This window comes from Brienomyrus brachyistius, chromosome 14, assembly GCF_023856365.1.
Source record: "Brienomyrus brachyistius isolate T26 chromosome 14, BBRACH_0.4, whole genome shotgun sequence".
Lineage (NCBI taxonomy): Eukaryota > Metazoa > Chordata > Actinopteri > Osteoglossiformes > Mormyridae > Brienomyrus > Brienomyrus brachyistius.
Window position 1 is genome coordinate 17374145 of NC_064546.1, and position 122951 is coordinate 17497095.

The 122951-nt window shown below is 48.6% G+C and overlaps 2 protein-coding genes and 3 long non-coding RNA genes across 8 annotated transcripts; 1 reads left to right on the plus strand and 4 right to left on the minus strand.

The window, feature by feature from the left end:
- Positions 1 to 3340: 3340 nt before the first annotated feature.
- Positions 3341 to 5240, minus strand: LOC125707697 (uncharacterized). Its single transcript, XR_007382345.1, has 3 exons — positions 4878 to 5240; positions 4107 to 4300; positions 3341 to 3467 (listed from the first exon to the last, which is right to left on the minus strand). It is a non-coding gene; the product is annotated as an uncharacterized LOC125707697 (long non-coding RNA).
- Positions 5241 to 11112: 5872 nt separating this feature from the next.
- Positions 11113 to 82462, minus strand: kif26ab (kinesin family member 26Ab). Of its 3 annotated transcripts, XM_048975202.1 has the most exons (16): positions 81656 to 82462; positions 81138 to 81386; positions 52495 to 52914; positions 47946 to 48118; positions 32376 to 32559; positions 25746 to 25955; positions 24963 to 25056; positions 24087 to 24349; positions 23320 to 23503; positions 21984 to 22143; positions 21044 to 21206; positions 17167 to 20425; positions 16047 to 16243; positions 15208 to 15231; positions 14433 to 14583; positions 11113 to 13061 (listed from the first exon to the last, which is right to left on the minus strand). In XM_048975202.1, the coding sequence occupies exons 1-16, from the start codon at positions 81716 to 81718 to the stop codon at positions 12883 to 12885; spliced, it is 5973 nt and encodes a 1990-aa protein (XP_048831159.1). In that variant the 5' UTR covers positions 81719 to 82462; the 3' UTR covers positions 11113 to 12882. The 3 variants fall into 3 exon arrangements, with proteins under 3 accessions (XP_048831159.1, XP_048831160.1, XP_048831161.1); XM_048975203.1 differs by lacking the exons at positions 52495 to 52914; positions 81138 to 81386; positions 81656 to 82462 and adding an exon at positions 50927 to 51050; XM_048975204.1 differs by lacking the exons at positions 47946 to 48118; positions 52495 to 52914; positions 81138 to 81386; positions 81656 to 82462 and adding an exon at positions 35215 to 36146.
- Positions 82463 to 89667: 7205 nt separating this feature from the next.
- On the minus strand, positions 89668 to 90873 carry LOC125707523 (uncharacterized). The gene is made up of 2 exons (XR_007382297.1): positions 90726 to 90873; positions 89668 to 90532 (listed from the first exon to the last, which is right to left on the minus strand). It is a non-coding gene; the product is annotated as an uncharacterized LOC125707523 (long non-coding RNA).
- A 66-nt stretch (positions 90874 to 90939) lies between these two features.
- Positions 90940 to 92580, plus strand: LOC125707524 (uncharacterized). Its single transcript, XR_007382298.1, has 4 exons — positions 90940 to 91042; positions 91433 to 91562; positions 91977 to 92142; positions 92250 to 92580. It is a non-coding gene; the product is annotated as an uncharacterized LOC125707524 (long non-coding RNA).
- Positions 92581 to 92603: 23 nt separating this feature from the next.
- On the minus strand, positions 92604 to 115146 carry aspg (asparaginase homolog (S. cerevisiae)). Of its 2 annotated transcripts, none has more exons than XR_007382296.1 (16): positions 114679 to 115146; positions 112421 to 112550; positions 107385 to 107496; positions 107103 to 107228; positions 106912 to 106995; positions 106210 to 106336; positions 104928 to 105040; positions 102129 to 102314; positions 101039 to 101152; positions 100155 to 100271; positions 99982 to 100077; positions 98676 to 98839; positions 95391 to 95477; positions 94738 to 94809; positions 94521 to 94577; positions 92604 to 94029 (listed from the first exon to the last, which is right to left on the minus strand). XR_007382296.1 is itself a non-coding variant. In XM_048974750.1 (16 exons), exons 1-16 carry the CDS (start codon positions 114941 to 114943, stop codon positions 93985 to 93987), a joined length of 1923 nt encoding a protein of 640 aa, XP_048830707.1. In that variant the 5' UTR covers positions 114944 to 115146; the 3' UTR covers positions 92604 to 93984. The 2 variants fall into 2 exon arrangements, 1 of the variants encoding a protein (XP_048830707.1); XM_048974750.1 differs by having other exon boundaries at positions 94710 to 94809.
- Positions 115147 to 122951: the final 7805 nt, after the last annotated feature.

Below are 122951 nucleotides of genomic sequence, written 5' to 3' on the forward strand. Positions count from 1 at the left end.
ATTTTCCTTTACGACTTCAGGACTCAGGAGAGCCATCAGAGAACAGCTCGTATCTTACAGACCGAAAACCTACAGCAGATAGATGTAATCAATTATTCGGGTTGGGCAACCTTCTGTTTTTCAGGGCTGCCAAAGAAGGGCCACTACCATGGAGATTAGAGGACAGGGCCCATCAAAGCTTGTCTACATTTCCTGTGGAACACAGGATATGGGCCTGGATCCAAGGAACTGTCACATAAGAATCCTTTTTACAGAACTCATTATACACTGTTCACAAGGCCAAAAGAGGAGAAGCCTGTCAGTGGAACTACTGTTTTCATATCACTCTCACTTTTAAATACTGGGCAGGTCCAGCATTTTATGCTTTGACAGTGAAGGTTAGCCTTCAAACTCAATAGCAATTGTGTCCATTTTTTATCCAGGTCTTAAAGATCACTATCCTGTACCCTGTTACACAGATACTCAAATTCACTTTCTTTGGATTTCCAATAACAGAGTGACGGGCGGAGTTAAGAAAATAGCCTTTTATTTCTGCACCTAGGACTATAAACTCATCAGTAAGAAACTCATTGGCCTGTTACATTCAGCTGTAGTGTATGGTGAAGTGTGCATTTGGTGACAGCACTGGGCTAAAATAAAACCAGACGGGTATCATTCCATGGGGTGATACAGGCACTTGGCATTATGCGGATGGCCTTCCAAATGACATTGCCAGTTGACATTTCTGGAACTGCGGCTGGTGTCCAATTTTATGCAGATAATGATGAAGACACCATGACCTGGCAGTGCTGCCAGACCAGTGTCTGTTCCAATTGGCCAGTGCTGGGCAACCATCTCAATCACAACTGCCCCTAGACTTGGACATCCCAGCTTACCAGGGCCCCCAGCTCAGGTCCTGCTGGCCAATACCAGCTCGGCTCCAGTCCAGCTCCACCCCTTCTTGTCATAGGCCAATCGACTGCAGGGTGGGCATTCAGACAGGAAATATGATGTATTGCTTGCAGTTCGCTGGACCCAACAAAACAGTTTCTAAAAGCCCCAACAATTAAACACTGAGAGCTTTGCAGCTAAAAATGAGTATTGGGCATGTGCTACTCAGGCAGTAAAACACTTTGTTGTCACAACATTAAATTATAAAATCACAGCACCCCTCTCCCACAGTTAAAAAGCACAGAATAAATCAGGAGGCGTGAGAGCAAATCATGCTCCACACGGACTCTCTCTTGCAGCTTGTCAGCCTCTTGTGAACAACGACAAGGAAGCTTCCATGCAGCATGTCGACAGGGCATTCCTGTGTATACTGGTAACCCAGGAGCTGGCGTGCCGTTAGCACATTAACAGAGACAAAAGCGTGCTAATGATGGTACAAACATGAGACCTGAAAGGCGCAGGCATGCTAATGATGTTAGCAGCACGCAAGCAGAAAGACAGAACTGTGCCGGGAGTCTTTATGCTAAAAGACATAAAAATCACAAAAACAAAAAGCTCTATGGCATTCCACGGGTTTCCTGCGTGAACACCTAGCACACCCTCTTCGAGTAGCTGCTTCCTCATCCAATCCGCCAGTTAGCCGAATCAGGTGTGCAACATCTGACCGATTGTGAGAAATACTCAGCATGTCACTGAACAATGACCTGACTTTAGTTTCTCCAGAAGAGATACATTTATACAGAAAGCAAGTCTCCCTTAACATGAAGGCATGATGGATCAAGTTCCCAGGAATGTTTGTGCTACAACATAAATTTCTCCCATCCACACGTCTCTTCCATATTCTCACTGTATCCCTGATTGCCAAACATAGTCAGCATATCATCCACTGCTTGCAGACAGGCCGGGATATTCTGTACAGTAGACTATCTGTACTCTGGACAGTATTGGCAGAGTATTATGACAGTATATTAAAGGCTATGTACAAAACTGTCCACACACACCCTCCCAGCTGGCCTCTTACTCATTTAACAAGCATGCGTCCTCCTACAGAAATACACAGTTCACAGGCGATGGCTGAGGGCCAGCACACTGTAATGCACGGTCCACTCTTTCAGAGCAAGTACGTCACGGTCAGATGCTGTCAGCGCGTACTGAAAATAGCCCCAGCTCCCGCATTCAACCTTATCAAACGGAAAAAAAACAAGGAGAGCTGGACTTTCGGCTCACACAAATAACACTGCCAAGCTGACTCAGGCATTGACTGGTAACGATTTTTAACCCCCCCGCCCCCCAAAGCAGAGTCACAGACATGTGCAAGCATTAAAATTCCACACCCCCGGGATAATTTAGACTCCTCTTTCCACACCAGCTTGCTTTAATTATGGAGAATAAGTGGCAGCATTTGGCTAAGTTTACGGCACTTCTTGAAAGAGCCAGTGCTGGATTGGCTGGTGCAATCTGCTTGATTGCCAGGCTGTAAATCCAGACACTGGCATCCAGGCTAACAAAGCCAGGCTAGGACAGGTAGGCCATGCCTCTGAAGGCCGATAAACAAGGTTTTTCTGATTTCCAGACACGTGGATGCAAAAGCGAGGGTAGGGGAACCACATTTGATCTGGCAACAGTGCAGCAACACAGACCAGGCCAAAACAGCTTCATGGCCCAAACTTCCTAAACTTTTTGGAGCATGGAATCAGTTCTATTTTCTGAGATAAATGACACGGTAATAACCGGTTGGGAGGCATTCAGACAGAGTTGCTATCTATCACAGAGGCATTTCAGCTCCTCGATTACAGCTCAGTACAGTTTCCTTCTTTTCAATTCCGGCAGCATTCTGGGGCAGATATTATCAGTCAGTCAGTAATCTGGGAGCCATTCAAGCAAATAATAAAGACAGTGTTTTAATCTAAATGCTTCATTATGCGCTGTTTCCGAATAATTCAAGTATTACACTGTAATGAAGATAAAATGTCGATTTTGACAGATTTCCCCTCTTCTCTCTCGCACCGTTGGCCATGCTGTTATATTCTATCCAGAAACCAAAATGTAGACCCATTAATACCAGACACCTCACACACCAGCACACACAGAATCGCTCTTTAAATGTCGCCATGTTCTGCCCCCAATAAAACATTTTACATCAGCACAAATTGCATGCCCCCCCCCCCCCCCGAACACCTGGGCCTCTAACACTGCAACAAGTATTTTCAACCAGTAAGTTAAAATCCTGGAGCATTTTAAAAGTGTGATGCCACCAACATACAGGACGTTGCTCCCTGATGGAATATGGGACACAAAAAAGATTAAGGAGGATGAGATTTCAGGCTGTGCTCCAGCTGCCACCTGTGAACCACACCCAGGAACAGCACTCAGCCTTGCAGCCGCAAAAACATGGAGAGTTCCTACCTGTGCAGTGACAAAAGGTTCCTCTCTGTCTCTGGACAGACTCTTGTGGGAAAAGAGGCCCGGGAAGCAGGACAGAAGCCCCACCTCAGAGAATTCCTCCCAGGATTGGCAAATGTCCAAATATTTTTAATCTGAAAAATATTGTAAATATCTGTAACATTTTACTTGAGGGAGTACAAAAGCTTAATAGTAACCCAGTTTCTTCTGAAGTACAAATCCTGAACAAATATAGCTGCTACTTGAGATTAAAGGTGTATGATTATTATTATTATTATTATTATTCATTAATGATAAACAAAAATGAGATCAGTATTTAACTTGTGTTATTCATAACAGATATAGGGCCTACACAGAATTACAGAATTCCACACGCAGACTGTTTATCTGATGCATTTAATTCCTTGCTCTGCAGAGTGATCAATTCCTCTGAAAACACTGGACCAAATCCCTGGAGTCCCAGTAGGAAAGGTGGCTTTACGCACTGACATGAAACAGTAGGATAGATACTTCAGGATGGTTTGGCAGTAAACAAACAATTCTGCTAATTGGAAAAAAATCCTGGTCTCCTCCATGTAATTAGGTAGTGGAGGACAAGGGACTCTCCCCCCCCCCCCCCCGCCAACATGGGCAGGGAGGCAGACAGACACCATATGAACAATGGCGGGAGCGAGGTGCTGGATCTTACATGATTACTAGTGAAGCTAATTAACATATGAATATTTAATGTTTCTGCCCAGTTAGGAAATGAATGGGGTGTGGAGAGTGTTTACCTCGCAGTCTCGCTGATCAATGTGAGGTCCACTTTATTCCTCTCGCAAGTCGATCGTCAAACTTTATGAGTGTGAGTGATGGTCAGACTCGGCACTGCCAAGTTGTCCGCGGCCCACTTCGTTATGGCAGCCACGGACTGGGGGGGGGGGGGGTCAATCAAAGAGAAGGTCCCCCTTTCATGTGCTCTGGACTCCTGAACAAGCAGAGGTCACACCACCACCCTCCTAATACAGAACAACCTCTTCACTCAGAGTATCAAAGCACAGCGTCCTTAAAATTCACACAGTAAAAGGGGGGGCACATTGTCTCATTGCTCCAGCGTCTCCAATATTTAAACTAAAAAAAAGGGGATTCAGTCGTTTCTTTGTCATTTTAAACATGAAGTGTTTTAGAACGTCAAGATGGTGGCAGAAATCAAGGTTTTGAAAACACTCTGATTAAAAATACAGCACGAACCGAGAACAACCTAAAATCATGCTTTAGAAAAAGCTATAAGACTGTAGGAAAAAAGTATTCCAGTACGAACTGGTATCACAAAACATTTTACATGGTAGAAATCATTCAGTTTATACATCCTATGTGCTGCTTAATACATTTTCAGTGCGTTTGACCTTTAGATCTGCACCGGAGTAATCAGAGTTGTGGAGATTTGCTTGAATACAGAGCTGATAAAGGTCACTTGCATATGTAAAAGTTTGCACAGACATAATAAAAACACACATACACACACAACTCACAGACAAGGAGATGTGAAAATCTCTCGCACTCACATTGTCCTTAGACGGCTGTGTTAATCAGCACTTAGCTTCCCTGCTGGTCCAGCACTTCTGAGTGGGCTGGAGCCTGAGACTGCAGAGAGGTACCAGCCAGATGACGGGCTGCACACACTGCCAGAACACCTGCAGATTCTAGTGGATGTTTTTACATCCATCTCACACCACTCTATACTCAGAATGATTAATCACGTACAAACCATAGCAGAGCAAACAACACATGTCATGTAGCACCGCACAGGTGTGAGCATGCAGCGATCTACATCACTCACAAACATTCCCGTTTTTATCATTAAATAACACCCAAGATGCGGCGAAAATGTCTGCCTGCTCATCCAGACCACAGCTGAACATGTTCGGATTATCATCAGCCTGAGGTCCCTCAGCTCTGTATGACAAAGGCAGATTAGAAATAAACATTTAAGTGCTCTCATAGAAACGTAATCTAATATAAATGATAACATATCACGGAATGTTTTCATTTTGGTTATCAGTATGGGGGGGACGTTCATTAAATTTAAAAAAACACAACCGGCATCATAATTAGAAATGAAACATGGGGCTGTGTTCCAACGTGGCATGGAAACGAGCACAGATAACAGCTATGTATCCGTTTCTTTCATCTAATTATGGGAAATACATATATGTGTGTGTGTGTAGAGGGAGCGCTATGAATATTCATATCGACCAAAAACCCGCCAATCCCCCGGTTTTTTCTGCATCTCGAACACAAATATATATCATTATACAGTTCTGTGCAGATTTCATTATTTGTATTGGATCAGGACGACAATTCCTGAGAGGAAAAAAACTGAAATTAGCAAAGGTGTCGGCGCAATTGTGTCCCTACTGGTTTAGTTGGATTTAGGGTTTACTAGCTACTGAGCCTGACCTCAACAAACACAGCGGCGTTTCATTTTAAGTCAGCAGTAGATATTTTGTGGGAGTATAACTTCCCAGGTTAGATTATGTGTGCGGGGTTGGCAGACAATGACGCTTTCAGACGCAAGAAATCTTACGTTAAATCTATATTACTCCATTATAAACCTAGTACTAGCTACATCAAAAGCGTTGGAGTAGTTTGCAAATCCTACATACTATTTATAAGGTAATAAAACTGTTACAGAAAGAATCCTATTCACTCCCATTATATTCCAAAGAAGCCCGACATTTTCATGGCCGACATCTATATAAAACTATAGGCAACTCCCAGCAGAACAACCTGGACAGATTCTCTCTTTGAAATATATACCTATTTCAGTTTTGGGGTGAACTGCCCCGATACCGGTTTCACGGTAAATTTCCCGACAGTTAGTATTAACTTTTGAAATTTAAATCGTCTTTAATACTGGGATTTGGAGAAACCCACGTTAAATACTGTCCAGTATCAACCAAAGTTAACCAAAATTGTCGCTATAGCGACAGTCTGCCAGACGCAGGTGCATCGTGTAAGAACATGTCGAAATGCAGTGACAGCGATCCGGAGATTTTTTTAAATGTTAATTCATATTTCATATGGTTTTCATATGTTTCCATAAAGTATTGGCTATTTTCTTATTTTAATGTTTATGCAAGTACGAAAGCTCATACCGGTGGCGCAGTGGTTAGCGCCCCTGCTTTGCTGCCACAAAGTTCTCGGTTCGGACTTTCTCGTGTGGCGTTGCACGTTCAATCCGTGGGCTCCGGTTTCCTCCCACAGTCCAAAAGTGTGCAGACTTTTACATAGATTAATCATAGGTAGGAAAAGAATTGGATGTTTCCATCTTAGAAACGTCTTACGTATTGTCTCGGCAGAGTTCACTTAAGGCTATATAATACGGAAATGTGGATTGTAGGTATAATTCCTTACTAAACATGTTATTGCCGCAGTGAAGCCAGACAGTAAAATGTGCCCTGGGAATGTGCTTTTTACCTCTTTAAGCACAATTGATTGCTCAAGGCTTCTCCGCCAGCACTTAGAATATATGGTTGAGATGCAGAAACTAAATAATGTGATCAGCAAATATTGGGGGGGGGGGGGTACTTTTAAATGAGCTATTTCCAAGACTCTTGTAAAGCGCCCACTGTAGTCTACTTGAGCTCCTTTTCTGACTGCTGGCAGCGTATTTGCCTTGTGTGGGAAAAGCCATCAGCATGCAGGAAAACTGGTTTCGTTACATAGCATGGCGGCTTTAACATGCCACCCCCGCACCCCCAGTGCTACCGCCTCCCTCCCATTGATCGACACTATCCCATTTCACCATGAAGACCCTTTCTTCAGTTCCAGTTTGCCTGCGCCGTACTGCTCTGTGGCACATGCAAGACCCATTTGATTCGGTCCAACCCTGACACCCTCTCAACTGGGTGGGGGAGGGTGATCTATTTTCGTCAGCCGGATCCCACTGCTGGTGAGCTTGAATGGTCATGGCAGCTGGTGAGTGTCAGGAGTGCCAAACGGGATTGCCGCACTTTGATATCACCAACATACCGTCTGTCCACCACATTCCAACGCAACGTATTTGCATTCCCATTTCTCCAGCGCAGAATAGTATGATAATAACTCTTACTGCTTTTGATGACAGCATTAGTATTAGGCCAGGAGTCTCCTGCTCTCTTTAAAAATGTACCTTTGACTCTCTGACCTTGCATAAGCTGAGTTCTAGGCTTATACTCTGCACTCCAAGTCCAGACACTACAGTCAGAAAAGAACTGAAGGGGTGGCAGGTAGTATCTCCAGTAACAAGGCAGGACAACATCAAAATGGCAGATGCTCAAATTAACCCTGAAAGAAATACCTCAACCCCATGTATTATTTTAATAAAAGCCTCACAAACACATCACACAAAACAATGTGTTTGTGTTGTGTTGTGTAACTAGTTCAGAATTGTACAATAAGGTCAAGATCATAAGGTCATAAGATCACCCTCGAGCTGAACTACCGCCACTTACTGTTTCACCCTCAAACCGTCACCTATAGGGGGAGCCCTATGCAGCAGGTTTGAAGATGTGACCGATGTGTCTTCAAGGTGTGGTCTCCGGTTGTGGGAAAGTGCTGTATTCCCACATAGGCTGCCTCAGTCAGGGCAGTCAGAGGCTGACTGCTGCCCCTGGGGGTGAATTCACTGTGCAAAGTGCTAGCATCACTTGTCGCATTCAAAAACATGGCAGGCATTCATCGCAAACAATGCAGATTGGACCGAAAGTTGCCATTATCACTGTGATTTTACACGGTTTGTTGTATGAGAATGTATAAGTAATTGAGTGAAACTGAGGGAACAGCGATACCTAAGGCGTGACTGAAACACAAAGCACATTGGCAGCTCTGCTAGGAATCACACTTAGCTTCTAAAAGAGAATTTGGGGCATGAATGCTGGCAGACAGCGTCAAAACCCTGCCTTTATTACCTGAGGTTTTCAGTTCAATAGCCTTGCTTGTAAACAGTGAAAAGAAAATATTTTAATGCCAATGCCAGCCTGTCTTTTATCTACATATGCTTCCATTTGTATATTACCCATCTGTTCAAACTACTGTTTCCTATATGCTTTATTCATATTTTGTTTATAGAAACTATGAATGCTATATTAAGCATGTCAGCATTCCACACAGATTGTATAGGCTCGCATGGCTGATCACAGAACTAAAATGTCAGCGTGATATTTCTGTGGGTCTTGTCCCTTGTGGTTTTAATGATGCCCCTTCTCCCCCCACCCCCCTCCCAGATTGTGGGTGGCACGCGCCCCGGGACGAGTGCCCGCATGCATGCTTCGCCCAATCACGGCGTGCCACACGTCGGCACGTCAGTGCCACTTTGCAGATAAATAATAGGCACTCGACTGCTTTTAAGATTTCATCTTGATTGCAGCCAGCACTGCCGGAGCCAGCAGGCAATGGGATTAGTGAGGCCCTCAGCTTGCCACCGCTGGGCATCATGCCTTCCTCTCTTCTGTGGATAAATTGCACGGGCGTCCTGCCCATTGCCTGACCACAATGGTAAAATCCGGCCTTGCAGATCAAGGCAACTAAATGCTGTTAACATTCCAGACGGGAACAAGGGAACTGATTTAGTTTGACCCTTAGACATAGACTTAGCACACCGTGCAGTGTGTGGTCCAAGCTGAGATTACCTCACCGGTTATTATAAGAACCTTATCCTTATATGTCCTTGAAAGCTACAGGAACAACCAGGTTTCTATGGTGAATGAATGGGATGTGGCTAACCCTATCAGAATATGGTGACTCCAGGACAGAGATGTTATTCAGTCTCAATATTGCACCAAGTGTTGTATATAATAGGTATGTGTTGTCTCCTAGTGTGCAGGCATCACTGAATTGAGTTCATTGAGTTATCTGCCATGACATGTTGTCATCCTTGTCCCTTTTTTGGGGAAAGGAAATTAAAATGTGCTATCTGTAGCTCCCGATAAAAACTAGGATTAAACTTCAATGAGAGCCATTAGGCAGTGAATAGGACGCTGCCTGCTTTTTTATTAGAAGACAAGCAATGTGTCTGCAGATTTGATTAGAGATGTAGTGCCCAGCTGCGCTCCTGAGGCAGCCAAATAATCTTTCTTTTTTAATAAGTTGGACTTCCAAGGAAGAATGCATTATGGAACATGCCCATCCAGAAGACCATTCATCTCATGTAAAGAAAGGAGATGAAAACAAGGACACTGTTTGGTCCCCAGTCCGCCGCATTAAATGATTCATTCAAATGATTCATTCAGACGCAAAGCTGGCCAGAGATGTGCCTGTGAATGTTTAGTTTTCAGCATGAATCGAGGGGGTGCTGGCTGCTCATTCAACTTTTCACTGAAGGACTTTGTCGTTAAATGAAGATATAGCTATCAGAGAAAAACAGAAACATCAAAAACTATAATCTCTCCCTAAGGTAGTAAAAAAAAAACAGAAAAAAGCAGATAATTATTGCACCAAAAGCAAATACACGTAAAACAAGAGTATCAAAAGTAATCGAGCCAAAGCGGCAGAAATGAACAATCCCCTCTGACAAGCAACAATTAACAGTTGTCCCTGATTTATTATGTGCTATTTACCAGAACATTAAACTGGACCCAGCGAACCATGCCTGAGTCTAAACATGCCAAGGGAGTGTATTGGTAAAGCCTTCCATCATACTAATAATATCTGGAGAAAATCCTCATGCATTGCTGAAGACTACAATTATATCTCGAACAGAATTAAGCTGTTGTGAAATCAGAGAGGGAGCCTGAAGCCAAAATTCAAAGAAGATGTTGCTAGGACTAGTGTAGCTTAAACCCAGACTAAGGGAGATAATGGGAAGGGTAGCTGCTGTTAAGACATGCATCTTCTGATGGTCTTATCAAAGCCATAATTGGGGAATCATCATCAAGGATTGTTTTCTGGTTACAGTAAGGGGTGATCTCTATTCTTCTCTACTTGTGGAAGTCTGATGAATGGATTTTCAACCACTAATACTATTATTTGCAATGTGATTAAATGGCTGCTCTTCACAAGCAAGGAGCACCTAGCAAAGTAGCATTGACACAGCATCGAGGAAATGTCAGGTATCTGGTCAGTAGTTGATTACACTGATTCTCCCTTCCTTGCCTCCCCACCCAATATATATTTTTTTCTATTGAGTCTTCCAAGTAAGAACTGCAGATCCCATCCTGTTTCGCAGCAGATCCCCATGGCAGGACCACAGCAGCAGAGCCACCTGCTGCCAGGCCTGACCCAATCAGACCAGGTTCGCCTCTTGGGTCCCACTTCACCCCACACCTCATCTCGGAGGGAAAGTGGTGTCTGGCCAATGTCAGCCATGCTGTCTAGGGTGTCAGGAAAGTGCCTTCTGCAAACATTGTGAAGGATGGCTTTCGGGCTTAAGACAAATGTCTTGTGGGAGGTTCCTTTACCGATCCGTCATGTCATAAAGGCAGTGGACATAATGCACTGTTTACAAGCTCAGCAGTCTACCTCAAGTATGGTGAAATGTGTGCCTGCAAAATCATGCTAATTCCATACAGTGTTTTATACCAGGCTTTTTCTGATGCAGTTCAGGTCGTGGAAAGCTGTCACACTGCTCTTTTAAGAATGACTACCCACAATACCTTTCTTCATGCTCTAGTTCATCATCCACATCTCTAGAAGTCAGCAACGGGCCAATGATAATAGATCAGTGATCTATTACATAACAGATCTACAGACCTATGTATTCTGCTAAGAGAATTACATGGATTTAAGATGATGCAAACAAAACTGCAGCAGAACCAAGAATTAAGAAGGGACATCTTTTATTCACAAGTAAAAGTCAACGCAGGCTGGCATACTATACATCTATACACAGTATCCGGAATCCCTGTACAAAACCAGAGACATTAGAAAATAGGTTTTGATATGAAATGTAACCATACATATACTGTCATTACCTTTCATAAAAATGTTTCTGTTTGGCAATAGTCAGTTCTTGTAACTAACTGCATTCTTCTCAGGGATTTATTACAAAATAACAGTAAAGGCAAAATATGGATAATACAAAACAATGAATAAAAATATCATGCAGCATCTTCAGAAAAGGACCTGAGAATATATTTTTAAAAAAGAACAACAGAGGTCTCAGAGTCGTAAACCCAAAACAGTTAAATGAGCCAGAGCTTGTTTGTTTCTGCCTCTGAAAACCCAAAATGGGCTTCAATGGCTGAAGCAGAGGACTGAACAGAGACTCACACTGGCAGCTACACTGGGCCGAAGTGCGGTTTGTTCTCCTAGTCCGTGGCACCAGCATCATAGGGCATTTCCGTGGCTGAAACCATTGACAGAACTGATCTGGAACCAGTTTACTTACTTCAGCAGTGTCTACGAGAACCCAGCATTTGTGACAAGTGGAACAGAAAGAGAATTAAGAGAGTACTCAAACCCCTGGCTTAGAGTGAGACTGCAAAGTCTGCAGCAGACATTAGGACTGTGGGCACCTTTAAGCTCCATACACGAAGGGTGAAGCTCCTGTGGCGAGTGTGGCGGTATGCATAGAGCACCTGCCCGTTCAGCATCAGCACCGCTAGAAGCCCTGGCCTGTTGCCGTGCCAATGTCCACTTAACCGCTGCAGACAAACATGCACGCGGGGTAAATTTCTCAGGGTAGCTTCAGTTTCTGACCTAAGCGGCTCCTTCCGGCAGATGACTGGGCTGCCACGGGCAAGTCGCCGTTTCACTGGATCGCCCCTAACTCACACAATCTCCTCCACAATCTCACTGAACTGGCCATTGGCGGTCTATGGGCCTGCAGGGGAAGTCGTGATCAAGGCAACGGGAGGGAGGTGGAACAGTTCGGTTAATCAGCCCCCACCGGGCCGAAGGAGGTGCATCGTAACAGTGAGTCCTCAACAACAAAATAACGTAACAAAACAACTACAACAAAAAACCAAATAATCCCTAAGGTCCGCAGGCTACATGACCAGGGCACAGGCTGACTGAGGTTTTAACATGAGAAAGGCAACGTCTAGGATGCAATAACATTACCTTATTGCTCATCTTTTCTCTCATTTTATTTCATTTTTTTTTTACCTAAAATGATATTTTACATACTGTATGATGATATAAATACACTGTACAATGCAATATAAAATATGTTTCTTTTTCTTAAAAGGAATATGCTTAGGGCTTTGCTTAGGTATGCTGGCTTTATTTTTTTTTCACTAGCACCATACAAAAAATATTCACTGGAAATCAGTCTGTAAAAAAAGGCACTTTTTGGCTTGGGTAAAAAAAACGGCGGCCCCTTCTTCCTCATCGCAGTTGAGTGAAAGCCGTTCTGCCAGAGCTAAAGTCTTGCTTTCCTCCTATTTGTCCGATGCTGTGAGATTCACAGAGGGTTTCTTTCGTGCCGCTTCTCCTCTCCGAACTCCCACATCTCCAGTTTTGTGGGTCGTGTACTTCCCGCCTCGCTGTCACGGTCTCGCCCAACTTGCTGCTACTCTTCGCCGTCCTTCCATGCCGACTTTCCAGATTCTATCGCCCCCTCCCCCCCCCCCACGTGCACCTCCCTCCTCACACCTCCACTTCTCGTAATCCTTCTTGCGTGTCGGTTGCCACCCCAATGTCGAAGCAGGTCACCATCATGATACGTGACTTGCACAGGTTGACATAGTACTCCAGCTCGTCTGTGGCCTGTTCTAGGGCCTCCAGGTACTCCTGCGACTCCTTGTCTAAATCCTGGTCCACCTCAACTACAGGAGGACAGAGAGACAGCAAAATATGCAACATATTAGCTGAAAGAGCAGGATAACATCATCTGTAAGTTTTAGGCTAGGAGAGTCCACCTCCACTTAAATAGCCAGGACTGAGGACCCTTTAAAATTGTAAGCCTTCCATTCATACATGTGACAATTACATTTTTTAAATGTAAGTGTGTGTTCCTCCTGTACAAGGGGTACCGACGACTGGTAAATATCTCTGGCTAGACAGGGACAGGGGGAGCCTTTTAAAAACCCCACCCGCAGAGAGTCGGGGTGGTCTAAAAGGAGCAGCACAGCCCTAAAATAGCAGTAGGCCAATTGCACTTTATTGATTTCAAGACACAGTGAAAGCTGCGGCTTTCAGCCGCATGAAATGCTGTCATGTTCATTCTCAGGCGGAGCTTAAAGACGGCGCTGCATGAATTTGGCAGAAAAAAAATTAATAGCCTTGCTTTGTGACCTTTACAGACCTTATATATTTCCTTCCTCTGTGGTGCAGAGAAAGGTATCACTTATGCAAGAGAAACCTTTAAAAGGTCTTTCGGTTTTGAAAGGGAGAGGCTGGTTTTCCTCTAATTGTATTGAATGTAAGAACATTAATATCTAATTTTTACTTTCTTTGCCTGAAGCGAGACCAAGAAACTGCTTTGAAAATTAGCAGATATTAATGGACATATTTCCAGCATCTGAGAATCAAAGATCGAGATAAATTACCCCGGAGCAACTTTACCACACTGCTGTAAATAACAGCTAACAGTCTCTTTGTTCACCCATTTCAGCAGCACAAAACTACATGCACTCGTCCTTTTTTGTCACTCAACGGTGGACTCTGCTACACCACCGACGTCAGATGGACGGTGGCAGCGAAAGCTGGGCTATGAACAGGCCGCAACGCAATAACATGCATGCAGAAGCTCGGGAGCTCACATCCTGCAGGGTGCACGGGCTCCAGTGATGATTACACAGTGGGGAGGGTTAATGTAGTCTGCCTGCAGCTTTGGGCATTAATAAAAGTGGTCTTGCCTTGATTAGATATAGGGTAACAGCTACCTATGCTCAGTGCTGAAGAAATTACTCACAAAAATAATCCATTACAGACGGTTCAGGCCCAGAAAATACAAATCCAGACCAAGGTTTTGTTTCAACCAGCTAATTTAGTGTAACTTTCCTGGCAATGCCTATGCTTCACAAACAGTAATGGGAACAGACAAGATGACAGTCTGATGCTCACAGTTTAATTTCCATTGAGGATGACCTAACACTGGAAATGTAGTCCATATAGAGAATGTTCAGTATTTCTCCAGAGAGGAGTAGGACCACAGTTTAGCAGCAGTGTGTGATGGCCACTCTGCCAGTACTCACACTCTCCTGTCCACTTGTTGGGATCCATCATCAGCCTGTGCTTGGTGTCCTCAAGTTCCACCTTCAGCATCTCGTGCTTGGCCTTCAGCTCCCGGATCTGCTGCTGCCTCCTCTCCAATAGCTTCAGCCTGGTGTTGAAATAAAGCAGGCCCTGCCAGGGTGGGGGGGGGGGGGGACAGTGAGCCACCACACACAGGGGAGCCACGATCCAGATACTATTGATGGCTTTTTTCACACTAGCTCAGTGTTTCCCAATCTTGTGCTTAGGGACTCACAGACAGTCCATGTTTTTGCTCCCTCCCTGTATGGAGCAAAAATGTGGACTGTCGTTAGGGAGCTCAGAGGGAGCTAAATATGGACCGACTGTAGGTCCCAAGGGAGTAGACTGCACTAGGTGAATTCCAAGGGATACTGTATCTGAACAGGGAATGAAACTAGCATCCCCAATATATAAATATGTATACATGTGAGGCAGCATCCTAAGAAGCGCAATAATGACAGATGATTTTTTTGTTCCTGTCCTTGACGGTAGCATGTGTTACCACAGAAGAATTACAGGATATACAATTACACCCTATAATTTCAGTCGCGGTGTTTTCCAGGTATTGTCGTGTAAGAGGACTTGTTTCCGCTTGTAACGTACATTGTAATAATTCTAGGTCCTCTGGCCTTGCGCAATGAATGAATGATACCCCCATTTTATAAAACCCTCCCTGGCCAAAGTCCTAAATTCAGCTCACAATTTAGACACGCCCATCCTGCCCCATCGACATACCTTTTCGACATCCTGAAAAGGTTGCTAGAGAAAGGAAAGAGAACGGAGAGAGCAGTGTGATTAAACGGACGAAAGGCCACATACCCAACAAGCACACGTACTCGCACACACACCAGCATGGTAGAGTTGAGTTAGTAGCAATGCTATCGGCTCTGGGACAGGCATTCCATTATGTGTGATTCAGCCATCGTTACTTTCAAAGACGAATTGAAGATCATCTTTTCCTAATTGAAACTAAATCAAACGACCATCCAGCTGATTTAATATCTCCCTTCAACAACTCTCCACCGGGCTGACTCCAGCTTGTAGGGATGGTTAATGACCCATGGAAGCGGGGGCCGCCATAAAGAGTGATCAAGCATCCTCAGATGGAGACCTTCATCCATCACATGCTCCTCAGTTACACCAGGGCTTTGCCTCATACCCACTTCCGAGGGCCATCCTGCGAATCAGTCATACCTAAACCAATTAACCCCAGGCAGTAATTGCTTGTGCGATACCCCCCCCCCCACATTTCTACAGAGACCCACATGACAAAAAAAAACAGCCAGCAAGCCGTCACAGGTACTTAAACACAGTCATTTGCAGCCAAGTGGATGGAAGAATGTCAGGCAGTCAAAACTGACGTCCATTGATAAAGAACCAACCTACCAAAGACTCTGTGCCTGTCCTGTATCTGGACTATCAAGAATGCGGCCAGGAACAAAACACATTTTCCTGAACCTTAAGCAGGTTTAACTGACAAAATAATTCCATGGCCCCACGCAAAAGAGTCAAACTCAGCTCAAGACAGATTTGATGACAGAGCCACATTCCCCTCTTAGCAACCAGCAGCTCACCTCGGCCACATCCTCCATCCGTCGCCTCTGTAGCCGCTCCACATCATCAATCTCATACACCTTGATCTCGAAGGGCTCCTTCAGCGTGCCGGGCAGCAGCGGGGGCAGGTCCACCCACTGCCCAGTGGTGCTGGGCTTCCACCCCAGTGAAGAGCTGTCCGGGAGGGGGGCAGGGATCAAACGTCTCCTCTGGAGACCTGAAGGCACAACAAATAAAAAAATAAATAAACCAGTCAGCGATCGAAGTCAGATCAGAGAAATATACATCAGGCTTATCCAGCAGTACGCAGCAATATTAATAAATATGTATGAGGCCAAAGATCTGAAGCGATACCAGGCTTGAACCTGCGGGTGGTATTGATTGCATGCATATAGTGTATGGTGCTATCTATTGCACCTACAACAGATATGAATTACACAAGTCGACAACATAAATCTGAGAGTGAATAGGATCGCCTGATGAGATTCAACAGGAGGGCAATTCAATATAGTTCTATTCCGTGCATCGGATATATCTTAAATTGCACGTTGCATGGGTATCTGAATGCAAGATAATGTTCTAAGGCTAGAAGGACCAGGACTCAATTGTTGTTTCATGTTCACAGCATTTATGCATTAAAGTATACACCTTGCTCTCAATTCTAGCAGTTATTACCTATCATGACAAAGAGTTCGATCCTCAAACCGCTGAACTTCCTAACAATCCGACTGTGCTACAGCACGATTCTGAAGCTTAGAGATACATATTTATGAATAATGGAATATAAAAACTGCAAGCAAACCATTAACACCATGATGGGAGACTCATACACATACATTTTGCCCACATAGCAGCTGGTGGTTATTTATAGACGTTACTCAATTGTGAAACCAGGGAGTCTTGTGCCAGTCAAACATCTCTAAAAAGGCAATGGCTGGGTGTCACTGAAGAGTTTGTATGACAGCACAAAATGTTATTTTGCTGCTAAAGTGAGATATATCCTTCGCTTTCCCATGTAGCAAAGAATAATTTTATTTATAGCCTTTTGGCAACACGTGAACTGATTCAGGGGTCCTGAATATTCTGATGCTGAATAGAATAGCAGACTGTTTGAGGAAGAATTATAGATTGACAACTCACCATTCGACCTTTTCTTGGGGGATCTGGATGCCCTGGTACGGCCGGAAGAGGACATGCCGCTCTCGCTCATGGAATCGTGGGCTGAGGAGGCGCTGCCCGTGGCCTCACTGTCCCGGATCATGCTCTCATACCCACTGCTGCCCCCGCTGTGATAGAAGAGGGCAGTGCGACCCATGGCAGGGGGCAGCTCCCCACTGAGAACACTACTGTTATCGCTTCCATGTCCGCTGCTGTACCGCTGCGGCCGCCGCGGAGCAGTGATCTTGCTGTACGGGGAGGGCAGTGTGAGGGCGGTGGACTTGTCATCACTGAGGTTTACCCCACTGTCATTGCCACTGTCTGAGTCTGCCGAGCCCCTGAAGTGCTTCCCAGGGCCGCCTGAAGCCAGCTCGCTGACCCGACTATTGGCAGCTCGGATGGCTTGCTTTGTTCCCATGATGGTGCCCCTCCCAGGCTTGCTGTTGACCCCGGTGACAGAACGAGGCCCCAACTTCCCTGTGGGAGGCAGGCCGGTGTTGCGTGCGGCTGGAGCAACTAGAGATTTGGTAGAAGAACTCAAGGCCTTAGAACTACTTGAAGATATTGAGCGGGTCTTACTCCCACTGACACTCATAGTCTTGGGGTTGACACTGCCTTTCAACATCCCTGCTTTTCCTGGGGTCCCTGGCACGACACAAGGAGGCGGAGAAATTGCAGTGGGCGTGGAGGCAGCAGTCGGAGCCCCAAGTCTTGGCACTGACCTACTGGATTTTCCACTACTGCCCAGACTTGCCCCACTGTTTTCTCTATATAATCCTGGCTTGGATCCCACAGAACACAAGCTGTCACATCTTTCTAGGGATGTCTGACTCCCATACCACTGTCCAGTGTCCCCTTTGCCTCCTCTTGTCTTAAGACTGGATGTTGCTTTGCCTGAGCTGCAGTCCACTTTTAGGCTGGATGTTTTGTGGCTGCCGGAATTACTTCTGAGCCGCATCTCAAGCTCATCTTCTGATGAAGCTGTTCTTGGTGCTGGGGACTTTCCTCCATCGATACCTGCTGACTTTAAGGCACTTGGGGGCAACAAGATCCGATTTTTCTGATCTAGGCTGGATTTACGGACGGGTGGAGCAGGAGGAGAGCTGCCACCAGGCTTTGGTAGCATACTACCTTTCTGTCCATTTGTCTTTTTCCCCAATGAAGAAAACTTCAGACTAACAGCTCCAGCCATGACATCTTGGGTCCCCCGGGAATCAGAAGAGTTATGGATGACAGGGACAGTGCCCAGAGTGGTTGCCCCACGTCGAAACTGTGGCATTTTACTCAGAGTCTCTGTTTTCTTGCTACTAGATTTCTCACAGCCATCCACCACCCTTTGGGATGAGGTAGACACAAGTGTCTTAGGCGGTCGAGGTACACTGTTGCTGTTCATATCAGGCTTCCTGGAGGGTATGCTGCTTGTGGCATTCCTAGAGAACTTCCCTGCAGAACTGGAGTCACTGGCTCGAGAGTCTGACGGATTATCGATGCGTAGCCAGGGGTCTTCTTGCTTGCCTTCCTGCCTCTGCAGTTCACGACTACTGCTGCTCTGGGGAGCAGATGAGGTAGGTTTAATTTTTTTGGGAAGACTGGAGTGAACTCCTTGAGGGATCTGCGATGGCTGCGAACTGTTAAGAGTATTCGCTTTTGTCTCTTTAGAAATTCTTGTGGCCACTTTTATGGACTCCGGCGATGACGGACACCTTGTTATGCTCAGCGAGAGTTTGCTGGATGTGACACTGTCACTGTCCATCTCAGAGAAGCAAAAGCCACTGTCATTCAAGGAGCTCTTGACATCCTGAGGGGTAAATGGCTCCTTGTGGAACATGCCAAGGGAATCCAAATAGAAGGTACCCTCTGGACCAATGTGCTTAGGCTGCTGCAAAAACCTATCTGCAGAAGGAGTGCCTTCACCCTCAAGTGTACCCACACTCACTTCGGTGAGCCAGGAACTGATGGAAGAACACCTACTTCCAGGGCAGTCAAACACTTCCTCTGGCACTATGTCAGTGTTTATACCGGACGCACCTTCCTGGGACATGTAAGCATCAAACTCATCATTGATGCTGCTGATGATGCTAACTGGCCGAGAGCCCGAAGCCAAGGCTTGGAGGGAGCAGTCACTGTTGAAGCTAATGATGCTTGAGGGCCTCCCATTGTCTATGATACTGCCTATGGATAGCTCCTCCACCACAGTGAACACCAGCTCATCCTCTCCATTGAGCTCCACAGGCTGCTGCAGGGTGACTGTAGTCCTCAAGATATCCCTGTCGAAGCATCTTCCCCTAATGGTAGAGCGCAGGTGGCTCACCTCCATGGGGGACCTACTCATGGGGTTGGGTCTTCCAAGGACCGGGGAGTTCCCAGGCTCCCTTCGCTTCAGTGCTTGGTGACTCATTCCTACTGGTGGCATCCTCATTTCAGAGCTTCCCTCTGACTCGGGATAAAGTGTCCTAGGCTCTCTCTGTTGGGGAGGAGGAGGCGCGGGTTTGGGGAGGGGCCTCTTGTTGACATAGACCTTCTCCCGCACCACCGGTTCAGAGTCCTGAGACGTGGTGCTAACATACTTAGATGTGACTTCTCGTCCATCTGACGCGAGCACCTTCTCCCCATCCGCACTTGTTCGACTCAGACTTTCCACAACACCCCCATCAGAAGCAGATGTTGACCACTTGGAATGTTCTGCTGTGGACTTGAATGGAGGGCTGCAAGTCAGATTAGCTGATGTACACTGAGGGGACTGCCTAGGTGAGTTGTTCTCCGGGTAGGAGGTCCTTGGAGGCACTGCAGCATTGTCTTTAGCTTTAGCGGCTCCATTGTCTAACTTGGGCCCAGTCTGAGAGCCCTTGCCTTCCGCAGGGAAAGCAGTTGGCTCTTCACTGCCGTCGATACACTCCAGACGCTCCTGAAGCTCTGCAAATGTGTTGCATTTGAAGTGGTCCCGGTCCACAACACCGTCCTTGGTGCGCTTCCTATTGAGGGAGGGGATGATAGGCACAAATGCGGGTGGACCTTCATTGTCGCTGAGCTCGCGGTCCGAGAGAGCGGCTCCCCCAGGTCCCACATAGATGACAGTATCACAGGACTGCTCACTACTAGAGGAGTAGTCCGGGTCACTGACTAGGACTGGTAGGTCTGGATCCAGTGCAACCGTTCTGGGATGAAAGGGTCTCAGGTGCGGCGGCCGGCGGATTCTGCCTTCCTCACAGGAGCTCTCCCCACCGGAGGAGCTCGACGCATACTGAAAACATTACAGAGACAGTACAATTAAACATTTTTCAAAGCAGACATCTAGTTTTACCACTGGGCCTCGTTACATCCAAAATTGCTTTAATTCACGACTCTGAGCCCTGTCACTAATCACTGAATTATTTAATGACAAATCTGCACTCAGGACACAGTTAACCTGAGGGTAAATATCAATGGCGTCGATATGGTAAAGGTGAAAAGTGCACACCAATGGGGGACCACAAAAGCACTGGTCAATATTACAACATCACCACCAAGCTGTGCGTTACGACTGTGTCCCAGCCAGCATTATAAATATGTGCTGTCTTTCTGGCTCGTTATTCTGAAAGTATATTTCCTTAATCTAAGTACATTCATTACCCACCTCCCAAGGCACACATATTGATTACACAGTGTAGATAAACAAGAAAAACTAACTCTGAATCATTGCTATAACTGGCGTTCGTTAACAGAGATGCTGATTAATTTTATAGATCTTAAAGGTTCCCGTGCTGGGGACGTTTCACCACCCCGACCATTTATCGAGTCAAAAAAGGCCGTCGGTGATGGAGAAGCAGGCATCCATCTGCAACAGAGCAATGAGCCCCAATGAGCACCAAACGTGACTGACCTTGGCCTTCTTCTTCCGCATGCGGTGGATGCGCGAGGCCAGCTGCAGGGTGGTGAGCGACTCGCTGTACTGCGCCGGCGAGTCGGAGATGTGTGCGATCATGGTGGTGCGGCAGTTGATGTTGCCCAGCGACTCCCTCAGCAACATTGTCAGCTTGCTGTCCCTGCGCAGCAAAGCCAGACAGCTCACGCTGGTGCCAACATCCAGCTTCCCCGGGACACACTCACACTTCCCATGACATGCCAAGAAGGCTTACACAGTCAAAATCCGAGCCTCACGTATGCTAGTCTGTGCTCATATTAATACATTTTCACGCGGCTGTTAACCTCTGGCAGAATGGTTAGTCTTAACTCTTAACTAGTGTTTCCCAAACAGGTCTTCAGGGACTCAGACATTCCATGTGTTTGCTCTCTCACAGTTCCCGGTAGGGAGAAAAAATGTGGACTACCTGGCAGAGACCTTGGAGGGAACAAATACATGGGCCGTCTGTGAGTTCTCAAGGACCAGATTGGGAAACTGTAAACACGGTGATTTACGCGCAGTTTTCCTGGGAGCAGTAACCAGTAAGATCTCCCAGTTCCATTCACGCTCCGCTCCTTCCCCGCTGATCCTATCTTCAACTTCCACACAACCCTCACTACCCCCTTATCTCCCCCTCTTCTGCTGCATCTTCCTTCTTCCAGTGCCACAATCCCGTTCTCCTCTCCATTATCGATAGCTTCTCCTGTATTGCCCGGATTTCACAGCTCGTCCTCCAGCTTTCACCAGGTAAAATGAGCCGCGGCGATTTACCCGCAAGCAAGCCATGAGGGTTATTCATGGGTAGCAGAGCCTGTGCTGTTGTAAAGCTGTCAGAGTGCGTACAACTGCAAAAGCCCTGCCCCTCATCCCTCACTCAGTTATTTTCAGACTGAGGGAGGATGACAGCTTGGCACCTCACCTGTAAGGGACGTGCTTAGCCCCGTTAGCCAGGGCCAGAATGACGTTGCCAAGGGCATTTAGTGACAGGCACAGTCCACCACCTCCATCCCTGCTCTTGCTCAGGACCTTCTCGCAGCTACCCAGGTCAATGAGATGCAGGCGACTCCGGCCTCCAGACACTAGAGGGGGGGAGCAAAGAGTGGTGGTGAGCTTTCATCTCTGCACACACGATCGCTTCTTCCTCCAGGTGCCAGGAGAAGCCAGACCATTGGCTGACGTTGCCGTCTGGTTTATTCATGACTAAGATGTGGTGTGTTTTCAAATCCCTGGTTTAAAGAAAAATCTATGCAGGTCCAGATACCAGACGCTTTATGCAAACCCATGGTTGTCAAACACACCAATGCTACGATGATGTCAGACTGGACACTGGGCTCTGATAGTGACATTATGCTATACGTGGTGCTGGCACCCTTGCTTGGGAGAATCAGGCGATAGGTCACTACAGTGTGAACGTCTGCATGCCACAGATGCTTCACGCCCACGGCAGTGACCTCCGGACGTCAGCAGAAACAGCAGAGTTGGTGTCCAGAATCCAGACTCAGCACTGCAATAAAAACTAGCCTCACACCTTTGACAGTAGCATTGGGGCATAAACGTTCCTGAGAAGGAGCGTCATACCTCATTACCTGCTCTGATTTATTTTCACGTTAGGAAGCATCCGCTCTGCACAGCTGCTGCCACAGTGAAGCATTAGCAACAGGCCTCACGTAAGAGAGCCCTCAACGTCACTTGTGCTGATCAAACGAAAATTTCCCTGCTCGTTAATATTCTTGTTAAAGTTTTAGTAATCAGTTCAGGCAATGCTCATTAATGCAGCTTTTATTCGGCAGTGTGGGAAGCTCAGTCTGAGCCGGCTTAATCGCTTCACCCACCCGACAACGATGTCCGAGCAAATAAATGAGAGTGAGGCCATCACACCGTCACGAGATACGGTGAGGAGCTGAGCCGGCTGAGGCCGGGATGCTGGCCGCATGCAATCTGGCACATTCTACAAGGACTTAACTTTCCCACGGGGGGGTCCTTTCACAGGCGGCAAAGAGGCAAGGAAAAGGGGGTAAAAAAAATCCCGGGAAGTGAAGCCATTTGTTAAAGGGACAAAGGGCAGAAAGGGTAGAGGAAGTCAGTTCAAAATGGGACGGAATCCAGCAACGTTTGGGTTCATCTGAAATGGGCCTGCCGGCATTCTTGGCGTGTTACAGGAAGCGAGGGGAGGGACACCGGCGCAGGTCACAACTGACAAAAGTGACTGCAGGTTACAGCAAGTGACTGATGGACAGACAGGCTGGGCTACTCACTTCCCCCTTTCCCACTCTTCTCCATGCGGTACTGGTAGATGTGCAGCGTGAAGAGCATGTGCGAGTTGCGGCGGTCCTCCTCGTCGCAGTCAGGCCGGCTGGTGCTGCGCGCGGCGATGGCTGCATCCAGGAAGAAGGCGGCCTTCTCGGCAGTGGGAGCGCGGAGCTCGCTCTGGTTCTGGAGCTGAGTGGAGTAGGGGGTGCAAGGGGTTACATTTTAGGGAGGAGGAAACGTGAGAGCAAGAAGCCAGCTAATTGGACCCAGGCATACATTTCTTGCCTATCAGACTGAATCTCCTGGGCAATCATAGGAGCAGATATGCACACTGAGGGAGGGGATTAGGAGAGGTAATGGGGGGGGTGCCGGGAAGCACTGTATCCCTGGAATGCTAAAGCTTCATTCTAGAGCAATGTGGGGGTGGGGGGTCCTTCAGGAGGGAAAGAGGAGAGTTTCAGAGGACTCAAGGCTGCCTTTGAAGTGCCGGTCCTTGGCAGAAAAAAAAACAACATCTGACGAAAGCACCTGTCAGGGCCGTCAAAGCAGAACCCGCCCCAGCCCAGGGCAATTCGCAGTGTGGCTAGATCCAGTGTGACACAGATACTGTGGGTAACATGCGTGGACATATACAGGAGCTGACGTGCAGTGGAATGAGCGGGCAAGGGGATTCGGGTCCATTAATGACGGTCCTGACAAAGGAAGATCGAGGGCCTGGCACAGGACAGCAGGTCAGACGGGTGGCATCATAAATACCCGGCCGCCAGCTCACCTGGGTGCCGCAGATGGGGTCCTCGCGCAGGTAGATCCCCGGCGACTGGCCGTCTTGCAGACTGCCACTGGCGACCTCAGACAGCAGATCACTGAGCGTCTCGTCCTTGCCGGAGATCTCCACGGCGGAGACGCGGACTGAGAAGCGCGTGCCCGTCTTTTCCTTGCGCTCATTGATCAGCTTGAAAAGCCAGGAGATGGCGCAGGGGGCGATGCCCAGGCTCTGGGTGGAGGAGTCCTTGCCGATCATGGTGTACGTCTTGCCTGGATGAGACCGGAACAGGTGTTGGAGGGGGCGGAGCACATGCACTCAAGGTGAAATCATTTATGCCGCCCCAGCATTCATGCCACCCCAGCATTCATGCCACCCCAGTAACATTCATTATTTCCCCTTCGCATTGACTCGTTTGGATACATAGTTACTCATTAACATGGAGAGAGACTCTGACAGCCACAGCTGGAGGCTGGATGCCCCACAGCTGCCAAGAACAGGGAGAGGAACAATGAGATACTCAGGAGCCAAAGAGCTGGAAAATGGAAGCCCTTCGAATTCGGGGTGCGGGGGGGTTAATTACACGGCCGTTTCAGACACGCTGGCCCTGCCTCCCCCCTGCAGTCGCCCGGCCAGGCGCTCCGTGCCACTGCTGTGGACTCCAAGTGAAGCCAATGAAAAAATGGTGGGACAATATGGTCTCCGACAACAAGAGCCCCGTCTGCCGGCGTGTGGAACGTCAGGAAGCACCCAGAAGGCCGAGGCTTATAGGACACGCGGAGCCCGCCAAGTCAATTATCAGCAGGGCGCTGAGCGCACTCCAAAGCAGCAGGCCAACTGGGGGGGGGGCAAGCCGGCAATCAACAGGGACACGTCCTGGGTTACCTAGTCTGACGTGGCCGAAGCAGAAGATGCAGCCGTCTGCTCCATTCACCACTGACTGGATGACCTCTGCCACAGTCCCCGAACATACCTCCGCCTGGGGGGGGGGGTTAGGGTTAGGGTTAGTGTGTAATTCTTTGTGTGTGGTGGAGAGCCTCCTCCCCCCTCCATACGACACACCACTGCAGACCACCTTGCATGCTCCACCTCATGAGATGGGTATGGTTTCCCTTCAGCACTTCAGGAACTTCATCACAGGAGGATAAAGCACTCATACGCTCCTACCAACCCACCCTGCGATTGCTGCTGGATCCCCATTGAGCAGTGTTGGAGAAGGCGGAGCTAAAGGAAGCCCCTCCCCCTCCCCCAACTGCTCTATGATGGGATTTTCAAATGCCAAAGCTGTCACATCAGCAGCTTCATCACCAGCTGGGTGCCAGACAGCTGCTTGTCACTGGCCGGTCCCCTTCAGCGAGGCCTGCGTCCACCAAACACTCTTACTGTCAGCACTGGCAATTAGCATAGAATCATTATGCGTCTCTGAAAGGCCTGTGGAACGCAAACCGGCAGGGATGCGGCTGTCAGCCATGCCCTCGCCGCCAAGATGCCTCTGTCATGTCAGCTGCAGACAGCCACCGTTAAGCCTTATCTACAGCTGCAGTTTCAGACCTCAAACACAAATCGAAAAAAAAAGGCTGGGCCAGCAACCTTGAGGAACGGGCACCCCACGCCCTATCCCTGAGGCCAGTGTGGGATGTTAACTGGGAACAGGGGGGGGCTTCATACCTGGGAGGCATCCTGGGTGAAGATTGCATCGAAGGCGAACATCTTGGGGGCGGCCACCACAGCACGCCGGGGCCCTGAGTTGGAGTGTGTGCTGAGGGATGGGTCATAAAGGGTCAGCTGCTTCTTGCGGGGATCCACCTTCAGGAAGGACATGGACTCTGAGGAATCCGGGGGCTCCGTCGAGGGGCAGATGCGCACCATCACTTTCACCTGTGGGGTGAAGTTTTCGACATTCAGCTGCTAAATCCTCTTTCGGTGCTGGAGAATCTAGCAAAAGATCGTTTCTGGGGGTCAAACCCAAAAGCGTGGCACGTCATGCCCAGACCTGAAGACCCTCACAAATAGGCAAATTAAAAACACAATCTCTGGAAGCTTCTCTTTGCACATACTGTGATGCAGATTGGATCAGTCTGGAGTACATTTACTCCGCACTGCAGCCAGAATGCTGCCATCGTAGAGACCCCGTAGACCTGATATACCGCCAAGCCGAGCGACGTGGCTGCCTTAAGTAGCATTCCCAGTCTCCCCACCTCTGGTCGGGAACCGCTAACGCCCCGCCCTCCCCTGCTCCCCTGTCCCCTGCAGTCTTTGAAATGAATTCACAGCAATGCTTCAATTAAGCTGGATGCACAAGCGACTGCACTGCATGGGACACATCCTCTTCGCATTAACAAATTAGCTGCTCTGAAGGTCAGGGAGTCCTTTTCCCATCATTCATCCCCCCCCCCTTATGAAACCACAGTACATATCAGCTGCATTAACCTACAAGGCCCATGGACCTGAACGGCTCGGTGGGCAGAACGGGACCCGCAACCCAGTATACGGGAAGCAGCAGCAGACGGTAAACGCTCTGCCCGTCTCACCCAACGCTCTGCCCGTCTCACCCAACGCTCTGCCCGTCTCACCCAACGCTCTGCCCGTCTCACCCAACGCTCTGCCCGTCTCACCCAAAGCTCTGCCCGTCTCACCAAACGCTCTGCCCGTCTCACCAAACGCTCTGCCCGTCTCACCAAACGCTCTGCCCACCTCACCAAATGCTCTGCCCGTCTCACCAGGCCCGTCTCACCCAACGCTCTGCCCGTCTCACCCAACGCTCTGCCCGTCTCACCAGGCCCGTCTCACCCAACGCTCTGCCCGTCTCACCCAACGCTCTGCCCGTCTCACCAAACGCTCTGCCCGTCTCACCCAACGCTCTGCCCGTCTCACCAAACGCTCTGCCCGTCTCACCCAACGCTCTGCCCGTCTCACCAGGCCCGTCTCACCCAACGCTCTGCCCGTCTCACCCAACGCTCTGCCCGTCTCACCAAACGCTCTGCCCGTCTCACCAGGCCCGTCTCACCCAACGCTCTGCCCGTCTCACCCAACGCTCTGCCCGTCTCACCCAACGCTCTGCCCGTCTCACCAAACGCTCTGCCCGTCTCACCAGGCCCATCTCACCAAACGCTCTCTCAGGCAGCCTGAGCGCCTCTTCTTCTACATAATGTTTAATGTTCACATGCTTGTCCAACAGCATTACCTATTTTTACAGCGGGATAATTTCCTGATGGAATTTCAGTTAAGTACTTTGGGTGCAACTAAAATTCCTCTCAAAATGTAAGATTTAAATTATGAAATGTTCACTTTAGTCCTCTTTTTTTTTTAAAAAAAAAAAAAACAGCATAAAGCAGAGAGGGCTTGTATAAAGGATAATGGTGATCATCATATTCCTCGGTGTGACAGTACATTCTGGGCCATGTGGCTGTGTTTCATGTTGAGGTAGATGACAGGCGGACCTTGGGCAGCCCAGCTCAATAAGCCTTGGTACCTGTGACAAGGGGGCAGCCTTTGCCCTCTCGATTGCTCACATGAACACAAACCCTAACCCTCAAGCACCCCGGCACTCCCCAAGACCCCCTCCCCCCACCTGCTCTCAATTGTGCAGACTTGCGACCCACAGTTGAGAAGACAGCCGGATCCGGTTCCAGCTGCCTGCAGTCAACTTCCAGCTGCCCCCCCCCCCCAGGACCTCGGACAGGCTGCCACATTTGGGCAACGATCCGGCCTGCACCCTGCACACGTTGGCCAGATTCCCATGCCAGCGTGGAAATCACACGCACTTGCGGCCCGGCGTTCCGAGCCTCCTGCCCACATTCAGTAGAGAGAAGCCACCTGATAACCACGGAGACGTGACATGACGGCTGTGTCTCTCCACGACGCACTCCTCGGCTGCCCAGCACGAGGTCCGTGCACAGGGCTCCAATTCCCTCCCTCCAAATGTTAGAGCCTGGATGCTCTATGGCTATTAAGCGATAAGGAATTCAATCTGGGACAATAAAGGGGGCAGTGATGGAAAGGGAATGACCGCCTCACATCAGGGAGGAAAAACAGGCATCCCACTCTTCCTTTCCGCACGGGCAGTGAAACAGACGCCTCTGTGTTTTTTCTTCCCTTCACTTTCCCACATCGTTAGAGCCCAAACAAAAGGGTATCTCCCCCCCCCCCCCGCACAACTTCTGTGTGGATACTGTTACAAATCCTGCCTCAGTGCTTGGAGCAGCGTCTCTTACTGACTGCATTCTGGCAAGATTCCGGCGGGATGCCGGCGTTCCTCGGGCCCAAAGCGAGTGGCGCCCTCCCCTCTATGGGTGTATCATTTTGATGGACGCGTACATGTGTTGAACAAATGACTGTTACTGTGACATTTAAGCCGGCCCCTGTATAGGATGGCTCCTGTTCCCCGGCGATACGGCAGTCGGTATATTTACATTCAGCAGCTAGTGCACAGCGTGGTGCTCACACTGCCCCCCACCCCCCCAATTAAATGGGATATCTTTTCCATCTCCCCCACTCACTGCATCCTGCTTCTCCCCTCTGCAGTGCCAGGGCCAGCTTAGGAAAACGGGGGAGCAGATTAGAGGAAAAAAAAACTACGGTGGACTAATACAGACAGATGCCGGCGTCATTCAGGGGAACGATGCGGACATGGGTGATAATCCACTGGGAATAAACTGGGAGTGGTCCTTAGATAAGGGACTGTCCCCATTTGCAGAGAGCCGAGGTTGTCATTGTGACAGAATCTGTATTTAGTGAATCATACTATATAAGATGTATTGGGATGTATGACAAGCTTAATTTTACTATATAAACCCCACAGAGTATCAGGGCCAGATCACTGAGATGCCTGCAATTCAAGCTACTTACATTTTAAACCAAGCTACTTAAAATCACAGAAACAGCGAAAGGCATCATGGAGAAGGCAGCAGATCTGGGATCTGCTGACAAGACGAATCAGCTCAGCAATCAGGGGTCAGACCGGTTCAGGCCGGTTCGCAAGGAGAGGCAGTTGGCTAACGAGGCCTCCGCCCCTGAAGTCAGCCCTCAGAAAATCGACAGAACGTCATTCTCGGGCGACTTGAGCCAGGTGTGCTGCATTTTCTGAAGGAAACTCACTGAACTCTATTAAAGGGATATTTAATGGGCAGTTTCCATAGCGGCGTAAACAATAGCCGACAAACAAAGAGGAAGGGCGGGCGTCCTGCGGCTGAAAGTGGCCGGGTGAGAGAAGCACAACCTGGAAGCTGTTCCCTCTGCTCTTCCTTCCCCAAACACTTGTTCCAGTACCTGGGCCAGCAGGTGGCATAGAGGCAATGTAGTCAACGCAGGCCTAAGTGGGGCAGGAAGCCAACCGAGGCATTCGAGGTGAACCGTGAGCAGATTTCCAGCTGTGCGGCGGGATATGAGCGAGACGCCTTCTATATAAACTGTCTGTGACGTGCAGCAACATTGGGCAGGCTGGAGGCGAGACGTCTGAGTGAAGAAAGCTTCACTGCTTCACTGGTTGCAGTGCGTTCTACCCTAGTGCCCTAGGGCCAGCCATCTAAGGTGAGAAGCAGCCCTCACTGTCCTTCTGATATAATTTGAGGATGTGTATAGAGAAGCAGGGCAGGTTGGCCACAAGAGAGACTTGGGCTGCCCTATCAGAGCTCAGATCAGGACCCCCTCCGTTTCACAGCACTGAAAATATGTCTAAATCAGCTTTACCGATTAACACAGACTTTTGTTCTAATCTCCAAACAGGCGTGCTTGGTAGTCCATGTTCCCCCGTTACACGGAAGAATTCTCCCTAAGCCAATCTGAGACAGATGGTAAACAGTCAATATTTCCAAGCGAACTACGCCGATCTTATTGGACTGAGTGAGGTGCGGGCAGAGGGAGGGGCCGTGTGGCTAGTTAGACGGAGCCAAGGTTGGGTTCCATGTGACCCCTGTGCGTTGCCATGGGCAAAGACCCCTCCCCACTGAGTGCCCGACTCACTGCCTGGTGCTTCCTGTGTGGCGCTTCAGAAGATTCTAGCGAAAAGAGCAGATGATATCACAGAGAGCCGGAGCAGTCCGTGGGAAGGCTCTCACCAGGCTCCGTTTCTGCTACTCCTGTAAATCCCACCTCCCTTTCCAGGCCGGAACTGTGGCCCTTCCTGTTGAGACCCGCAGACCCTGAAAACTGCAAACAGGGACTGTCCTGTCTGATGGAAAATGTCCGTCAGAGCTGGGATTTGGGGGTATGCACAGGGCTCCCGCTACCTGCCTGCTGTGTGTCCTTATGCCATAATCATTGAACACAGGAGAGACCCAAAAGTGTCTCCTTGGGATTCTGGTTGTAAAATTCCTGTTCCGTTGCACTGAGACATTGGGAAGCAAGAAGCCAAGGTACAAAAGCAGCCTCCTTAAAGGGATGGCCAAGGTGCCAACGCAGCCTCCTTAAAGGGATTGTCAAGGTGCAAAAGCAGCCTCTTTAAAGGGATTGTCAAGATGCAAAAGCAGCCTCCTTAAAGGGATGGCCAAGGTGCAAAAGCAGCCTCCTTAAAGGGATGGCCAAGGTGCAAAAGCAGCCTCCTTAAAGGGATGACCAAGGTGCAAAAGCAGCCTCCAAAAAAGGGATTGTCAAGGTGTAAAAGCAGCCTCCTTAAAGGGATTGTCAAGGTGCAAAAACAGCCTCCTTAAAGGGACGGCCAATGTGCAAAACCAGCCTAAAGGGATGGCCAATGTGCAAATGCAGCCTCCTTAAAGGGATTGTCAAGGTGCAAAAGCAGCCTCCTTAAAGGGATTGTCAAGGTTCAAAAGCAGCCTCATTAAAGGGATGGCCAAGGTGCAAAAGCAGCCTCCTTAAAGGGATGGCCAAGGTGCAAAAGCAGCCTCCTTAAAGGGACGGCCAAGGTGCAAAAGCAGCCTCCAAAAAAGGGATTGTCAAGGTGTAAAAGCAGCCTCCTTAAAGGGATTGTCAAGGTGCAAAAACAGCCTCCTTAAAGGGATGGCCAATGTGCAAAACCAGCCTCCTTAAAGGGATGGCCAATGTGCAAAAGCAGCCTCCTTAAAGGGATTGTCAAGGTGCAAAAGCAGCCTCCTTAAAGGGATTGTCAAGGTGCAAAAACAGCCTCCTTAAAGGGATGGCCAATGTGCAAAACCAGCCTCCTTAAAGGGATGGCCAATGTGCAAAAGCAGCCTCCTTAAAGGGATTGTCAAGGTGCAAAAGCAGCCTCCTTAAAGGGATTATCAAGGTGCAAAAGCAGCCTCTTTTTTTTTTTTGTCCTGTCCGGCAGCGTTAGCAAACAGAATCATGGTCTGAATGCACTGCTGTGCCAAACACATTTGCTTTACCATGAGGGGCCCTATAAACTCTGTACAGGCCCCTCATGTTGATCGATTTCTTTTTATTTCACTTATTTATTTCATTTTTAGCACATGTAAAATACTGCAGTGGCTGAGCTGGCCGAAGAGGAGGGACAGATAAGCAGCCTCCTTAAAGGGGCAGAATAAAGACACGAGATGAACACTACAGGCTGAAGGATCTGTCTAATTAGCCATGACCCCCCTCCAATGCCTTCAGTAGCTCTGTGGAAACCAAACCACTCCCCTCTCTATAGAGCAGGAGTTTCACAAACACAAGATCACAGAGCTGCTTCGCTCTCTAATCCTTTAATTATTTCATCTGTCACCATTCATTTGTCACGCAAACGAGGGGGAGTGGGACTGATAAGGGGCAAGGTCACGGGTCCTTGGTGAAGGGTGCTTCTGTATGTGGGGGGGGGGGGGCACGGTGGGAGTGTCCTCAAGAGACGCATTTATTCTTTGTAGAAAAGTCAGTGAAAAGCACCCCCCTACAAATATATCCCATGTGCTTTCATACTCCTGAACATATGTCTGCTATTAGTTCTATACTAATATTTATTAATCACCAAGTAATTAAAGTGAGAAGCACAGATGTCACCCTGTCATGGGACGGGTGGTGGGGTGGGGTGCAGCTGGGGAATGGGGGGCCCGTGGCCCTCAGCCACATCTGGACAGCATGGCCGCCCTGTAGCCCATGTGGGCCCTCAGCTAACGTAACATTCCCCTGAGCACCAGCACTCTGCCGTCCCAGGCATCCATGTCACACCCCTCCGCCCACCACTCAGCAAACTGTCACTGTGTCAGTGACAAGAAGCCCACCCCCCCCAACCATGGAATTCCATAGTAGGAGTTTGGCCGCACAGATTGACCGTCAGTATTTCGGAATCTCACTCGGCCCACACCTGCCGCAGTTCATCCAGGTGTCTGCATGTATATGTGTCCCACCCCCGCCAGCCAGCCCGCTTCCCCCCCCCAATCTCCTTACCTTGCCCATGCCTGGGTTGTCCTTGACCTTGGACACACCGCGGAGCAGACATGGCGGCGCGGGTGGGGGCGACAGCTGCAGGGTTGCGCTGAAGCTGGTGGGGTAGATGCAGAGCTCCTGTGGCAAGGCCAGTGGTGCCGGCGGCTTCTTACGCTTTGATGACAGGTTGAGCTTCTGAGCTGCCCTAAGAGGAGGAGGAACAGGCCTGGTTAGGCTGCTCTGCTTGTAGGAGGGGAAATGCTGTTGTACCTTTGAATAATGTGCTGGGGGATAGGCGAAGGAGGAGGATGTTATTCAATGGAGCCTTATGATGATGGGAAGGAGGGACTGTCATTCTAATTTGGAACCAATTATTGGGGGGGGGGGGTCCACGGTTTGAGTAAAAGTGAGGACTGTCTGGCAGGGAGCAGAGAGGGAGCAAATAAATGGACGGACTGTGGGTCTAAAAGGACTGGGCTGGGAAACACTGCTCTGTACCAGCGGAGCTAACAGATGGAGGGGCCTGTCCGCAGCGCCCCTCCGAAAAGCGACAGCCTCTCGTCTCCATAGCACCACAAAGCCCCAGAGAGGAGGGGCGACGTCGCAGACCAGCTGGAGGCACCGGGATCCGCACGGGCAGATCCACGTGCCGCCGCACATGCCAGAGCCCGGCGCCATGGCCCCGCCCCCCCACCGCACCCGCGGGCCGCGTCCACCCTGTTCCCCGCAGAATCGCTCAGTTTGACGCTGACGTCAGCCCCCCCCCCCCCCCACCTCGGCATTTCTGCTTACTGTGGCACCACCTTACCCACATGCAATGAGGCGCACATTCAGTCATCCCATTGTAAAAACCTAAGAGTAACACTCAGGTTTTCACTAAAAAAACAGCTATGTTTATATGGGGGGGCGGCGGGAGAGGCTGCTGAGGAAGCCCCTGTTACCTTAACAGCCCCATCAAAAGGCCGATAACCGATTACCCCCCCCCCCGGCGAGCAAGCCATGTATCCCGTTTCAGACAGGCCTATTTACCTACGTCCCGAGGCGTGAAAACATCCCTATTCCTCTAGTATTATTTAAATTGATCGCCTGCAAAGAGTCTGTAAAGTGCCTGTGAAGAGCTACATCTGACTGAATTTTATTTCATATTTTATTTATTTAGAGCTATTGGAATGTATTCCCACCAGGGTGTAGGAGGGGGGCAGGGAGGTCGCACTTCTTCCCATTCCCCAGCGGGGGAGCAGTGAGTCACACCCATAAGCGCTGCTGGCGTTGGGGCCCGGAGCGAATCAACAACACTACCAGGCTCTTCTTCTGAACAGTACCAGCACATTCTGGCACCAGGAGAGGGCCCTGGGTCAGAGCCGAACCGGCACCCTGGCGATTGACAGGAATTTCATTTTCACTGGGGGAGCAGAGAGAACACCCCCTGTGAGAGTTTGAGATTCTCTTCAGATTTAACCTGTGTTGGGCTTCTATCATGTATTCACATGTTCATTCACACCAGATGTCCCCACAATGTGATTAAATTTGCTATTTTGACCTTTTCGATCCCCACAAGGGGAAACTCAATTTTATATAAAATATATATATATATGACTGCAATCAAAAAACTAACAATGGTAAAAGTCTTGCATTTTGTTTTGATTATTTATGTTTAAGGTTAGGGCCGGGTAGGGGTAGGGGGCTAAATACGAACAAAGTATGTGTGGTGTAGGGAGCGTACATATAAGTGAGTATAACTGTGATCATAGCTCGAGTGTGTGAGTGTGTCACTCTGTGTGTGAGCATGTAATTGTGCGTGCGCATCAATGTAAGACTTCAAGGACGTGAGATTAAAGGATCCTGCCAACATGTGTGTGTGTCTCTCACCAAGAGAGCCAGCTGCTTCTGTGAAACCAGCCTGAGCTCATTAAGAGTCCTGCTCCAAGCGATTTGGATTGGGGGGGGCTGCCGGCGTCCCCCAGCACCCGTGCCTCCTGGAGTGACAGTCCCGGCCCTCTCACATTCGACGCCCCCCTGGAGCGGCAGCCCTTACGCACAATCAGGAAGCGCAGTACCGGCTGCTGGAGCAATTATTGCGTCCAGGAACGGAGCTTGGGGAGCGGGGGGAAGCGTGTAAGAGGGTGGGTGTGTGTCTGCGTGTGTGTGTGTGTCTGCGTGTGTGTGTGTCTGCGTGTCTGGGTATCCAAGGCATGTAAACTGATGTGGGGTTTTGAATGAACACACACACACATACACACACACACACACACACGTTCAAACTGACAGAAGCCTGTGACACAATCGCGGTGCCCAGCTCCCCGAGTAACCTTGGGGATGCTGTCCTCGCACACATCCACACAGGCGTGAAAGCATCTCACCACAGAGCGTGTAACCTTGAGGTTAACCGTCCTGCCTCCCCCTCGCACGCACGCGCACACACACACGCTTGCAGAGCGGACCGGCACGGTGATATGGGATCATGGCGGGCTGCCCAAAAGCAGCGCAGCCCCAACCTGGCTGGCCCGTCTGGGCCCCCGCGATTCCCGCTACGTGGAATGCGTCCACACTGAGACGTGCCCACCTGTTCACCCCCCCCCCCCACCTCATTTTGCAACCCCTGAATAGAGATGCTAATGCGAAGAACAAATATCAACCCCCACCCCCTCATGCAGACTACTGCATGAACGGCAATACCCCCCCTCCCCACTCTGAGAGAGTGAGCTGCCGTCAGATAAAGGGCAATTAAATGATGATGAATTGTAAAACTGATAAAGGCAAGCATGGCAACCGACATGAAGTCGATGACCGACACCTGAGTAAGCGTGAGACAGCAAGAAACGGAGCAGGGCAGGCGAGGGGGGCGGGGGGGTCTACTTACAGCTCTTTCCAATCCATCATCTACTGAGTGTTCAGAACCGCGCTGTCACACTGAGAAAGCTCAACTTCTTCCATCCGCTTTGGCCGCGCTTTCGCTCCACATCCCATAATTTCTGCACATGTGAGGCAGTGCGAGGGGGAAAAGCTTGCAGTGGGCAGGTCAGGGGGCTTCCCTCTCGATCACGCGCCAGCCAGAGAGGACCCCCGGGAGCATTGCCGACGGGGAGCCCGGCCACATCACCCCTGAGCCGCACGTGGGAAAAGGAGTGGGGGGGGGGGGGGGGGGGGTCGCCGTCAGCAGGCACAGGGCGCTGGGGCCCGGCGTGGCCCCGAGGTGGTGGGCTTGCCAAAGCAGGGCAGGGGGCAGCCCCCGCGGTGCATGTTCCCTCCTGCTCTCGCTGCCTGTCGCGTCCCTGGGCGCCAAAGCTGCCTGCTTCCCGTAATCCCGGTGTCCACGCCTCCTCTCGGCTCCTCCGCGCTCCTCTCTGTCTGGCTCCTTGCTCCTCGCTCGCGCTCAGTCCCTCTGGCTCGCTCCAGCACACAGACAGATCTGTTCACCTCCAGTCCCCGCTCGTGCTCTCTCTCTTCCTCTCTCTCTCTCTCTCTCTCTCTCCCTCTCGCTCTCCCCTCGTTAATCCTTCCCTCTTCACCTCCACTGAAAGGCTGCAGCTAAGACTCCCTACCCTCTCTGCCACGGAAAGTGAAAAAAGAGGAAACCCCAGAACAGAAGGGATGAGGCACAAGAGACGTTTTTTTAAAAAAAAAAGTACGAAAAAATCCCTGCTGAGGTGGAGCCCAGGGGCGGCTGAAGGAGCTCCTGCTCTCGGCGGCTGTCCTGAGCACCTCGCCTGTGTCTCCCTCTCTGTCCCTCTCTACTCCTCTCTCTCTCTCTCCTCGGCACAGCCCCTTCTCCTCCCGCCAACGAGCCACACGCGCACGCTCTCGCACGCGCACTGCCGCTGTGCAAATACCGCGCACACAGAGGAACCCCCTCTTCATATGCTCTCGGACTTCAAAGAGATTTGGTTAGTGTGGCTGCCCGTCTGTCTGCCTGCATGGGCACGCGTGCGCATGTGTGTGTGTGTGTGTGTGTGTGTGTGTGTGTGTGTGTGCGCGCCTTTGTGTGTCTGGGGCCAGATCATTCAGATGACTGAGACAAAGTTGTTAATCAGAAGCATGAGACGAACAGGCAGCAGCTATGTCTGACAGACACGCCGGGGGGGGGGGGGGGGGGGGAGGTGTGAACAAAGGGTCAGAAGACAGACAGACGGACAGACTGATAGACAGCCGGCCTGGCAGGAGGAACACAGACCAACCAGCTAATGATACAGGTTGGGGGATGGGGGGGGGGAACTAAGCATCCCCACTGCTGCCAATTTAAGCCTAGGTCATGCCTGGCCCCCAAGCCCACTCTATCCCAGTAGAGCAAATTCCAGCGCCGAACTGGTAGAGATACATTCCCTGCCCAGCCTATCTCACAGACCGGCTGCTGAGGAGCGAAGAGGCAGGCAGCGTCTCCTCCAAAACTCACCCATGAAATTTACTTTCATATCTCAGTTCCAAAAGGCGAGAGCCCAGCCCCACAGTCCCCACCTCGTCTTCCCCATTTTTGTATGACTGTTCCCCCGGAAAACCATGGCAAGTCGCTATGGGAACCCTGCTGCCTATTCAGTAAATATGTTCCCGTCGCTGCATTCCTATGATTTTGGGCTTTGGTTGCTCCAGTCTGCAGAATGGTTTTTTGGATTTGGTAAAGCGCAGACTCCTCCACCGTACATGCTGCATCCTACAGCTGGCCGAGGCGTGGGGGTGTGGGTCACCTCACTAGTCAGTGGTTATTAGTTCATCTAGGGGCGAAACAGCTGCACTGCTGCAGCGCTAGTTGGCAGCCATTTATGAGGCGACCGATCACATGACTGATTGCCACCGCAGCTCACGTGCTGATTGGCCAGGCAGAATAAAAAAGGCGTGGCAGTAACCGCCCCTCATGGGTCTGAGCAGGGGCGGATCCAAAAGGCAAGTGGCAGGGGGGTCCTTTTCACAGGCAGCCCGGTAAAGATTCTAAAACCTACAAATGAATGCAGGTAAGATTATCGCAAGAAGCGGCTGTCAGGGAAAGGAATCGCGGAGCCTTTTGTGAGGGGGAGAATGGACATCTCAATCTGGAGTGGGAACGCTGGGGGGGGAGCTTTCAGGGTAGGGGAGCAGTTCTCACACTTTTTAAAAGCCTCACCATTGCTTTGCTGTCAATAATCTGTCCAGGCCCTTTTCAACCTTTGTCAAATTAGCAGGAGGAATTCCTCAGCGCAGACAAGTCATCAGCCCGGCCCCCTCATTAGACCGCTGGCAGGAATCCGTCCCCATCCTGCCCCCAGCCTCCACAGCCCTTGTGGTCCCACCACGCAGTTTTGGGCTAATTAGCCCGTTAGCCTCGTTTACCACCCTTGATGCAGCCTTTTGTTTTTCCCTGATCCCATCATCCTCCGGCCCAGTTAGCTGCTGTCTGCCCAGTCAGCACTCCTTTCTTTTTTAAAAAGTCAGTCTTTATAAAATAGTAATGGCCTTTTTATTTTCTACAAGTATCTGTCAGGCAGCTGGACAAACGTGACAATGACAAACATCCAGGTGGTGGCGCTGTGGAGAACAGGAGAGGAGAGGGATCAAGTCCATGGGAGAGCTCTACTGTAATTACCTTAAGTATTGTTGATATACAAATACATCCAGCTTCACTAGGTGAGTCATAAGCTCGCATCATTATGTCATCTGCTAACTAACTAATGTTGTTATTAGGATGACCAATGAGGAGGGTCGCCGCCCTCCATGCCTGTTCCAGCTACAGACTTCAGATCACAGATCTACGGCGTGATGTCACCATCTTCAGCACAGTCACTGGGATGTGATTCAGCTCGACGTCAGAGACATTAGCATGCAGTGACAAAATAAACAGCTCCTCAAGCAGTTCCTTTGTCTGGACAGAAGCTTTTCAAGCCCATGACTGAAGTCACCTTTCCCCTCAGCAGAGCCAAGCCTAAAAGCAGGCTGGGTGTTTTGTTTGACATAGTCAGTGAAAAATCTTCACTTTCTCAACTCCTGACCCTTGGAGGAAAACCAGCCTGCTCCTAATCAATCTAACGCCAACTGCTTGACACTTTTCCAAAACACGCCTATTTATAGTTGCACTGTTATTGAAGCGTGAGACGGATGGGGGCCCGAAAGAAGCTTCAGGGAAGCAGCAGTATTTAAGGGAGGCTCTCACCACTTGCATTACCCCAAGAGGACTCAAATGCGGGGCTACTCATCTCTGTCCTTCTTAGCTCCTGGCCAGCGACTCCAATCTCCAGATGAACCTCTTTATCGAATTTCAAACCTCTTATTAATCTTTACAGCCACTCATCCATCTATCTTCTCGCCCAGGTACCAGGTCTGCTAGCCTGGAACTGCCGGTAGCGTTAACCCCTAATAGTCCTTAAACTTATGAACATCTTTGTTGAAGTCAGCTCAGTGATTCACTGAAAACCAGTGGCTTCCTCAACAGCGATGCCTGGATGTATCACCCTGCCTTGTCTAGGCGATACCCAGATGCCTTGCTTTCGGGATGACACACACGGGAGGGGGGTGTCCCAACCCGGCCAGATGTTCAGCTGCAGGGTGCTAGAGGTTTTAGCAAATCCTCAATGGTCCTCAATGGCCGTTACCGGTTACAGAAGGAAAACGCCACAAATGTCAGACCCATCTTATTTTCCCTGCCTGGGTCTGAACTCCCACCAGGGGAAGCCCTGACTGCCGGCTAATGCGGAATGACCTGGAACAGCGAGAGCAGCACAGCCGGTCGTGCACTTGCTACAAGATCATTAGCATGCGCATGGGACAGCTCCCCCAGAGACACCTGGGGGGGGACATCTATGTGGGCTGCATTATGCAGGAATAAATCAGCAGGGGACGTGTGGGGTGGGGAGATGAGATCTCACCCAGCAAATTACACACAGTATCACAGTGCATGTTGTCATGCAGCCAAGCCCAAACATCCCAGTAACTGTGGGCTTTGGGGCTTAACTACACAAAACAGAGCTGAGGACAGTAGATGTCACAGCCTCCTGTCTCCTTTGGATGTCAGAGTCACCAATTCAAAGTGAGGTAGATCTATAACAAGGCTTTGAGAACACACTTAACCCCCCTCCTCCCGTCCTAGTGCCACCGGATAGGGACAATCAGGAGATGTGACAGACAGCGACTTCAAACATGTGGATAACGGAAGCTCAAGTTTAATCAAACACCGGAACCAAAACAACGAATCTCTTGTGATGTTCTTAGAGAGCACCATGTGCAAAATGAGAGTGAGGGGGCTATTATGAAGGGAGTGAGGGATGGCGGGGAACAGTCAGAACCCAGAAACGCAGACGGGAAGAGGCAGAAGGAGGCACCTCTCCAGAAAGCGTCTCTACCACCACTCTGCTGGCTGACAGCCTGAAATGCGGCAGACTGTTTTCTGCCTGAAACCAGAGAGCGGTAATAGGATCATGAAAGCCACATTAGAGCCAGAATCGAAAGTCTCCATTCCCAGGGTGCACCTGGGCAGGAGTCCCATGTTGACCTAAAATAAATTAAATCATTTGAGTTTAAACGGGAGAAAAAAAATCTAATTAAAATAAGGATTAAAGAAATTTTATGCAGTTTATACACAATGCAGGCAAAGCTGAGCTGCCCCCCACCCTCAGGCAGGTGAAATCGCTCACACATGTATGGCTACTGAGCTCACAGGGCCAGGACAATGTGCATTAGCTGTACCTGCAGAGGTCCAGAACCAGGCTGGGGGGCAGGACGCAGTCACGCAGACTTCCTGGGGGAAGCTCGGCCTCTCCTCGCTATCCAATTGACCAAAGCCAGATGACCCAACAGCTTCACCCCAGCTTCACGTGAGCTTCAGCTGAATGCGGAAATTATGAAAGAACCATGGAGGACCTAGATCCTATGGAAGTACAGCAGCCTTTTGCGTGATATCTAGTGGTGATCTCATAGTGAACTTTGTACACTGAGTTGAGTGTAAAATTCAGCCCAGTAACACTAGAAATGAGGAAGATGGTTTAGTTTTTACTAAGTAATGGAAACCTTGATGTAAGTAATTATTGCACGGCCTTCCCTCTCCAAGGGGCCTGATAAACCCATAAGATATCATAAAGGGGGCTTTGGGCATCAAAGAGCTCAATCAAAGGCTTGAGACAAAGTCGCAGCAAAGCAACACACCACACGAGAAGGTCCACGCCACAAATGATAGCTCTTCAGCGGTCTGACGCCGCCAGGAAAACGAGTTCCGACTACATCGGGCTCGCGGCACTTTTTGACACACCGGCGTGAGATGAGCTGGTACAACGGAAGTTAGTCTCGCCGCTCATCACGGTTTGTTGAGTCAACAGAGCACGAGAAAGTGCCGGAGAGCGAGGACTGTTTTCGGTGACTCCTGACAGCCGGCAATGAAGACGTCTCCGTGCATCGCTGCGAGGTCTCCCCGTCGCCGCCACTGACGGAGATTAGCAGCGGCTTTTATCTCCGCGCCGATGCTTCCTCTCTCCGCTCGCGATGCGGCTCCTGACGCTCACGATCCGTGTCGAATGTGCCGTACAGGTGAGCGAGGATTCGCCGTATAATTACAACACTTGTCTGCCGCTTGCAAGTTCCGCTTCGTACGGAAACCCTCCCCCCACCCAACCTCACCTCACCCCAATCAGACGAGAGACAACATGTGCTGCCACAGGAATGCCTCAGGCGCTGTGGCGTAGACCAGAAAGATGGAGGGGGGGGGCTCGTTATGTAAACCCACACATCGGGGCCATCTCCAGGTCGTATCCGTCATACAGCCCGAAAGTGAATAAGCATAAGTTTAAGGCTGCAGGGGTACGGGCAGATAGGGGCTCCACTCCAGGACCCCTGGACGCCCAGAGTCCTATCGAAACCGGACAGGTTAACCCCAACCTGTTGTCGCCAGCATCTTAATTAATCACTTACAAAAAAAACAAAAATGAACACATGGGAGGGAAGCTGTGACAGGAAGTAGGACGCAGGGGGAGACAGAGTGCTGGTCCAGTCAGCACCTCCCTCATTAATCACTCACACCAGACACCTACAGATTATTTATTTACTCTGCCCATCCCGGCTGCGGCAGCAGACAGCCCAGGGGCTGCTGGGAACATTTGTGATGGATTAATCAACGCCTGTCCGAGAGAAGGTGACCGGGGCTGGGCGGAGGGGGGGCGAGGAGGGCAAGGGGAGGGGTCAACACATGTTCCTCAGTCTGCTATCTATATTCTGGTGAATCAGCACAATGTGAGGGCACAGTGGCAGTTCGGTGGGTGGGGTGGGGTGGGGTGGGGGGTGGGAGTGTGAGCGAGAAGTTTAGTCGTGAAGGCTGGGGCCACCAGGCTCTTCCTGGAGAAAGAGAAAGATGACAGTCTGGGAATTCAAGGGGAAAGCAGAGAGGTTAGCATGCACGGGCTCCTCCATTGTGGTCCCTGTATCAGTGGCCTGCTTTCATCCATCAATGGCCACTGAGGCCCTGATCAATAGTCTCGATCACAGAGGGGAAAAAGACGGAATCACGTATCGGCCACGACCATGATGGATGAACGGCCGACGCGGCTGACAGGCGATGGGAATTAATTGGAAGGGGGCCGGCCAGACAACAGGCCCGCGAGAGGTCACAGGGCACAACGCGGGGGGAAATTGGACTCGCCGCGGAAACGCCCCAAAGCCGATTCAACGTTCTGGCCCATTCCCAGGAAAATGCTGTTTCTGATTATCAGCTCACCTGGTATCATGGAAACACACACGCTAATCCTGCGATGCTGCGGCCCACTCGCCACCACATTTCAGCATGCAGACACGCGCAGTCAAACAAACGCCGGAAGCCTGATAATGGAAACCTCGAAATGCGACCTTCTGAGCTGGGGCACGAACTGATTAGAGGATTTTACCCTCCATGACACCGGGCGATCTGCAGGCATCCAGAGCAAACAAGCCCTCACTGTCAAAGCCCACTGACTATCAAAAACCAGACGATGGTCCCGGGGGGGGGGGGGGGGGGGGCGGCTCTCGGATTTTTCTGACTCAACCGCTCCCCCCCCCCCATGAGAGGCCGCGGTTTAGGGCTGATTGAATTTCTAGGAAGTTAGAGGGCCGAATCCATGTGCCTCTGGAAAGCTGATAAGGAAAGGTGAGGGACAGGGAGAGGGGTGAATTCTGCTGGATTCGTTTGCTTGGCGATTGCTTAACTAGCTGCTCAGAAAACAGAGTTTATCCTCTGTGGTAATCTGAGCACATCAGCCCAGCAGATATATACTGTCAGCTGCAGGGGTAGAATCACACTGAGACCTTCCTCAGATCAAGAATGGGGGTTGGGGTGCAACTTCAGAAAATGAGCTGTTGGCTGGGAAATCAACTTACACACTCCGGACTAAATTACAATAGTATGTGAATTACGGTCCGTTCCTGCTGAAATCGCCTCAACAGCAGTCTTTCTCCGAGAAGCTGGGGAGCCGCTAACCTGGTCTGATTTGTTGACTTTGTCTTCATAGCCACGCCCCCCCAAGCTCATGTCCAAGCTACCCTGCCCCCCCCCCCACAGCTAAAGGCACTCAGACATAGCCCTGAACCACAGCTTCGTCCGAATCTGCCTCCTGGCCTCTGATCCCGTCTCAGTGGGGCAGCCGACAGCATGGGGCTTAAGCAAACAGACCCGGAACCCAAAAGCTGCCGGTTCCAGGTGCTGCCCAGTTGTGGAACCTCGAGCATGTGGTCTCGCCTTGAAAGCAGCAGCTGTGAAAGCTTCAAGGTGGGAAAAATAAAGTTTACTTTGGATTTAAGGGTCACAGAATCAACAAAGCAATAAGGTGCTGATGAAGGAAGTAAGAATGAGAGTTAGGTAAGGGGGGGTGTGGTGCCTTTTCCTCGCAGTGATGCGCAAATGAGGTCCAGAGGTGGCCAGTCTGAGCCGCAGAAGCTGGTCTTTCTGGGATTACCTGTAAACTGACTGGTCAGCAGCACCTGGCATTTACCCACAAGCCTTTGCAGCATATGTCTTTATCTGTCTGCGGAATGACAACTCCTCCCCACCCGAGGCACAAAGGTGCTCCTTCATCAGGTGACAGGAAGCACAGGATGTTCCACGCCCCCCCCCCCCTCACTTGATTGACACTGAGCCCCTTTGTGTCCCAAATGAAAGGACCTGCTTGGGACACCACTACCACTTACCAGTCAGCGCTTTTCTTTCAGGTCTTGTAAATAACATACCCCCCACCCACCCCTGCCCCCCAGCACCACTCCACCCAAGCAAAATCGCCAGGAGTTCTGACTGACGAAGTGGGTTATGAAGTCCGAATCATGGGGGTCCACCCACCCCCCCACAAGAAAAAACTCAATAGCCCCTGTCCCCCTGTGTGCCGGCTGAATTGCAGCAGAGATCTGGGCTCCCGTTTATGTCTCTGTTAAGTCTGTTAACAATTAGCTCTCCTCTAAAGCGGACTAGAGCAAACAAGGACACAGCAGAGCTGTCCACATGGGAAACTCTGCAGACTCGTAACATTGACGGCTCCGTTTGGAATCAGCTCCCAACACAAAGCACTGAAATATACATCCTGCTTCCCCCATTAATGGCCTGCACATAAATAGATCTTAAAAAAGTGTTTTCTCAAAGACGGGAGAAGTTCTCCTTTGGAGCTCAGCTGTGTTTTCTGCACACCCCACCAGCAAGGCTGGCAGGTACGGTGTGGGGGTCGGTCGAACTGAATCTGGAACCAGCAGGACCATTAACACCCATTAACTGGGAGAGGCAGGAGGTAGCTGGCTAGCTGTGAGAGGACCCATCTGGCTGGGAAGCCGAAACAATAGTCCCCCAGGACAGGAAGAAGCCCAGCTCCTCCTCAGAGTGGAGGGGGGGTTCACTCAACACCTATATACATTCTCATTCTGCTAGACAGGCCAGTGATAGCCCTTAACACCTGGGCTTATCGCACCCATCTAAGTCACAGTCCAAATCACAGCTGCCATTAAGCACGGAGAGGCTGATAGCCTTATTACCGGGTGATAAGACCAGCTGGTGTCAAACCACAAAGTAAACAGGGGAGCAGATCAGCAGCAATGGGCTTGGGCAACTTAGCTACTGGTCTTCCCCCTTTTATCAGGACACAAGCCTGTGGGATGGTAAACCTGGGGAGCCAGATAAAGCTGAAAAAATATCAGTCCAAAAAAAGTTGAGGAAAATACACGAGGTGTGAGGCTTTAGAGATAAATAAGCACCGAACAACGCCCCCGCCTTCTGAAAAAGTAGTGCCCTCGCGTCAGCTGTTTCCCTTCCGAACCATGAGCAACAGAGAACAAATTCTTTGCACTTAAAGTCATCAAGCTTTACTTAATAGGCTAAATTTACGACCGCATTTCTGCTAAGTGCTGCACAGCATTTTTCCAGAACAACATAAGCAAGGAAACGCTGTGCGCCAGCATGAGGAAAACTGACCCATTTCTCTTTCTGTAACACGCAGGCATAAAATCGGACGCCTAAAAAAGGCGACTGTGATCGTCAGACTGTGCCCTGACATGCGGAGACTGACTTCCGGAAACAGCACACAGGCGGCAGCACAGACAGCCCTGTCGAACCCCAAAACATCTGAAGGGGAGCCCATGCGAGGAACAGCATCACGACACGGCCTTGGATGCCACTTACCGCAGCCCCATGATCTTCTCCTGTCCTGATGCCGTGAAGGTCCAGTCCAAACCTCTCCACCATGTATCTCCTCCACAGGCGGCCAGCATACTGAGCTCAGAGCCCACCGCCGGCCTGTTTACTGCCCACCCCCACCTTTCCACCTCCCCCCAGCAGCATGGCCCAGCGGCTACCTCACAGCAACACCAACCCCCCCCCAACTCAACCCAAGCCCCTCCGCTGTGAATCAATGTTAGTGACGAGGATCACGGCCGTCACTCAGAATCTGCTACCAAAATGGGTGATTAGTGCAGATTTCCCCCTCTGCCTCTCTCTCCATCCCTCACTCTACTATGTCCCCCGATCCTGCAGGGGGGTGTCACGTGGTGCAGAATGACATCCCCCCACCCCACCTCACACAGGAAGGACACACCGCTGACCTGCACCCCCCCACTCCCACCCAACCCTACCCCCCAGGGGGTGTCAAACAGGGTATTAATAGGTAAAGACGGCCACTATTGGCATTCATGAGAACTTTGAAGATGCCCTTTGAAGCTCACGGAGGAGAACGAGGCGGCAGTGTGGTGCTGGCTGGTCCGTGGCCTCCTGCGCTTTGTTCTAGAGTGAGCTCAGTCATTCGCGAGGGTCTTCAGTCAGTCACACGAGCGCAGTGAGGCCTGCGTCCTGCGCATCTTAAATAAAACATGTAAGCTCAGTGGGGAGAGAGGAGCCTTTGTTAATCACTGCCAGGGGTGGCAGCACTGCTCTGTAATGAGTGTGCATTTCATCTCAGAGGAGGGGAAGCTTTTGTTTTTATGGTTACTTTGTGGAGCCCCTGCACCAGGCACAGAGTGCTGACAATCTCCTAACCAGCTCACCTAAAGGTGGGAGGTGTGGTCAGCAATCTCCACCAGGCAGCCGTCCCACGGGTCCCTACCCCCTGCCCCCTCCGGTGCCGCTCCTGATGCCACAGACTCTTTCTACCCCCTCCTCCCCCCCAAGAGAGTTTACGCTTCCTGTCTAAAAAGGCAGTCCGTGACTAATTAGAACAGCAGCCTGTGCTGTTCTCAGCACCCCCCCCCCCCACCCCCCGCCCATTAACCAGTGAGCACACAGAAGCAACAATTGGGTAAGTAACCCTCTGCTTCTATCCAGGAACCCCCTACTGCCTCTGCTCAACCTGCATATACCCCCCCCCCCCCCCACCCACTAACCAGCCTGTGGGATGCATGGCGCTGAGGCGCATTTGCCATTTAGCATCTGTGCCCCCATTTTCCCTTCCATCATTAAGTTGCCGGAGACGAGGTGTTAAACATATGCTCAGTCACACACTAAGCGGCCAGCGGCAGCCCTCCCCCCCCCCCCATCAGTCGGTGAAAGACTAAACAGGGCTTAACTGGTGAGGGAACCGTGGGTCTGTGTGTTATGTGAGGGGGGGCTGGAGGCATGACCCTGCAGAGAGGCTCCACGTCAAACACATGTATGCGGCCGGGGAATGCGACTCACACATGACCGGGGGGTTGGAATGAAGGCCCAAGCTGGGGGTGGGAGCCTAATGAATTCACCCTTGGACTGGGAGGCAGATATGGGATGGTGTGATGAACACATTAATCTGCACCTGAATGTTCCTCTTGGTGTCTCCCCATTTTCATTTAACTCATTTTATCGACGGCAATTGAGAAGATAGAGTCAGCCAGTCTCTGGATCTGTAGGGGGTTCAGAGCCTTGCTCAGGGACCCATAAGTGACATTGCTCTGCTGACCCTGGGATTTGAACCAACAACCTTCTGATCACAGATACCCTGCACTAACCCACTGCGTCACAAACTGCCCCACCGCAATCCCACACTCCTCCTGTCTTACACTGGAGTTTTGGCCACAAGAACGTTTCTACAAGCGTGTTCTGCAAACACAGCATTCCTCAGCCTATCTGCCGAGATATGCGCCCGTCGCTGGGCAGACAGGGGGTATTCTGCGTCTGCAAACAAAGGCTGCCTGTGTCCCGCGCATGACCCCCCCCCCACAACGTGCCGCGTATAGTGCACCAGTGACCTGAATGCTCCTTTGTAAGATTAAACGGGGCAGAAAGTCACAAGTCTGTCAAGGAACAACAATCATAGTATCTGACCACAAAATGTCCTCCCGCATCACCTTCACCCGGAGGTAAAGTGAGGAATTCCAGGGTTTGGATCTGGCACAGCCACTGTTTTGTTTTTGCAAAACTCAGTCGGACAAAAAAAAAAATCTTGGCTAAGAAACATGGCGGGATGAAACCGAAGGCCTCACCTCGCTTCCCGCATCGCTCTCCCACATTCCCACTGTGAGAACAGAGCCAAAGCCAACATGGAAGCAGATAAAGCAGGAGACAAAATTAACCCCGGCATTAGCGGGGTCAGTCCTGCTCTCCCCTCCAGCTGGGCCCGCCCGCTTTCTTGCAGGGCACACCTCCTCATGTACGGGTACTGGACCGCCTAGGTTGTCCACCCTTCTGTTCTGGATTGGCATTGTTCCTGGTCCTGGTGGTACTGACCAGGCCATGATCCTGGTCATATATCAGAGGCCTGCTTTACAATTCAGCCGGTCACGAACCTCTGTGGAGGGCTCTGGTGCTTAAGATCAGCCCACCTCCTAAGGCCTGGTCTGCTGATGTCCAACGGGGTTGCCTTACCCTATTCATACAGCTCCTAGCCACCCAGGGTAGGCTCTAGGGAGCCATGCATTTCCCAAGTAACCAGGCTAGGAATTCATCCGCAATTTGTTCCATTACAGTGGGCAGTCCTTAATAGTCTACAGGTGGTCCAGGTGGGGAAAATTCAGATCCCAACCCGATGCCTGGGGACCCACAGACGGTCCACATTTTTGTTCCCTCCCAACTCCTAGGAGGTGGTGACCTAGCGATTTGTTAAGATGATTAAGTGTTAATGTGGCCCGAGCTGGTCGCCGATGTCGCATAATGAGATGTTGAGTTCCAGGACCAACTAGCAACAAGCTCATGGTGTCAAGGTGGTGGGGGGGGGGGGGTTCTGTGTGAATGCAAACCCTCACCTTATGAAGAAGGAGGCAGCGGCAGAGGTGCTCGGTGTAGAGCCTTGAGGTGTGGGTGCAGTCTGCTCTCGCAGAGGGGAGCTCTGAAGCAGGGCAGGGGACACTGGGCCATTGATGCCGATGACCTCTGGGCCCGTCCTCTCCCTCGCCACCTCCACAGCCAGGCCTCGACTCTGCAGGAAAAGAAAGGAAAAGCTTCCTATTGAGACCTGCAGATAAACACCAAGGAACTATCATCATTACTGTCAGATATTGTCTGCATGTTCACACTGTGAGCTAAGTCTGTCTCTCTGTAGAAATGCATATACTTTGAGCTGGTCAACACAAAATGGGACTTTGTCCTACATGAAGACATTCAAGGGTTTAGATGGACCATCACAGGGCAGCCGGTGCATCCAGCAAGTCTACCAGCCAGGCAGGGAGGTAGATGATGTCATGCACTAACTAAGAGTAACCACGGCACGAGGAACTTGCTGCCATGGCGACATCTCCTTCTTAGGTGCAGGTTAACATAAAGCCATGCCGCAAACCCATCAGCCGCACCTGTGTTGGGAGGAAACCCCAGAGATCTTGGCATCTCGAGAGCCTCTGCAGATTGGTCTGCGACACACCAGCAAGCAGCGTTTAAGAACAACTTGCATGCTGGTCCGAAATGATCTCCTGCCTCATCGTTCCCGGCAAATTAGCCGCCTCATTAGCATCATGTCGGAGTCAGGCACGGCACGCGGAACGAGAGACCATGTGACAGCATTGTGAAGCACCTGCTGGGCCACCACTCGCTACCCACAATCCCCCCTCTTTTCTTTTAAGCTGTGACCTTTTTATCCCCCTTTTCAAATCCGCTTCCTCTCCAACAAAGGCCTCGCTGAACCACAGCCTATGATCAATATTAGCCAGCGAGAGTCTTTGAGCACACACAGGTTATTAATAAAAAATGAGTGCTGACAAAGTCGCCCTGAGCGGACTGTCCTCCACGTCGCTACGCTACACCGGTGCTCTCCGATTACTCTACACACGTTGGCGTGTAATGAGATATTTTTAAGCATTGTTACCAAAATAAAATAACCCGCATCGTCCCCGCCATTGCTCACGGCTGTCACGGGCCTTTCACTGCTGGAGGAGCAGACGTACGGGAAAATACCAAACGATGGGTCTGATGCCATCTCTGAAAGTATCTGGCATGTCTGCACGGAGCACCATGCTCGCCCCCCCCCCCCCCCCCCCACCAGAGACCCCCCCCCCTTCTGTCCCATGTGCACGTTTTCATATTTCGAAGAGGACGCTCTGAAGGCAGCAAGCTGGTTCCTCACACGGTCACGCTCGCGATTTCCTAAGCATGTAGCGCAGAGCGGGGGCACACGGTAGGCTGAGATTCTTCTCACGCACTCAGCGGGGCGTCAAACCCAAGTCACGCGGGCCGACGTGGGAGGTCGAGGCCCAGGAACAGCACTGGGGTGGGGGGGTTGTGGATCAGGGTTTCCATAGAAACCAAAAAAATTAAGAATGCATGGAGTCCAGGGTACTGGTGTACATATTGGCTGTAGGTCATGAGGGCTTCATGTGGGCTGTGAGAGTGGGTGAGCCCCCTCCCATGACCCCATACAATCGCTGGCCAGGAGGGGGACATGCTCCCTCGAACCTTCAGCCTTCATCAGTAAAAAGGGCAGTGCTGCTGAGGACGCACCCCAACACCGGGCTTCACACCATCACGGCCCAGAAGAGAGGCCCGCAGAGCCGAGAACTATCAGTGCATACATGTCAGAGAGAAGTCAGGACTAAAGCTTTGGTGTGAGGACGGGGCGGGAAGCAGAATAAAAATATGATTTTGATTTGATCTTTCGGTCACCATGACGACAGGAATGGTTGCGATGGCCTCTGTGCAGTCTTGCTGCACTGCTGTATCTCACGGGGTCCTGAAAGTCTTCCCGTTGTCTCAGATCTGCTCAGGTGAGCTGTGCTCTCACCGCACTAACCTTCTCTGCGAAGATCAGAGCGGCAGCGGTCCCCATGACCCCCAAAAGTGCAGCCACACCACAAGGGGGCTGTTTTAATACGCGCTTCTGAGAGTGACAAACACAAACAGACAGGCAGACAGGTTGGGGGGGGGGGAGCAGACACACCTCCCCCACGCTCAATCGCCTCTCTTCCAGTCCCCGTTGCATGATGCCACCTGTGCCCAGCTGTACTGCCTCCCATCGTCACACAGGAGACCCACAGACGAACCACGGCCACCGGGGTGGGGGAGGTCATGCAGGATAACAATCATGCAAAACCGAAGGTGCTTATTGTAGCGTGCTACAAGATCAGACTGAATCACGACCGCCTACAAAGAGAGCCTTCCACATGGCCATAAATTCCACCCCCCTTTCCAGAACGTTCAAAAATTCATCAGAGCTTCACTCCGGGGTTCGGTCCTCTATTTCTGTGTGCTGCCCGTCAGCTGAAATAAATCAGCGAGCCGAGCAGAAAACTCTCTGGCTAGGCTGCCAGACGAGGATCAGAAAGCATGTGACGACGCGGCCGATCGTTAGCGGTACAGTCCGTCTGGGAGGACCCCTAATTGGTGGCCGTCGTACAGGACTCTTTAGTTCAGGTGAGACAGCAGCCCCATCTGTTAGTTCGTAATCATTTTATTTATCAACATACTTAACACACCCTTTTATCCACACTGACACAGACTGCTTATAGTGTTACGCATTTCCCTCTGTGCGACTGACTGCTAAGTGGAGTTTAAACCCTCCCTCTGCCGTGGCCCGGATGGCCCGGTCCGTAAAGCGCTCAAACTGGTCCTTTGTTTTAGTCCCACCTGGCACCTTGTGTCACCACCTGCGCTTGTTTTCAGACAATACATTGAGAAAAAATAAGCTCTGTGCTTCAGTGGTCCCAGGCTACCCTGGCTAGCAGCTCAACTAAAAGCTCAGGTGCTTGTTAGCTTTAACGGATATGGGACCCCGTTAGTGAAGCGCTAACCAGGAGCTCACCCAGCAGCACGACAGGCTGTCCATCGACGGCCGCAAACAGCATCCAAGCAGGATTATTTCGAACTGTCTCCGGGTTCGGCAACAGTAACAAGATACCGATTCCTAAATGTACGTCACCCATGTAAGGGGAATTGAGAAGGAGTGGCCATTTGCGCTATTTGTGGAAGCGAAGGCATCTGGGGGTGGCGTGAGGAATGCGGCAGGGTCGCGCCGAAAGCAGCCGCGGCTTTGTTTAGCCGGCGGCCGCAGGGAGCGGACATGTGGGACGCGTTGGCACGGCCCTCTGGGGCTGCCCCCTCGCTGTCATTTCCTGCTCTGCCAAACTCATTAATATTCATGAGGCGGGCGTTCCGCGTGCCGGAATTTCAGCGCTGGAGCGTCCCCACTAATCAATAACTACCCGTCAGTCTGGAAAATTGCCCGGCAGACATTTGCATAGCCATTAAGGGGGCCATCGATTTTCAGCCCCTGTAGGTGCTCATTAAATGCCACGCAGCCTTGCTGGTCGCCATGAACGTGTGGAGTCCTCGGGTGCGGAGAGTCACAGGGAAAGAGCCCAAGCAACAGGTAAGACCCCCCTCACCCGGAGAGGTTAATCTCAAAACCCAAATCAATCTGTCAACATGATTAATCAAACTCAGCTGCTCAACTTGGTTCTGCAAATGAGATGATGATCCTTGCTGTCTAGATGGAGTCTGCTATCTCATTGGCACATGGTAGTTGCCGTGGAATAGAAGACCCCGCACAGCATATCACTAGGGGGGATTGGACTTGCACCCATCTGTCTCTCCAGGTCTGTCCTCACAGTAGAGTCCAATATACTGCAGTACATCAGTGTAGCATTCCGACACTGGATCTTCCTTAAAAAAAAATCACTCCACTACTGCTGGCTAGCAAAACGCAATCACTGTATATCAGGATCTTCCAATAGCCACCCGCCGGTAGGCTCCACTTGTCAGTTTCAATGATCCCTCGAGTAACATCACGAGAAGGTGACAGTCGATTCCGAAGCCCGAGGACCGTGGCTATTAGCCTGTCTAGTTTGTGACGGCCCTCCTTGCACTGGAGGCATGAGGGGCATGATCACATGACCAGAAGGCCCACACGAGCAGGTCTTTAATGATGTATATGTGTAATATACGGCTCACATTACTCAGTTTTGAAGACACCACGAGGGGACCTACACAGGCAGGAGAGCAGAGTTATGGGAAACCAAGCATCTCCATGGCCCGTGAGCTCTGATCTCAAGGAGCAGCTTTCAAAGGCCTTGAAGGGAAAGGCTAGCCAGTCCACAACGGTTAGGGCCCTGGAAACCCTGGAATACAGAGGGTCCAGGATTTTAGCCGGAGTCCTGGGACTTAAGGCCTCCAGAACAAAGGAAGGTTCAGGTTGTGGAGGTCCTGAACTTCCTCAAGTCCTGAAAAAGTCCTGCTCTGACAGCATCAGCATTAGCCAGCATTGCTACTCTACTGAGAAGAGAACCTGGATGTTCCACAAGTAACACAAATGTATAAAGAGACACAGAAGAAACATACAACACACACAAAAAATCAGTTCTGGGTTCTTACCGGGCCTGGTTGCGGAAGGAAATTGTTGACACGAGAAATGTTCCACATGCCCTCCAAGTGCTGTCGGGCTTGGATGGTGACAGAGCCAAGGACAGCCGACTTTGGTCCGTCGATACCCCCCGGTCTCCACCCGGGCCCCCGGCACCGATCCCCAGCAGGAAGTACTGTGCCTGCCTTGGGTGGTGGCCAGTTGTGGGGCGATGAGAGAGCCAGCACACCATGGGTGGCCCCCGGCAGTCCCGAGAAAGGCGGCAGGTCGGGCACGTCGTCGGCCAGGGCCACCACCATCTGCAGGGCCTGCTGTCTCAGCTGGTGCGGCGGGGTGGCGCACGCCTGGCAGCGGGCCGTGTCCTCATGCCTCCCTGCAAAGCTCTCGGGTGCCTGCAGCTTCTCGAACAAGAAGGTGGCGAAGCCTGGATCCTGCAGGGGAGTGAGAACGGGAACAACTAAATGCCAGCAGGAGGAACCGCTCCAAACGGCACTTCCTGCCGTAATCTGCCGGCTTTGAGACCCTTATCTCCTTTACGATTTCATTATCGACAGTGTGGCCCAGGCATCTCTTGGGTCCAGTCTGCAGATTCCGGGGCTTAAATCCAGACTTAAGTACTTCCTGATCCTGGGAGGGGGGGACTGTGTTTGTTTAGAATGTCTGCACCCACCAAGCTGTCTACACAAGGCACGTCTGCACCCGCAGTCCCGGTAATTGCCAGAATCTTAAGGCAAAGCAAACAGTGTGGGAGGGGTGTTGGGGGGCAAACAAGACAAGAGGGGTATGTAGAGAGGAAGCATGGGGGATTACGGGTCCAGCCTCAGCAGGCCCTCGTCAGACAGCGCTGGTGGCAGAGGTCCAGCATGCTTGGTGACATCACCGACAAACACGAAGACACTGTGCCAATCGCTCGCACAGGCAAAAATATTCAGGATCAGGCTCCTGCTTCCCTCTCACGGCGAGCTCACCGTGTGCTTAAAAACATACATCCTCTCTCACTCCGCCTCCCTTTTCATCCACACACACCACTACGGTCCCTAAAGCGGTGCAAAGGGCAGGCTCATGTCTCATGGTGTCAAGTCACGGCACAAGCGAGAGCCTTCAGGTGAACAAGTTTACAAGGCCTCTGCATTCATCAAAAAGACAGACATGGGGGCGGCGAGGGGGGTCCGCCACTCAACAGGCCTGGGTTTCTTTCTTAAAATCATTAAGTTGGCTTTCACGGCCAGTGACATGCCGCTCTGCTGTTCTGTGATTTCTGCTCTTCAGGCAGCAGGATATTTACAGGAGCAATAAGGACTTCAGGTTAATGACTTCCCTAAGATGTGGCGAACATGCGGCGTCTTGGGTTACAAGTGCGGGTCCTAAACGCCGAGGTTAGTAAGGAGACACCCTGAAGGGGTGTCAAGACCGACAGGTTGTGTTTTTCTTTCCTGTCCCTAGAGGAAACTGGAGTCACACGGGGGAGGCCGGGGGGGGGGGGGGGAGAGACGGCGATAGGACGTCCTTTGCAGAGAAGCACATCTGAGATGCACAGACTTCAGAACAGAATAAGACAGGAACCCGATCAGGCATTTCCTTCAGTGGATTCTAGCTGAACGCTTTTCCAGGGGCTAAATGGTGAAAATGCTACACGACGAGGGGGAATTTACTGGAGAGTTTCCCTCTGCTCTGCTGGTCCTGTGGACTGGGAATCCTCAACCACTGTCCTCAGATACTTGCTAATGAATGAGATTAATCACCATGTAGACTACAGGGGCCATCCCATCTCACATAAGGGTCTCTCTTGCATCAACACCCACACACACACTAAATTTTGATTATACCATCTCATATCCTCCCCCTTTAAGACTTTTAGTAGAGCTCAATATGTCAAAATAATCTTTTAAGACGCCATTCTGTGAGAAATATAGATTTGCTCTGGGACATTCTCCTGAGATGGGTTTTAATCTCCATTAGAACTCCATCAAGTCTACTACAGCTTTGTGTACGTGTCAGGGTCCAAACTTAAAGTCACAGAAAGCTATCCCCACTTTCCTCTGAGTAAAGTGTGAGCCTTCGTGATGACATAACGTATGCCAAAAAAGCAGAAGTTTGACACCTCAACATTCTAGATATTACGAAGAGCAAAAAAATCAATTCCTCTCCACACCTCTTGGACAACCTTAGGGAGAGGTTTAGGAAAGCTAATAAAATATGCTGTGCTTCCCATCCGATGCCCTTTTCAGTTATAGGGGTTACTGACTCCAGGCCCCTTGTAAAGCTGTCGGCAGGGTTTATGTGTCCAGGAGTTAGCTGGAGGTCAGATGATACGCACGGGATTCTGGGAAGGTCTGACCGGGAGTGCGCCCGCATCAGATGCAGACGATCTGTCTCCCTGGCTGGCGCGTCTTTGATCCGACGCCGATCCCTTTCATGGTACATGCGGGACTCAGATGCGTGATGTCAGCCAGTCGTTTTCATTCCTAAGTCCTGCCTGTTCTCTGTAGATAAGCTATCGTCATTTCTCCCCCCAATTAGGAAACAGGATGCGAAGGGTACTTGAGGAGAAACTGTCAAGGTCCATCAAACCCCAAACTAGATCAGATTTAACTCCAATACTCTGAACAAACCCCCCCCCCCCCCCCATCTCCATTTAGCCCCTAAGGTCGGCATAATCTCCACATTATTCCACAGATTCTCCATTTCAGTAGCTATCTAAACATCCATGTTCTCCACTAGCTCTCAGGAAGCCAGCCCCTACATCGTTAGTTTGATTATCTTGATTTCTCTGCTTAATCCGGACAGGTGACGGCACTTGAGAAGCTCGCGCAGATGTGTCCGCCGGACAACAGCGCTCACGTCGTCCCAAAGTCACATGAGTGACCGCACTCCAGGCAGTCGTCGACCCCTTCCATTGTCGAGGGGCCACGGCCTATGCTACCAACAAGTGCAAGGTTGCTGACCTGGCTGCCATGCATCGGTGGCCCCCCAGTGAGAGACCCAAGTCATGTGCAAGAGCTGGCCAATGTGGACGTGCCTCTGTGGAGCAGTAAAAATCAGCCAGCACTATTTTCTTTCCCATTAGGACAGACTGAGAGGTGAAGAGGGTCATGGGACATTAGCCTGGACACCGGTTTACTAACTTCCTGCCATGGCCTGTGGCTCTTTACGACCGATGCGCACAATGACATACCACTCAACAGAACCATGCATGAGAAAATCGCCACCTTTAACCAAAGTACCTTTAACAATGAGATGCCAGCGCCACCCCACTTCTGTAAACCCCGCCCCTCCCATAAACCCCACCCAATCTTGTAAACCCCCGCCCCCTTCCATAAAAACTGCTATAACCCTTTGTTATTCCCTGTTCATGGAGCTGTAACCCCTGACTGTAAGGAAGGGCCCACAGGAGAGCTGCACCCTCCCCCCAGGCCTCAGGGGGTGGGGGTGGGGGGTCATTTAATGCAGTATCACTGGAGAAGCTCACGCAGCTGCAGGACGGCTCAGAGCGACAGGATGGGAAGCTGTTAAGCAGATAAAGCACCTTCACACAATAAAAGCGACATCCAGAAGATATCATGCCCAGCTTCACCCCCTCTCTGCCCCCCCTCCCCTCCCCCCCAGGGCCAATAAGGCGGAATTCCTCTGTAGGGCCTCGGAGCACCGGGGGCTTCCTGCTGATTGTGGGATGCCTGGAAACCATTTCAGGTGTAATTACTGGCCCCTAACCCTAACCCCAACATTTCTGCACTGCAGATTACACACATATGCACAGAGCCCCAGTCAACAACCCCCCCCCCCCCCTCGCCCCCCACATGACCCAGTCACATTTTGTCCCATGTGTCAGAGGAGCACATAGCATGTAACGACAAGCACAATGCTCTTCACGAGTGACATATTTCATTCAAGCATGATGGAAAAAAACAAACATTCAGTGGCTCTCAATTCACAGGAAATCTGATGGCCACAGCATTGGAAATCCAGGCTTCCACTCATGAAATGCCTTTCCGTGACAAAGCACTCATCCAGAGAAAAGAATTTATGCTATATGTGCCATTTGTACTGGTACATTGGAATGCTTGCTTTCATATATCTCAATTTGCTCTCCTTACATACAGTGGAGAGTGAAGTTTGGGGTCCAAATGAAAGGTCAGACCATTTATCTGGTACCCTGGAGCATTTTGGGAAGATAAAGGATTTGCTTAGGGATTTGATAGAGATGCAATGATTCTGCAAAGGCTGGGGCTTGAACCAGCAACCTTCTGAGCAGTGATACAGAAGGTGGATTAGCAGAACCACACGCCACCCAGAGAATCAATCCTAAATTCCACCTGATTTAACATATAAACCAAGGTTCTGGCCTGTATACATGGAGCTGATATCAGATATCAGTTTCACATATGCAGCCACATACCCTGAAGACGTAATTAAACACAGAGGCACAGACTCACAGAAGTTGCCGGAAGCGAGAAAGGGTGTGAGCATACACAGCAGGATCTCACATAGCTGTGTCGCTTGCCCTCCCAACCCAGTCCACATGCACTGCGACCAGTTAGCAAACTGGGCTCGACTACATGCCAAAAATCTTGGCTCTGTCAGATGTGACATGCTGTCTGAATGTGCTGTTCTGACTTCCCAGTCAATGTCCGAATTAAGGAAATATACAATAAGTCTACAAAGGTCAATTTTCTACACGGTAACATCCGCAGTATACTACGCATCCATAAGGAGTACACCTATTAACATAAGGCAGGGGTTACAAACTTCCTCCAACCATATGTTTGTATAACTGTGGATTTTTCTTTTCTAAATTAACATCATGAATCGTTCGTCCCCGTGACAGCGAATAAAATATCCAATATCTTAGTTGGCGAATAAACTTAAAAATTACACAACACACCGGGAAGTTTGCTAATTATTAAAGTCTCTATTAAAGTGTGTTGAACTACCCAACACAAGAATCGATTAAACAAGCTAAGCACTTCGTGTTTGTGTGTATTGCATATAAACAGTTTTAAAATGTCTAGCCCTAAACAGAAACGCTCGCCAAAGTTAAAATGTAATAAATTCTCATTGAAAAGTAATTTAGAGGAAAAACATTAGATCTAAAAAAATCGTTAGTAGCCTATTTACCTTGGTCTGCGATGTCTAAAATGTGCTCTTATTCCGGAATGCAGGGAGCCTGACTGACAGAGTGCGTATGCAGCCGATCGGACACCCGTCGTCCTACCGTCCCCGCACAACCCCGCAGACACCTGCACAGCCCCGGAGAGACCCGCACAGACCCGCAGAAACTCGCAGAGCTCCGCACAGACCCGCAGACACCCGCACAGATCCTCAGAGACCCACGGAAAGGCGCAGCTCAGACCGTGTCGCCTCGCTACTGGTGAATTGGGTTACACATGGCTTATTAACCTGATATGATGTACTCCCCAAATCCTTTTAGCTGTATCGACGACTCACGTTTAATGGATGTTTAATTAAATTAAGCCTTTCCTCCGGTGTTGCCAAGTCTCCAGGCAAACTTATCGCTTCATCAGAAATCGCATTTTGACAGCGCTGCTGAACAAGCGCAGCGTTGTGTTTTCAAAAAGCTGTTAAATGTTATTTAGCCTCTTATGCATACGAACATAAATAAAATCGCATATATAATTACGTGTTAGGAGATACGAAAAGGTGAGCTAGGAATTACAGAGCATGCTTCTTGTTAACTTGGAAGATAATCAATCTCGCATTTAAAGAATACATAAATAGAGAATTGTGCATTAAGGTGTTTTGATGCGCTGGGTACGGTAACGCCTGGTGAACACCTTCAATTTAACGGTACAGCGCAAAAGGGGCTTCCAGGCTACCGTCGTACATTGGAAACGCTTTTTACGAGCCGGTCCGAAACCCAGAGTCTTGTAATTGAATCAGGAGCTAAAGAGAAACGAACTGTCAGGAAAGCGAGTGGCCTGCGTGTCCAGCTCGGTTCAAGCGTGCAGTCGTAAACTTTTATTCCCTTTTCATCCTCCAGAAATTAAATTGACGACCCAGAAGCGCTTCGTGCGTCCAAGCCGCGATAAATCAACTTGTGCCGCGGTCTTCAGCTGAGGTCGCCTATTTCTGGTGGTTTCTGAGGTGACACTGCAAACAAAACGATGGAGCTGATTTATGCAAGAGCCAGCTAATTGTTAAGTCAATAAACAGGACCACAGAGCCTGATGAAACTTGCCGAGCCCTGTAAAGGTCCCAGACAATCTCTTGTGACATGTAAAACAAACTTTTTCAATGGAGGGGGGGATTGTCAAACATTATGAAATGGTCCAGATAGCGTCCACTGACATGCTAAAAAAATTAAACCGTTCACCCCCCATGAATTGGATGATTATATCCAGCTTTATATTTTACTCTTGTGAAGCACATTGTTTTTGGGGGTGCAATGTGCTAACCCCCCCCCCCCACCATCTTCAAGGGGATGTGTGGGATTGTAAACAGCTGCCAACCTCTTCCCTGCCATGAGATAAATACCCCAACACACTTTGCGGGTCTGTAGAGCTCATGGCGGTTCATCATCATCATGGATGGATGGATCAGGCTGTTTTGCGTATTGATGAAATACTGACTTGAGAAGCTGGGAAGTTCATCTGCCCAATGAAACCCTCAGTGTGCAAATGAAATTCAATTATTTCTGCACACATGCTGAAAAAAGAACTAAATGAAACACAAATATTTAACGTAAAATTTACAAACAATACATTTTGGCCCCTCAGGCAGTGTAAAGATCATAAGTTATAAAATACTTGCTTTGATCTTGGTTTAACCTATCCCTCCGAGTGAATCACAATAAACCAGGCTTGACTGGGCAGTAGCGGTGTGTTCCCCACTATCTCTACACTTAACTTCATCTCAAAGAAAAGTTTTAGGGCTTCTGCCACGCTGCGATAACTTTCAGTAAAGGCAGAGATAACAAATCCAAGCAGAGGCACAGAGAGGAAGGCAGAGATATGTGTGGGACAGCCGGCCGAAGATGCAAGTGCAACAGGCCAGAAACAGTACAGATAAAACTGCTGTTATACTCGCCCTTTACTCACACGGATGCTTCAAAGAGCATCCGAGTAAAATGTGACCCCTCGTGTACAGACGGGGAGAGACAGTAATGGCAGAGCTTGGTCAGAGTCTAATACTAGTACATAGGAAGTGTCTATCCGACATCTGTTGGGAATTCTTTCAGTGAGTGCAACAAGGCCAAAACTGACCACAAAGGTCTCTTTATCCACAGTTATGACAGAGGGATGAAGCAGGCGAGTCATGTGGCCATTTGGAGGCTAAGGGCATTTAGACATAAGGGAGTAGCAGTTGGAATGCATGGTAGGAATGCAGACGGGTCATGTGACTGTCTGGGCGTAATCTCATTTGCTGCAGTTGCACAAATAGGTAAAATGTGAACTATGAACAAGAAATTAGTAAGTAAATAATGCAATAAAAAGTAAGGGACTCATTGTCCCGTCCCAAAGATCAGCATAATGAGAGTCACATCTCATTTGCATCGAGAGCCCATTTGTAAGAGCTAAGTGTTGAATTTGTGATAATTTGCAACAACAAATTGAACCCAGCTGTTACCAGGTGCTCTCCATTTTGGGCAGGGGGTCCTAAAAGGCAAATTATGTAGCTTAATAGATGAGTGAAACAGGCAATTCTGCTATCAGCGCCATCCCATTACCCCTCCTGTCTGGGCGTGATGTCATCAAACCCTCCCTACAGACAAATTCATCCGCTCGCAGAACTCCAATAAGAAATGGGCTGATCTCAGTGGCCTCTTAGTACAGCCAATCGGAACACTAAAGACAGAAGAACAGAGATGTGTCACCTTGGCAAGAGGCTTATCTACAAGAGCAGCACGTTTTTACAATAACCACTAAGGTCAAAGCAAAGCGCCTCTTCCCCAGCTGTGAGGATCTGGAGGCTGTTTTATGAATACCTCAGCGCCGTCGGATAACGTGGCAGAGCTGCCCCGCGATTGTGTGACACGCCCTTCCACGGCAGTGCACAGCGGTGTCTGCCCTTCACCACACATGTCCAAGTGCCTGTTTACTTCCTGCCCATCCATCACGCCTGCTTTTCCTGCCCAATGGCACGCGCAGAGAAAACTGTTTCGAAGCTCCCTATTGGTATCCCAGCATTCTGGAGCAGTCAAGCTGTCGACTCGTGCCTGTCCATGAAGAGGATTGGCCGGTAGCTGCCACCACCACTACTCTCTCACCTCTGTGGTTCTTGCAGGACAGTAGGCAGGAGTTTAAGGTGCTTGATGCCAGTTCTCCTGCCTGACAGCCCAAGTCAGTTGGCTACAGAGAGGCACACGTGAGATAAGTCGCCGCGTGTCTCTGTGCGAGCAGACGATAGGGCGCTTGTGATTGCCAGAAGAAGCACCACAGAATCCAGCGGCATCATGGAGGTTCACATACTTCCAGCACAGACAGCAAATAGGCTCTTCCATGGGGGTTCGCATCCCCCAAGTGGCTACACTCACATGGGTTTGGGGGTCTGGGTTGACCCCACTGTGGTCTCTCAGTGCTCCCCTCCCTGTGCATGGTACCCCCCCCTCCCCCCCCTCTGAAGGTTGCCTCAGTGTGGCAAAGTCAGCTAGCGGGAGGACAGAGGGTGGCGCGGTCTCCCGGGAGATGCCCGCGCACGCACGTGTCTGAATGTGCGCCAACCTCATCTCCCGTGTAATTAAAATACCCGGACATGTCCACGGGAGCTGGCGCCCTTCCAGACACCTCGGCGGATTCTGCTGAAAGCAGGGAGAGAAAAAAAGTCAAGCGGGCGTTGGGTCGGGGCGACTAGCCAGGATCGGAAGGCGGGCGGCTGATGGGGGGCTTGAGAGAGGCGTGCCGGGAGACGGCAGGGTCCATCGCATGCCGCAGGTCCATCGCATGCCGCAGGTCCATCGCATGCTGCAGCACAGGAACATGTGGGGCTGCAGACCCTGCTGGCCTGGTCACTTTGCTCCTGTCACTGTCACGCAGAAGCGGACGATTTTAGCAATATAAATACCTCACAAAATGAAAAGCCTCAGAGATCTTCTGAGTGAACCCCCCCCCCCCCCCCATAACAGAAGATAAAGACCAAACAATCTCCTTCTCTCCCCAGAAGATTCCCTCCCCACATCTTTGAAGCCTGCAGCCAGCCGACCTGCCTCTAAAGCCACACCCCCATGTTAAGACAAAGACGACATGCATCTCAGTAAATATCCTCAGCTCCCCAAAAAAATAAACTGTGCTCCGTTTAAAATCCCTTTTTACTGCACTTGGGATTGTTTTGACTGGTGGATTTAAAGGATGGGGGTTAGAAAAATTCTTCAGCTTCATCGGGAGAAGGTCACATCTGCTTAAGACTGGGGGGAGTGATGACGAGGTCTCCAACAAGTCCCCCCGATTGCTTTTTAAACTTCCCCATTTCTGCGCTCTGCTCCACAAAACGGTGGGCAGAATTTTCACTGAGAATCCCAGTCGCCCACAGTGGGGTTTTACGCTCTGGGGTCCCCTGGGGTCCTGTTGTGGATGCACATGACTTTTAAATTCACTAATGACCCCCTCATAACTGAGCCGTGCTTTTACATGCTCATGTCTGAGGGGCGGGGGGGGAGCATCCTGGCTCGATCTGAATGTTCAAGCCCCTTAGCAGACTTTCCGATCTGAGAGAGCGGAGATTATGCCCTCTCTCTTCCTCCTCCAATAATCCCCAGGCCGCTCGGAGCTTGAATGTATCGGCTACGAAAAGAGGATTCAGGTGTCTCCCTGGGTTAGCCAGCCGCGGCTCACTAAGGTCCCGCCAGTCTTGCGCCCATCATCCTTCAGCTGGGACACAAGTGGTCAAGTTCTCAAACGAGCCCGTCTGTGGCGCGCAGCCATTTACTGAACAGATAAACCCTCACGTGCACGTCAAGCTAATGTGGCCATTAAACCGACTGGAAAACGAACACGGAAAATAATCAGGGAAAACGGCCCGACTGGGGATACTGGGAATGAGAGGCATCAGTCTCCGTCTCTGCGAGGCAGATTTGTGGAAGACGGAGAGATTTATCAAAAAGGAAGGGGGGCTAATCTCTCGGCAGGAGAAGTTAATTAATAGACGGGAACGTAAATAAACGGAAACCAAAGAATCGGGGGGGGCAGAGATAATGAGCTTCCCCTTCTCTAAAGTCCTGAGCTACACCCTTAGAGAATTCTGGCCCATTTGCTTGTGAAAACAGTCTCGTGGATCAGGGGAGCCCAAAGCCTTGTGTCCAGTTATGGCCCAAACTCTGGAAACTTTCCTGGGCTTCATGAGCCCCCCTCAGCCAGCAAACACAGAACGCAAACACGTTTAACATTTTTATTCCTTTAGTGGATGCTTTTATCCAGAGCAATGTACAATCGAGAAGGCAGGGTCAGTCAGTCCCCGAAAGCAAATTGGGGGGGGGGTTAAGGGTCATGCTCAGGGGCCCAATGGTGAAATCACTCTGCAAACCATGGGATTCGAACCAGCGACCTTCCAGTCAGAGGGACACCATCCCAACCTGCTGAGCCACATACTGCCCCCGAAGACCCCTGCGCCAGGTGTGCGGCATGTGTCTCACTCCCCAATGATGACATCACCCCCCGCAGGCCACTGAAAAGCACACTAATGGCTGGCCTCCGCCTCCATCCCAACTCCCCCCCCCAAGCGGTAGGTGGCTGACTGAATATCCTCTCTCCTGCTCCTGTGCCTGGCCCCGTGTCAAACCAGACTCTATCAGGGACACTGTTTCCAAAGGAAGTTGTGCGCATGTAGGTGCGTTTACAGGGGGTGTGTTTTAGGAGGGGTGCATGTAACTCATGCCAAGGAAAGCAAACTCAGGCAAAAGCATGTCTTTGAAACCTGTTTGCTACAGAAGCCAGGGTCAAAAGTGAAAAAGACCCGTCAAATATGGCACGAGTCTGAATCTGTGGCAGTTTGAACAATTGCATATAAATAGATACCAGTGTGCTACATTCAGACCACGCATTACGCCTGTATGCTGTGATGGTGAGGTTAGCTTAGCACCCGAACCTCAGTGAGCGCCACATGGGATGTTCACTCTAACTAGGACCCCACCGGTGCCAATCACGGCCAGAATAACTGTGATCTGTCTTTACCGGCATCCTGTGAGAGCTTAATCAGGCAATGTGGTGGACGCCTAAACTCTGGAGAAACGGAATCGACAGCCAGCTCACGGCGTTGATGATGATGAAGACGCAAACGCAAAACCCATTCAAGCCAGCCTGACAGCCCTAGGTGTTCAGCTTCAGTCTGCTGCAGCTTCAGTCCATGGTGGCTGATATTCTCCATTTAGACGTCGGAGAACACTCTGACGTCCCACTTCCCTTGCTCCAAGCAGGCAGGCACCGAACTCTAACTGGCTAACCCCCCAATTAGAGCCCTTACCATCTAGCCTGTGCGGTAACCGTGGAGACAAGCCCAGGATGTGGACAACAACAGCATGGGTCGCACGGCGGCGTACAGGCAAATGCAGAGATGCCCCGGAGGAACATGCTGCTGTGGGTAAGTCTGTCAACGGCTGCAACTGCTGATGAGGGAACTGCTGGGGAAAAGCTGCATATTTATCAGTAAAATGTCCCTTTTGACATAAGCAATTGCTTGGAAGGGATGTTTTCCTTTCCAGCTAGAGGAGCACTGATATTGACACACCCCTGGTTTCGCTGTACCAGCCATCGCTGTTTATACCTCCATTGATGTCTAGACACATTTTATTGAGACTGGAAAGATAAGAGCTGATGCAAAACCCCCAGGATCCTAAAAAAAGTGGGGGGGCTGGGAAAGCTAATCCACTCAGGCATTGTGAGGCCCCCCCTGCTTCCCCTGCCGAACGTGGTACTTATCAAGCACAGTGACAATAGTCATTTAACCACTCTGTCTGCTGGGAACAATGGGATAATGTGGTCAGCCTTGTAGCCCACAGAGAAAGCAAAGTGGTGGGGGGGGGGGCTTTCTACAATGTACTTTGCATTCAAATGAAACAAGTTCCTTGACTATTCTGTCAGGATCCAGTGGAGTCCATCTGAATTGGTGCATTTGGGTGGGGGAGGGGTATGTAAGGGGGGCCAATCAGAAGGCGGCCTCGCTCCTCCCTGACTGATTAAGACAAGAGTTTTCCAATGGCTTCCATCGCACTGGTTTGTCCCGCTGAGGCGTACCCGGGGGGGGGGGGGGGGGGGAAATTATGAACCCCCTGACAAAATAATGTAAAAATGTAACATGTAAAATAATAATAATTAAAAAAATTTAAAATTAGGTGGGTAACCGGGGGCTGCATGGTGGTGCAGTGGTTAGCATTGTTGCCTCACACCTCTGGGACCCGGGTTTGAGTCTCCGCCTGGGTCACATGTGTGTGGAGTTTGCATGTTCTCCCCATGTCGTCGTGGGGTTTCCTTCGGGTACTCCGGTTTCCCCCCACAGTCCAAAAACATGCTGAGGCTAATTGGAGTTGCTAAATTGCCCGTAGGTGTGCATGTATGAGTGGATGGTGTGTGAATGTGCCCTGCGATGGGCTGGCCTCCCATCCTGGGTTGTTCCCTGCCTCGTGTCCATTGCTTCTGGGATAGGCTCCGGACCCCCCGCGACCCAGTAGGATAACCATTATCCAGTATGGCTGAATGTCTTCGCGACTTGTTGTACTAGAATGGGTTAACTCGGGTCTGATGTCATTCCCAGCTCCGACTTCCGACCTCCAAGGTGACTGGGACGCAGCATGATCACGCCCCGTGGGCATCCGTGTAACTTGTGCAGGAGCTGTCGTAATGGGGGTCAGGGGTCAGAGTGCCAGCGAGCTGTTCGCCGAGGTTCCCGTCCTGCCAGGCTGACCGGGCACCTTCCAGTCACCAAGAAAAAATTAGCTCCAACCTCCCTGTGGGACTCGATCCCACGTCGGCAACAAACAGTGCACTGTTCATAGTGAGCAGACCTCAGCACCAGAACAGCATTGACGGTCTCCTAAATCCGCTCAAGTGATTTGCCTTCTATCTTTATTTGCACTCTGCTATCTGGTAATGAGCTTGTAAACTGCAGTGTCTGCAAGTGCAGCTGAAACTAAATTAAATGATGCTTTATTTGCAGTTCGCACTGGTACACTGGACTGCTTCTTTTCACATATCCAATCTTGGTCTCCTTTCAGACGTACAGATTTACACACACACACACACACACACACAGAGCAGGGAACTGAGAGGAAAGCTCGGGGACTGTGCACAGGGCCAGGCCATTATCTGACATCCTCGGAACATTATTTTTGGGGGGGGGGGTTAAAAGCCTTGCTCAGGGGTCAGACAAAGCTGTGACTATTCTGTCGAGGTTCAGACCTTCTGACTGCAGGCAGAGAGGCTTAAGCCCATGTTCCACGTACACTGCCCCCCTACTAAAAAAAAAAAAAAACTGCGGGTTCTAGAACGCAGGGCCTTCTGAGCGTAAAGCAGACGTGATAATCCCTACACTACAGAACCACAACCAATTACCCCCCCTGGTCATATTCAAAACCCAGTCTCACGTCACATTGGGGAACCGTGTCCACATCTAACGTCCTGTTATCCAAATTCTCACCCTTCTCCAGGTCTGGCAGATGTAAGCACTATTGAAGGGGGGTGGGCACACACCTCCTGTTTCAGTCTTGGTGGACATATTTTAAGGCCTTCCCAGTCTCAAGACATCATCCCCATGTCTCTTCTTTTAAACCATCCATTTTTGTTCAGTACAATCCCTCCCCCAGTCACAACCAGTACCCCGGGGAAAGGGTGCCTCGGCCTTTCTGTGACAATTCAGGAGCTTTATCAAAAACCCACCTCCTAAATCCAAGGCCAGAGAACTTGGAACGGCTCATTAAAATTCTGTAGGACCACGTCCCTGCCATGCCGAGGGCGTCCCGGCCGTGAGATCACAGAGTCCATTTATGTTTTCCCCGGCTAGCTAATAAACAGGCAGCTCCGTAATTAGCCACTTGAACAGGGAGGTTGTTTGCACCTTTTTTCATTTATACACGTTAATAGAAACACTATCTTCCGTCACCCCCCCCCCCCCAAGCTCTTGATTCTACAGAGGATCAGTGATGGCTTCATGCAAACACACCCCCACCCTCTGTCTTCCCACTGAAATCCTCGCAAGCAATGATGGCGCATGAAATGCGGTAAAATAACAGAACACTGATAACTTTGGAAAACACGCATTGTGCTGGGGGGGGTCAAGGGGTCGCGCAGTGAAGGAGCATCGTGGCGAAAAAGAGCGATTATCATGATCCCAGTAGAGCCGGTCCCCTTCCTAAAGGGGGTACGGTGATGGGGGGGGGGGCTCATTAAGGGTGGGGTTTATTTTTTGGAATGGAGGGAGGGTCCCAAAAAAACAAAAAACTGCGTCAACAGCTGGGGGAAATATTACACTGTGGGAAGTTATAAAAATAAAAGAGCGGTCAGGTGTGCCGCTGCAAGTTTGTTTTCCCGGCCAGGAAGGTGGCCACTGATGGGGGGGGGGGCCTCCGACCGGCACACGCCGATGCCACACTTTCCAATCCTCCCGTTTGCTGTTGCCGTTTCCTGTTTTGACAGGAAATGAAGAATGATAACACCTCCACATAAACAAACGAGGGGGATTACCACTGTCCCGGCCACTCTTCTCTGTGCTGTTTTTTTTGACAGCCAACATAACCCCTCCCACCCTTAGAGCAGCCCCTATCCCATCATGCCCCCTCCCCTTTCGCCAGCACTGCACAGGAGTGCCGATTCCTTGCTCAGTCCCGCAGTGTCAAGGCCTGTTACGCTCGAGCGGCAGTGAGGACAAAACAAAAGAAGAAAACAAAGAAATAAGAAACACCTCAGGCAGATGAAAGGGCCGACGGGGGAGGGGGGGGCAGCAGTGTCAATATCAGGGAGGGGGCGCTTTGAAGGCCGGAAGACTACCCAGGACTCCATTCGGGCCGTCCCAGAATGCACCTTTGATGTTCTCAGGAAGTCCCTCGCAGGGAGACACAACATGCATGATAATGGGGGCCTCTAATGGCCCCCACTGCGCCCCCACCGGCTTTGTTTACGAGCTAATTAGGCATTGTTCGGAGGGCGGGAATTTCCTCCAACAACAGCAATTCATGGCTCTCGGCGTTTTAAAGCCCCAAACCCGTGCTGTGTCCCTGCCCCCCCAGCGGCACGTCAGGCCCTCGCTCAGCCCCCCCGCCTGTTCTCCGCATTCCCTGGGCTGGTGCATTCCACCCAGCACTGTCGTGCCCCGGGCTGCTATTTAGGTGGCCTGAAACAGGGCCCTCGGTGACCTTCAGTACAGCTGTGTAGCCGCACTTGTGGGATCGCGCCCTACCGGCACACAGAGGTCTAGGACAACATTCCCAAGGGGTCTCCTCACAGCGCCCCCCCCCCACCCACCCCATGATCACCACGCCGCTCCCAGCCAGCTCTGACCTCCACCCTGACCCCCACGGGCTGCTGCATCCAGAATAAGCTGTGTGTATGTCTGTGTATGTGGGTTATGTGTATATCACTGTACACTGTGGGGACCAGCTGTCCCCACAATCTGATTAAAAAGCTATTATTTTGACATTGTGGGGACTGCTTTCTCAAAAGGCTAAAATGCCCAAAGTCTTATATTTTGGTTACTTATGGTTAAGGATTGGGCTGGGTTAGGGTTAGGGTTGTCATAGTTGTGATTACGGTTAAGCCTGTAGAAATGAATGTTAACATAAAGGTACGAATACATGGGCTGTGTGTGTGTGTGTGTGTGGTGTGTGTGTCTGCTACAGAGCCGGCAGTGAGTCAGAGATGAGCGTGAGTGACAGTCAGCGTTAGAGGCTATGGAAGGCCAAGTGTTCAGGCCCTGTGGCCTTCTGATCTCCCCATCAGCCCTGGGGGTGGATCGTGTGGGAGCAGACAGCAGAGAATGTGGGGACCACAAAACAAGGGGGTGCTTTAAGGGCCTGGCACACAGAAGGATGGAGAGCCCCCACCTGGAGAACGACCACTGCTTTGGACTCCAACGACTCCGCCCTGAAGCACCCAGCCGCAGTAAACCGGTTTGGAGCGTACCATAAATGGGGGAGGGGGGGTGTTGTTAGCATGCGTGTGTGTGTGTGTGTGTGTGTGTGTATTGACTTAGCCCAATCCTGTCCCTGCTTCCCCCCCCCATCCCGCTTCCATACTATCCTAACAAACATGGCTAATGACGAATGACACATGCGGCATCGTCTTCGTCCCTCGTCTCTCCGTGAAGTGAGTTACGGCTCGGTTCCAAAGCCTCTCCACATCGCATTAAGGTGAACACGGTCACCTCCCCCAAGCGTGCCGCCCACACAGGGACACATCAGTGTTTTTAAACGCCAGTCTGCCCCCCCTGTCTGACGAGAGAAATTTAAAACCACTCTGCCTCTTTGTGGGACTGATAATGAGGAACCTTATCCACTGGCATGATAAAATCGCGGTAAAGAACACAAACAACATTTTTCCCATCCAGCCATCTGCGAGACATTAGCTGTCACCCGGTGCCCCCCCCCCCCCCCCGCCCGCCCGTATCCAAACAACAAATTGGCTTAATATTTAAAAGCCCCCCCCCCCACCCCCGTATTTACGGCCCTGAACGACAGGCACTCCTGAATTCCTTTAAAGGCTGGCTACGTCCTGACAGCATCCGTGGTTCCCAGATCCTCACGCCGTCCCGGATGTTTGCGAAACTCGCTTTTGGGGACTAGGCCCGTTTTGGCAGAACAGCGCCCTGGGAAATATCTGGTTTGGAATACAGAAGAGTCTACAGAGAAGCGAAGCCGCGTTCCACAGAACGTCTCAAAAACAATAATGTCCCATAAAAAAACAGGCATGTTATCTGTAAGAATATGTGTGTGAAACCATGTGATTTATCAGCGGCAAAAACCATGAAAGTCTAATGACATCACGGCTACAGCGGTCACACGTTTTCTCCTTAGACCCTGCATGGCAATGAGGCTCCAAGGTCCTGGGTTCGAGCCCTCGGTTACCCACGTGGTCCTCTGGGCCGCAGTTGATCGGATCTGCACGGAGTGGACAGTAGGCGTGACGCTTTCAGGATGTAGGCATCAGCGCCGGTCGCTGGTTTAACCGCCGTTCCGTCCATGTCTGAAGATCTTTGTCCTCTCAGGCAGAGCCGGGACCTTGAGCGATGGGCCACCTCTTTCAGGAAATTAAATTCAGCGATCCCCCACGATTACATTCATACAATCAGTGGTACAAACACAGGGCAGGGGAATGCGAAGGTTTGGGGGATTGGTACTGCCCGCCCCAGCCACCAAACTATCATCTCATTTTTTACGGCACTGCTAATGATGACCCAGAACCGGCCTAAAACACACACGCACACTGGAATTACACAAAACTGAATAAGGACGCGATCAGCGTCGGAGACGAGCAGAAAGAAAAGCCGTTGCCATGGCGACGGCAGCGAGACCCAGCCTCAGCAGCTCGCATCGATTTCCACTGGACTGGCACTGACCCCTCCGGCTGGTTGTTGGGGGGACAGGAGCAGGGTTGGCAGCATGCTGGAGGGAGGGGCGCGACCCAGCACCCTTCTGAGTGATGGCTAATTACAGATGACATGAGCCAAGGTGGGCATCCCCAGCCAAGGGAATTTTCTAAAAAAAAATTGCCATGTAGAGTTATATAATGATGGGTCAGTGCTCCCCTTCCCCAGGGCCTCACAAAGCATTATGGGTAATAAGGAAGGCCTGGCCATCAGCTGTAGCTCCTGTCAGAGCGTTTACCTCTCTGAATCAGGGGAGCAGTTCTTTGGGGAAAATGCTTAAGAGCCAAGTCAGCAACATGTCACAAGCTGCACTAAATCAATGCCCCACCCCTGCCCCTAGGGGGCCCTGTCACACACAAAAGGCCGAAGCACAAGGCGAACAATCCATGTCCCCATCCCGTGGTTTGCAGGCTCTGCGCCGTAGGTGAACTCACAGATCGAAGGGCTGTTTTCCAACTGGCCCCTGCTCATTCCCCACCCTGACGCTCAGTCGCAACAAAGCCTGGCAGGAAGGCCAGCAACGTAGCAAAGCTGCAAGCTCCGCGGCTGAGGAACGTGAGAAATGGAGGGGCGCATGCCCGCGAGGTAGCGCGCAGCGATGCGAGCCGTGCACCCGCCGAGCAAACAGCCGAGCGAAGCCAGACACACAGAGCCTCATAGCCGGGGGCCTCAGCAGGCGTGGGGGGGAAATCAGCACGGCTAACGAAACACCCACAATGCCCCACTCCGGGGTCCGAGTTCCCGTGGTGGTTATGCGGCCGCTGGCGGCGAACATGAAGCGCCAAGGAGACTCTTGCTGCTCGCCTTCACTTTCAGCAGTTTGTCAACAGCCACAAGGCGTGTTGTCAGATGAGAAAGCTGGGGGGATTAAAGCAGCCTGCACACATATGCTGCATGTTATACGGGGATTTACATCCGCTTGCGCTGCCAGAGCAGAGAAAGTGGCTATCGCTGGCGGGCCAGCTTCCCCGTGCGCTGGAACCGATTATGCTATACGCTATCCGCTGAGGAATACACACAGACAAGTAAACACACACACTCCTGCCTAAGCACGAACATCAACAGACATAAACACCATGTCACTTCAGCAGAAATACCCACAAAGATGTAAACACACTCTTAGTTATACACAAATATCCACAACAAACATAAACACACACACACAGACACACACTTAAACACAAATATCCGGAAAGACACGCAAACTCACTCTCACTCAAACACAAATACCCACACATAAAAGCATCCATACTGTCTGTTTATGCATTGAAGAATGTCCCCGCAAGGTCTAATTGTTTTTCTCCAGACACAGCAAAACCAGTACACACACTAGCCGTCCGCCGTCCCACGGCCTTCTGGGTAACCAGCCTGTCGCTACGCTTATTCCCCCCCACCGCTCTCTCCGTTCTCCAAATCTGTTCACACTCTTTGTTTTGACTTTACTGGCCCTAGAAACCAGGTCTGTGTAATGCATGCCATGGGCATCCCCCGGTACGGGCTGCCCCTACCATTATCCATCAACAAACAAACCCATTCCACATAGGTGCGCGCCATTATGGCGGCAGTTTAAACAAACACACTCGTTCAAGGCGCGGCTGCTGTATTTAAGTTCCCCTGACAGCATAAACTCTGTCATTCATTTCACATGTCAGTGTTTGTTCTCTCACAATGGTCTGAGACTTGCCAAGTGGACGGACAGACACAGATCCCCTCCCTGCCTGCAGGGGGCCTACTTCTCCTGCACCCAGCGATCATTCATGAGCCAGACTTTAGTACTGGCTCTTTACTTACACAAAAAAACTCTGAGGGCAGAATTAAAAAACGATTGATCTAGAGGCATAACCAATCAGATTGTAGAGGAGGTGGGTCCAAGCAACTAAAGGAGGCGGAACCAAGACATCTGATTGGTTGGTCCTCCTATAGTTGCTTGGACCCATGTTCTCTACAACCTGATTGGTTATCTTTCTGAACCAATCATTTTTCCTTCTGCCTGTCAGCTCCTCTGTGAGGGTCAGTGGAGCTCGTGTCAGTACGTGAACTTGAAGCACATGGGTTCAGTAAAACCCTCCCCCTTCTCCATCGAGCACCTCCCACAGGTCCTTAGCCACTACGCCCCCTACTGCCCCAGACAAGACACCCTGTTATTCAGGCTGTCTTTCACTTCCGCTCCTTCATTTTACCACCTTCCCTTATCGCTGGCGTGTTTGTGTTCGGCAGACATGACCTCATCGTTTACTCCAGGCTGCAATGCGAGGAAATGCCACAGCAAGGGGCCTGACAATGTCATGTTTACGTGAAAAAAAGACGCATTACAGCTCTGCTGGGCCTTTGTTAGCCTGCGATATCTGCTCCGCTTTTCAGATGTTTGGCTGAGAATGGTCTTTGTCTCTCTCGCAGCCCTATTGTGAGGAAATCTCTCTAAACAGAGCTGAACTGATTGGCTGACGGCTTGCGCTGTGATGCGAGGCAGCCGCAGGGGGGCTAGCGATATGGCGGGGGGGGGGGGGGGATGCTCCTCAGCTGCTCCACAGGTGAGGGGGGAACACCTGGCAGGCCATGCGGAGGCCTAGTGAAGCAGCAGCGTAAGGAAACATGGGCAATTTCAGGAGGAACATTCCAGAGGTTCAGTAGCCTGTGCGCTGAACCCAAAACCCCCAACTCCACATAAAAAGAGCCTGTTTCCTCCACCCTGCTTCCTCTTGTTGTTGCCAGACAGGACCGGGTCGGCCACGGTGGAGGGGCGTTACAGGCTACAGGCCCAGGGGGGTCTTCCACACTGATCTGAGTTCCGGACAGACTATAACACAGTTTACAGTACCCCCCCCCCCACACACACACACTCAAAAAACAGACATGTGACAGGTGCCACAGGGGGTTTCAAGACACAACAAAACTAGACCACACCTTAGGGAGGCAGACCAACCATGGGGGGGATGACCATAGTGCCACATCAACCAGCACCCCCAGAGACACATAGGAGGATCCAGAGCTGTGAGGACAAAGGCCTGAACCTGGGCTACGGACCAGGCCAGACCTCGAACCGTCAGTCAGCGCAGTCAAACAGGCTGTTACCATCACCATTATTACCCTTTTCCCAAAACAAGCCTCACGCCTCGTAAATGAAGAAGTTCAGCGGCCTCGTTACACCAGGGCCTCCTCTCGCTTTATGACAGTCAGACAGGCTGCTGTAGAGTGCCCCCCCCGGTATGATCCAGACAGCAAGGAGGGAGCTGCAGCAATTAGAGGGAGACTGCACTCCCCCCCGTGCTGCCAGCTCCTGGCCCCCAGCCGCCCAGCTGCCAATTAGCCGCGAACCTACAACAGGGGCCGACCTGCACGCACTGTATACGGTTTCACTGCCGCTCCAGTGATTTACTCCGCGACCGGAGATACAGTCATAACAGGACGCGGCGTAAACCTTAACGCCCCCCGAGCACTGCTGTGTTGACCCCAACGCCTCATAGGGACCCTTCTTCTCAACATTCTCTCCTTCCGTCCCACCCACACACTTACCTTTAAAAAAGGGAGGGGGTGTCAAATCGCTATGTGCTAAGGTGCCTACCCCACTGCTGGGGGTTTCACGGCTATTGCATGTCAGCTCCCACAAACCCGCCCCAGCACCACATCCGTCCGCAGACAAACCCCAGCAGTTCAGTCAGCATCCACCTGTTCAGTGAAACCCGACACTCAAAGACATTGGGGTCAAAGGCCATTTGACAAAGGCAGGGGAGGAACCAGGCCTAGCTGGGAAACGGTACCTGTCCTGGCACGATGCACATGCACTCTGCTGCCTGGGAAACTCAGCCTGTCCCCAGGGCGACGCACGGCCCACAAACAGCCATCTGCTGTGATGGTGGGTTTACCAGAGCTGAACGAGGAACCCGCAGCCCGTGACTCATCACAAAGTGGAGCCTCCATTAACAACAGGCTCCGCCCCCTCTCCCCACAGACACAGACCTGTGCAGACCTACTTCCTGCCTCACAGCACTGACCTGCATGTGGTTTGAGTGCTGTATTCTTCCACGGCCTGTCTCCCTCCCTACTAACACAAACTAGCAAGTGTGGACTGGGAGGCCTGGGAGGTGCTGGTAGTGGGATCCAAGCTGTTGTGTAACCCGTGACAGGGAGACCGTGACCGTGTCGGCATGGTGGCCCACGACTGCCGTGAGCATCGCACTGCATTGTGGGAAGCGAGATCATCCCCAGTGTGCTCAAAGACAACTGAGGCTCAGCAGAAAAACTCTTCTTGAATGTCCGGCGTGCAACAATTCCCTTTTTCGCCTTACCTGAGGAAATTGCAAAAAGCAAAATCACATTTAAATAAGAACTGGATGTTAACCCTTCAGCACTGATCTCCATTAACATGCCGTGCACAGCTGGAGTTCCGAAGTACGGACCTCCTGCAGAGACGCGCAGGGAGGAAGCGAAGAACCACAACTCAGCATCGGAGACACTGCGGAGGAACAGCACGTCACACACGTCCCCATTAAAGCTGTCACCCAGGTGAGAATAATACATAGCACCCCTAGTGGATGGCGTTGTCATTGCTCCACAGAAAAGGAATATAATAAGAACTCTCCAATGACAGAGTGGATAATGATGTGCTATGGGGTGCAGACACTGAATTCAGGGCTACTGAGTAACAGCTGTCGACTGCCCAAAAGTTCAGCTCCAATTCATGAAGACCTTATTGATTTTTCACCCTTCCATACAGCTGGCCAAAGCTATAGCGGAAACTCACTGCTGGCTCATCAGGTTACTGGCCCACATCCAGTCCCATAATGCTGCTGCAGTAGTACCTAAACATCTCCCTGCCCCCACGTTGCCTTTTCTCTAAAACCCCTGCAGCAAATTCCCCTTTTTGGAAAATGGCACTTGAAACAAAAATGTACCCGGAGGCTAATCAGCTTTGTCACGGCTGTTCTTGTAAAAACTCAGTTTCTTAGCAGTGATTCCCAGTGCATTGTGGGTAGGAGGCACAGCCCCGTGAGTTTTTTCCCAATAATCATGCTGCATCGCCATCCCTGTAGCCATGCTGGTTATTACCATCGTGTGGGCAAATGTATGGCCTGTTCAGATTGTGGATAAACACCAGGAAAACAGCCCAACCGTGCTTAAGAGTTATTGCGACTTTTGGTCCCTCTAAAAGCCTGAAGGCCCTGAATCCCTTTTTGGTGATCTGCCAGAATGAGCTAATGATCCTATGACCCAGGGGGCGAAGGGTAAAGGTCAACAGAGAACTATAGTCTGCCTGCCAGTGACCCCCCCCCCCAAGATCCCATACTACCGAATTCATTAACCATTTAACTCAGACCCCCAGGTCCAAATGTCTCTCCTGTGCATTAACGGCGGAACTGTACTCCATCCAAAGTATTTAACGGGCCGGACCTGGGAGATGTGAAAAAGTCACGCGCTCCTCGTCATAAATTCAGTGCTGATCGATATCAGCGGCACCGTCGATATGTTTGCATTATGTGGAAATCACGACGCGGCCATCTATCACAGCTCCCCCGTCCCTGGTGTGCAATCCTCCACCACATCGCATCCCCCCGGGCTGGAGGACAAAGGCAACCCGACGAGTCAGACGAGCCGTTTACGCTATTGATCTATTTAACTGCTGAGGCCACTAGGACCGGTTATGAAACCTCACGACGTTTCCCTGAAACACTTAGGCTGGAGGTTCATGTTTCCCAGTCACTATAACAGCGAGAGAGGCCCTTGGCATTTCTGCAAAAAGCAATGGCTACACACACACACACACACACATACACACACACACACAGGCAGCAGAGGTCCCTGCACCCTGACATGGCCACAGCGGACGGCTGGCAGGTATAGCACACACCCATTTGGATGGTGGATAACACACCCTTACTACCCCCATGCATAAAAGTCACCCACATGAACAGCCCCCATCACAGCTGACACACACAAATGGAATGCGCTTGAACCCAGACCAGTGCCCAAATAGGAGAGCTTATGGGAAGCGGGCCACAGGCCCAAAACCCCCGCAACGCCCCTCAGCTCTGACCTCCAGAACCTCTGTGCGTAATCCCCCCCCCCCCCACGGAGCCTTATCTCCAACTCATCAGACAAGGCCCTGATAAGTTCACTAGGAAACCACCAGATAAGCACCCCCCCGACTCCACCCCCCGCTACAGCACAAAGCTCAGTAGGGCGGGGGTCCGTCAGAGCGTTTCGGTGAGGCCGATGGCCGTCATCCGAGTGGGAAATGGCAAACCGGTAAATACGGCAGTCACAAAAAAGTCTGGAAGAATCTTGAGTGATGGGCAGAGACACCCAGAGACACGCATACATTTGCATTCCTAACTCCACAGCAACACACTCAAAAAGTTATTAAACAAACAGCTCTGTCCATTCATGAAAGACAAAGTGCTGTGTCTGTCACGAGGTCTGGATTTGCTGCCCTTGTGGGGATATTTATTTTCCTAACCTTGTTGTCCTCGTTTTTCCAATCTTATGGAGAGATTCTGGGGGACACACCCCCAAGAGGTTAGAAAAACACACCCCCACACGCCCACAGACACCCCTCACACTCACGCTCTGGGCTACAGGGGGGCAGACAGGCCGACGGCCTTTCAGAGTGTTTCCAGAATCTTCTGCATTAGAGCCAGACTTCCACGCAGACACCAAAATAAACGTGCCACTCTTATCCGAGCCACTCGGATTGGGGGGGGGGGCACCTTTCCCAGGCCCTTTTATAGTCTGGACCAGCTCAGCACCTCCAGCCGGATCCACACTAAACCAGCATTCATACAGCATCGCCTCCACGAGACTGGCGACTCAACACAAAACGGACAAACTCTGCCCGTGAAAGTGTTTGCGCCCCAGTGTAAATGACCCACTTGATTCTGGGGTAATATCTCAGGGCGGCTTCCTCTGCAAAGCAAGGGGAAAACACCTGAGCAATCAGGCCGTCGTTTCCAGAACAAAGGCCTGCTTTGTTTTCACCACTAAAAGCTTTTTCTTTCTTTTTTCTTTTTCCAGGCTTTGGGATGACAAGTGCAGATAGGGAGGACGGCCTCGGCGATGGCGGCGGTATCGGGTGACGGGGGCCCGCCGCAGACAGTGCCGACTGGCTTGCCGGCCGCCTGCAGGTCTGAGGTTTATGGCTGTCTTTAAAGGATGTGGATACAGACCCCATGGCCGATTGTTCGTTGGCTGACAGGCACTTTAGGCCTCTTCACGGGATACCTGACAGGGCGCACAAAAAAAAATAGCCCTCCCCCCAAATCCGGCAAACAGAGGAACCACAAAATAGCTCTTTTATAGAAGCGAGGAAAGTGGTCGGGGGGGGCAGCCTTCATTAATTAAAGGTAGCTGGAGGCAGGTGGGTAGATTTTCTGCTTTTGTTGAAAGATCCCGCGATTATTATAGAAATTAGAAGACATGGTCTGAACCTGGGATCACCCCAGAAGGCGATCGTGTTTCGGTGGGGGGGGGGGGGAGTCCCGGACGGCGATCGACCGCCGTACCCCGCGGCCTGTAATCCAGGACGCGATGGAGGTGCGATTTTTGTTTGTTGGTTTTTGAATGGGGTTTTCTCAGACGCCACGCCCATGTCTCTCCTTGGAGGTTCAGCCCCCCGTCAGGTCATCCTCCCCGGCCGGGGAGTCCGTAACGGGAGCAAGAGATCCGAGGGGGGGGGCTCACACTCGCCACGATAGCATCGGCCTGGCGTTGGTAGTGTCAGCCCGAAAAAAATATAAAATAAAGGATAGCGTAGGGAGGAAGGATCCGGGACGAACTGTCAAAGCCAGGCTGTGTGCAGACAGGGCAGCTGTTACCTTTGAAGGTTCCTGCTAGGACGGACCACACGGAAGGCTTTAGTCTGTTCCAGTGAGGACCCATGTCTTTACAGAGCCAGCAGGTCTCACATTTGGATCCTCTCAGGCACCTGGCTTAGCACGCCACATGACAAAGAGCTCCTGCACTAAGAGGCATCTCCACAGACAAGCTTCTCTTAGCCTCTGCACACTGAAGCTGGGTCCAGCAGATACAGAGGTGAAGAGCACGAGGGAGCCTTTCCTGTGCAGTGAGGTTCAGGAGATGCCGTCCTATCAGGCTGCAAGCAGACCCTCTAGGACAGTGTCTAAGGACCCACAGACCTCCCTCCCAGTTCCCAAGCAAAATGTGGACTATCTGTGGATCCCCAAGGTCCCAGATCGGGAAACACAGATCAAGGACAATCAGTACCATAGATCCAGAAAGAAATCCCTCATCAAAGGACCAGCACTTCCTACCTTCTCTCACACTGACCCAGAGAACATCCAGGTGTGCTGGGAACATCCAGGTGTGCGGAGAACATCCCCACACATTCAAGAAGACAAATCGCAGGCCTCGCAATCCAGCCCCTGCAGGTGGAGACTTACCCTGGCATGACACCAGTTCAGCGCTGACAGGTATGCGGGAGACCCTCGTGGGGACAGTGTCCCCTTTCTGCTGGAGAAACCGATACCCCCCCCCAGAGCACAAAGCCATCCAATGGCTGGTCACCCCCCACAACCCCCCAAATTAGACCCAATTTGCCCGTCAGCGAGCACCTAATAAAAAAAAAAAAAAAAAAGCAGACCCCCCCACCCCAAGAAGGACCACACATTCTGAGTGAGTGTGTCTGGGGGGGGGGGGGTCAGTGGCAGGGCCCACAGCAGGACACCTGGGGACGGGTGAAAGCTTAGCCTCCGTTACCATGGCGCGTGTCTGTAGACAGGTGCTGCCCCCCCACCGCGATGAGGAGTCAGCCATTGTGTGATCACAGATATACCTCTGCAATAGAGACTGCACAATGAGAGCACCGCCCCGCCCCCCCCAGGAACCAGCGGGGCCGACGGCAGACCGTGCGGCCAGGCCTCGTGAAACAGACTCGTAATCGTGGGATTTTCCCCTTCAAAAACAAAAGAAAGACAGAAAGAAATTTTAAAAAAGAAAAAACTCAAGTCAGCGACAACAATTTAAAGGCCGAGGACTATATTTAACGCCTCTGGGAATGGGGGGGAGCGCAGCGGACAGGAACACTTTTAATGGCCGCGAAGGTCAGCCGGGTTCGACTTCCCGCCGCCGGCCGCGGGTCGGCCACGTCGCACAACAGCCACGATAAGCATTGTTTTCCTGAACAATGGGCTGCGTCCAGAGCCCCTTCTGCCTCCCAGACACAAGCTTTCATGTTGTTTGGAAGCGGTGGATCGTAAGCTGAGAGAAAACTAACTTCACAGGGCCGGGGTGGGGGAGTTTAGCATACAATAAGGTGATGTCACCCTCCGGCAAGAGGATGGGGCACGTAGGTGGATGTTTTTCTCTTTGTACTCTCCTCCAACGCCGTCTGTCGAGGAAATTTTGCTTTTTCGAGCTTGGCGCTATTTCAGCAGGACCTTGGACACCCTGGTTTCCTGGGGATGCCAACCCCCCCCTCCTCAGCAGAGCACCTGGCAAGACCCGAGACTCCCCAAGCTCCCCCCCCCCTCGCTATGGTAACAGAGGCTGACACGGTATTGAACTAAAGCATTTGATGGCTTTTCAGTATCCTTTAAACTCTTGTGAATGTTGGGACTCTACCCTTGCTGAGTGCTATATCCCACATCCAAATGCAAACAGCCTGTGGCAAAGCCGGCCATATGAAGCCCCCCACTGCATATTCTCCAAGCTTTAACTTGACCCGACACCCTCTCACTTCCAAAGCAAAGACCAGCATGAGAAAACAGGCTACCCAATCAGCACCCACGATCCACAGTGAGGAGGCGTGTCTATTCAAAACTTGAGACAAAGTGACATTTCTCATGTCTATGTTGTGGTAAAAACCCACAGATGCCGTTTTCCAACAGTCTTTGATCTCCACCATTAAATCTCTCTCTAAAGCTTCATTTTGTGATTGGAATGCTTTTCTCAGCTGCTTGTATAGTTTTTTATAGTTGTATTTCACATAAACACAGTGTATTGATGGCATGCAATGGGGATTCAGGGTAAAGAGTCCCACAATGCATTGCGTCCTTCCCCTGTCCACAGCACTGACCTCGAGCCCCCCCAAGCACAAAGGGGGTTAATCCCACTGCAGAAGTAAGGTGACCACCTATATTCCATGTCAGAAGGGATGCTATGAGCTAGGAGAGAGTTTGCAAGCTACCATCTCAATTAAAAAGACCTGGATTTCACTTTAGCACTGAGGTCTTGCTGTGTGCTGCTTGGTCTCCTGTAATCATGCGCGTGTCACTAATGTTAATGTGAAACAGCTGGATGAGTCTTTCAGTCAAGAAAACAAACGGGTACAAGAAGAACTGAACTAATTATACAAGGAGCCTTTCAGTTTTACAGTAGTTTGTAAAACCTGAAGTAGTTCATAGTGCCCCCCCACATGGATTAGGTGTCAGAAGTCAGGTTAGGTTTAACAGAGCTAAATATGTGGCATCTAACAGCACAACACAGGACAATTTCAACAATCTCACCATAGTGCTCATGTCAGATGCCCTTAAAACAGTGTCACAGTTGCAGTGTAATAGAGGACCTAGCATGCTGCAGTGTGGGTGAAAGTACAGGGTAGGTACAGTTGCTCATAGCCTGGGGCAATTTTTAGCCTGTCTACCATTAAATCATATGCTGATTCCTGTTGAACGTATTACAGAGCAGTTGACTGCCAATGTAAGACGATACCCCCCCTCCCCCCCCCCCCCCCCCCCCCCACACACACACACACACACAAACACACACGCAGGCAGTTTTGAGAAAGCAGCCCGAGTTGTAGCTTTATGCTGCAGGGATGGGGCAATCACTGTCACACGAGGACAGGCTCCCTCCTGGCACGATTAACTCCCAGAGAAGCCTGTCAAACTGCCTCGGCCAGGTATGGTTGACAGTCCCATTCATCACCTGCTTCTGAAATCCCCTTTGACGGGTAATCATTGGACTACATTTTTAAAAAAAATGTCATGCATCCCCCTCTACTATGAGTGACCACAAGCAACCCCAACCCAGTGTTCAGTGTTGACGCAGGAGTTGAACTAAATCACACGTGTGAAATTGGGTAAGTAATGCGCAATACATCAACGTCACCGCTATCGATCAAAATGCGTTGCTCTAATGTGCACGGGAAACTTTATAATTGCTCAACTAATTGAGATTTACAAACCTTTAGTGACCCAGGGTCGGCTAAGGAGAGAGCTTGTCTTTTCAGTTCCGTGACTTTCAGCTGACATTGCTTGCACAAGCTGCCCTTCCCTCCTCTTCTCTCGAACTGCCCGGACTCCGACACGGTGACAGCGCCGGCGCCCTCCGGGGGCGGTCGCCTGCTGCACTGGGCTCCCTCCGCCGAAGGCAGCCTCTTCCGTGGACTGAGCTCCAAAGAGAACGGGGACTCTCTGCTAGGACAGCCATCAACCTTAGCAAGAAAAAAGAGGGAAAGGGTGAACCAATAGCGCTGGAAAGGGACGCTTTAATGTCTAATTTAAACGGTGGAACAGATAGATGAAGTGACATATTTTCGGGTGTAAGGCATGCAACACTACAGACATATATGTTAAATCCCGTTGTAATCATCTCTGTGCAGGTATAGTTTGGTGTTGGTGCGCTTCACGGTGCGCGCTGAACTTTCTCACCGAGTCCTGCAATCTGCCTTAAACTTGCCGCTTACTAAAATCATGCACTTACAGTGAACCTGCGATGGTCGAGGTCCCGTCCACGAGAAACACTCGTCCTGTCTGCTCTGGACATCACCGCGGGCAGCTTGGTCACACGTCGATTGTCCGCGTTTATTTGGGGACAGCAGAGATTTTACCTTCAAGCCGCTTAGAAGACGCGCACTGATTAATGCATAACTGTGTAAACGGTTTTTATTTCGCTTTCGCGGTCTGGCCAGGCGAAGCAGTCCGCGATCAGTGGGATTGAAACCTGAGATTCCCCTCGGCAGACTTTGCGCTGGCTCAGACCCATGTCGGATAAGAGGAAAGTAAAGTTTGAACTTGGAGTTTTTGCGGTGCGCACTATTCTAGTCAAAGGAATGGGTGGAGCTTTCCAATCGAGCATTACAGGACAGTACTGTTCAGGGCATGTGTTGGACTCAGAATAAAGGTAAACTACATTTAATCCCCTGCACCACTCTGATTTGGATTCTGTATTTGCAAGATTAGTGCCGGATTACTTAACCACACATTAGCCACTCAGTCAGGCGTGTGTGGGAAAAAGCACATACGTTAAAACACAAATTGCATGCATTTTAATGCAATATGTTGCGCGCTTGCACCTCAAGCATGCTTCGGAAACGTATCAACCCGAAATCCTTCCCGATTGACGTCAAGCGCCGTGCGCAATGCCGAAAAAGGCTTCGCCACCTGTTAAAATGTTAATACTGGTTGTGTTTTTCTGCGGCGAGACCGGGGCGGATCCCCCGCAGTGAAAGCCAGGGGTGCGCGCAGCACAATGCGGGATCGGCAACCGTGGGTGCAGCTGGCACAAACCGAGTCAGTGCCGTGTGATGGTGGAAGCCGTGTGGGAAAAGCCTGCGGGTTAAAGCTGCCCAACTAAAATGCATTTCACTTTATGATGTTAACTTGATTAGACCTACATGCTTAAAGTTACATTAAAATGTTAAGCGGAAATATAGAAAACCGACGACTGTATTTGTTTCCCCACCCTCATTCAATCAAGCGTTTCCTTGCTCAGTTTATATTGTCGGCGAAGAGATGCACTGTAACTCCGCCACACCCGCAGTTTTGGGTATATAGACTCCTCAGTTTATCGACAGTTTTCGCCGAATGGTCAAAAACCTCAGGAGCTCAATAAAAAGTCAGAGAAAGAGTTGGAAAACCATCCGGCAAACACGTAAATACGATCGCTACAAAAAAGCAAGAGCAACTGTTTCGCGGCTGCCCGTTATACATCGCGCCCTAAATACATAAGATGACTCCGCCGAACTTCTAAACGGTGCAATATAAGGTCTTGCCTCGGCTGGACCTAAAATCGCGGTGAGCGACCGAATTGTTTCGTTCTTGTTACTCTGGTGCCACCTTCTGGTAAGTTTGCAGAATGCAAAATTTTGCCCGGGATGAAAAATGTCGGCTAAGTTTAAATATTTAATTATACCGATTTTAAATATTTAATGTAGGTGATGTAAGAAATAACAGGCATAATCTTTGGTATTACAATAGAAATTGGATTTCATTTTTCCTTCGGCTAACCCAATTTTGTCTGCGCAGCTGGTTAGAGATTACGCGTCATGGCGCAACCGGTAACGAATTACGCTTAAAGTGTTACAATAAAACCAGCTGTAAGAAGCAGGACCCGTATTTGGGTTTTTATTGATTACGCCTCGCAGAATGTACGCTTACGCATCGTTGTAACTGTTTTTAATATATCAAGCTAATATTTGTTGTGTTCGGCATTGTAGACTGGGTCTTGAATATTTTAACCTCAATAAGAGGGTCACCCGAAGAACTTGGAAAATATTATAGAATAAACGTATTAAAATTAAAACACTCAACACAGGCTTGGTGCCTATGGGGGGCATCCACACATCATCTGCTTCTGGGGACACCAAAAAGCGGCAATCCCCCATTCCGCGCAGAAATTTTGATGACAAGCATCAAGTCATTTATTTTGTTCGGCTGTCCCCGCCCGAAACATCTCAAGCCGCATCTTCATCAAGTTTTAAAACGTATGAGATGGTTTTCTACACGCGTGCTTACGCCTGCCCTGCTCACACTAATCAGCATATTTCATATTACTTCTGTGCGAAACATTATATAACGTAACATAATCCGTAATGACCGCCACTGAGCCAAAATTACAATGGGCAGGTTTCCCCCTACATTTTATAGGAATTTCCCGTTATAATTATTTATTATTCCATTGTGTTGTTCATTTATATGTAGCACAGCGTCCATCGTTATACGGCGATTCACTATTTTTTATGATCCGTTAGAAGACTGCAGCTGACGTAGATCTTCTCAGAAATCTTCATCTCAGAATTTTTACATTGCGGCTACTGATTAAGGTCTTCCCTCACTTTGAAGACGGCTCGTTTGGGGTGGGGTTCTCTCATAGTCCGGTACATTGGCTCCTGTTCTATTACAGGTGTCATGTTATACAAATGAGCGAGTATTCCACAAAATTCAACCTTATCCGAGTTCCCTCATCACATCTTATTGGACGCATAAGGCACCGTCCGTAGTGAACTGGATCGGCCAAAAAGATCACAGACTCGGCAGCATGTGCGCTGTTCGTGGTCCTGAAACTTCGGTCTCTCTATGTATATCACCAAGATACATGTGTGATGTCGGAACCTCTAACGTTTGGCTCATTGATGATTATGGCATCATACACGACTTTCTACTCATTGGTGGTACCGCACAATATTCATAGAGTGTGCAGTTCCGTTAACATTTTGGTTAAAAGTTTCTCCTTGCTGTGTCATTAAAAGTTAAGCTATTTTTCATCTGTGGTTACACCTGGTAACTTACCTTTGCTTTACGTCTAAGTAGATGGCTTGTAAATCCAAAAATGATATCGGAGTCCACAAAAAACGTTCCCAAGTCTATCAAAGTGGGTTTCGGTTTACCAGCCCCAGAAGTGCCAGCAGAGTTCTGTAAAGCCATCGTGGAAATGCACACACAATCCCACGCTTTTGTGAAGTTTTATATATTCCTTCTCAGTATACGAAATCGTTTGTATGTCCACCACATATCGCTCGGGATGCAATCCAAATGGACTCCTTTCACCGGACTCAAAATGGGCCGAAGACCCGCCAAGGCAATCTATTTTTGGAAGCTGCTTTCCCGTACCGAACTGTCCAACCAGCCATGGAACCCATGCAATCCATGAGTAAATCCTGTCGTACTAAACTGTGCCACTTATACTATCTTTCCTCTGACTTATGGTCACGCTTCGTCCTCCGTAGGTCTCACAATAAAACCACGGGAACCCACCGTGGACCACCATTAGCCGCTGTCCCTCCCCCGTCCGTCCACTCGCTCGCTCTGTCGTGTACTCTCACTCCCACAGCCTGTCAATCGCCACCATTTACTCCATGATAGAAGCACCATACGTTTCCTGCCTCGTGTTCTGGCCAGTCCCAACCGCTGGTGCTTATTCTTGCTTGAATGAAAAGCTGATTTTAAGAATGGCGTCCGTGGTCATGCACAATACCCTGCAAAATCATGACAGCTTTTAGATCTGCCCAGAAAATAAATAATGTTGTGCTATGGACAAAATAATCGATAACTGCAGTTAATCCGAAATAGCCAACAACCATATTGCGAGCACATGATATTTTTTATAAAGCGAAATTAGGAGTACGGCTTTGGCTTCGCTCTCAGTCCCAGAGTTGACACCTCACCGCACGGATCTGTCGCCAGCCGAGCCCCGTAATCGCGGTCTGACAGTGGAGATGCTGCGGAGGACCGGGCGACTGACGCGCCGGGAGAGATGCGCAGACACACCACCCATTCTGGACAGAAACAAGATGATTTAAGAAGCATAAACCAATCTGAAGTATTGCGACCGCCAAAAGCCCCGCTGTGCCAGGAAAATAAAGCATCTTTAGACCACATGTTTCTTCAAGTCCGTTTAATATTATTACCTAAATGCAAGTTATGAAAACGGGAATATTATCCACAAAGCCCGGCGTCAAAAGTTGGGTATGTTCGTATTATAGTGAGGTAGGGAACAGCGAACAAGTGTCGTGCACTAAAGACGCTGTAAGCGTTTCTTAGGATTGCAAATAGAGTATAGATCTACTATGCGCCATACAGTATAGTCCTACATGCTGGCTACTAGAATATAAAAGGCTTGCCTTTTCCACGAGCAAGAAGTCCTACATGTGCTGCACGTGGAAAGAAAATGCACTTTTTTTTGCAGATGTGCACAGGTTGACTCGTGAATATAACAGAGAAGCATCCAGCTCCTTTGATTTCGGAGGGCTTCGCATATTGATTTAACAGTTCGCTTTTGTTCACGCTATGTTGGTTTGGTCAACTGATGTCTATATGACTGCTGACGCGATTATTTTATCGCACAGCTGTGATTTTGAAAAATGACCACAGCCGCACGCGAATTCCCAGTGCTGTTATACAGTATTGTACTATTATATTATGTACTAGACTATTATCTTTTATTGTTGTTAGACATAATAAATTGATCAGTATAACCAAATACACACTTACATGTGTACTGGATGTGGGTCGTTATAGGTCGATCAATAACAAAAAAAAGATTTAAAAAAATCAAGCAACTCTGGAAATAAAGGACATAAAATGACGAGAGAGACACAATAGGTTGATCCATCTGATGCATTCAACTAGTTGACGTCTTAATCTCTCATTTGAAGCTTGAAGCCAAGGGCTTACATCTATACTAAGGCGTCTATTTCGAAGACAAATGTTAACTGCATAGATTTATGCTGCGTGTTTAAAGCGTCATGAATCACGTATCGCTAAGAATTTCGCAGTGTGGTGTGTATGTGTGCGAACGTAGTTTGCGGCCGTTAATATATCATTTGGCGCTCCTGCCCCAGACATCCATCTACTGTGGAGAAAAGCAACACGCAGTGCCTGGGACAATACACAGTAATCATATCGCACGTCGTTTGTACCAGGCAACTGGAAATCGAGGGGTCGTTTTGTAGTAGCCTACATATGGATAAATCATAACGTTTATGGATTAGTCTATAACAGAGTAATGGACGGACACGGGAGGATTGCTAAACTTTTTTATACAGTCTACCTACAGGGGTTAGTACATATAAGTAAGTGACTGGCCGTTTCAAATAGCCGTAATGCTTAAAACATACTTCCTATCCTTCAAGGTAACCTTTTGTTTAGGCTCACCTTGGAAAAAGCAGGAGGTGCAAACAGGATCGGCGCAGTTCATCATTAGACCGACTCATTTACTTACGTGGGTTGCTTATTTCTTTAAGGCCGGGCGCTGATTTATAGTTATAAAAACCACAGCTGTTCTGTCGATAAACCCGGAATGTAAGAAAACGTTTTACGGTTGCATGGCAATTTTTTGTCTTGCAGAGAGTAAAACACCCACGAGTCCCCTTGAACACAAAGCTTAATAGAGTAGATAAAGTCAGTTATTCTTGAGCGCATTGAAAGCGAAACTCACACATTAAGCGCTTGTCTCTTAATAAAAATCTTATCTCCTGGACACAGAGGACCTCATTCAAGATAAGCAGGCAGTCATTATCCCCATAATAAACTAATTTCTGTCAAGCGAGCCGTAAAGATATCGTTTTCTTAACAGGTTTTGCAGGTTCGGTCCCTTTGATTGTTTACACTTGGGTTTTAAAATGCGTATTATCTCTCGATAATGTCTGAACAGGACACATTTTGATTCACCCAGAACCCACAAGAGGCGCCCGTACACAAGGTGGAGATTGTAATATTTCTCTTTGCTTAGGTGAACTGCCCCCCCCCCCAAAGCACTGACGAGGCAAATCCCAATGATGGTTTAGTGTCATGCTGAATGCTTTATTTTCCATTGGCCTTTGGCCCTGGCGTCCACAACCAGGAGTCTACACTATGTGTCGAATAGGAAAATTGAATCTGGTTGTAAAATTTAACTGCAATCTTTTGCAATTCAGATTCATTTGATTAAATAAACATCAAAATGACAAGATCGACAGGATTCATTTTCTTTGTTTCGACGACAGAGCTCAGTGAAATCCTCTCTCCGATCATATACTTACTGTCCAGTCTTCGTTTCTTCAGATTGTCACGAAGAAAGGACGGTCGGTGTTTTTATTGTGCAGGTACACGTGTGAAATTTAATCATGAATTTAAAATGATCCAGGAGGCAAGGATTTCGAGATCATTGCAAAAGGTATTCCCTTTGGAACGTGTATAGGCCTCTTTCTCTCAACTGGCATGGTTGCGCTCACCTGTACACACACACACACACACACACACACAGACGGAAACAATCCTCGCACTAACAAGTATTCCACTAGTCGATGAACCACATTACAGTTTTGATTTGCAGGATTGACAAGGGCTGCAGAGCCGATAATTACAATCCGTTGTAAAGATGATTTACCACGAGCACCCCAGAACGCTGATGAAATTCCCAGGATTCGGTCTCGAGGGACTGCATGCATCTGCTGCCTCTTGTGCATGCACGGAAAATACCCTGTCTTATCATTAATCGCGCAGAGATCCTTTGCTCAACTTGGTAACCTTCGCCAGTGGGGCAATATAAGAAGTCTTTATCAAATTGGGCGGGTCTCAAACCGTGCGCCCAGACCAAGCTGAAAGAATGCAGCGCCCAGTCCATCCTACATGACGGATGAAGAAAAAAATTGCCTTGTCTTTAATGAATAATTTATTTAAACAACAAAGCTGGTGTTATTAACGGTGAGTGATGAGGTCTTTGATGTCTGAAAAAGCAAATCCCTGGGGGTGCTCAGACTTAAAAGTGCAAATGTACGCTATAGATTAATCTGTTATAAAACATTAACGATTTATTTCGTTAACTGCCTGGAAAAAATGTGAAGCAGTCAACGTCTTACTTGGCAATTTGTTTTAAAAACATTTACCCGTTTAAACAACGGGTAAAATAAACGACTTCCGTTAATTTGCGTTCATTAATTTCGCTTGTTCCAGGAAAAAAAAGCGCAAAAGATTGAGGTTTCTAATGTTCCTTTCCAAAAGTTATATTCGCAAGTGACATTTAGTGGTAGAAACTAATGTGCAGAGAAGGCCTGGTGACGAAGGGCAGTTAGATGGAGCTGTTCATGGCCACCAACCTCCAGATGTGTGTGGAAGTCGTTCGATTTCCACCCCGTTTTGCAATTCATGAATAGCTATCCTACGCCTCACCCCTTTGCTCCCAGTTTATGTCATACCAATCCTCTAGTTTTAATCCCACTCACATAATCCAGCGATTCATTTAAACACACTGCACTCTATCCCACTTATCCGCGAGGTTTTTGCTGCTGTCCCTTGCCCAAGCACAACTATAACTGTATTGGCGAAATACACGTGTATATATATTGACGCCGTTATTTTTTATTTACTTCTAGTTCGTTTGATGCATGTGTTTTTGTAATAATGAGTAATATTGAAGAAGATACATGGGTTAGTATGCCCGCGTATCATTGCAATTGTTATGTAATAGTACAGCGGGGGGGGGGGGGGGGGGGAGGGCACAGGTTTGCTCACCTTGGATCCGTCAATAGAGAACTCCAAAAGCACGAGCCGAGGGCAAATACAAAACTGGGTAAAAAGGGGCAAATTAAATTCAAATATTTCAGACGCATCAGCACCAAGGACAGCATAGTCCACCAACCTGCAACAATTCATCCATTTTCTGTAATCGCTTGTCCTATTCAGGGTAGCGAGACCCTGAGCTTATCCTGGAGGCTACGGGCGCAAAGCAGGGAACAACCCAGGACGGAGGACAACCCATCGTGGGGCACACTCACTCACCATTTACTCGCAAGTGCACACTTATGGACAACCTGGTAACCCCAATCAGCCTCTGTTAGTTCATATTTACACATACACACAGCCTGCCATTTAATGGTAAATGATAAACTTAATGAAAGCCTGTTGTTGCCTGATAGAAACTCGGGGTTCCCATAACGGGACGATTACAGCTGAGTAATTGTTTTGCTGTGCATAAAGGTTTTGTGAGTTACAAGCATTTGATAGATTGAGCAGAAATTGTTTTCAGACTTTATTAGTGACCGAAGACTCCTTTTATTGCCTCTTGAAAAATATATCAGGATTAAAAAAAAAACAGGTAATATTTATATAACTGATTATTCTTGCCGCAACATTGCATAATTTACATACATTTACATATTTAGTGTATGACTACCACTGAAGCTAATTTTTGGCTGTTCGTGATTGGCAATAATCCCATTGACTAATTATCTCATACTACATTTTAATGGTGTTTAGGCATTACTCAGAAAAAAATGTAAAAATCGAGTAATTTAATTGTTAACTAGAAATAGTTAATAGGTCTTAGTGGAGAACGTATGCAAAAGAAAACACGATCGAACGGAAGAGGGCGCTTTAGACTACAGTGTAATCGTCCACAGGTGGCAGTCGAATTGTACGAAAAACAGTAATATACTATATCGATAGTACAATATATATTCTTAAAGAAACACAATTAAAAACAGGTTTACTGCGCATTGTAACATTCTTACACAATGGAATTCTACTGAAACCCACAAAAAAAATTTGAGTTAAAAAACAAGGGGAAAAAAATGAAATCGTCCACATTTTACCGAAATGCTGAGGGTCGGCCGTGACAGCCGATTCGCCTCTGCAGTATCCGACTCGTTAGTCCAGTAAGCAATCCATCCCACCAGTAACATTTAGCCTTTTCGGGGAAAAAAAAGTGTGGCTTTCTTCTTTCTTCATACTCAAACGTTTCGATCACCCTGATCAAGTGGTCCTAAACATTTCACAATTTTGGTAAAGAACTGTTGAACTGTTTAGAACCACTCCACCCGAGAGACCAGATTAAAGAGGATTTCCCCCAGTGTCGAAGCCCGAACACTGTTAGAGTTAGGATCTGTAAAAAAAATATAAATAAAAAATAAATATAAATGGGAAAATAGCAAATCGTCCTATATTTTGAAAACAAAGTAGTTCACACGACAGCCCTAATTATGATCAGGATTCCAAAGCCTTATTCTAAAAGTTATATTCTGGAGACAAACCGCGCTTTTGAAAACAAAATATTTCAAACAGGTGGTAATATTTACCTTGCAGAAGGAGAGAGTTCCACCAGGAGAGCCAAAACGCTGATTGCTGTTTGCCTCTAGTTTCCTCCTTATATATAGCAGTGATGTTGGTAGGCTGTACGCACAGGCCTCATGATTGTGACAGGAATGAAGCCCACGCCGGTTTAACCTGCTCCATGAGGTCACAGCAGCAGCGTAGGAAACTGAAATAGACTCGCAGACGTGCAGCGCACCTGTCTGGCCAGTTTGCTGTGAGAGCCAACCTAGGACAAGTGGTTGCCGTTAAGGTTGAGCCGCCAACAGGAAAGACCAAGGCACACGACCAACAAGTTCTCCAGGTGATAAAGGGACATTCCTGAAATGTTCCGCTGAGTTTCAGGGGGCTGTAGCGCGCTTTAAATGCCTTACCTAGACCTCATGTTCCGACATGACACGTCTTATTTTTCATTGTTTTCCTTCACGTATCTGGGGTACAGGAAGATTTCTTGTCTGGTTCTGCCTCTCTGCTAGCACCGGCATTGAATCGGATCCTGGGCGTTTGCCGCTGCACTTTCAGTAAACTGGAGTCGTGCCAGTGAAATTAGTCACTGCATTAATTGGTTTTTATGATCCCCGCAGTTTTGTTGTTGTTGTTTTTTTAACCCATGGTCTGTCATTAGTGCATCTGTGACAGTCTCTATCAATGCAGAGAGCTTAGTGACCCATTAATTTCATGTTCTTCAATGCAGCCATTCCACGGGTACCAACTTTTCACTAGATCAGCTGGTTTGATTCCTCCAGGCCCACGAAACAAGTCGAACCCTAAAGTTTCAGCTGTCAAGGCAGTGGGAGCCAGATTACAGCAGCACTGCAGCAAAGGTATTGGCCCACTAAAATAAAAAGATTTATGGGCAACGCAACTAATGTCAGCGAAATGATCCTGATTCGGCAGGTCTTCTCACTGAATTTGCAACTGGATCATTGTGGTGCCGTGAACCCCTTGTGTGGTCCGAGCTCACGGGATCACCCCCCCCCCAAATAGCCCGTATAATTGTTAGTTCTCAGTAGTTGCCTGAAATGCAGAAGGACACTGTGCCTTATGTTCAAAGTGGTGTTCCTAAAGTGTACACCAGGGGAGTCCAACGAGCTAAAGAAAAAGACCCCCCCCCCCCCCCCCCAAATGGAGCTGGCATTAAAATTCATACGGAAACAACTTCACTCTGAATGGGAGCTCATAACAAGTGATACCCCCCTACTGCCCTGTTTACTTCTATTTTTATTTAAATACCACAGGACCGTAAGTGGGCTTCTCTCCCCATTCCGGACAGCAGCTGACTGCTCTCTGAAATCTGGCCGGTCCGTTCACAGTACAGAGCGGAGAGTTAATCAGCAAACTCATCAGGGAACAGAGTGCTTAAACCGAGCTTTTAGCCATTGCAAGGAAACAGTTGGCAGAAAGGTAAACAAATGAAATTAAACCAGCGACTCTGAACTTGCTACCTCGAGATGTTTCATCCAGACTGCAAGGGAAGGGGTGGGGGTTACTCACAACTGTCTCTATTTCAGGTGACATTTACGGCAGTCGTTTGAGGGCCAGAGGCGATCGAATTGGCTCTGCAACAAAGCCTGATGGAATCACAGAACACACTCGAAAATAGTCAAATTCAGTAAGAGATGCCTTCAGGACTGAGATCCCATCCATCCCAATAAATACCCTTCTCCGTGTTACAGCTGGAATGGGGGTCAAAGAACATGGGCAGTGCAACTGATTTTCTTCGGTCTCACTGCGAAAAGTCTCCAGGATATACACTTCACCCATCATTTGTTTAAATGGAAATAATGGTAGGAGAATGAAGAATCAGGGCAGGTCTGGCATGCGGTGTAACAAAAAGTGTGTGGCAAAAAGAATCTCAAAAAGAATTTGCAGAAACCAATGGCAGACAGTTGCATTTATTGTTAAGTTTGTGCTTCTTTTTTACACACAGGTGCTCATGGGAGCATTTTCACTCACGGACACCAAATACAGATCCTCTGATCACTGAATTGCTCACAATTTAAAAGCACATTTTCTAACAGCCACCTTGATCAGTGGGCTTATCTCTTGATAAGTGGTAGGGTGCAGTTGGGTTAGGGTTCCACACATTCCAGCGGGGGCTTCCAGTTAGTACAACTTTTTCCCTTAACTGGCACTAGAGCAAGTTCTGATAAGATAGCAGCAAGTACTTGGGTCATGCAAGCGAACTGCGCAATCGCCGAAGGCATCCAGAGCCGCATGCGCCCTATGTGTCCAGCCTTGCTGGTTCGATTTCCCTTCTGTGCTAAATAATGATCAAACAAGTTATACAGCACAGACAGAACTTCACAGCTATCGCTGTAAAATAAAGACCCTCAGGTCTAAAATCCATCCATCCATCCATTTTCCAAACCGCTTATCCTACTGGGTCATGGGGGGTCCGGAGCCTATCCCGGAAGCAATGGGCACGAGGCAGGGAACAACCCAGAATGGGAGGCCAGCCCATCGCAGGGCACACTCACACACCATTCACACACACATGCACACCTACGGGCAATTGAGCAACTCCAATTAGCCTCAGCATGTTTTTGGACTGTGGGGGGAAATCGGAGTACGAGGAGGAAACCCCACGACGACATGGGGAGAACATGCAAACTCCACACACATGGAGACTCGAACCCAGGTCCCAGAGGTGTGAGGCAACAGTGCTAACCACTGCACCACCATGTCGCCCCACAGGTCTAAAATGATAAGGATAATTATAAGGATAATCACTCATATAGATCCCCCAATATCAGGTTCAGAACAAGCGTAATAGACCTGGGTAGAACATACATATAACTACCTTGATGATGTTATTCTACCTCCTAGTTTCGATAGTATTGAAAGGGAGGTGGCATGGACAGTTCTGACCAATTACAGTGAGGCTGGATACAATGGCAATGCAGGGGAAACCAATAGGGAATCAGAATGTGTACATGACAAAAGTTCCATGTTCTACCCATAAATAAAACACTTTAAATATCACACCACAATTACTTATATCATAAATTAAATAAAATCACTAACTGAAAACTACTGAATCAGGTGTGTGAGCGCGTGTCCTGCCACGGGTTGGTGCCCCATCCTGCATTATTCTACAAGGTGCAATAACACCGTACGGTGAATTTTACTTGGCTAAGCAGGATGTTTTTGGGTTAAAAGCTGCAGGAAGCTGCACAATCAAGGAGAAGAGAGAGAGAAGCTAGAAGGGAAGACAATGCGGTGTGATGCCGGCTGATCTTGTCCTCAAGCTTCTCTGGGGCGCTGTGGGAAGCCGTTAAAGTCTCCATCCTGAAACATGAGTGAGAGACAGGATATTACTGAAGCACAGCTACAACCAACCTGAAGCACAGCTACAACCAACCTGAAGCACAGCTACAACCAACCTGAAGCACAGCCAACCAGAGCGAAAGATAGATTAATCGATGAGGGGAAATTAAGGCACAAACAGCGGCAACATCCAATAGTGCAATTATAAGATTAATTGTTTAGTTATAATATCATAAGCAAGCAGCATTTGGTCAGGAAAAAAAAGTACATAGAATGAACATATGAGACTGCATTACCTGGAACAGAGCGTTACAGAGCACGTGTTAGATAAATACAACCAGCTCAGGCTGGTAAGGAGTCAATACAGCGAGGGAATGAATACATTGGCCACCGTATTCTTGCTGGACCAGGCAAAACAGATCAGGGCATCAGCTGATCAGTGGGGAGACAAAATGAGGAACAGCAGCCCTGTGGCATAGAAGGCGCCAGTGAAGGGAGTCCCAAGATCTTACCATAGCTGTGCATTGCTTTAAGAATTCAGCCACTTCTAAGTTATCAGTTTTCAGGGCCTGTAAGGGGAACAGGTGGAGGGCAGAGAGGGGAGCTTTAAACCACCTTGTAGAACGTTGCTTTTTGGAAAGGTCACTCCAATGCCCTCAAGCACATGGACCCTCAGAGAAGGACACATCGACGTCACTCACCACTTCCATGGCGGTCTCCCCATCGTACCTGGGCATGCTGATGTCTGCTCCAGCCAGATGCCACATTGCCAGACCATCCAGGTCACTGCAAGCTGCCAGCCTGAAATACAGCACCCAGCACCATCCAGCGTTTCAAGCAGCCCAAAACCCTCTAATAGCCACAAAAGTTGGTACAAGGTTGGTACTGTAGATCTGCTACAAAGACTCATTCACAGTTAAAGAGTTTGAGGTAGTGGGTTCACATACAAAAGCTATCATCGATATTTCTAAACTCTTTGTACTTCTGGTGAAGTCTTGCAGCTAAAACCTAAAACGGGCTAAAGAGACACTGGATAATTCATCAGATTGCCGTTTTAGCATCAACATAGTCATTCAGCGGGTGCTGCTTTGGCGTGAGACGCATTGTCAGACTACAGTGGTCGTCAAAGGCCATGAGCGAGGCAGTCGTACAAAGGATAGGCGTGAGCAGGAAGAGGCAACTCAAGGCAGCTTCCCTACTGCCATGAGGAATTCAAAGAATGTAAGTGTGGTGCAGCGATGTAGCCTGGGCACATTCTGAGGGTTTTATAACACCGGAACATCTGGTTGGACTAGAACTCGCATTCTGTGTGTGTGTGTGTGTGTTTCTTTGGAAGAATGGAGTGAAAAGCAGAGTCGTAGCCATAATGTGGGTGATCCCACCTGCAGAGTTCTGAGCCGGCCTTCTCCAGCTCGTCCCGGGAGAAGTGGGCTCCCGTTTTCCTCAGGAGCTTCACCACATCACCGCGTCTGATGGAACGTCACATGGGGTGTAAGTCATCCACAGTAACCCAGCACACACACACACACACACACACACACAAAAGGCAAGATGCAGAATAACGACACCCAGAATGACTGGCACGAACGACATCACATGCAGAGAGCTACAAAATGGGCACTCCTAACGATGCAGAGATCAGGGTGATGAGCAGAGATGTGTGGATCAGTAAGTGCGAGGGAGACAGGCACAAACACACACGGAACGGCGTGTGAATAAGTCAGGGACGGGCACACGAGGAATTAAGAATGAGTGAGACGGGGAGTGGGTCATTCTCAGACACACGGGTGTCAGTGATGGTCACACACAAACAGACTGATAACAGCGAGTAAGACAGGCACAAGTAAGACCTCCATAAATACCTTACTATTCCTTGAGATTTCAGTTTTTTGACCAAATATTCTCCACTACATTGTTTCAAAGCATTTTCAAGATCTCACTCTATTTGTGGTGAGGACAGGTTTTGGGATAACGACCTGTGGTTAACAGACTTTAGACTTTACAAGATTGGTTTGGACTGATAGATTGGAAAGACAGATAATTAATCCAAGGTGGAAGGCCTAGTTGAGAGGTGAAGGGTACATCAATGACTTCGGAAATGTTCATTCGCTAATGAAAAGCTCCATTCTTTTCCAACATCTCCTCAGGTGCCACTGCAGAGATCGGAGAAATAAGATGCAGTTCACAGCGTAGCATGCATGGATGGCTGACAAGTACTTGGCCAATCACATGCGCTTCCTGCTTTGAGTCAACCAATCGGAGGGTCAACATGACAAGTTGCTAAGGCAAGCGGACAGAAATCTACCAAACAAATGGCGTTCCACGTCCAGATACAAGCTGGGAAAACCCAACAGAAATGTTCATAGAATAGCACATACAAATATTAGTTATTAGAGTAGATAGATACTTTATTGATCCCCAAGGGGAAATTGTCGTTTCGCCTCCCTCAACTTGCTCTTCGTAGAGTAAGGCGGCTGTAAAGGACACCCGTCGGGGTTCCCAGGTAGCTGGGGGTTAAGGGCCTTGCTTAAGGACCGGCAGATGTGCGGAGACTGGGTTCAAACTGGTGACCTGGTGATCATAGGCACACAGGCTTAACTCACTGAGCCACACGCTGCCCTATCACATGCTAGCTATTCACGGGCCGAGTTCTGAATAAGAATCTGGTTGAGATTCTGAAGCATGAGGCAAATATGAGGTAAAAGTTCTGCTCTGGAACAAATTGGTTTGGCTTGGCAAACAGGATAGAGCTTTTTCAAAGGAGACACCACAACAGCCTTTCTCAATTTCCCCGCCCTGTTTCTCTCATTTAGGGATAAGTTTGTAACCTTTGATCGGTGTTCAGCAGGAACGTGTTTGGGGCCACCTCTGGCCGCGACAAGTCGCTGCACTGTCGCCGTCGGGCAAGCACAGGCAGGCCCAGACACCCCCACACTGAAACTCCAGTGTCAGCGCGCGTGGCACTGTCTGTGCTGGTACTTTCTGTTGAATGCCCCTGGCGACATCCTCAGGAATGGGAAGCCGATCCAGAGTGGCTCTCACTCCGCGTCTTGTTGAGTGGGCAGAGCCCTGAATTTTGTCCCCTGGTGTCACGCTCAGTGTGACAATGTGTCTCACTTACAGCGACAGAACTGCTTTCGATAACTTTTTCTGCTGCTGTCTTCCAATGCATCTGTAATACTGGAAAATGAACTGAAATGGTATTTCCCCCCCTAATGCACAACGAATGAAGATAGCAGCAAATCTGTTTAGTATGGTAACAGAATGGCACTAAACTGAAAATTGTAAGTCAGTGTAGATAAAGTGAGCCTGCTAAGTAATAATAATAATAATAATAATAATAACAAAAAGAGCTGTTAAAAGACATTGCATTGGAGGTTTTTTAAAAAACGTTTATGTGTAAAAGGTTCAAAGGGTTTAACACCAAAGCATCCAGAAGATCGTGTTTATGAATCCAGAGGGATCTACGGTAATGTCAGTGCAAGGATCACGGCAAAATGCCGGCAGTTTCGCCTTGCCGCCCCCGCAAGCCGCCTCCCTCGCCAGCTGCGCCCGCCCTGCCCTGTGTCCTCCGCCACCATCGCTGCCATGCTGCAGTGACATCGCGGTACTCGCCTGCCATGACTCTGCTGTAGCAGGTCAGTCTGGTTTGAGGTGACTTGTCCCTCGCTGTTAGAGTGACGCGTTCTTTGCGTGTGCACAAAGAAGGAAACGGATTCGCCTTTGTCACAAAAACAGGCCTAATCTTCTCGCATGACAGAGACTAGTCTGTTTTTACATCAACGTCTGACATTACTGCTACGGCACGAAATGCAGGTTTTACAGGGAGTTGGAGGTGGAGCCCATGAAACGGCGATTAGATTCGAGGGCAGGCAAGAATTCCACCTGCTGATCTGCAGCGTTCGGCAGAGGCCCGATAAAAGCCTTTCTGAGGAGAGGCGAGCGAAGGCTGCGTGCCGGAGATGGCGGGGGACAAGAGGGGACACCAGCGGACAAAAGTCAGTCCAATGTCAGAGTGAAGGCTTGAGGCTGAGAGAGAAGCCTTCCTTTTCTCAGTCACCTGACCTGGCCCGCCGCACCTTTCCACACAAATGACAGTGGCCTGTCGGTACTTGTCGTACGGGGCGAGCCACCAAGAAGAGCATTAGTCAGGCCAACATCTTACTCATTTTCACAACTGCGTATAATAGTGAACTGCATTTCTTGGCATCTCTGTGACTTGAACCTGAGATTCACTAGGTGCCAACTTTTGTCCTAATTCAACCCTAATCACAACACTAATGTCAACCAAGAATATAACTGTAACCCTAAGCCCCAACCCTAATGCCACCCTAACCCTACCTTAGCCATACCCCTAACCCCAACCCTAACTCCAATACATTAAAGCCAACATTAAACCTAACTCCAACCTTAATATTAAACACAATCCTAACTGTAACCTTAACTGGGATGTTACAGAAGTTAACAAAGCAGGCGTAGGACTTCCTAATGCGTGTGTAGATAACGTAAGTGGAGGATACCCGCTTTGTCAGGATTATTAATGAGGGTCTGGTTCGTTTTATGCTATTCCTTTAAAACACCTTCAGATTACTCCCAGAATTGGAGGCAGGAGAAGGACAGTTAATAAATCTATAGTGTTCCTACTCCACAGCGGGGGTGGGGCCCACCTGAACTGGACGGCGTTATGCAGTGGCGTGTGCCCATAGCGATCCTTGGCATAGACAGTTGCTCCATGATTCAGAAGATACTCCACCACATTGTAGTGGCCCTCGCAGGCAGCGATGTGCAGTGGGGTGCGACCATCGTAATCCTCCATACTCAGAGTGCTGCCCTGGATAGGGGAGCGACAGCCCACATTACCCACACCCCGTCTGAGAGATTATCATTCAAAGGGACATGTTAACTGTTACCCAGTTAGATTATATTTAAACCTAGAACGGCTGCCCTATGATAGCATTAAGCAAGGACAGTACATTTCGCATATATAATAGCAATAAAGTCACATACAGTTACCCTGCAGTGACAAAAGTCTCTTCTTCACAGTTTAAAAAATAATGGGGAGGGGCTGTCTGCGTTTTTCTATATTAACAGTACACTGCAAAGTGGAAACACAGGAAGCTATTCACTGCTTAGCCTAAAACTCATTACAAAAAAACATACTTCAAAACATCTATTAAACATTACATGCCTGCTGCTTTTTAATAGCAGCGGTGATCGAACAGAACAGTCCATCACCATAATGGATAAAATAAATCCTCATTTACTTTGCCAGTCCACAAATATTACCCTAGATCTACGATGCGGCCCTGATGAGTCTCGATGCTGGGTTTAAGCGAGGAATAAGCGAGAATAGTTCATTGGTGTGTTATGAAGATAATTTACTATATTTTATGAAGCTTTTCCCATTTCTGAAAATGCTCATTAGCGCTAAACGCAAAGATATGCCCATAAATGTAAAATAATTACTTTAAATGACTAGCGCATTAACGCAAAGCAACCCTTCACACTCTAATGCCAAATACAAAACAAATGAAAGGCATATTTGGTTTAATTTATCTTCAGCTGTGACACTAACGAAATGCAGGGGCCTGTGAAATGCTCTGTTTACGCTCCCCCTTAACTCTCATTATCTCGTTTTACAGCTTGCAGACATTCAGAATTTCGGAGCTCGACACAGCAAAGCCACTTGTCGAGGGGAACGGACACGTGTTCAGGGTGGGACATTGTTAAGAGGAAGCTGAGGTATGCCAGACGTCTGTGGCTTGACTGGAGACACTGGGAATGCTGGGAATGTCTAGCATCCATATTCTGGCTCAACTAGCTAATGCGGCCCAACTGGTGCGAAAGGCCTCAAACCCGCCACTGCATGGCACACGTCCGTCCCCCAATAGTGGGGGAGTAACAAAGCCGACCTGTTTGCACCTCATGTGACGGACGTTAACACTGGGGTCCGAGTGGGGGGGGGGGGGTTACCATTTTCCGGATGGCTAGCAGAGCTTCAATGTCCCCAGTCTTGGCTGCGGCACAGGCCAGCGTTGGGTTGAGGGCGTCGCGAATAGCCTCTAGCTCCTAGGAAAGGATGCAGGGCCATCAGCTCGCGAGGGACCGACAGACACGGCCAGGTCAATGGGAGGGGGGGGGCCCACCTCCTTGCAGCTGATGTTCAGGCACTCTGAGATGATCCGAAGGAACTGGTTATTCCGCAGACAGTACCGAGTCTCGTCCAGGTGGGTGATCTCCCCCCGCAGATTCTCACTCAGCATCTGAGGTCAGAGGTCAGAGGCGCAGAAGTGTCGAGGGCTACCATGGCCGGTACAATCCGGAAAACCCAGGGTGTGAGGTGGAAGATAACAACGACAGGCTTCTAAATAAATAAGGTGAGGTTACATGAAACATGTCAAGTATTCTGGTAAACAGGCAAGCTTGCGCAAATAGGTAAGGTAAAAACAATGTGATTTGGTATGGTAAATAGCTAATCAGGTAAAATAATATAAGTAGGTAGCGGTGGCTCAGTGATCAGCCACAGGCCTCCACGACTGGGGAGTTTGTTTCCTACCCCTAGTTCTGGGTGTGTGGAGTTTCCATGTGCTCCCCAGGTTGTGTGGGTTTCCTCCCGCTCTTGTGTTTTCCTTCCGCACCCCAGACACACACACCTAGGCTAGCCGACCTCTCTACATTTCTGGCAGTTTTGAACGGAGACTACGTGCCCAAGGATGGAGATACAGAGTGACCCTTGCTCTGTGCTCTGGGGTATCTGACGGAGGGTTAATGGTACTGTAAACAGGTGCGCTGTTAGGCTCTGCCGGCATGTGGAGGCACGTCCCATGCGCTTCGCACAGCACACGCTAAGAATCCACCTGCATGCACACAGTTCTGACACAACCTGCAACGTGGCAGACTGAGAAACCGGTTCTGCCACAGTGCGGGTGACCGGTGACATTCCCCCCACCCTGCCGAAAGCCAGCCGGAGGCCTTTATGAGTGAGGCAATCAACGTAGTCGGGGGTGGGGGGGGGGCGGTAGGGATGTACCTTTCTCTTCTCCTGCGTGCTGAGCTCCTCTTTGGCCAGCACGTAGGACAGCTTGGACAGGGCTGCCTCAGGGGTCATGTCACAGCCCGGCACCAGCCCTGCGTCACTCAGAGCCTGGACATAAACACACACCCAGTTTGCGATTGTTCCCCTGATCAACGTGTTATGGATGCTATGTCTGTCCACAATAACTGCAGCCAGGCTGTGAACGATTACGGAACCTCCCTAAAGAGCAGCACACAGAGGACGATGTGGGCGCTCGTCCGGCCTGGTGCCCCAGGAGCCCGAGCTAAGTCCGTGGTGAGTTGAGGGGAATCTCACAGAAAGTAACATGGAGGCAGTTTCCACTCACGCTACCTGTTGTGACTCGTTGTCTGTCTTTCTCACCATTTGCAGCCAAACACGCTCACCCACATGTGTCAAGTCAGGCCTGGGCTATGCGTGTGTGCATGCGTGTGCGACTGTGCACGCTTATATCATCAGTCCGTGGGGAGGAGAGGACACCCCCGAAAGGTTATTGGCTCTCGAATCTGGCAGTTCAGAGACTTCTGATGGACGTCGGCTCCTGTCCCATGACTACCCCTCCCTGGAGTCCCTGCAAACGACAAAGGCTGTGCCGCGTGTCAGGTGAGCTTCCAAGTGATGTCACAAAGGAAGCACTGCCGAGGCAGGAACGTTGAGGAGGGGGGTGTCATTAGCCGAAAAATCCCCCATGCAGCACCGCCTGGCAAACTACGCCCATCGCTTAAAACAGATACTTAAATCCAAGCACTGCTGTGAAACCATGCAATAAAAATGCAGCTTTCAGAGTCGAGGAGCGAGAGTGAATATTAATGAAGGAGCATTTTACTGCCATAATTAAATGCTACTGTTGCTTCTGTAAAAATACCAAGGCTGCAGAGACACATGCGGATGGAACAGAGTAGAGGGTAATGTTGACTGACATTGCTGCTGTACCTTCTGGCCATAACAAATACATTTCGCAGAAAGGATTGACACAACATGAGTTTCACTCATGTCACATGACAGGGGTGGCACATAGTCACGTGAGTGTGTGGTAAAGGCACAGCAGGGAAATTGGTGGGGGTACCTTGCCCGTGGCGTATCTAGTGATCACGCTGCCCCGGAGGCACTGGGTACAGTTGACCATGATGACACCCCTCTCGGTGGCCTTGCTGAACTCCTCCAGGAGGTCAGCAAGATTGCTGGGGGCATTGCCGCTGCCAAAGGTCTCCAGGACGATGCCTTCCATAGGTGGCTGCAGGAAGGCTCGTACCTACAGGACAGAAAGGACAGCGGATGACACACACAATGCCATGCATTTGCAAGTGCACCCTTGGAACTTTGGGTAGAGGCCCATCTCCACTGATCCCAGCTCTAGGTATGAGGCCGGTGATCCTCCCAAGGTTATAGAAGACTTTGAGCCCCCTGCCCCCCCAAACCCCTCCCCCCATCCAGAAGAAAACTACCATCTGATCCACACACACTGCGGCGGAAACGTCTGCTTTGATAACAAAGACAATTCTAATCAGTTAATTGTAATTGTAAAAGCTGCCTGCATCTACTGCGCTCAAAACCAGGCTGGATGTGAAAGGGAGGGGGAGGAAGCCAATGAGCTTGACTCAGCTTGGATGATGGGCCCAAGGAGGGAGATAACATGGTCCTGAATAGTAAAAAAAAAATTCTCCCCACAGTCCCCAGCCCATCTGCTTTCCACCCTCTCCCCCATCCCCCGGGCCCCGGGCCCCTGCCTTGGCATCTGGAAATAAGGAGGATGGGTGTTTTTCAAAGGAAAGGAGAGCCACTGTAAACACCAAGGTGTGAAGCCAGTTCGCCTGGGTGAGAGGGGGACTCGTATGAAACTATGTAGGAAATGCCTGTGGCATGTGGGGGAGGGGGCGCAAACACAGGATGTCATACATTTACTGCCCCCCCCTCCCTCCCCACAATACGAAATGGCTCCAACTCTTAACCAAAGCACTAAAGGCTGGTTTGATGCGTCATTGTGTGCCTCCGCAGACGACCGCCGGCTGCACTGCAAATCTGTGTCTGCGCAGTTGTGTAAACGATTCGCTGGCGTCCACTTTAAACACCAAGACGGATGCTTTTGAGGAGCGCTGGGGTAGTTTGATTCAGATGATTTTCAAGGTAACAAAACTGCTACATGCATGTAAATGCGTTTGTATGTGAGTGCAGACTTGAAATGTATTTGTAAAACATAGAGAAACGGACCCAGAGCTCACTGCTGAGGTACATGTGCAGAGAATATCAGAATGATCATTTATATTATTATTATCAATAAAAATATAAACACAACACATTGTGGGCATGTGTCAAAGTACGCGGCTGTGAACATTTCCATGTTCACATATGCAGAGTGGATATGCGAGTGTTGCGCTTGTGTGGAGAAGTATGAACCAGCCTTAAGGATGTACTCACACTAGGTCTGGTTGCCTTGCACTGTGCCTGAGCACAGCTGTCCCCCTCCCCACACCTCTGCTGGTCTGCGCTCGCATTGTGCGTAATGTTCCAGATCCAAGCATGCTTTCATCATCACTCTGTGACTTTTTGTGTTGAAGAAAATACGGGAAAGAAAAGCGCTATCACACAGCACAATGAGGTTCATGATTAAGGTCCTTATTTTGTGGCTTATTTGGAGTTGTTTTGGATGCAATGGCACATGTTTTTTTTCAAGCATGCATCGCAGCGATATTCATTAAATAGTGCTTCACATCTAAGATGGTCCCGTATTTTACCAAATATCTCTGAGTTTTTGTTGTGCTGCATCTAGTTGTTCCTGGATATTCTCATCAGCCGAAATTTCCAGCAAGCACTGCACCTCTGCCGTAGGCCAAAGTGATCCCTTTGCCACCTTGTTTGTTAAATGTTTCTTGCTACCCGATCTGTACAGCCTACCTGATCTGTACAGTCTACCCAATCTGTATACCCTACCCGATCTGAACAGCCTACCCGATCTGTACAGCCTAACCAATCTGTACACCCTGCATGATCTGTACAGTCTACCCGATCTGTTCCTTCCTTGAATCCAACTGAACCGTGCCTGGGACTACCAAGGACACACATAGCGACTGATCAAGGTGCCTGCCCCCAAAAATATGGCTGTAAGAAACATGATAAAAAAAAATTGCAGGCAGACATACTGGCACAGCTAACGGCAAAGCCAACAGCCCCACCATCCCGTTTTAATGAATGACAGACTAAGCGCTCCAATTCGTCTGCCAACTCCCTTTTTATTGTCTATCAGACGTGCCCCATAACTCAGTCTCGTACTTCAGTCACAAAATGCCACCCATAGGTTTGATTCCAGCCCAGTCTGAGGAAGAACAGAAGGGGAAGAGAAGAACAGAAACCTGAGATGGCTGGGGAGACCATGCACAGGTCAGCACCAGTGCAGACCTCAAAGTTACACATTCACAGCTGCAGACGCACATATAGGTAGAGTCTAAGGATGGGTCACTGATGGGCAAACTGAGGTTAGCTTAAGATAAATATAAACGCAGGCAGAAGGCAGGCATAAGTCAAATGGATAGGTGAACGCTCGTGGGAGTTTTATTTACACGAAAATGTTCTGAAGGCAGAACGGAAAAATGGTTCAGAGAAATAACCAATCAGATTACAGAGGACATGGATCCAAGCAACTAGAGGAGGCGGGACGAAGACATCTAATTCATTGGGCCCACCTCCTCTACTATCTGATTGGTTATCTTTCTGAACCAATCATTTTTCGTTCTGCCCTCAGAACATTCTCGTGTAAGTAAAGCTCCCATGAGTTGGGTCAGCATGGCCTGGAGACAGAGCTGGACAGGGTACAGCAGCTCCCAGCCATCATGCACGGTGGTGTGGGCCGTGTGGCGATGCCAATGCTTACGGTCTGCGTAGTGATGCCAGGGAAGAGCCGTAGGAGCCCCACGTTCCGGTTCATGACTGTTTGGACCTGGAACTTGGATGTGGTGTTGGCCCACCACACCATGTCCCAGTTTACTGTACAGGATGGAAAGGGGAATAGAAAGAGTTAAGGTTTGGTTTGCCTGCTCCTTAGTTCAGTGGCACCAAGGGCCAGAATAATTGGATTCCCCAGATTTACTTCTTTAACGCGCTCAAATGCTGCTCTTTCAAATGGAACTTATAGAGAGCTGAGGTGACAGAAAAAGGAAGATGAGGAAATAACAAAAGAGAACATGAGGGGAAGACAATGAACGACTGAGAAGGAGAAAGAGAGGAGAGTCAGAGGACAGCAAGTACATAAAAGCTCAGATTGACGGTGGTGACCACAACCCGGCCTACAGGCTCTGCTTCACCACTCCTCCAGAAAGGGAAAATACATCTGAGCCCATTATGGTGACAGATCCCAGACAATAAACGGACGCAGATTTATCAAAGCCTGGCAGGAAACAGATGGACGAGTGAGCAGAGCCGGCCTTCCAGCCGGCCGCTCGCTCAGAGCCGGCACAGCTAAATCACAGCGCTGCCGCACCTGTCCTGCATGACAACTGCATCTGCTTTTGCATCCTGTGCAAAAAAAAACCCCACAAGTACAACTGACTTGGGCTTCTGATGCAGTGGTGGACCCCTCTGCGCTTATAGCCAGCCAATCTCTGAGATACATTGTCCTCAACAGGCCCCCCCATTGCTCTTTAATTGCACAGTAAACCATTCCGAATTATGCAGGGGCATTTTAGCAAACCTCTGACGCTCAGCTACACATTAGCTCAGCCCATTTTCCTGGTAAACCCTGCAATACATAGGGACTGACCACATACTGGCATTGGGCAGGACCTGCTGTTGCCAAGTTTTCAAGGGAGCGTGGCAACCCACAGGTGGCTGCATGCGAGGCATGTGACAGAACCTGTCGGTCTGCCATTACTGAGCCACCCCAGCAGAACTGGAAGGAATTTCCCCCCCGTGACTCAGACGGTGGTTTGCTCCAACAACATCCCGCAGCACGGGTGGAACAATTTTTGCCCGAAACAGCATTACGCAGGGCCACCTGGCCGTGTCAGTAACAACACTCTGCTTTTCAGCTAATTATGAGGAAAACTGACATTAAGTATTGGAGAAAAACTGTGCATTGCTCCCTGGACTGAGAAAGGAACAAAACAGGGCGCTAGTCTACAAGAAACAGGGGCCAAAGACCGCTGACGGTCACTCACTTTTCACATCCACCTCGGCGTTCGCAAGTGGTGGCAGGTTGGGGGAAGAGAAAGCGTTGAAGCTCCCAGAATCCACCTTGGTGACACGATTACCCCTGTACAGCTTGTGGTGGAAATACAGGCAGACCTGGAGGCGAGAGGCAGGGTGTCAGGCTGGGGCGAGTTGGGCTGTTCTGCTGGGCCTGAACCATATCGGAGTCAGGCTGAGTGCTGTGTACATGCAGAATGCACTGGGGGGAGGATATGCTTGCTGCACTGCCTGAGAGGATGTAGCCATGTCCTCCTGTTTGAGTCAGGCTGATGTGCCTGTGTGTGTGTCTCCAATGCAAAGTGCGTAGCAGAGAGGGGAATGTCACGGGTCGCGGATTTGCCACTCCCGGCGTTCAGACCCTGTCAGATAGGTGTTCTAGGGAGACTCCTGCCTCCGATTCGCTGGGTGCAAGCAGTGCAGCCATTTTCAGGAAGAGCCAGCCGTTTGGCAAACAATGCGTGGGAGGGGCTAGTCAGGAGTCCAAAAGACACAGGCGACGCGAATCCGTGGCTGATGCCTTACGGATTACCGCTGGATGTAACCTGGTTGTTTAGGGAAATACCTTATAAGAAAAACTATAATGGTGAATATCTATCCTCACTGAAGTGTGTTTTTTGGGGATCATGTGACGGGAAGTTGACGTATTCCAGCTAAGAAAGTCCCACACGTACCTCAGGAATCACAAACTGCCCGGCGATCAACAGCGCCCCCAGGAGGTTGTCCCGCCCATCGCTCCTCATCTCATAGATTGGCACCTGTGTGGGAATAATTGAGATAGCTGTCAGGGTACCAAGTTTCAGTTATGATTTCCTATATGATTTCCCCCCCCAACGTGGCAGATGAAAGGCAGTGGGCATCATACCTGGGAACCTGTGAGGATGACCGGTTTACCCAAGTGCTCGAACATAAAAGAAAGGGCAGACGCTGTGTACGCCATGGTATCGGTGCCATGTAGGACCACAAAGCCGTCATACTTCTCGTACTGGTTCTGTGGACAGTCGACAGAAGGGAGCAACAGCATGAGTACTGCACTGATGAGTACAGCTCCTATTAATGCTGTAGGCAAGTACACGTTTGTGATACGTGACTGCCATCTACTGGTCTAAGGGACCAACTACAAGTAAAATCGACTGAGACCAAATACCTCAATGTCCTTTCCAATCCTAGCCCAGTCATCCATGGTCATATTGCAGGAGTCCAGCAGTGGAGAATATTCCAGGACAGTGTACACTACTCTCTTGTCCTTCTTGGAGAGCCTAGAGAATTGTGGGTAGAGTGGGGAATGGAACACCAGGCACAGAGAAATGTTCCATCCGAGATGTGGCATTTAAAACAGATCTGGCCACTATGTACAATGCCTACAATGATACGGATTAACAACAAGCAGCTCACTAAGGATCGACCATCAATCAAACGGTTACAAAAGAGCTCTGTCACTTCCACTGGGGTGGAGAGAGTTGGGCCAGAGGACAGCAGACAGGAGAATAAAACAAGGTTTTCAGTAGCACCCCCCTGCCGCTATTAGATAGGGGGGGGGAGCAGGATGACAGAAAAAGAAAAATCAATTCTGTCTGTTTTTGTTCTTTTTGAAGACAGGGGGCTCAGTGAGTGGCAGATGAAAATCCTCCCTGGATGTAAATGAGCTGCTCTCAGTCCAGGACAGAAACGTACCTTAGTGGCAGGGGGGTTATGGTGCTCGGGGAAATGCCCCCATTCTCCATCAAAGCAAGGGACTCAGCTCACCTCTTAGCGATAGATTTGTGTCCCAATTAAAAGGACCCCACCCCCAAAAGGCCCCTCATGCATATGCACCAAAGTAGCATCGAATATGCTGTCTCCACCCCCCACCCCAAAGCATTAGTTAATCCCAGGGAAGGTTCCTAAGCAGCTGTGAAATGATTGTCTTTTTAATCTGCCTTTCAGAGAACAAGACGCTGGGAGGGCCCATCAATATATTACAGTTTACTAACAAGGGATGGAATGGAGGGTGGAGGTTTATGGGGGGTTCAGTCAAACAGTGGGGGTAGGATGTCTATCTCGTGCCAACCCTACCCTGACTTCCCTCGCATCCTGCAAAGAGAGCCCACTGATAGTGTTAATTAACCCCCAACTCCTAAGATTACATCATGACATACTCTGCCTGTAATCTCTGAGTGACAGGAGACACTGACATGACAGATCATTCTCCTCTTTTCTCGCCACACAGTGTGTCAGAATACTGATATTTTTGGGCCTGGCAGCTGTGCAGCAACAAGGGGGGGGTCTGAGCCCCGCCCCTTAAGCAGCGGACTACGGCGACATGACGCCCTCATCTTTCAGCATCAAGAGTAAATCGACAGTCACACATCAAGTGCGCCAGCCAACCACTTCTTTAGGGCGCACCTACATGTAACATGCTAAAGCAACATGCAGACATGTGCAAAATAACTGCATGCAAAGAAATAGGATTAGAAGGCGGAGATAAAACCAGGCAAGGCCAGCACCTCTTTTCTGAAAGATAAAAGAACTGGGTTGTGTTTTTACTATAAAATAAGAACTGGGAACTTTTTTATATAGTGATACATAGGGATATTAGTGATACATCTTAGTAGCAGGACCTGTGAGGGTTGACCAGGAGCAGAGCCATATGCTGAGGGTACATAGGTGCTAGGTTTCACAAATGCAACCCCCCATGGTCATTTTAATTGTAGTAGCTGCCATGTCTTTATGTGCCCCCTACGGATGCTACAGATCCCAGCTGCTGGGATGTGTGTTGCAGACACAGGCTGTGCCCCAGGCCTAGCAGGGAAGAGGCAGTCAGGCTCCAGCAACACAGCGGGCCCTGGAGAAGCTCCACCTACCTGGCCGGGACTCCATCTGCTAAGAGATGGTACCGCCCGAGCCCACTTGACACGCATGCATGCATGCATGCACACGCAAGCGCACACAGGGTCTAATTCACAGATGCACAGCTGATACTAACACCCAAAGGCATGTACTGCCATGCATTCAGCAAAACAGACTGACACAATAGATAAACAAACCCATCCATGTCTTACAAAATCTTAAATAATGACGGCTTTCAGTCCATTTTGCAGCATCATGTCATGCAGATAGGACTAGGAATTCCATCCTACAACATGTTAATGACCCAAAGCACCTACTGGAGACAAAATTTAAAAAAAACCTATATAGGCTGAGTGGCAGTCAGCTGGTATTGTCTGTAATGGACAGTCCACAGCAGTTACTAGCTTTTAAACCTACTGAATTGTTGGAGGAGTTGCTTGACTGAATACGAAAAAAAAGTGATCATGAAGCCAATTAAAATTATGGGAGGTGCTTTGGGAAGTAGGGGGTGAAATATGTGCAAAATATCTCAGTAAGCTGACAGCTAAAATGCCAAAGCTCTGCAAGGTGGAAATGGAGGGTTCTTTGACAAGGGTAAAGTTTGGAGCACGAAACTCGTAACTTCAACTGCAGATCATTTCCAATCTTGTGAAATTCTTGACTACATTTTCTATTAATTTAGCACTAATCTGATGAATAAAAGTATAAGATTTCATGGAAAACATGAAATTCTCTCAGTGATTCCAAACTTATGAAGGGTACTTTATGTATTGACATAATTTAGGGCTGCAAAAAAACAATTATTTTCTTGATCAATTAATCATGTGATCAGGCAATCAATGCATTATATATATAAAAAAAAACACCAAATTTTTGTAACAAAAACTTTACTCAGTGTAGAAAATCTCCGTTTACGAAGTGGCATAGAAAGAGATTCGCTCTCATCAGTTTGTGTGTGTGTGTGTGTGTGTGTGTGTGTGTGGTGGGGGGGGGTCCTGACTAATTTTGTTGATTTCAAAATACTGTGGCATATCATATTACCATAATACCACCCAACGCTAATAACAACTTTAAAATTGTTCAGAAACGTTTACCCATTTCACTACACTGCTGGTATTCGATTTGTGTTTGTTGCTATACAACTGACCTCTCCTGGTCCGGTGGAATATCATTGACGCATACATGCTCTGACCATGACCGTCTGTGTTTACAGACAACTGAACTATGTAAACACGAGTGCACATGCAGGAAAGTGAAGTATGAACCAAGCTTAACACACTACTGTTAATGCTGCAAGGTCATGATGTCATAATAGAAAATTTATGCAACAAACCACAAAAATGCAACCAAGCGATGTTAAAATTTGTTGTCAATTAGTTTTTTTATGTTGTTTATTAACAATTATTACTGACGTTATGACTTAGACACAGTACAGAGTAGTTCTCCTTCCTCCATCTACTGCAGGTGCCGTTTGCTCTCTGCTCTCTGCATTGCCAATGCTGGAAGTATGTCAGGCATTCGTCAGGGCGAGTCTCAATCCATTCAGCTGAAATGTCACACGTCAAAATAACGTCACAGCCTTGGTTTCATTATGCGCTCAGACCGCGCAGGCACACGCTAATGCCAACGCTTCCAGCTTAGCAGAGTTTGAGGGTGTGTGCATGCGATGCATGCTGAGATGTCATAACAGATACACGTGCAGTCCTGCTTGGTGGAGTCTCTCTATAAAGCAGAGAAAAACCCAGTTTGGTACATTCAGGGAGATGATACATCTCACAGGGGTGGGGGGGGGACATCTGGAGGCCTCGCTTCTATAGAAAAAAGGCAGACAATCTGGCCGTAAACTGGGGCTCACGCAAGGCCCCAAGGCAGCAACAGCACGGTTGCACCCACCGGAGAATTCTCATTTCCCAGCGCTATATTGTCACATGTTTACAAGATGCTGATTTCGAAAAAAACAACGGCATGAAACAGTAAGGTGTTCAGCACCAGTGACAATAGTTTTACCAGAAAACAAGATAAGAAATGATATGTCAGGAATAAAAAAACTAGCTAGTTAACCTTGGCAGCTGTTAATTTTTAAACCTTTGTTCAACTGGAAAAGCGGAAACAACCAATGCACTCAGTTTGTTATGTAAGCTGTTTAAGGGCAAAATGCTACAAGAGCGACTGCTGATAATTCTCCAGTAGGGAGGATGGGTCAGTGTAGCTGTACGAATCTATACACAGCTCCACAAACATGAAAGACTGTAGCTCTCATGCTTAGACTCTGCTAAGACACTATTACAAACATGCTCACGGAGCCCCACACATCACACGGGAATAAAGGTGGACCTCTTCTCCAGCATTCTGCTTTGACATGGTCTTCAGACTCCACACACACTGGTCATGCTCAAGATGGTGGCCTTCATCCTAGGACTGCCGAGTGCTCCACCATCGTAACACAGACCAGACTGCCAGCAGCCATATCAGCGGCAGTTCACACTAGGTAATTAATGGGTGCTAAGCAGATTTGGGCTGGGCCAGTACTTGGATGGGAGACCAACTAGGGAAGCTGCAATGCAGCTGGAAGAGGAACTGTGTGGAGATCAACCAGGTAGGTGCTACGTAGTGGAGGCTGAAGTGGCTCCCCAATATTTCTGTTAGGTGTTTTGAAAGAAGGTCTATATGTTATTCGTTCATTGTCAGCAGACTTGGCTTGCAGATGCACAGACTTTGCCATGCATCCTCCGCAGATGAGCTCGAAATGCCCAATACGTGGGTTGATTTACAGACCACAAGGGAATCTTAAGCACCTCCCTCCATAAAGCACCATCCTGCACTACATCACGGAAGTGTACTGAGAAGGATGGTGTCATTCGGCGGAATTTTGTTTCTTTCCCAGGAAGCTTTCAACATCGGGGATGCTGCTGGGGGTGAGGGAAGGGGGGGCTGAATTTGGAGGCCTTCTGATTAAACAGCTGTGGGAGATGTACTGTAAATGGAGTCTGGATCAGCCTAACTTTCTTGTGAAGTTTCATATGCAGATGCATGTATGATGGCACTAAAGTGTGCTGGATTCCCAAAAAAAGGGCCTATTCACATCAGATCAGCAATAGTCAGTATGTACTCCTCCAACAGGTCTCACAATACTTTAAGCTAGTAGAGTGCAGGACTCTAAAACTCAAGAGATTCATACTTTGAAAGTTTAGGAGTACCTAGATAATTTCATACAGATAGCATGCAGCTTTAGCATTGGACGTTTGAATGTGAGTTTGTAGACCAATGTAGTCAGAAGCCAGTTAGATGGTAAACCTATGTCGATGGCACACACATATCAAACAGGTCGCTGATTTTGGGACAGTGTGTACTTACGGGAGGACCAGCGTTTTGTCGGGGGGGCCGTAGCAGTCATACAGGCAGGTCTGCAGGGCATACTGCTCGTCATGCAGTATGTGGAACCTGCGCAGCGCCTTGACCAGGGCATTAGGCTCTGGAGAGAGCACTGAAGATCGGAAGGGACACGCACAACACGTTTCATCAAAAACTGGGAAATGCACTATTTCTCACCCACCTCCTAATGCTAACTCAGGAATCGGTAGGTTATAAACAAAGGTCAAACTGTATATGACCTTGACAGAAGGCAGCCATGACGTACTAGAACTGGACATAGGTGGGAGGTTAGCCAATGGAAATTTACGCATCAAAAGCATAGGCTGTAAGGGTAGACTCTCCATTAATTTATATATATATATATATATATATATATATATATATATATACACACACACAGATGCAGAAAAAAATTAAGAGACCACCGGACAATTTTTTGTGTCACTCATTTCTCAGTTTATGGCTGTGCGTCTGCGAATTATATATATTTTTCTGCGAACTGCAGCCTGGTTCTTCCCTGTTTCTCATTACTGAAGAGCTTCTTCCTTCCTTTATGGGACCTCAGTCCTGCTTCTAGGCAGGGGTGCTGCTAAGGATTTTGGGCCCCATGAAAAGAATCTTGACAGGGCCCCCAACATAGTTTATTGGGGGCTTCTCTGGGCCCCCTCTCAGTCATGGGCCCCGAGAATCGTCATCGTTTACCCCCCCTTTACAGCGCCCCTGCTTCTAGGAGCCTGATACAAACTATCCTACCAGTGCACCTCACATCTGCTTGTAATGTTTGCCATTCCAGCAGAAGGACACTGGAAGCAGTATATCCTTCTGCCAGCAGAACCGGGATTAAACCAGGATTGAAAAATGCAGATTTGTTTCAAAATATAAAGTGGTCTCTTAATTTTTTATATGGGAATATATATATAAATATATATATATATATATATATATATATATATATATATATATACATGCTGAGGCTAACTGGAGTTCCTAAATTGCCCATAGGTGTGCATGTGTAAGTGAATGGTGTGTGAGTGTGCCCTGCAATGGGCTGGTCCCCGTCATAATTTATGAGTGTTTATATATATATAAACCTTATATTTGGTGTCTAAGTATGACCATTGTTGGGGTATTACAGAAAGCTCTGAGACCAGTTTGGGAATATACAATAAGTCTGTGTGAGGGCGTGTGTTCATGATCTTATCTGTTTTAATGAGAAATGAACTTGTCTGCACTAATGTACAATGCTGCAGTTTGTGTGGTACAGTTCTGCAGTTACCCATATATACATACAACAGTGCATCAACTTCAAGATTTTTGGTTGGCTAGCAATCCTACACAGGATTATCTGACCCTGAAAATATCCGGTCATCATGTCTAATTGCTCAGTCACTAAACTATTTAAACAGTTTAAACAGTTTAGCGAAAAACAGGAAATTTTTGTAAGGTGTATGACAGAGCTGTCTGAAATACTCAGGACACACCCTATCCGGTTTTCCAAAAAACAAAATTACAAGATTGCTTCATCTTGTGTATCAGGTCACTTAAATTGTCCACATCGCATAAGAGACGTAACGGCTTCGCGCGAGGCATTGTGGGAACACGTGTTACACTGATGATGGCATCCTACATCGTAATTTTTACCAGAGGTGGAGAATTCAGATGCAAACAGTCCAGATCAAGATTTAATTTCAACCAAGCAGTTGAGCATAAAGAGTTACCGTCACAAAGTACTCAACTGGTTGGTTGAAACAAAATCTAGGTCTGGACTCTTTGAACCTAAATTCCTCCACCTCTGATTGTTACATTGTTCGAGCTAATCTGCATAGGAATGTTGTGTAAAGTAATGGAGTGTAGTAATTAAATAATATACATGAATGTGAAGTAATGCAGTGTATCAAACTGTGATGCAGCAATTTCCTCCAGAACCCCTACGTCATCAGGTTTAGCGATAATGCAACATAATACAATTATGATGAAATACAAAATTTCCTAGACAGAAAATGATCTTTCTTTACGCAAACCCCCTTTAACCATAGCTATAAAGTTCCCCCTCGGTACAAGACAGCGCTCTTCGTAGTTGAAATTGTGTTAAGTGATGAATAGCTATTCCAAGTGTGAAAGGTGACAACTGTATAAAGATATAAAGTTAACGAAAAGTTATCACAGGGAGTCCGATCCTAAAGTGTTTTCTGACATGTCTCTAAGAGGCTAGACAAACGGAAAGACTGTAAATGTGTTACCGTTATTTTGGTATGTCATGCCAATGGTCCCGCCGGTGTTGACGACCATGACTCGCACTTCAGCATCAGGACACCGCTCCAGAGACACCAAACTGCCGCTGCTGGACAGCCGCCTCCTGCGGCACTCTTGCGGCGCATTGCTATGGTGGGTACACGCTTGTGGGTGAAAATCGCCATTCGAGCAGACCTGAGAAAGCGCCCGTCCGAGAGCGGTCATCTCTGTCCCACCAGATGTAACCACACGACACTGGCTCCCATCCGCCATGATATCAGGACGTAAAGAGAGTCCTTTTCTTAAAGGGCCAGCCTGCGAAGTCACGTCTCCGGAGCTGTCCGCCTAGCTCTTATCCCGAGGGGATCCACACCCACACACACTAAGCTATAAAACAGCCAGCCGGACACTGACCTGTGTTGTGGTTACGCATATGAGGCTAAAAACAGACATGTTGTCTGTAAAGGTTACAGAGATGTTGCACAAGAAATGTGTACAAGAACGCGGAAGGCAAGGTCGACGTATTCCACATCACTATTCTAATGATTCACTAACGTTAAAAATGTACGTATATTCTACATGACAGACATTTAGGTCTGTGGGAAGTATGTTTACCGTCCTAATGATGATTTTCTATACTATTCCAGTGACCACTGTTAGGACGGATTGTGAAGAAACAATATTTAAACACTGTAGGACATGGACGCGTACTGCCCCCATTGCCATTTAACATTTGTATGATATCTTGGTGAAACCTAAAGATATTGTAATATGAGTCAAAACACACATAATTATTTTTTTAAAAAAGAACTACAACGCTGAAATTCTGGGGGCTACCGATATTTTCTATGGATTTTTCTTTAAAAGCATTAGCTACCTAGCTATAGTTAATCGTGAGCTATGTAGAGATAACGTATTTTCAGTGGGTAATTGTCGTGGAATAAACCCAGGATACCAACTTTGGTCTGCTGGCTGGAGTGAGATTTTCAATTCGAGATAAATCAGCACACGCATTGGGAAAATTAAGGAAAATTAGGCTTGGGAAAATTAAGAGATAAAATTAAGAGATAACATCATTTTCAGTTTCACTTATTTTTCAAGGTGAATGTGCCTGTGTAATATACGCATTTTCTTTTGCTAACTCCAGCCTGGCACTTCCCTGCTTCTCATTGATGATGGGCTTCTTCCTTGCTTCGTGGGTCTTTAAGGGCTTCTATATTACCAGGGTTGCCAACTCTCATGTATCTGGAGTGAAACTCACGCACTTACGGCAAATCTATATTATTCCATTATAAACCTAAAATTATAGCTACATGTAAAGCTTTGGTGTAGTTTGCAAAACATATAGAATATTTAAAAGGTAATAAAACTGTTACATACATGTAAATATCAGCTGACCAACGTTGGAAGCCCTGTAACTGTCCAGGCAGTGCACTTAAGCTTCACACCACTTAATGTCTCCGTTCTTTATGAAGGTCATCCTTCGATTTATGAGGCACTGCTGGATAAATTGATGGTCATCTCTGGCATTAGAAAGTTGATTCTGCCCTCTACCTGGCTGGTTTTTGGTTGTTGCCATGTATCCTGCTTCACCTTGTTCTTGTCTACTGCTGGAACTTTGAGCCTGGAAGCAGCCTGCCTCACAGTGTAGTCTTCTGCCAGCAGAACCAGAATTAAACCAGGATTTAAGAATGCAGATTTTAAAAAAGTACAGAGTGGTCTTATTTTTTTAGAGGGTTTTATTACCATTTAGGGTTTGCAAACTACCCCAACACTTTTGCAGTAGCTAATTTTTGATTTAACGTGTGGTTCAGTGAGCCATGTCTCTGATCAGAAGATTAGACTCGGTGTATCTGTAGGTCGCTGAGCAAGGCCTTTAACACCCAGCTCCTTGGGCACTGCAACAGGTGGCTGCCCTTCACAGCCAGCTTGCTCTCACGTAGACAGAACAAGTTGGGGAAGGTGTAAAGAGAATTTCCCCAAAGGGATCAATGAAATATCTATTATTATAATGGAAGATTTCTTGCTTGAGCGTGAGAATCTGAAAGCGCGAGTGTTGCCAGTTGCATAAGAGCTGGCCACCATGTACACCTTGACTGACTAATACTGAACTGTAGTTGAATCTTCCGGTTCACTGGATATTCATGTTAAGCATCATAATTGTCTCAAAATCAATAGATATTTAGAACAACATTTAGTATTTGTCAAGTGATTAGATAGTATTAAAATGTATTCAATAATAAATAAAGACTTAAATGAACAGTCCTGTACCAATGGTAAATTTAACCCAGCGCTGGGTAGATGTAAGAACCCAGCACCATGGTTAAACTGCATAACCCAAGGGACTGGGTCAACATAACCTAGCGTGTGTTCTGTCCAGTATTTACCCAGCTCTGGGTTCCTAGTTAATCCAGGGTGGGTTGTTTTTAACCTGAAATTTTTTTTTAAGTATGTTATGCACAGGGTGCGAAAATTATTTGGGAAGCATTTTCATTAACAAAATTATAATGAGGCTGCGGCTCCGACGCTAACTAAAGACTTTGAGGTGTAAAGTATGTACATGCTAACTTCTTGACACAATAAATTAAACATCTATTCATCCACCATTTAGCCAAGTGGCAGAATCAAAAAATGCAAGTATTTTCAAAGGTCAGTAGTACAATTTACCGATTTCAGATAATGGAACCCTCCGTTCAACTTAACACATCTGAATCATTAACTCAGATTGAGTGTTGAAGCAAAAAAGAAAGTTTATGTATATTACCAAGGGCTTTAAAAAGTTACACTTAACAGCTGACTTGAAGCATCTAGCTGTGAATAAAAATGTTACAGGAAGCTCATTAACACGACCCAGTGGGACATTCTAGAAATGTCTCACCCAGAACCCCCGTCTTGACCTATTCAGTTTGTCATCTCCCCATTTGGCCAGCAGGTGCCACTGGACATCCTGTCTCCCATTGTTTGCCAGGTCTGTTCCTTGTTTGTTTTCCTGCTCCCCAGCCCACCCTGGCCCACCATATGGCTGACTGGGCCAAGTAGGTCGGTTGCCACTGAGCATTTCTTCCATCCCCTTGTTGGATATTTTTGCTTTATTTGTACTCTAGTTCCTGTTTTATTCACCTTGTTGATTTTCTTGCTTATGCATGGTTACATGTTTTTTACTTTTGTTTATTCTTGCTTGTCCCCCAGTTTTGTCTTATATGAACAAATTAATTTCTTTATTGTCATTGCACAAGGTACAATGAAATTGAAATATTAACCCTGTTGGTGCAAGAAAGAAAAAATCAGGAAGGATGCAAATTATGGGTCGACCGATTATCGGCGCCGATATTTATCATTTTTATTGGTATTTTTTTCATCAATAAAATTATATATATCTGCGATGGGCTGGCCCCCCATCCTGGGTTGTTCCCTGCCTCGTGCCAATTGCTTCCGGGATAGGCTCCGGACCCCCCGTGACCCAGTAGGATAAGCGGTTTGGAAAATGGATGGATGGATGGATGGATGGATGTACTCTAGTTACTGTTTTATTCACCTTGTTGATTTTCTTGCTTATGCATGGTTACATGTTTTTTACTTTTGTTTATTCTTGCTTGTCCCCCAGTTTTGTCTTATATGAACAAATTAATTTCTTTATTGTCATTGCACAAGGTACAATGAAATTGGAATATTAACCCTGTCGGTGCAAGAAAGAAAAAATCAGGAAGGATGCAAATTATGGGTCGACCGATTATCGGCGCCGATATTTATCATTTTTATTGGTATTTTTTTTCATCAATAAAACTATATATATCTGCGATGGGCTGGCCCCCCATCCTGGGTTGTTCCCTGCCTCATGCCAATTGCTTCCGGGATAGGCTCCGGACCCCCCATGACCCAGTAGGATAAGCGGTTTGGAAAATGGATGGATGGATATATATTTTATTTTAAAGCACTGCTTTGTCTGAGACGTGCCTCTCACTGCCTGTACTTGCCACTCTGTGGTCTAGATAATTGTCCTACCCACCACACCATCTGATTTCTTGGGCACCACTAATCCGACCTATCAAAATGGAAAGATGAAGGCACTGAAAGTGAAGTAGTGCTGGTTGCAGAGCTCAAGGGGTGTGGAATCTCCAGAGAAACCTCAAGGGACATTTCTACCAAAAATTCTAGCACGCTGTTCACTAATTGGCCAGAGACACAAAAGCCAAGGCAGTTATGGACTGGGCTTCAGCTGCATTAGCGTTATTTCTCTGAGGTAGCATACACTGCTGAAGTTGCAATAAATCGCAATCCTCAACACTGAATTTGCAGAAACACTACATTAAAACGTCTTTAGATCCATTATTAATGCACCCACTTGCCCAGTTAAAATTCCCGATTGATGCATGTCATTGATACAGGCAAATAGCCTACAGCTTATGTGAGGAAACAACGGCATATCTTCGAGTAGAAACTACAGCTATAATTGGTGCCAGTGTAACTAAAACATATGGAAAATTCTCACCATCTGCATGGTAAATGTAACCATTTGGTAAACAACATTAGGTTATGTACATGCGAATGGTCAAGGTAGATTCAGTTAGCCGAAGATTAGAACGTCACCTACTGTTCGACTAATGGCCAATTAAATGCTCCCAAATGCGATAGCAAACGTCAATGAGTGCATTCATCCTAAATTTAAAGCTGACTAGTGAAAAAAATCTACAGGCTGTAGCCCATCATTGGCAAAGCCGGTCATAAGTCCTCCTTGGCTAGATCTTCTGTCCTGAAGTAGTGGAGGATGTCAGCGTGATATATGGCCTACCATTAAGGCCCACAAAATTGTATTTGGACAAAAATAGCCAACTACGTCTTTTTTGAAATGCTTTTATTGAACATTCAGCCTTATCACATGCCTAGATATCACACATGCACATCATCTCCTCTCCCCACTCTCTCTCGCATGTGCTCACACACACGCACACACAGCAAGGTTATACTTCATTAACAGCCCCTGTTATGACAGCTACCTAGTCAACCTCAGTAATACTGCTAGTTTTATTAAAATTACTGCTATCACTTCTTTAACAGTTCTAGAATTAAGATCTACATTATTTACACTTGCGCAAGTTCGTAGATTTATCCTTCAATTTGCGTTAGATGATTAATAGAATTAAATTCACCTCTGCTATTATAGGCTAAATATCAACAGTATTAGCAATTAGCAATGTAATTGTAGTCATTAGCAATGTAGTTGTAGTGTAGGAATTATGCATGACAGTCTCCTCTATACCAGACATTAATTTGTAACATGTTAACAATGAAAACCAACCTAATACTAACCTTTCCCAATAATACATATCGGGCCAATTATGAGACATACTGTACGTCTATGTCACCCTATGACTGTAGGTCCAATTGAACTTTCTATCCCATCTTTCCCTCAATGCAGATGGATACACAAAAGACAAGGTTAAAAAACGCAGTATGGCAGGGAGGGCAGTGTGCAGCCTATGTAAATAATTTGTCGTTGCCAGTATGGAAGGTACAGTGGTAAAAGCTGCCAATACTTCAAACCTGTGGTCCACAATTGGAAGTATTAGACATCATCCTTTGGATTATCATCCAAAAAGTCATTTTCTGTTTTACTCATTCATAAAATGTCAGGGAGTAATTTTATTTATTTTTCCATTCGTTAATTTGTTTACATGTTTATTTTTAGAAATGCTCCTGGCAGCTCCCTGCATTTTTTCAGTTAAAAAATTCCTTTTTAAAAGTTCTAAGAATTAAATATATACTTAAAGGCATTTAAGTAACATGCTATTCTAGATTGTCAACCAAAATTTTTATTTTTTATTTTTATTTTTAGTTAGTAAAACCACAAGGAGTAATTTTATTTATTTTTTACCAGTTACATTATTTAAAAAACATCTGCTGGCAGCTCCCTGCATTATTTTTAGTTAAGTTCATTGTGAAACGTTCTCAAAATTATACTTATGCTTAAAAGCAATTAAATTAAGTCTTGCATCACTATTTGTTATTTGGTATTTTACGTCAACTTTTATTTTTAGAGCAGACATACACTGCTCACAAAAAGTTAGGGTTATTGGGATTTCGGGTGAAATTTATGGAAAATGTAAAAAGTTCACACTACGGTGATATTATATCATGAAAGTAGGGCATGTAAGTAGAAGCATGCAATGGTGATTTCCTCATCTCAAACAATTTATTGAAACAAAAACCAACAAGAGTATTGAGTATACCACAACAAGAAATGTCAGTGTTTGCTGAGGCATGGCATCCCACTCTTCTTGAAGGGCGGCCCTCAGGTCATTGGGGTTCTGGGGTACAGAGTTACGAGCCTCTACATGACGACTCAGCTGATCCCATACGGTTTCTATGGGATTCAGGCCTGGAGAAAGTGCAGGCCTCTCCATTCGAGGTACCCCAGTCTCCAGCAGCCATTCAATAATTCTGCTAAACGTGAATCGATTTTCATCAAAAAACAGCACTGAGGTCCACTGGTCCCTTGTCCTTTCTGTGACTCTTCCAGTCTCTATGTATCTCTATTGCAACCTGCTGATGACACTCTGTGACACTCTAAGCTCAGTGGCCACTTCTTTCTGGGAACATCCTGTTTGAAGCCTCGAAATGGCGAGGTGCTGTTGCTCAATTGTTAGATGTCGTCTTGGTCTCATGATGTCAAAATGTGATCAGCATGATGAGGAGGACTGTTTAAATACCAATTCTGATTGAACCAGGAAATTTATTGGTTGATTCATGGATCAAACACCTGCTGTGAATTTTGTCATTAAGCTCCTTGTTAGAGAACAGCAAGTTGTGTAAAAAGTACTGTAACACTGAACAGTTGGACATGTGCATTCAAAAGTTTAGGGAAGGTCACATTAAGTTCACCTGTAAAGGTTATAGTGCATTTTAGCTTCATCCTGAAATTTCACCCTAAAACCGAATATCCCGAATAACTTTTTGTCAGTAGTGTATATTGGTTTAGGTTATCAGTTTCCTTGTTTAGTAATAATCAGTATCGGCTCTGAAAAAACCATATTGCTCGATCCCTAATATAAAAATAGCAAAAAAAGATTAATAGAATATAAAACAAACAGAATATAAGCAGAATAAACTGGAATCAATATAAATAAGTGCATATAATTGAGCACTGAATATAAAAGGAGTGTAAAGAAAAAAATGTAAACAATATAAAAATAAATATAAAAATGATAAAAAGTAGGTGTTTAGATAAATAAGTGTTATGTTATAAGTATTCCTCTCTTTGTTATTCAGTTTAACAATAAATATGAAAATATTGCACATTTCAATAGTGTAATGTTCAAGTGTTTGAACCTTGGCATTTGTTAACGACCCTCACCACATGCTATGTGTTATATCTGCGCCTCATGTAGCCCTCATTATCTATGTGCCTGTCCTCACTCTGTTCCCCAGTCAATCATTGTATTTGTTCCTTTGTTGCTGCGTTGCTCCCTGCTTGGTACCTGTGTGTCTTTCTTGTCTGTGTTTGCCAAATATGTTTAGTGTTAATTTTCTCTTGCGTTAGTTATAACGTGTTTAATGGGCAGATGAAGCCTCGTGAACTACACGAGGTGTTGCTCTCAATGTATAGGGAAAAGTGTTGCTGTTTCGATACATTGAACAGCGACATCTGGTGGATTGAGGGCATTATAGCAAGCAGCCTGGATGAAGAGCACCAAGTCATTGCATTACAATAAGATTTTGTGGACAATGCTGCAAATATACGTACGTTAACCAAAACTAAACCAAGTCTATATATTCATTCTATGTTAAATTGATGCTTTACAAATAAATTCTCAGTTATGTGACTATGTGGGAACTATAGAAAATAGGTTTGAAGCTCATTTATCTAGAACAACTTACTGTAGAGAGAATGGATATAACTTAGATTTGCACTCAGATTTGAACCCGCACTACTAGCACAAAGAACATTTGTGTGGGGATTTTTGGTTAAATAAACCTGATGCTCGTTTCTGTAAATGACAAGCCGCAATGCTTTTTAATGAATTGAACAGGGGCGTGTTTTATAATCTTTATTCAGAAACCGTTAGGTTGGGGGCAGAGGTTGACGGTATAAGTTGTTGCCGTCCCTTGCAGGGTACCACCATTATGACCGACGGTTAAATACACTGATAAGCATACCATAGTTTGAGGACCACTGAAATGAAATGTTATATATGTGAAATGACGATACTACATTGATTATAAAAGCATAATAATAAAGCAATGAACAAAATTTGGATATAGTAACTTATTGGCAAATAATATT

Coding starts and splice junctions, on each gene's coding strand:
- kif26ab (XM_048975202.1), bottom strand. CDS start 81,718: ATGTCCAGAGCAGACAGGACGAGTGTTTCTCGTGGACGGGACCTCGAC. Junction 21,207..21,983: donor GCTAAGCACGTCCCTTACAG/GTGAGGTGCCAA, acceptor TTTGCTGCGCAG/GGACAGCAAGCTGACAATGT. Junction 13,062..14,432: donor CAACAAGTGGACAGGAGAGT/GTGAGTACTGGC, acceptor GTCCTCCTGTAG/TTGAGGTGGACCAGGATTTA.
- aspg (XM_048974750.1), bottom strand. CDS start 114,943: ATGGCGGATGGGAGCCAGTGTCGTGTGGTTACATCTGGTGGGACAGAG. Junction 106,996..107,102: donor TCATCCTCACAGGTTCCCAG/GTATGATGCCCA, acceptor ATTCCCACACAG/GTGCCAATCTATGAGATGAG. Junction 94,578..94,709: donor GGGAGACCGCCATGGAAGTG/GTGAGTGACGTC, acceptor TTCCCCTTACAG/GCCCTGAAAACTGATAACTT.